The 129,773-nt window shown below is 47.5% G+C and overlaps 2 protein-coding genes across 3 annotated transcripts; one reads left to right on the top strand and one right to left on the bottom strand.

The window, feature by feature from the left end:
- The first annotated feature begins 8,616 nt into the window (after positions 1-8,616).
- Positions 8,617-38,335, top strand: MAP1LC3A (microtubule associated protein 1 light chain 3 alpha). 2 transcript variants are annotated; one of them, XM_030533191.1, is made up of 4 exons: positions 8,617-8,734; positions 22,493-22,548; positions 35,330-35,436; positions 37,202-38,335. In XM_030533191.1, exons 1-4 carry the CDS (start codon positions 8,695-8,697, stop codon positions 37,362-37,364), a joined length of 366 nt encoding a protein of 121 aa, XP_030389051.1. In that variant the 5' UTR covers positions 8,617-8,694; the 3' UTR covers positions 37,365-38,335. The 2 variants fall into 2 exon arrangements, with proteins under 2 accessions (XP_030389051.1, XP_030389050.1); XM_030533190.1 differs by lacking the exon at positions 8,617-8,734 and adding an exon at positions 20,742-20,853.
- Positions 38,336-53,070: 14,735 nt separating this feature from the next.
- Positions 53,071-108,338, bottom strand: PIGU (phosphatidylinositol glycan anchor biosynthesis class U). Its single transcript, XM_030533323.1, has 12 exons — positions 108,130-108,338; positions 103,231-103,295; positions 101,603-101,662; positions 100,183-100,245; positions 98,139-98,248; positions 84,928-85,028; positions 81,998-82,095; positions 79,545-79,699; positions 78,196-78,339; positions 73,512-73,636; positions 70,295-70,437; positions 53,071-55,190 (listed from the first exon to the last, which is right to left on the bottom strand). Exons 1-12 carry the CDS (start codon positions 108,257-108,259, stop codon positions 55,077-55,079), a joined length of 1,308 nt encoding a protein of 435 aa, XP_030389183.1. The 5' UTR covers positions 108,260-108,338; the 3' UTR covers positions 53,071-55,076.
- Between the last annotated feature and the right edge of the window lie 21,435 nt (positions 108,339-129,773).

Here is a 129,773-nt window from a genome sequence, read left to right as displayed (position 1 = left end):
TCCATAAAACAATGTTGAACACACTGGAGTCTCAGCCCTCGTCCAGACTAACCCGCGGCATCGGCGGGTTAAAATCGATTGCTCGGGGATCGATATATCGCGTCTAGTCTGGACGCGGTGTATCGATCCCCGAGCGCGCTTACATCGATTCCGGAACTCCATCAATCCGAACGGGGTTCCGGAATCGACACGGAGAGCCGCGGACATCGATGCGACGCCGTCCAGACTGGTGAGTACCTCGATTTTAGAAATTTGACTTCAGATACGTTATTCTCGTAGCTGAAGTTGCTTATCTAAAATCGATTTTAATTCCTAGTCTGGACGTGGCCTCAGTGTTTCAACTGAATGTGGAGACAAGATAGAAGAAAACAATTTAGTACAAGCCTCATGCATATGCTCTATCGTTCATAACCAGATAAATGGCTGGAGATTATGGCCTGTTCATTTGGTTTTCACTCATTGTTGGCAATGTTACTCCTGTGCATAGTGAAGAATTTCTTTAATGCAGTATTCAGTAACTTGGTTGGTCTTGGGTCTGGCATCTGTTTTGAAAAAACACCCAGTAGCTCTGCTGCAGAACTAAGGGCCCAGTCTGACAAGGTCATACACCCTTCCTGTGAGGTGCTAAGCACCAGCAAACTGCAGTGAAATCAGTAGGGTCCCACCCTGCAAAGTGTTGAATGCTGCTCAACTCCTGTTAAAGGCAGTGAGAGTTGAGGGTGCTCAGTACCTTGTAGGATCTCAAAGAAGTTTGTTACTGTACATGGAGGAACAGTTTTCAAATTGTAATCAGCTGAGATCTGGCTCGTCACATGGTGGAGCCCTGCTTGTAGTGACTAGACCAGATCGTGCAACCTTTGCTCTTTCAAGTCCTATTGACTTCAAGGAGCAGGGCCAGCTCCAGGCACCAGCCGAGCTTGTGCTTGGGGCGGCAGATTCTAAGGGGCGGCATTCCGCCCAATCTTAGGGCAGCACAGCTGCCTTTTTTTTGTTGTTGTTTTGCCTCCAGGTCCGGCTGCCCTGTGCCCTGGGGTTTTGGTTCTTTTTTGCTTTGCCTCCGGGTCCAGCCGCCCTGCACCCAGGGTTTTTGGGTTTTTTTTGCTTTGCCTCCGTGTTCAGCCGCCCTGCACCCTGGGGTTTTTTGTTTTTGTTTTTGTTTTTGCCTCTGGGTCTGGCCGCCCTGTGCCCTGTTTTTTGTTTTTTGGGGGTTTTTTTGCTTGGTGCAGCAAAAAAGTCAGAGCCGGCCCTGTCAAGGAGATTAATCATGTGAGTAGGGGTTGCTGGACTGACCCCATTGCCTGGCTTGATGGATCAAACGCTTCTTTCCAAAAGCTATTTCTTATTGGTTCTGGTGTGTTTGTCTCAGGCTGATTCCGATCGGTAGCATATGCTGATCAGTAGCGCAGGTTGGAAATAGTTTCCTTGGCACAGATCCCCAAAGGGATTTTGGTGCCTAACTCCCACGGATTTCAATGGGAGTTAGGTGCCTAAGTCTCTTTGAAGATCCAGGCCTCTGTGCTAAAAGGCAGGAAAGAATGTTCAGTGCAGGTAAAGAACATCACAGGTTATGGGAGTGACACTTCATTTCCTGGCTTTGATGATGACAGTTGTTTCACAAGGGCTGTTTCCTGTGAAAAGTTAGCAGCGGCTGCAAAAGGAGGAAGATAAAGATGAAAATAGGTATTGTAGCCTCAGTGCTTGACACTGGCTGAAAAGTGGTTGATGCAGCTTGGGTGGGGGCGCAAAGGTGGGATTTACCTTTGTACTCCCCTGCACCTACAGTTGGTCTGTGCTAGGCTAGTCCCTGGGCATAAATTGCTGCTCTAATTTGTACCAGCTACAAGAGCCACAAGTGGCCATAATGGCAGCCTGAGATTGCTGAGGTGTGTGGAAGACCTACACCAGGCCTACACTAGCAAGGCACTCCTAGCATGGACCCAGCTTGTATCAGCAAAACTGCACTTTTGCCAGTATAGCTGTGGGCTTCTGCGGCCCCAGCTATGTTGGTTAGGGATCACACCACCTCACACCCCTGTCTGGCATAGCTTTGCTGATAGACGTTTCTACTGTAAACCTGGCCTTACTCTCTCCTCCTCTCGTCTGCTTTAAGGAGGTGGCGTACGAGGCCCAAAGGCCTAATCTACACTCAAGTTTTAATAGCATAGCTAGATCAGTGAGAGGTATGATTTTTTTTTTAAACTGGAATAGCTCTACCAGTTAAAGTCCCAGTCTAGATGCAGTTAATCTGCTTATAGTGGTGTAGAAAAATACAGCAGTTCCTTGCACCAGCATACATAATACTGGCATAAGCAATTTACAGACAAAACTGCATCCAAACCAGAAGGTTCGCCCATATATAAACAAAGCCTACATTGGTTCTAGGTCACCCAAGGATCCTCCTATACTAGCTAGTAGGAATAGCTGGACCCCTCCCTCCCTTTTCAGGAAGGCTGAAGGCTATTGGAATTTAGAGATGCAGAAATCACTAGAAACGTTATACCGTTGTATTAGCAGGAGAACCTCATTATCTGAACCTCTCTTATGCAAAAGCACTCACTATAGAAAGCTGGATTGTTGTCTCCTGGCATGCCTGAATAAATATCAGGGCTTCTGATTTATTTAGATGGAGTTATATAGAATTACTGTCCCAATGCCATAACCAGATCTGCATGGGTGGACTTTGGGACACTGAAAGGGACTGATTGCAGAGATTTGACTGCAGGATCAGGGACCAAATCAATAAGCAAGAAAGCTAACTCTTTCCTAATTGAAAGAAGAAAACTCCACACAAAAAGGAACTTGCCTGTGTCTGCAGGGCATATAGTTATTTAGTTTGCTTGGTCAAATTCATTATGACTAGTTTGCTTTTCTGTGTTAAGGTTAAATGAACCTCCAAGTTGAAATCCTATATCAGGGGTGGGGGTGGGGGTCTTTACTTGTATTTTTAACATCACCTTAGGTTTAGTCAAACAGAATTCAAAGAGTCAAATTTACTTTTCACTACTTAAGTTTTTTTTTTTAATATATATGTTTTATCTTGGACAATGAAAATCAGTTATGTCAGTTTCTTCCGTTTATAATCAATTTCAGTTAATCCAATATAAACACTAGAAGAGAGAATTTGTTTTAAAACAGCTGTTCCTTTGGAATTTTTTTCTATTAATGGTAACATTTCTACTATTTTAGGTTTTGCCAGCTTTGAGAAGGGTCCATTTTAAAATAGATTGGGATGTTTAATGGAATTGCTTTAGTGAAAATATTGTTATTCTTTAATACTATACACACAAATGCAGAGTTCTTGATTAAGATTGTTTGTAAACAATGATACATTAAAGCAGCATAACATTGCCTTTGCTGCAGCATATGCTTACAAGGAAAATTAAATAGCTTAATTTTTCAGGCAGTAGCATATTTTCCTTTTTAGTCACATTATGCTCTTTAATATGTTCAAACAGAAGTAGCAGTAAACTTACCAGGCAAAATAAAAGCATAACAGATTGATTTGTTCATAAACTGTAGAGACACGAGGCAGGTGAGATAATATCTACTCCTGAGGGAATTCTGCACCAAAAAAAAAAAATTCTGCACACAATATTTTAAAATTTTGCATATTTTATTTGTCAATATTTTATTTGATCAACCTGCAGGCCCTCTCCTCCCCCAGACATGGACTCGCTGGTGAGGCTGCACCGGACCCTGACACAGCATAATGGCCAGGCCTTGTCTGAATGGCAAGATGTGCTGGAAAGCCTAGGGGGACTCTCTGTGGTTCCATGGGGAGTGCAGGGTGATGGTCTGAATGCAGGGGGGAAGGGCTCAGTGGGGGATCTGGATGCAGAGTGTGTGGCTTCGTGGGGAGTCTGGGTATAGGGGGGTCTGGATGTATGGGAGTTGGGCAGATGGGGGAGCAGCTCCCCATACAATGACCCCTCCCCCCGCAGCTGGGGAGTGATGCAGCCAGGGGACGCTTCTCGGGGTGGGTCTGACCTGGCCCTGGCCACTCCTTGCTGGGGAGCTCCTTGCCAGTGCTGCTGGGGAAGAGCACGTGACCTCTCTTATGGCTTCCCTTTGCTTCCCTGTCAGAAGTCGTTTTTCTGCCAGGAAGCAAAATAATCTGCGGGGGACATGAATTCTGTGCACGTGAAGCGATGCAGAATTCCCCCAGGAGTGAATATCTGTTATATACTGAACCAATAAAAGATATTACCTCATCTTGCTAATATCCTGCAACCAACATGGCTATAACACTGCAAACATAAATTATAGAGACAACTATGAAGAGTACGAATATCTGACCAGATCCACAACCCTAGTTCATGTCTGGTTTTATCAAGCTCAGGAGTTCTCAAACGTGCTCAGTCAGGACTGCATTGTAATAGATTGTCTCATGGACACTTCATCTCCCCTCCCCTTCAGAATCACATATATTCCTGTGCTGACTACAGCAATTACTTAAGTGAAAAAGCAATCTTCTTCTTCTTCTTCTCATGAATTTCTTTGGCAAAGTTGGACAGCTGGCTGCCAGCCTGATGCTAACCCCCCTCCTTTTTCAACCGGTGTTGGTACTAGCTACGATGAAGTTGTGTGTGTGTAGGGGGGGAGTAATACCATTATGAATGTATTTTCAAAGGCGAGGCAGGGAGTCAGGTACCCAATTCTCACTGGCACCTGGCTTCTTAGTGATCTCCAGCACAAATGTACTTTAGCTATCCCTACAGAAGAAGCAACGTCAGCTTTCCATAGAATGCAGCTTGGGAACCATTGATCTTCCTGGTCTGTCTTAATAAATAATACAGTGTGGATGACTGGTAAACTGTTCATGTAGCCGCTTTACTATCATATTATTGACCGGAAATGACCTTACTGCCAACTTCAAAGTAGCCATCTACAGTATTTATAGAAGTGCCAGTCACTGTTGTATCTAGGCACTAATTAATAACAATACTTCTCTTGTGCTTCACATCTGGTGAGCTGAAAGTACCCAGTAGCTATTAGTGAATTAAAGCCACACCATCAGAAAAAGTACCTAATATTGTTACAAGAAGCCTCAAGGTAACTAGAACAGAAAGAGATTAGAGACAGAATTATTTCACACATCCCCGCCTCCATAGTTTATATATTCTTGCATTTGACACACTTGATATATAGTCAGTATTACTATCTTGTTGAGGGTCAGTTGCACTTTCTGTAAGCGAGGAGGCCAGTCCTCACTTATAGACAGCCCCCCAACCTGAAGCAAATACTCACCAGCAACTACACACCACACAACAAAAAGACTAACCCAGGAACCACTCACTGCAACAACCGCACTGCCATCTCTGTCCACATATCTATCCAAGGGACACCATCATAGGACCTAACCACATCAGTCACACCATCAGGGGCTCATTCACCTACACATCTACCAATGTGAAATATGCCATCATGTGCCAGCAATGCCCTTCTGCCATGTACATTGGCCAAACCGGACAGTCTCTACACAAAAGAATAAATGGACACAAATCAGACGTTAAGAATTGTAACATTCAAAAACCAGCAGGATTCATAGATTCATAGACTCTAGGACTGGAAGAGACCTCGAGAGGTCATCGAGTCCAGTCCCCTGCCCTCATGGCAGGACCAAATACTGTCTAGACCATCCCTGATAGACATTTATCTAACCTACTCTTAAATATCTCCAGAGATGGAGATTCCACAACTTCCCTAGGCAATTTATTCCAGTGTTTAACTACCCTGACAGTTAGGAACTTTTTCCTAATGTCCAACCTAAATCTCCCTTGCTGCAGTTTAAGCCCATTGCTTCTTGTTCTATCATTAGAGGCTAAGATGAACAAGTTTTCTCCCTCCTCCTGATGACACCCATTTAGATACCTGAAAACTGCAATCATGTCCCCTCTCAGTCTTCTCTTTGCCAAACTAAATAAACCCAATTCTTTCAGCCTTCCTTCATAGGTCATGTTCTCAAGACCTTTAATCATTCTTGTTGCTCTTCCCTGGACCATCTCCAATTTCTCCACATCTTTCTCAAAATGCGGTGCCCAGAACTGGACACAATACTCCAGCTGAGGCCTAACCAGCGCAGAGTAGAGTGGAAGAATGACTTCTCGTGTCTTGTTTACAACACACCTGTTAATGCATCCCAGAATCATGTTTGCTTTTTTTGCAACTGTATCACACTGTTGACTCATATTTAGCTTGTGGTCCACTATGACCCCTAGATCTCTTTCTGCCATACTCCTTCCTAGACAGTTTCTTCCCATTCTGTATGTGTGAAACTGATTATTCCTTCCTAAGTGGAGCACTTTGCATTTGTCTTTATTGAACATCATCCGGTTTACCTCAGACCATTTCTCCAATTGGTCCAGATCATTTTGAATTTTGACCCTGTCCTCCAAAGCAGTTGCAATCCCTCCCAGTTTGGTATCGTCTGCAAACTTAATAAGCGTACTTTCTATACCAACATCTAAGTTGTTGATGAAGATATTGAACAGAGCCAGTCCCAAAACAGACCCCTGTGGAACCCCACTTGTTATACCTTTCCAGCAGGATTGGGAGCCATTAATAACTACTCTCTGAGTATGGTTATCCAGCCAGTTATGCACCCACCTTATTGTAGCCCCATCTAAATTGTATTTGCCTAGTTTATCGATAAGGATATCATGCGAGACCATATCAAATGCCTTACTAAAGTCTAGGTATACCACATCTACCGCTTCTCCCTTATCCACAAGACTCGTCATCCTATCAAAGTTAGGGAGCACTTCAATCTCCCTGGATACACAATAACAGACTTAAAAGTGGCAATTCTTCAACAAAAACTTTTCAAAAACAGACTCCAAAGAGAAACTGCAGAACTGGAATTAATTTGCAAAGTGGACATCATCGAATTAGGCCTGAATAATGACTGGGAATGGCTGGGTCACTACAAAAAGTAATTTTCCCTCTGCTGATACCCTCTGCTGATGATACCTTCTTGTCAACTGTTTGAAATGGGCTACCTTGATTGCATTGACCTCCTTAGCACTACAGAAATAATTTTCCCTCTCTTGGTGTTCATCCCCTCTTGTCAGTTGTTGAGAATAGGCCACATTCACCTTAATTTTTGCTCCTTAGCACTGATTCCCCCCACTTGGTAAGACAACTCCCATCTTTTCATGTGCTATAATATATATTCTGCTTACTGTATTTTTCACTCCATGCATCTGATGAAGGGGGTTTTAGCCCATGAAAGCTTATGCCCAAATAAATGTGTTAGTCTCTAAGGTGCCTTGAGGACTTCTCATTGTTTTTGCTGATACAGAGTAACATGGCTACCACTCTGAAATGGGAAGGTAGAACTTTTTAAAATTGGAAAAGAAACTTTCCCTTTATCTGTGGCTTTTGGGGCTGAAGAGACAGGGTTGCAGGAATGCTGTGTAAAGTTTGAGCCAGATATGAAAATTATCAGATCATATCTAAAATTACTTTTAACAACCTAAAGGTATAAGTAGATCAAAATGTTTAGCTAGATGCAATCAGGTTTATTTCTGTTTATTTTTTTAAGGCTTGTGGCTCTCTTCTGTGCTAGCCCCAGATGCTTTTGTTTGCTTGTAACCTTTAAGCTAAACCCCCAAGAAAGCTATTTTGGGTGCTTGATTTTTGGAATTGCTCTTTTAAAATCGAGCAAAAGCCTAAATCCCAGGTATATTTTCTGTTTGTTCTTAATAACATTTTCCTTTCTTAAGAACACGGTTGGATTTTTGGTGTCCTAAAAATTGTGTGAATGCTATTTGATTAGCTGGTAGCCACAGCTAATTTCCTTTGTTTTTTTCCCTCAGCTCTTCCCTGGAGGGGTGTGAAAGGGCTTGAGGGCAACCTACAGGGAGGAATTCTCCTGTGCTCCTTCCTGGGTTCAAAAGGTTTTTTTGCATTGGGATGGTGGCAGCATTTACCAAACCAAGGTCAGAGAGAAGCTGCAAGCTTTGGAGTGTAATACAAGCCTAGAGGGGCAAGTATTAATTTTTAAAATCCTTACAGGCCCCCACTTCCTGCATTTGGAGTAACAGAGTGGGGATCCAGCCTTGACGAGGGAAATGTAGATGGGGGCTGTAGAGGCCTGGGGAGGTGTGGAGGGAAGTAGAGGCTGGGGGGGTGAGGGATTTGGAAGGGGGAAGTAGGGCCTGTGGTCCAGCAGGGGGGAAGCCTTGTGGGGGGAGTAAGGGGCAGTGGTGCAGCATGGGAGGCTCTGGGACCCATCTAGAGTGACCAGACAGCAAGTGTGAAAAATAAGGACCGGGGGGGGGGGGTAATAGGAGCCAATATAAGAAAAAGACCCAAAAACCAGGACTGTCCCTATAAAACTGGGACATCTGCTCACCCTAGACCGGACCAGGGAGGCACTGCCGAGAAGGACGCGCCCCTGGCCCGGGACGGAGGGGCAGCAGGGCAGAGCAGGGAGCCTGCGGCCCAGCAGGGGGATGGGAGAGACCTGGGCGGGGTGGTGCGGATGAGTAGGGGCGGGGTTACTGCAGGGGAGGCGTGTCGGCCAAAGGCGCTGGGCACCTCCCCTTTAAGGGCTGGGTGGTGACGTCGCCGCCGCTCGCTGCGGGCAGGCAGTTGCTGCCGGAGCCTGGGTGCCAGGCGGCTGCAGCGGAGCCCCCTTCTCCGAGCGCCTCGCGCCCCGCCCGGGGCTGTCGGGCCCCCGCCCCGCCCGCCATGCCGTCGGACCGGCCCTTCAAGCAGCGGCGGAGCTTCGGTGAGTCCGGCCGGGCGGGGCTGCGCACCCGGGTAGGGCCCGAGCCCCGGGCTGAGCCGCAGCGGAGCAGGGGGCTGATGAGGGGACACGGCCCAGCTCGCCCGGGGGTGACCCGCGCCAGGGCCGCTGGAACAGCGGGGGGGGGGCTGAGAGCCACTGACCCGAACTGGTCCCCCTGTATAGGCTGGGAACAGCTTCAGCCCCCCCGCTTCCAGCGCCCGTGCCCCGCGCTGCAGAAGGCGCCCCCGCCCCTGCTAGTCTGGCCTGGGGCGAGATTCCTCCCCCCCCCCCCCCCCATGGGGCGATCAGCGGGCTCCGAGCAGGGGCGCAGGAACCAGCCCGCCGGGCTTCCCGGGGTGGGTCTCCCCGTGCGCGGGGATGGAGGCGAGACCCAGCTGATCTGCCTGGGGTAGAATCGCTCTGCGGTGCTGCCATGCTGCCACTTCGAAACCTGTACAGAGCTGGGTCTCCATGGGCAGCCAGTCACCTGTCCTAAGGGACCGCTCTGTTGTCGCCCCAGCATCGCAGGCAGCTCTGCTCCACCTTTATGGTTAATAGGAGGCCACCTCGGATAAGCAGCCATTTATTTATATTTTTGTGTTGGCTAGTTCCTCCTGTGGAGGCTTAAGATGGGTTTTATTGTGTGTATCCTTTAAGAGCGCTGTGCAGGTGACCGCCAATGCGTGCAGGGGTTCAGCTCTTGGGGTGCTAGTGGCTTGGCTGCGGCATGGCTGCAGCAAGGTGTGCCTCTTTGCTTTGTTTTTCAAATTGAAGTTCAGTTGTGCAGAGGAGAGGATGAGAGGGGAGGAAGGAAGCCAGAGGTAATTAGCAGCTGCAGCCGTGCCCTAGTGGTGATGTAATCCCTGCAACAACCAAAAAAAATTGTTGATTTGCTCAAGTCACTGCAATGGTGGGGCATAGAGTGCAGGCTCCTAGCGCCAAGCTCATTGAACAAGGAACCTAGAAGGAGCCAATATGTAATGGGTGGCCTCCAGAACATCTTTTCAGGGGAGAGAGTAATGATGCTATAAGCATTTGCTTTTCCTTCAGTGATAATCTTCCTGTGCCTGTGGGATCAGGGAGAGAAAACATGGTCCCCATTACAGTTTGTCATTATTTAAAGACTCGATGCTTTCCTTGATGTGCACTTATAAATCTGTATGCAGTGTAGTAAATAATGGCGTTTTTAAACCATAGCTATTCCAGTTGTTGCACCTTTTCAGAGCTCTCAAAAATACCCACAAATCTGCAGCAGTCACTCTTGATGGATAATACTGTTCCCACGTCCTTAATACAGCACACGAGTATTGTTACATGTGCAATAACTTGTTTTTTTTTCCTCTGCCACCTCCATTCAGAAAGAGCTTTTATTAAGCAAAGATGACAAGACCCCAGCCCGTCTGTATATGATGTCTTCCGAAAGCTTCCTTTCTAATCCCAGAAGGCAATGAGTTCAAATCTAAGACAAGCTTTCCAAATCATGGAGTCTGTCCTATTCAAAGAGGAAGGGGGATTGCTGCCTTGGGGTCTGTTGTTTCACTGATATGGTTGGCGAAATGTGTGAGAAGCAGTAATACATTCTTATGTTCCCTTGTGTGCCATGCAATAAATGTAGGAAACAATCTGTGATTTAAATGAGCATGCTGTAAATGTATTGACAGTAATGGAAGGCATGCTTGGTTTTACATTTGAGTTGAATTTAACTTCATGTAACTTAGTTTCGTACTGTTAGAAATAAGTGATAGTCCTGATCTTTTATTTCCATTCTTTTGAGGGAAATACTGATAAGTCAGGCTTACATTTCATCCTGTTTTCTCTACTAGGGGATAATGAAGTGGCTGATGTCAGATCAGTAAATTTTCTTTTACCTTAAATGTTCTGCTTCAAGGAGGAGAGAGTTAATAATTGCTGTATGTAGAGTTTTCATAAACCTCCAGTATGACCTTGTATTTCCAAATCTGAGGGATAAATGGAACCCAGGAATTTTGTTGATGAGCACTTAAAAATGCAAGTAATAAATACAATGAGAGTATATGAAATGCAGGCTATGGTGAATGTACCAGGCCCCAACCAGCATAGTAAGGCTTGAGAACACTCCGGCCTCAAACTTTAGTTTCAAGATGGGCCTGAGTTGTAATTTTCAGCTCCAGCTCTTTGCTTACTGCTCATGGGAGTTGTTCTGGCTTGGGTCCCATCACCAATATATAAACAAGCCTTGGAGGACCAGACTTACAAAAATGTTGTGCAGAAATGGATTTTGGCACAATTATGACAGTTGTGTGCAGAACAGGTATCTGCAAAAACAAATGACAGCGATGTGGTTGCAGTTACATGCACCTACCTTTATGTGTGAATATAGTGGGGGTAATTATATGTGCACATTTATCTCACCCACATTCTTGTATACATTTTTTAAATGTGTGCCACTCTAAATATCAGTTCCAAAAGCGTAAAGGTGATTCTCCCTTTATGCAGTATCTACATATATATTTTATTTTAACTTAGTTCTTTGTATTTGTCCTTTTGAAAAACCTTACTGTGCAAGTCCCAAATTGGGGACTAGGGCGTGGTTTACCATGAGCAAAAGAGTCGTGTCTTGAAGTGTCCTAGTGGATAAGGCACCAGATTGTAACCTGAGACTTGTTTTCTGTATTCAGCTGTACCACCAACTTCTTGTGTGACATTTTCTTTGGTGCCTCAGTTTCCCAGTTGGCAAAATAGGACTAATGTTGCTTACTCCTCTTTATAAGGTGTGTTGAAATTTATCAGCCACTTTTCATCAATACATTTAGCCTTTATTACCGGGGTGCCTTTTCCAACCTTTCACCCTAGTGAGATGAACAAAGCCTTCCCCTTCCTTTTAAAGTACTGTTCTTCCTGAAAATATTTTCGAAGTTTAGAATGTATATTGCTCAAACCATACAGCTGTTTTTTGTAACAATGCACAGAAAGCGCTATGATGATGTAGATATTTAATAAGAAGAAAATTAAAATATAGTACTAGGTAGACTGAAGGAAGGCTGGATCAGTGCAGAAAGCAAGAGAACAATAAAACTACTATAAACATGTAATCTTTGACGGGAATGTTATTTATAGGGATCAGTGGAAGCTGATGAAATGATCTGAAATTTCTTTTTCTTAAGCCTTTTTCCATAGGCAGTAATTTGTCATGCGGCAGGTTCACGGAAGTTTCCCATGCCGGAGTGCAATATGGACTGTTTGTTTTTATATTTTTATTATGATAATAGAGGCCTCCGTCAGGAATCTTGTGCAAGGCACTGCACGGGCATGCATGAGGAGACAGCCCCTACCTCATAGTTTACGCAATAAATTCTTTCCTCCTTCCCACTCAAACTGCTGATGTGACTCTCAAATCACCAGGTTCTTGGGAACTATAATTTTTTTTTAAATAGCTTGTTATCACAAAAGCCTGTGTTCTTGGACACATGCCTGCTCTTTGTATAATGCAGCTAATCAAAGGTGACTCTAAACAAACAAGAATAGCATGCATGGTGTGTGCTTGGTTGGGCTGTTGCTGTGTGTTATACTCTTTAATTGCATATCAAAAGCTGATAAAGTCCTTCAGAAAAAACATGTTTCTTTTAGCAAATGCCTGCTTGTAATGTGTTGGGTGCAGCTGCGTATGCTTCAGAAACCATGGATAGGCCTGCTAACTATAGTTTGCTCAGCCTTTATTAAGGCCCCCCCAAAAGGCTCTTTGTGTTTGAAAGAAAACAGGATTAAAATAGCCTAAGAGCTGTAGGGGTGGGGTAGGGAGGTTGGATCAAGCAGCTGCAAGTACTGCTTGTTTCTGTGTACTTTCCATTTGCCCTTTTGCTCCCTCAGCTGACTGGCTGGCTGAGTACTTTGGGGGAGGAGGATTGGGTAGCCCACGCATCTGCATTGGTTCAGGGCTGGAAGTGTCTGTTGGAGAAAGTAAATACAGCATGTTTTCTTCTTGGAATCCTTGCACAACTGGAGCAGGAAGCGATTGTTTACAGTGCAGGGGGAGAGGATGCTATGGAACACCCAAGCTATATTGCCAGCATGTGACTCTTCAGAGGACCCAAAGTTGCAGAAGTGTACCAGTCTCAAAAAATGAGGAGCACAGTTATAAAAATAGCTGATTACCCCCGCCACACACACACTCTCTCTCTCTCTCTCTCTCTCTCTCTCTCTCTCTCTCTCTCTCTCTCTCTCTCTCTCTCTCCTTCTAATCTAGTGCTTTGCATGTGATTTGCTTTTTGTGACATATCGCCCTTGCTTGTTGACATTGGTTGTATGATCCTGGATGTGATCTTGTGGAGTATTCCACCACCCCTTGGGTCATAAATGATGGGTATATTTTTCCCCTTTTTTAGTGTTCTTAAAACTAAGGTTTAATTTTTCCCTAGATTTCCTTTGTGTTCCTAACAGCATGCCAGACTGTTTTCAACTATAACCCTGGGAGTGATTCTGCATTTTTTGACTGACGGGGAATCCTGATTGATTGGACAGAGTTCCCAAAGCCATTTTGGGGTAACCCTGAGAGACTTTTGGAAATGAACAGATATTACATCTCTGCTAACAACTGGACTTACAAATGCTGACTCAGCTGTTATATACTTTACCTGCTTTAACCGCTTCTATTTTCTTTTTCTTATCTAATCTTTAGTTTAGTTTACTAGAGAAATTGGCTGTCAGCATTGTCTTTGGTATGTGATCTGGAGCATCCGTTGACCTGGGGTGAGTGACCGAACCTTTGGGGTTGGAAGGTGAGGTGATTTTTAGTTTTAGTAACCGTTTATAATGAAGTCCAGTTTGTCTGAATGGCAAGATACGCTTGAAAGCCTAGGGAGACCCTCTGTGGTTCCATGGTAAGGCTAATGTAGTAATCCAGGAGTGCATGCTTGCTACTAGTTTGGTAAAATCTAATTACAGAATATACCACCAGTTCGGGTGTGTCCTCTGTTTTTTGCCAGCCTGACCTGAGTCTGGCGCTCACAGTTCTGAGCCACATAGCAGACAGCATGACAGGTAATGGACCAACTTCTGTTGGTGAGAGAGACCAGCTTTCGAGTTTACACAGAACACTTCTTCGGGTCTGGAAAATGTACTCAGATTGTCACAGCTATATATAAGGTAGAACAGATTCTTTAGCATAAGTAGTTAAAACATAAACTGTGAAGTGGCCAGTTAACACCTTTCTAGTCATAGCAGGAGTGGTAGTTCATGGTAGATCAGCTCTTTCCTTTAGACTTTTCTTTCTAGACAGCAAATTCTTTAAGACACTCAACTATCTTAATAAAATACATTTAGTATTTTCTTTGCTTTCTGCCATTCTGCCTCCCTCTTGAAAGCTTGAAAACATCATTTCTTCTTATTTAGTTCGTCTGTTTCCCTTTGGACGGCTGTGGCTTGAACAGAATGGCTCCCACTTACAAAAGTGTTGAACTTGTCACTATATGTAGTCCTGGTCCTGTATGCCCATTCACTGACTCCAGCCGGGTGTCTGCACATACGGGACTTGCAGAGTGAGGCCCTGAGAATTGTTTGTTTTGCTGGTGAAAGGTATTGGCATCTGAAGGCCTCCAAGCCAAAGTACAGCATCAGTGCAAGCTTCTCCCATTCACACTGGCAGGGCAGTCTCAATCCTGGTCTGGAGGGACCATCCTTTAATGACAAAATATTCAATCTCCTTAGCCCATTGACTCCTTGGTGCCTCTGCTGAAGCAGCCAGTGTGGTTACCATATATAGTTGAGGTGGACGTTTGGAAGAAGGACCTGAAACTAGTCCATCCTTTTTTGGGGTCAGGACAATTACAACACCGAAATTTCAGATTTAAATACCTGAAATAATGAAATTCGTGTGTTTATTTTTTTTTAAATCCTATGACCGTGAAATTGACCAAAATGGACTGTGAATTTGGTAGGGCCCTAGTCATAGGACAAAAAGGGAGTGTTTGGGTTACAGATTGTTGTAATGGATTTATGGTTTATTACATTACATCCATTATTGCAACAGTCTGTTGGTCCAATAAAAGATATTACCTCATCCGCCTTGGTTCTCACATACATCCTGTAGGGGGCAACCAGAGCATGGTGATAGCCATATCAACAAATCACATCAGACTTCCTTAGCCACATTCTGTGCTGTGGGTCACATGTTCCCATCCCAGATCCATTTCTCTGGCTGATCATCAGCCTTGAGCATTGGGAATCCAAACCCTTCTTTTATTTTTGTTTAGTGAAAAGGCAGCTGTTGATACAGGAAGCACGTAGGGTCAAATTCTGCCCTGTGTGAAGTGGTAAGGATCCTGCTAACCAGGACAGGTTTTGCCATGGTGAGGTTCAAGGAGATGGCTTGGAGGAATGGTGACTACTAAATGTAGTTCTTCTGTCTTTGAATTAGCTTTCCCTTGCTTTATATATATTGCACATGCGCACACTGAAAACTGCTGTAGAGAAATAGCTTGATTATTTGGAGCAAGGCTCACTGTTACTTTCAGTTTGTGCTCAACTAAGGTCCTGCCCAGAGTTTTAAAGCCACGCTTGTTTTATATAGATCTAGTCATAGCAGTGACGATGGAGGTTGTCTCTGCCATGGTTTAATGTTGTATGATGCAAGGTTGATTAATGAGGCTAGCAAAATACTGAGTACAAGAAAAACTAAACAAATCTCTCTCATTCCAGTTAAATCAATATCCATGTTCCAGAAGACTGTCTGATAACAAGAGCACAGGGCACAAACTACAAATATAACTGCCAGGAAAAATAAGTCTTGCATGTCTGTCACTTCTTCTTGGGAGGCGTATGTTGCGGTCAAACAGATCTACTGCTCCAGTGACTCAGCAGCAGAGAAAGGGTGATCCAGTGAATGGCTCCAGGCTAGGAAGCCGGAGACTTGGGAACTGTTTCTGCCTCTGCTACTGGCTTAGTGTGTGCCATAGGAGAAGTGGCATCACTTACTGTCTATTTCTCCATCTTGGAGACAGATGTCACCTCTGTAGAGCATGGTCCATGGATGAAAAGTGCTGTATAAGTATATTGGTGATCATCAGTTGTACAGAAATTATTTGATGCCTTTTGTGCTCAGTAAGATGGCTTAGAGATGTGTTGCAAAGGCCAAAAGGGGTGGGGGGGGAGAGTAAACTTGAGACTTAAAGGCTGGATTTTTCAGTGGTTTCCCAAGAACCAAACTGCAAACGTGTACATGCAGTCTGGCATATTTGTGTGCAAAGCAAATAGTTCAGATCCTTTCTAGCAATTACCAAATGTGAGTTTTTGCATATGTGGATTTTAGCTCGTGTGCTTACAATGTTGCCCTAGAAATGAAATGGTTTCTTTGTCCATTAGTTATAAGCTGTCCTAGGCACTGGGCCTCTGTGCTACTGTTTGTTTTGCTCTTGATATTTGGTAAGTTTTAAAGCTGTCTGTTTGGAAGTGGTTTTCCGCTTTGAAGAAATAACTTAATTTTATAAATATCTTGAAAATAAAGAGATTGAGGAGCAGGCCAGCAAAAGCTACAGGGAGGCACTTGCAGATGACAACCTTTGTCTGTTTTTCAGGGAGGGAATTGGCTCTTCCCCTTTTCTTGAAATAGGAGCAATGACGACGACTAAGTGAAAGCCCAGCTAATCTGTACCCAGAGCACTTTTGTAAATTATCCAAACCCAATTCAAACACTGTGTGGAGACCATTAGCTCTTGTCATCCCTGCTTAGCAAGATGGGCTGGAGATGGTGTGTTCCAACTTTGGTTTTCCAAACATTTTGTCATCTTGTTCCACAGCCCATCCATGTCTTAAGTTTTCTTTGCTCCCCACTTTCCCATGGGAAGCAGAGCTATTTGCCGCACAGATTAGTTCCATGCCACCTCTTGTGCTGAGGTGTGTGGGGATTTGGTGAGAGGAATGAATGTATATATCAGGAAAAATCTGTTTCTGGTTGAAAATCTAGTGTGTTTTTTTAACCTATCTGAGCATCACACACACATCCTTTTTCCTAGGATGAGCCTAGATGCTTCTAGCTTTTCGCTGGCTTGAAACTAAGCAAGGGGAAGGTTTATATTTTCAAATCTTGATCCATGTCCCTTTCAAGTCAATGGGAGACTATTTATTTAATTGCTGAGCATCAGGACTTGTGATGCTCCCGCTACCACCGCGTGCCCTCCTGTTGTTTTCTGCTCTTTTACTCTTTCTTCTCCCTTCTGCTTGCAGTCTAATCACTTTCCACTGAGAAAGGTAATAGCCACAACTGGATGATGGTTTTAATTCCAGTCTGTATCTATTTCCCTTCATTCATCCCTCCTGATTTCAGGCTGCCTGACTCATGTGGCAGCATTTTGTAAATGGCTTTCTGCAAAGAGGCAGGTGAGTGTTTTCCTCTGGTCTCCAGTAACTTATCTAGGTTAAGCTTTTATGTGGTTGTGTGAGAAAAATGAAGCAGTAAAGCTTCAACTACGCTGAGCAGATGTCACTTAGCCACAAGTTAGTGCAGAAGCCCCGAGGGATAGATTGACTCCTTTTCAGAGGTATATTAATAATAATGACTGCCTGTTTCTGTGATTCCTCACATCTAAATGGATCCAGAAGTGCTTTTCAGAATGTGCTGTCTCTGTTCATGTTTTAAAATGCATACTGGAGCATGCAATATTTATGTGGCTATAAATTAGTTATAGGGATTTTGTGTTGGTGTAAACACAAATATATGTGTAGTGCCTGTGTGTATTCTGTATATGCTGTTAGGGAGAATACGTGATGGAATGGGGTGGGACAATGGTTATAGTGACATGAGTTTGGGTTGCACGACTTGTTTGTGGCCTGGCTCATTATTTATGAGCAAAGCCACAAACGTAGGTTTGCCACCCCTAACCATTAAAAAATCACGTCTGGCCCCCAAAATAACAAGACTGGCTTAAAGTCCATGAGATTCTAAGAAAATAATAAATTGGGGGTTAATTATTTACATTCTGGTTTTTGAGCTCTTAGGGCGCATGCAGGTCATCTCACCTCCACCCCCCCTCCCCCCGGCTTTTCTCCACAGCCTTGAGGGCTAGGAAGTTCCTTATGTGTCTAAAAATGAAATTGCATGAGAATCTTTGTTTGACTCCAGGAGCTGATTTGACCAGTCACGTGACCCCTGCTCCCCAAGTGCTTTTGCACTGATTGCAGGTCCCTGTGACCCTGGCAAGCCCAGAGACAGGGTCTGTGCATCCCATAGTAGCAATAGGTTTAAAATACTCAGTTTAAAAATAACTGACTTCCTCCCAGTGTTTCTGACAGCCGTCAGCAATTTAAAATGGAAAGAATTTAAACATCCAGACTTGATGCTCCCTATTTCTGGATGGGCTTTTGACTTTTTTTTTTTATTTTACACTTCAGTCAGTTTAGACAATGGGAGTACAAGTCACTTTAAATGTTTGTTTTAGAACCCGTCTCCCTTCCCTTAGCACAACCCTGCTGCTTTAGGATTCTCTGCAGAGGGAGCAACCTACCCTTTTTTTTTCTTCTTCATTGAAATTCAATCATTCCTTGAAAACTAACACTTTTTTTGTATCACCCCTGCATTCCAGCCCTGCCCTGAGTTGGCATTGTCCTCTTGCATGTTCTCTGAATTACTTCATTTTATGCATTCTGCAAACGCTGCTGAAGCAGCAGTTGGAAGAGAAATAAGCCATTTTCCTCGTTTATGTAATATTACAAGAATATTCCTGGCTTCCAAGGGGCTCTAGCAATACAGTCTCACCTGGCAGAACCAATCAGAAGCTTGTGTGTTCATCTTGTTGCCATGTTGTTCTCTTATGCCATGGAGCTATCCGAAGGTCTAGCCTCCTGATTATTAATGTATGTGTGAGCGAGGAAACAGGCTGCTCTTTCACTCATAGCTCATGTGCTCAGGATCTTAATGTTTCGCTCAGGAGTCTCTGTGACATCTGAGTTTGGTGCTTCTCTTGTTGGTGCCAGGAGCATTGCAGTGGTGCTGGCATGTCCAGGACTAGCTGGGTTTCTCGCGCCCTAGGCGCACGGCCATTTCGCTGCCCCCCCGCGGTGATCCCGCAGCTCTGGTGGACCTGCCGCAGGCATTCCTGTGGAGGGTCCGTGGGTCCGGTGGAGCTGCCGCAGGCATGACTGCAGCAGCTCCACCAGAGCCGCGGACCAACGGACCCTCTGCAGGCATGCCTGCAGCAGGTCAACCGGAGCCATCTGCCACCCCCTTGGCAAAATGCCGCCCCCTCAATAATCCTGGCGCCCTAGGCGATTGCCTAGGCTGCCTAAATGGTAGCGCCGGCCCTGGGCATGTCCCTTCAGTGAGAGGCCCAGGGAAGAGGGTGTAGTTGCAGCTCTGATAATGTAAAGGTTTCCGGTTTGGTGACATGTAGGTCAAGGATAAATTGTCTGGGATCCTTGCATTACTTAACTGCAGTTAACAAACACTTCCACCTGTCTACAGAAGTCTGATGTCATTTCTGCTTTCACTCAGTGGCTGCTGTCCTTAGCTGACACATCTTTCCACTCTGCCATGTGAAAACTCATCCAAACGCCTGTTAAACAGGTGTGCTTTATACTGTACCCTGAAGCCTGGTGAATTGGCAGAGAAAAGGGTGCTGCACTAAGCAGACCCTGAAGCGATCTGTTCCAGGAACTGACAGCAGTCGAGACGTGATGGGACATAAAGATAGAGGTGACTTCTTAACTAATCTGCCACTAGAACCTTGCAGGCTCTGTAGATTGTGACCACCAGCTCTTGGAATTTCATCCCAAAGTGAAGGGACATCCAGCAAAGCCCAGCATGAGTATGACGCAGAAGCCTGCCTGCTTACTTGGAATGGGCAGCAGCTCCCAGCAGCCTCTCTGTGGTGCCCGCTGGGTAGCCCTTGGCATAACCTGCATTATCGAGTGACAAAGGCAGGGCTGTGGCAGGATCTGGATCGGAGAGGAAAGGCTACAGCCTCTTAGCCAGCTCTGTAATGCAGGTATTTACGTGGCCCCTGTCACCACAGTGTCTGAGCTTCTCACGGTCTTGCATGTTCTTATCCTCACAACACTCCTGTGAGGGAGGGCAGAGCTGTTGTTCCAGTTCTACAGTTCGGAGACTTAAGGCAAAGAAAGACCAAGTGACTTGGCCAAGGTTCCATACACAGGCTGTTGCAGAGTGGAGAATTGAACTTGGGTCTCCAGTGGCCCAGGTTAGCACCCTAACCACTAGCCCATCCTTCTCTCTGGGCCACCTGCAGAGAGAGCACCACTGTGGTATGCTGTTGCTACCTGGTAACTCAGGAGCAGCAACTGAGATGCATCTTGGCAAAGGAAGGGCACTGCCCCCCTTCCCCGCTGCCAGGTAGAAGGGGCAGCCATAACTTCTGCTTGCTTCTTGGGATACGGTCCCCTGTCAATTAACATTGCTTCAGGATTGAGTCGAAAGAGACTTTATCATCTTCAGCTGATAAAGAGGGTCCTGAAGTGCACACAAGACTTGTATGTGCTGAAGTTTCTGATTGACTTGGGGTGGGGGCACCTAAGTGCACTAGTCTGTCACTGTAATGAAATTATTTACAATGCTTGTCCTAAGGAATAATAAAATGCCGCTGTTCAGAATCTGCCGTAACAGAACATTTCTCCTTCTGACTCTGATAATCTCTTAGCAACCGATTTCAAAGGAGGACTTGAGTCTTGCTAAATCGGCGTATGCAGCTGCCTGGGGTTGTTTGTAGTTGTCTGAGTCTCACACTGAAACAATGTTGTTTGTGGCACAAATACACTTTGGACTTGATCCTGTATTTGCATGTGCACAACGCCCATTGACTTCAGTAGGAGCTTTAGGTCTGCAGAGAATGAGAACCAGACCCTCTATGTATTTCACTGTGCAGAGCAGAATGTAAGCAGCAATACTGGATGTAGCTCTGTCCTTCGTCGCTTGTGGTCTGCTTTCCAGAGGTGCTGAAGCCTGCTGGAATTGGAACACTGGTACTGTATGGCTCCTCCTAACATACTGTATAACCTACTGCAGATCAAAGGGTTTCCTGGTGTGGCAGTAACTTGGGAAATGGAAATTTTATATTGCATGTTTTTGTTTTGTTTTGCAGAAAAGCAAACTCTGAAGAGTGCAAAACTGAAAGGAGAAACAGCCAGTCCATTTCTGGGTTCAGTAGTGTCTTTGTCCTGTAGGGTCTGTGGAATGAGTGTGTTGCTAGGGTTTTCTTAGTGTTTGGATAAACATGAATAAACCCAAACATCTTGGTATTTGCATTTAGTTTTTATGGGTATAAAAGGGATATTTTTCCCCAAGGGGAGGCACTTCTGGAGTGAAATATCATGAAATCTGGTTGTCTTTTGTGATATTTTCACTATCCAGGAACTGAAATACCACCAGAAGATGACACCCTGCTTTATTTGGCCCCATAAATGGCTCTCAGAAGCATTAATAAAAGCTCCAAAAGATGAAAAATATTAGAAACATAACTGCTTCATCCTGTGCATTCCTGCTGATTGGTGTAGGATGAGCTGTTTAGTCTTTCCTAAGAATGGAGCTGGTGGTCACTCTATTCTCTAAACTGATCCAGAGTCTGTTCTCCATTGATTGCTCCCTCTATTACCCAGCCTCCCCAGCAGTGTTTGGTGGCTGTGTCTGGGGCATCTATTTTGGTAGTCCCATTGATTCTAAAGGTACTGAAGTGAATGGGGAACGTCCTGAGCCAAAGGCAGCTCTGAAATTCTCAAATAAAAATGAAAAATCTGACTTTTTGCCTGTTGCTTTTACTGGAATAAGAGCCACGCCTTGTGGGAAATCGGATTTTGAAGGGCACAGAACTGAAATGGAGAAGATTTTTGTGCAAAAATTTCCTGTCCTTTACCTCTTCCTCTCTGTTTTGTCCTGCTTCACTAGTGAGATTGGAAGTGAATTCTCTCATGGCCAACAGAAAATGCTTGTAGCTATAATTCTGTGATGGTGACACAAGTGGTTCTTGCCAAGAAACATCAGTTAGGATGCCAGATTGGGTGTAAGTAGGCTGTGACTAGGGTGACCAGACAGCAAATGTGAAGAATCGGGACAGGGGTAGAAGGTAATAGGAGCCTATATAAGAAAAAGATCCAAAAATCGGGACTGTCCCTATAAAATCAGGACATTTGGTCACCCTAGCTGTGACATCTAAAACCCTGCCAACAGGTATCAAAATTGAGGCCAGTTCTTCCTTTGGAGAAGCAACATGGGTGTGTAGATGGAATGTGGGCCTGCGAGGCAAGAAGTTGAGGGTCGAAACCTTTATAAATTAGGACTCAAAATTTGGGCTGTTGCCTGACTCGGAAAAGCGCTGAACTCTGTTGAGATCAAGGGGGAGGTATTGGGTGCTCAGTACTCTTGGAAATCAGGCTGGTGGCTAGGTGTGGATTTAGGAGCCTGACTTATACTTCTCCTGAAAATCCGAGTGCCCTGTGGTGTGTCTTAAATCACTTCAACTAGAGGTGTGTCCTCATTTTATGCAGTGGGATAATGGATCCTCGCCTCTCAGCGGTGGTCAGTGTTGTAGAAAGTTTTGGAGCTATAAAGGGCTGTGGAAGTGCTAAGAGGTCTTCTGTACATTTGGAGCGTGTCTGCCTGTCTTATGGTTCTGCATGTTCGACCCCTGTATTGATAAATATTGCTTCCATTTCTGCTTCTGTCTGCAACACGTCCCTCTCTTTTGAGTTCAGCTCTTATGGATATTGCTTTGTTTTGGTCTGAAACGCCCAAGTGCGCTGGTTCAGACCCCTTCTCAAAGCTTTGTTCTCTTTCCTTCCCAGTGGATCGTTCGAAAGAGGTGCAGCAGATCCGAGAGCAGCATCCAAGCAAAATCCCGGTAAGTGCCAGACCTCCCTCTTGTGTGTGTGCTGGTCAATTATTTTGACTGGATATCTGAGCAGAGCTGTCTCTTATATAGTGCTGTATAGGGCAGAGCCCCTATAGTCAGTAGCTAAGGTTATAATGCTACGGCCCCCAAAGCCAATGCTAAACTGTTTAAAGGACTTTTCTTCCCGGTCTCTCTTGTGTACGTGAGCTGCTCAATGCTAGAGAACCTCATTGTGAACAGAATAAACCGATGGCCATTACTGTTTTCTACTTTCTGCACTAGCCTTACTAAGGGTCAAACAGCTGATCTGATCTACAAACTACCTAAGTGGCATCCCTGCCTGAGAACAAGACTTTAAAATAACATGGCCTAATAGAACATACAGATGACACCCAGGATTGAATGGTATCGAAGTGAAGTGCTGGCCAAAGGCCTTGCTATTGACACACCAAAAGGTGTTCAAGAGCCTCTGCTGCTTTTTGACTGTCTAGATTTGTCCCTGTTGGATTATGTCCTGACTTCCTGCATGTTTCTTAGGATATTGTCAGCAATTGAAGGGTTTATATGCGTTCTCACTCCCTAACTTCCTTTTCTCTCTGGCCTGTCTGAGCGTGTTCTAGCACCGCAGTGGACGTGTTCATCAGTAGGGAGGAATATTCTCTGCTCAGGAGCTACTTTTTTTTTGAACTCCTCTAAAACAAGCCCAGGACTGGCTTGAATTGGCATTCATGATGCTGGGGCATGTGCCACATGAAAGTACAGGATCTGCATCTTGTCTGGTTGGCACCTGTCTTTGGATGGCTTCAGGCTTGTGGTTCCGTCTCATCTGGGTTCAGTTCCCAGCTCAGACTCCCTGTGTGACCTTGGGCAAAGTCACTGAATCGGTCTCTGTTGGGGATGCTACTGCTTCCCTCCTCCCACACATTGTCTGTCTTGTCTACTTGCATGGTAAGCCCTTTAAGGCAGGAGCTGCTTCTTGCTCTGTGTACACCATGTCTGCCGCCATGGGCAATTTCACCCCATTTTAATAAAGGGATCGTACTTAGCTCGTCTGTGTGGCACGTTACGCTCAAGGATCTCCAAGTCAAAGCACTCCACAAATGCTAATTTTCCATCCTGCAAATAGGTAAATATCTGTTTTTAAGTGTAGTGAGGCCAGTGTGTAGAGAGGTTATGTGATTTGCCCAAGGCCACAAACTGGCAGTGGCAGAGCTAGGAATAGAGTCTGGGAAACTTTAATTGCCAATCTTGTGCTCTTGCATTGAGTGAAAAATCCATCTCTACAGTTAATCATAGTGTGCTTTGGGAGCTGAGCAAAATCCTGTCTCCTGCCATGTTTGTTGTAACTTACTGGTATTTACACTAGCACCTGGAGTCTTCAGCTGAAATGAGGGTTTCAGTTTCAAGTGGGCAGGAGTTGCTTCACACAGCAGGAAATCAAAGTATATTTGCCTCAGCAAAACTTTTTGATGATGGAAAGAGTTAACAACGTGATCCTCTGGGAAGAGGAAAGTTAGATTTGTATTAGCATTGCCCCTGAGGGTCTAACCAAAACTAAAGCTAGGTAACACATGTCAGATGGTTCCAATTTACCCTATCTAATGAAGTGCTTGTAGGTTACTGTGTTGTGTTTAGCCCTTGTAGAAGAAACGTTGGGACAGTGAGTGAACAGGGTGAATGGGTCCTCCCTTCCCTCCCCCTCCCATCCACATTCAGTCCAAGGTCTGGCTAGGACCCTTGTCACAAGCGGAGAGCACTATTTGCCAAATGGTCTGCTTCCCCGGAGAGGCATTTGAGATGAGCAAGGAGGATCAGATCCACTACCCTGGGAAATTCTCCTATGTTTTCTCATGACTGCTTTGAACCACATCCCTCTTGCTTGAGTAGTTAAGCTGGTGTGATTTTTTTTTTTTTTTTTTTTCACTATCTGATGGTTGCTATCCTTCTCTAATTCCCACTCTGAGATCTCTCTGGTGACATCACCTCAGTATTTCCTCTTGCTTTTTAACGGCACCGGAAGGAGATGATTTGTGGTTATACTCCTGGGGGGATTCTGCACCAAAAAATAAAAAATGCAAAATTCTGCAAAATTTATTTGTCAAAATAATTCAATATAATCACACCAGTTTCAATTGTTTTGGTAAGTTATTTAAAGTACAATACAGAAAAAAGTCACAATAACTATTCAACATTTCCTAAACGCATGAAAGTAAAGTTACAAATACTTAGTAACTAATACCCTGCATTCCAGTTATAATCTAGATTTTTATTTAAATTACATTACAGAACACGAAACAGCACCCCCTCCCCCTCAAACAAACAAACCAACAAAAAAACCAAAAAATAGAACGGCACTTTCAATTGCTCAGACTTTCAAACATGAACAGTTTTGCCAATCATTGTCCTGGACCTGGCTGGGTAGTTTGGGAAGTGCTTAGTTCTGATTGTACTGACATTTTATTAACTGCTTGGTAAATGTTTTATTTGCCCTCCGGCGGTGAGTAGATGGGTTTTGTTTTTTTTGTTTTAAATGGATAAGTAAAATAAATCCTGAGCTGTAATCTAACCCCATTGTGCCACTTTGGCACAGGAAAAAAGTGAGAGAGTACATAGGGAATCAGCTAGGAAGATCTTACTGTCACTTATAAGGCTTTACATCATTCTGGCAATGTAGGGGCCTTATAACTTTTACAGGTTTTATGCTTCTGGGGGAATTGACTGAGAATGGGAACAGCTAACTAACAATAGGAACATTAACGCTATTGCCAGTGTAGACAAGCCCAATGTTATTGTGCAACAAGCTGCTAAATTTCTGCCTCTGGGGATGAGATCAATTAACCATCTACAGCAACGTTAACAAAATGTGAGGTTTATTTTACAAAACAATTTTCAGTACCATGACACTAATATTTCAGTGTGTTTTTGATTCTCAAGAAGTAACAGATGTTACCAGGCAGGCAGGCTGCTACATTTCTGCCTCAGGGGTGGAGCATTCTTTGTGCATAATAGAGACCTACCCCCCTCCACAGCTGGACCGGGAGCTGCATTAGCAAGTGAGAGTCCCTCTCGCTTGTTGGCCAGCCCCGCCTCTCACAGTGATCAGTGTCTCCCTGACAGGCACGCATGCTCAGGGTCTTTAGGCAATATTTTCCTTTCCCCTCTTAAGCTGTGTGCCAGTTGGCTGTCTTGGTCCTCCCCAAAGCAGTCTGCAGGTCCATGATAAAAGATGCTAACTATGTGAATGTAAAGGATTTATGAATAAAGCAATAGAATTATTCACAGAAATGCAGTTGGCATACTTAATAAACTGAAAATAAATCCTAAATTGGCAATCCCACTTGACTGCCTGACCACTCCTCATTAGACCTGCATAGAAAATGCAGAGTACAAAAGTGTTTTGTATCCTTCAGACCGGGGAATGTCATCTAGCTGCTGAAATATCCTCCTTCAGTATGGAATACAATGACTTTTAAACAGTGTGCATCAGTGCTACACAGCCATTCCTAGGCGGGCAGTTAACCCCTGGAACAGTGCTGTGGTGGATTCTCTGGTAATTTTAAAATCAGATTGGCTGTTTTGCTCTAGTCCAGACTGGAATCAATTCAGGGAGGCCTTTGATATACAACAGTTCAAACACAGCCATCTCTTCTGGCTTTATAATCTGTGGATGAAGTGTCCTATTGAAACTGCTGGCTGGAATTTAATTCACTAAACAAAACTTGGCAGGATGCTGAGGTTAGCACTCTTACACTTAAAAGGTTCTAGGGGATCTTTCTGGGCAATAAGTTGTCAGGACGTCAACTTTTCTCATCCAGGAGCTGATACCAGCAGTACAGGGCTCTCTCAATCCATGCCGGAGCGCTGGTTCCTCAGACCTCTGGAGAAAAGTGCCCCCCTCCTGAGTCACCAAACCCATTTCCTGCAGCTGCTTTTCTTTGGGCTCCCATCCAAATTCTGATAAGGCTGAATCATGCTTATCTTGTGAGACTGAGAAGAAAACTGTGCAGCCATGCACCACTTCATGGCTGAGCCACAGTTCCATCTCTGACTGTGCTGCCAGGCTGCTTATCTGTCCAAACTCTACCACCAACCCAAAACATCCTTCAGCACTTCCACTGCTTGGATAGAATCTCCTTCCTCTGGTCCCCTCCAGTGTTTTCCACATCAGGCTGCTCACTTTTATCCCCGTCTTTCCTTTCCTTCTGGTTTTCCATACACCCAGCGCCATCACTCCTTGCTGAACTGGCCATGGTTGCTGGCTTCCAAACATATGACCACATGGAATTCTCTTGTGTAAATTCCCTGCAGTCTCATGGAGTCATGGCATGAAGGTCATCCATGGCTGTTGAAGTGAGTCCATCTCCCCTCCCTCCAGCTGCTCTGTGCACAGCTGGGTTCTAGTAGCTGATTTATGGCATAGTGTGGGGTGCTAATGGGATAGAATATCTTTCCTGCCATTTCCAGAAAAACGTGAGCTGGTCACATGCTGCTTTCTCAGAAACTGCACAGAGATCCCTTGTGGTTCGTGAACTCCAAAGAAGCGTTAATGCGTTTTAACGAAGTACTGTCCTTTCACCATTAAACTTTTATCTGCATGGCTGTTAGTGCAGTATGCAGGGAGATGACTAGCAAAGCTAAAAGTTGCTCTTGTCACTTTTATTTTTGAGGGGTGCTTAACACCAATTGTTCAAGCCTTTTTAATGCCCGTAGTCACGTCGCTCTGGGCTGTGATCTTGTCACATCTCAAAAGCAAAGCATAGTAAGATTGTTGTTTAGGTGGGAAACCCAAGGAAAGCCTGGATTTCTGAGTGGCTACCATCCTACCGGGCTCCTGCCCCAGTTTGGTGTTAGGCAGTGCTTTTGTTGGGAAGTGCCAGTTCAGATGTAAGACAGAGATCCTGGTCACATTGAGCTTGATATTTAATAGGCCTCAGCCCTTCTGCTATTGCACATGCTTTTTGTGTGCTTGCGAGTAGATGCAGATGCAGTTACATAGTCAGCTTTCTAAATGGGAGTGATTGTGGGCCCAGTTAATTGCAATTTTTCACCTGCATTTAATTGTGGATACAAAATTCATCCAGCAACATTGGAAGAGGTCTCTGAAAATGTAGGCTTGTATCGCTAATACTGCATTAACTCTATTGTAAGGTAGTGTTCGGGACCATTAACTGGTGATTCCTTGTGCTGAGTCCTGTTGCACTGCAGTGAACCTGGTACTTGAGCTTTGAGGTTGTGACTTCCTTGGGGGAGTATAACAGGCTTGTTTTTCTGTTCCGCTTGAGCAGTAGATGGCTTCTAATGCGTTGGCCAAGCTACTTTCCCTCTGCCCCAATTCATTGTCTTTCTCCATAGGCTCTTCCCTTGGGTGTGAGTCCATGCTCTTAGGCAGCCACTCCAGATTCCAAGCCTGTTCACGGGAGGCTTGTGGGGCTTAAAATACCTTCTGAGTGAGCTGCTGTATTCCTGCCGCCCAGCATGCAGGTCTGTGACTACAGCAGGAAACCTGCCTCCCTAAGGAATGTGATGTATATGCTCTGCATAATGCACTGACTTCATACAATGTATTCATGTGCTTCTGAGGGGAGCTCAGAGACTACTAGGGGGATGAGGGGAGTATCTGAACTAGAGTAGAGTGAAATAGGATATCGACCCCTCTTCAGTGCAGAGTGGGCTGGGACAAGCCACCTTTAGAACAGAGAGGCCATGGATTAGATGGGCCATGGAAAAAATGAGGTTTGTTTAGTCTGGGAAAGAAAAGACTAAGAGGGGACGTAACAGTTTTCAAATACATAAAAGGTTGTCACAAGGAAGAGGGAGAAAAATTGTTGTTCTTAACGTCTGAGGATAGGACAAGAAGCAATGGGCTTAAATTGCAGCATGGGCAGTTTAGGTTGGACATTAGGAAAAACTTCCTAACTGTCAGGGTGGTTAGGCACTGGAATAAATTGCCTGGGGAGGTTGTCTAACCTGCTTTTAAAAATCTCCAGTGATGGGGATTCCACAGACATCTGTCACGGATGGTCCTGACATGAGTGCAGGGGACTAGACTAGATGACCTCTCGAGGTCCCTTCCAGTTCTGTGATTCTCTGAAGATGGCAATATCCCCTCTAGCCCCCGTAGCCTATCCCTCCAAAACCAGGGCGAGGAGGTGTGAGGCTGCATGTGCTGTTTGTAGTGTTGGCTCAGGGCTCTTTTCAGGGCTCCTCACCTGCACTATGTTTCCATTATTCCTAAGGTAACACCCAGATTCCTTGATCAGGAACTGGGCTGCTTCATGCTAGGCACTCTACAGAGTAGACACAGACACTGGAAATCTAAGATGATGAGCAACATGCAAAAAGAGGAGGGAGGCACATCTCTCTCTTTTGTGGTCCTTTTAGGGTGTAATCTTTGGTTTTATAATTTCATCCATAGCTGAATAAGGCATGTTCAAGTCGCCTCCAAACCACCTGGCCCTGTGACCCCTTAGTCTGCTTATTCAAATGTTAGCTGAGTCCTTGAAACAAAATCCCTAGAAGTTGTTGCTTCTCATGTAAAACGACAGACAGACCGTATACTGGAGGCACTAACCAGCTGCTGCCCCAACAGCCAGGCATCTTCCTCAGGCTAGTGCCATTGTAATTGAGATGCCAGTCTCTATTGGATGCAGTGGCTGATAATTAGAGACATCTGCCTCCATTCCCATTAGACATGGTTGAGAAACAAGCCTCAGCCAGATGAATGGACCATGTCCCTAAAGGAAGGTAGTGCAGGCCCTAGAGGCTGCGGAGTTGTGCTATTGTTCTCTGGTCTATAGTCCTAGCATATGAATTACCTGTGCCTGGAGGATCTGCTGCTCTTTGCATCTATTTGAATCCCAGACACTAACCAGAGCAGCATCTATACATGCAGGTCCTCTTATTTTGGCTGCCACCTTCTAATCGCTTTTTCCCTGCAGCTAAAGAACTTGGCTGTCAAAGGGAAGGGAAGGAAGGGAGTAGGAGCAGCCATGAGAAAAGGACTCTTCTTTAGAGATCCCCCTTCCTTTGCAATTCCAAGATCCTCCCTAAACCCTCTATTAGTTTGTCACAGAAAATCAGCCCATCACACAATCTTGCAGCCTCAAGGGGACCCCAGGCCTCTCATGTAAGAGGCAGTGCTGTCATCAGACCTTGGAATGGAGCAGTCCTCTGCTAGATGCAGCATTCTGTCCAGCACCATAGTTCTGCCCCTCTATCCAACACGGACAGGGTCTGTGATGAGAGTGGAAATGGATTGACTGGTCCCAGGACCTATGTGGGAGGTTAGAGCCTGTGACATGCCTGGTGAGTGGTTAGTGGTTGTCTCGTGACCTGTAACTTCACTCCCCTGGACAGACTGATCTGGGGATCAAAGGCACAGAGGGCAGTTGGGCATGCAACTTCCTCTGAAAATCTCCCCTGTTGTCTCTGTTGTCCAGATGCAAGCTCATCCCACCCAGTGTGTGTCTTAGTGGAGGGTGGTGATGAAGCTCCAGTTGACTTGCTGTGGAAGTGGGAGGAGGCCTGGCTGGCCGGGATGCTAGGTAGACGTTATCAGCATGTTTGTAGTATGTAGTTTCATAATGAATTTGAGATGAGCCAGTTTTATTGAGAACAGGGAGCAGTGTCCTGCACGAGTCCTGTTCAGCTGAGTGTTGGTGGAGCAGGGGCTCTCGACATCTTGCATAATGGGACCTTTCTAGCTCCCTCCTCTACCTCCAGGCCCCATCTAGCTGGGCCTGGCCAAGACCACCTCATCCATTTAGCAAGCTGAGAAGATCAGAGTGATCCTGACACCTGTCTGCACTGTTACAAGAAAGATTTTAACACTAACATTTTTGTGCCTAGACAGAAAGATGCCTCTTGGTTTGTAATTTTTGTTTTGTTTTCCCTAATGTGCCCCATCTTCACATTCTCTCTGTGCCTCTCCTTTGGGGCTAGGGGATCCAGCTGTGCTTCTGCATTTTTATTCCTCTAGCACAAATGTAGAACTTGTGAGAATCCATACTGAGAATTGGGGTATTGAGATGTGTGAAATGCATGTTTAGTTTCATAATCTAATATGCAAATATTCCCCTCTCCTTCCCAAATCACGTACCATAGAAGATCACTGTTGTGAGGCTTCCTGTTTGTAAGTGGGGAGAGGAGCAGAGGCCTGAGGCTGCAAGGTGCAGGGGAGGAGACTGAAATTCATCTCTTACTTTTGTTCTGTCAGTAAAATGAAGCTGGTTCTTTAGATTAGTTGAATTATTTTAAAGAGGAAGAATAAATGATGAATTTTTGAAGGAACAAATCTTGGCCTTTTTTCTTTACTTTTTTTTTAATTCAAAAATCTCTATCTAGAATCTGTGATGCTGTAGAGCAGGGGTCTCAAATACGTGGCCCGTGGGGCTCTTCTGTGCAGCCCTCCAAGCTCCCTGCGCCCCCCCCGCCCCTCTGTCTGCCTCCAGGCCAGGGATGGGCAAACTATTCGGTCATGGGATTGCGCCCCTGTGGCGCTCCCTTAAGCAGCTAGTAGCACCTCCTTTCAGGACGGGGGAGGCGGGCGGAAGAGGCAGAGGGCTCCTGTGTTGCCTCGTTTCAAGGGAACCGCAGCCAATGGGAGCTTCATGGGAGGTACCTGGAGGAGCAGCAGCGGAGCCCTTTGCCCAGCCCCGTTCCCCGAGGGGCTGTGGTTCCAGCCGCTTCCTGGAGCGGCACGGAGCCTGGAGCCTGCTCTGGCCCTGACGCATGCCGCTGCCACCCCAGAGCCGCTCTAGGTAAGTGACGCCGGGCTGGAGCTTGCACCCCAACTCCCTGCCCTGAGCCCCCTGCCGCACCCCACACTCCTCCTGTACTCCCTGCCCTGAGCCACCTTCTGCACCCCAACCCCCTGCTGCGTCCCTCATCTCTCTTGTACCCCACACACCAACTCCCTGCCCTGAGCCCCCTGCCGTACCCTGCACACCACCTGCACCCCACACACCAACTCCCTGCCCTGAGCCCCCTGCCGTACCCTGCACCACCTGGTGACAGGGAAGGGGCAGTCTTGGGGTGGGGACTTCAGGGAAGGGGATGGGAAGAGGTAGGGCAGGGCCTCCTTGAAGGGGTGGAGTGGGGGCCGGGGCAGTGAGGGCGAGTGTCAGTGATGCGGTCTTCGGGCCAGTGCACTAGACCTCATGGCCCTTGTGGTCATTTGAGTTTGAGACCCCTGCTTTAGAGGAGGCAGCTTTCTTATAAATCTCTGAGCTGAAATTAACACTTGTAGCATGGCAGGGTGGAGGGAAATCGGTGGATGCTAACAGTGAAATACCCTTACGCTAGTTGCTGGCTGCTGAGAAGAGGATCCATGAAAATATCAGCATGACCTTCCAAATACTTTCCTTCTCTTTAATAAACATCCTGCATGGTCTTAGCACTGAAAAGTGGGAGGGAACCTCAAGAAGGCAACCAGTGAGCCCCCTGTGCTGAAGCAGAATTTGGGAATTGCTGCAGCATCAGCAAGTATCAAAGACTCATGGTGGCCTCTGCATCTTCTGGCCTTGGGAGGTGGTGCTAGGCTGGGGCAGCAGAAGAGAAAGGTCACTTATATACACCGTCTACTCTCAGACCACTGAGAGAAATTCCTGCCTCTCCTGGCTGCCTGAGCTGTTTCCAGTTTTCTGTCCTGCCCTTCTCCACCTCAGACACTCTCATTTGTGCTGCCATTTGCTGACTAGTTGGAATCCAGTGGCCCACTTCCAGTTTGTGGATGGAAATACTGGAACCTGGCCAGAAAGGAAAGAGTTCAGATGGCTGTACAGGGAGTGAGGAGAGTATTCCAGAGATTCTGTGCCTGGGACGCTCTTGTTGTGCCCCTTGCAGGGTCAGAAACTGTGACTCGCCCTTCAGGGTTTCAGCAGCATTGGGCCCTGGTCCTAAATAAAGTGCTGGACAGAGCAACTCGCTGCTGCCCATTTTCTAGTGCTCTCTGAACATCGCTGATCACCTGCATCTCAAGCCAGGCACAACCCCACTCCTCTTCTTGGCACTGCATCCCTACTTTGTTCTCTTCCCACTGCCCGGCAGTTGAGGCTGGTGTCATCTGAAAGCGGGCAGGTACCCTATAGGTGCCTAGTCCTAGATCCTACTGTCTGCCTTGATAGAGGGTAAGCTAAAATCCCCACTCTGGGGTAGCCCATGTCTGGTGTGCAGTTGTTTTTCCAGGCTGTTTGCAGAGTCCAGAAAACGGCAGTGCGTTGCTTCACATTAGGGAGGGTTCCTGCACAGCTCTGTGAGCTAAAATCTTGCCAAACAGAAGCTCTGATTCTTCAGAAACTCTGGAGCCTCCTTGAGCCGAGTGCTGGTTGCCCTGAGAGCCAGTTCAGTCCAGCCCAGCCTGGGCTGCAGCGTGTTCTTTAGCGGAGAGATTTTTGTCTGAACACGATGGTAGATGGTCATCAGCCCATTGCATATTCTGTATGCAGTGGGCAGGTCTTGCCCCATGCCACAGATTCCCTGCATCTGGATTGTGTGATCCAGCTCAGCTGGTGTATGTATTTGTGTACACCTCACAGTGGACATGTTTTAATTGTGGTTAGTCGTTCTTGAGGAGGTAACAAAGTATCCACGCAAACGCCATCCTGCTGATTGAGACAAGGTAAAACCAGTTTACTACACAGTGAGCAGTGAATGACCCCATGATTCTGCCTCAGCCAATTGAATTGTAGTTTATCCCTTCAAAAGAAATGACCAATTCTCTCCTGTCTCACTTTCAGTTCAGGGGCAGGATGGCCTGGCTCCTTCCATTCTCCCATGGTAACGCGAGGGCACAGGTGCACTCCGAGATCCTCCTCACGATGCTACAGTTGGAATCCTGGATAGTATCCAGGCCCAAGTGTGCAAGAACCACTTGGATGCGAGGAAGGCACTTCAGAGGAGATAGGAGCCTCCCACATACCCCACATGGGCAGGGGGGAGGGGGAAAGAGAATGGGGGCAGGAGGAGCTAGATTAAAGGAAATTCCCTGCAGCTGATGAGTTGGAGGAGCTGCTTTCTCACTTGACTTTGAACTTGACCCTCAGCTGTGGTAGATCAGCATAGCTTCACTGGCTTCAGTGGAGCTGGGCTCATCTTACAGCAGATCACCACTGATCTCTCATCTTCTCCTGGCCCGAGTATCAGCAAAATAGAGTGCAGCAAATAAAACGAAACCAACAAAACAAATGGAACATCGCAGCGGATTGTTCAGCTTCTCCTGGCTTCGGGTCTTGCTTTGTGTCACTTCTCGCTTCCATGTCAGATCTGCTTACAGACACTGTCGGGCTGCAGGCTCCATTCACAAACTGACTCCATTCCCCAGCTACTCTCTTTCCTGTATGGAGCAGCCTTAACCAGGCTGAGTCAGTTCTTGCAGTTTCTGCTGATGCCCTGCCTGAGGATGCCCTGCCTTTTGCTGGCCCCCTTGCCCTTCAGTGGGGCCATTACAGCGATCTCTCTTGGCCCTGGTGTGGCTGAAGAGGTTTGTGACTCAGTCATAGAAACAAATTCATTCTGAGCTGCACTCGGGCATCTCACCCAGCTCCTGAGCCCTCCAGTCTGGTTACTTTAAATCCCTTTGCTTCTCCCTATTGAATATTCCCCTCATTCTTCTATCAGGGATTGGGGGTAAAGGGTTGGATCATTTGATTTTTCCACTTGTGCAGCTTTGACTTCTGTGTAACCCCCTGCCCAAGTGCCGAGCCCCCGCATGTTGTAACCCTTCTGCTATTGGGACATTAACCCTTGTGGCGAGCAGCCTAGATAAACTTTGAAGTTGTGGACAGGTTTCCCTGTCTGTCTGCTTATCACAGTAGCACGTGGTGAAATAGCAGTCATACCCCTGTTATCCCAAAGGATCCCAGAGCACTCTGCATGCTGCTAGCCTTACCCACAGCTGAAATGTAGCTGCCTCTGGGGTAGACACAACACCCTCTTTGCTTCCTGTAATCAGAACATTTGTACCATCCATGTCACTTTCACTAGGTGCTTTTGTTTCACTTGTCCTCATTCCTCCTCCCTTCTCCAAACAGTCCCCTGGAGATGGAGTGAGTACAGAATGGCCCGTGTCAGTCTGCTTTTCCTGACTGCGCCTGGGAGCTGTGTGCTGTCAGCAGCAAGACTGTTGTCATGGTGTGGGAGAAGGTGCCGCACCAGCACTCTTGGGGCTTTTGTCTACACATGAAAGTTGCACCGGTTTAACTAAAGGTGTTGTATTAAACCAGTGCACCTTGGAGGGCGGACAGGCCTTGTGCACATTTAATGATTAGAGCAGGAAGAGGTTGAGCCCGTGGTTGGGGGGCAGGGTTGTATTTCCTGCTGTTTCCTTTCTGCTTAGAGCAAAAGAAACAAAATAACTGTCTCTAAACTGTGTGTGGGGTTCAGCTCTGGGCCTGGTGCCCCTTTTCTGCATATCGTTGATATCCAAGCTCTCTACCACCTACAGAGCAGACAGGTGGTTGTGTTCATTCCAGTACACGCTTAACTGGGAGCCCCGCCATGTGCTCTCGTGACAACTTTACATTTGTTCTTTCTTGGTATTGATCTAAAATAAGTCATTCAGCCAGAGGGGCGCCGGGGGAAGAGTCTCAGTACCGTGGGGCTCAATGATAAAATGTTCAGGAGGGAAACTTGCTGAAAGACTCCTTTGTTGTTGCTGGAGGAGCTGCCACTCTTCTCCGGCTTTCAAAGGGTTAATGCAGGCACTTGCCTTCACAGAGGTGGTGGCACCCATTATACTGGCTTGTTGGCAGCTGCAGGTGGGGCCTGACTCTGCCCATTTCTCTCTCACTAGGTCATCATTGAAAGATACAAGGGGGAGAAGCAGCTGCCTGTGCTGGATAAGACCAAATTTCTAGTCCCCGACCATGTCAATATGAGCGAATTGGTGAAAATTATCCGGTAAGTGAAACAACCCAAAGCGAATGTGCCATGACCCCTCCTGCCCCGCCCTGGCCGTGTGACCTGCGCAGGGTGGGGCGGCCATGCTGGGTTGGGACAACAGGAGCTGGCCACTGATGTGGGGGAAGGGAGCAACGGACAAGCTGCCTGGCTGTCACCAAGTGGTGGATGGATTCCAGGGCCTGGGAGGGGTTTGCAACCCAGGCCCTGCAGCCATCGCCTTACAGAAGGAAGCAACGTGTCTGCTGCGATGGGCTCAGGCTACACTAAAGCGCCAGCGTCCTCCCTCCATCCCCACCCTCCTGCTGTGGGTGCCTGTGCTGACCTTCCAGTAGCTGAGCTAGAAGCAAAGCCACCTCGTCCTCTCCGATTCTGTGCCCTTTGCCGTCACCTATTTCTCTGTGGGGCTGTGCTCTGCCGCAGCCCAGAGTGCGATAGTCATCCTTCTCCTGGCTGGCAGGAGAGGGGTTCTTGAGAGGGCAGGGTGAGCGGGGGAGAGCCCTATTCTGCTGCATGCCCTGCATTGATGGGGCATGGGTTGGCTCCTTGGTAACAGAGGTGGGAGCAGAGAGGTAGGCCCAGGCCACAGAGGGGTTTGATTTCTGAGCCAGGACTGGAGCTCGGGAGCCAATGGCTCCCCTTCCAGTGCTCAGATCCCTTGATGCTGCCTTGCTCAGAAAGGGCCGTTCAGTGAACGTAGCTCTGAGGCTCTAGGCATCGTGTGAGGATGCTGCCAGCCTCAGGGGCTGCCCAGGGGCAGAGGTGCAATGGGTGGGAGCGAAGCAGGTGCAGCAGCCTGGCATGGAGTGTCTTTCAGGAGGCAGTAAGGCTAGAGCCACAAAAGGACATGGGCGCCCAAGTGCCATGTTAGTGGGCGGGGAGTGTTCTGACCACCAGCTCGGCCTTGCTCTCTGGCCCAGGGATTGTATCCGCGGCGGAACAGCTTCAACACTGGGCCACGGAGAGAGTGAGGATGAGAGCGACTGTGTAGTCTGGTGGTTAGGGCCCTCCCCTGGGAAGCGTGAGATCCAGGATCCACTTCCTCTGCTCCAATGATTCTTTTCATTATCCACCATGGAGAGATTGAGGGAGCCCACATCACAGTAGCCCAGGGGGCAGATCCCACTTCAAATCCCTTCCGCACTCACATGAACCAGGCCTCTCCCACGGGCCAGGTCTGGGCCTGAACCACTGGGCTGAAAGGGAGGGGTTCCTTTCAGAGCAGGTCGGGGCTTAGCACCAGCGATTTGGCTTCTCCCATTGGCTGGCTGACGTGAGGCATCCTGTTTGTCCCAATTGGTTGTACCAGGAGGCTGGGCGCCGGCTCAGGCTTCAGGATCATGGTGACTTTCTGGGTGCTGGGCTGCTCAGCGTCCTCACAGCGAATTCGGCCCTAAATGCTGCATTACCAAGAGCCCTGGGAACCCGAGGGGTTGAGTGCGATGGCTCAAACCTGGAGAGAGCTTGGCCTGCACCAGTGCCAGACTGGCTCAGCCCTTCCCCCCAGAAGCACAGGGAGGGTCACGTATCAGAGCAGGAGCCTTGGTAGAAGGTGGGCCTGGCTGGGCAGGCTGGAATGGGCCCAACTTAGTGGGCAAAGGCTCCCTTCCCACAAGGGCAGTTCTGGGTCACACCAAGGGAGAGTGAGCGCCCAGGCCTGGCCTTGTTGAACAGTTGGGGGCCTCCAGCTCCCCAGGGGAGTCGCTGCCTTCCCTGCCATTCCTCGTTTTGGTCTTACCACCCCTCCCTCCTCTGTCACCCTCAGGCGCCGCCTGCAGCTGAACCCTACCCAGGCCTTCTTCCTGCTGGTGAACCAGCACAGCATGGTGAGTGTCTCCACCCCCATCTCGGAGATCTACGAGCAGGAGAAGGACGAGGACGGCTTCCTCTACATGGTCTATGCCTCGCAGGAGACTTTCGGCTACTGAGACGGATGCGCAGCACATGGAGACAAACTGAAACTATTGCACACAGCCCCCACCCCCTCACCGCGGAAAGATGACGTGGCCAGAGGCTCACAGCGCAGGAGCTGTGCAGACACCCCCCCGCCCCCATATTGATGTCACCCCTGTAAAGGCACAGACAAAGCTAGTGCCCTGTGTTTGACTCATGCCTCCCCTCCCCCATCCCCCTGCCCCAGGCACAGCACTAGTCCCTCACCTCCCCACCCGAACTCCTCAGCAGGACTTCAGCTGTGTGTGTATTTGTTCTTAGCCTAATGCCAAATCAGCTGGGGCTGATGATGGGGAGTCAAAGGGGGCGGCTATCTCCTTGACTTGTAGGGCGGTGGGGGGGCAGGGGGCTTGTCCTCTGAAAATCTAATAAAGGGCAGGAAGTCTGCAAAAAAACAAGCCAACAAACAAAATCATTGCTCTTGAGTTTTAATTGATTTTAATTACACGCATATCAAATTCTTGGTGCTACCGAGTAGGTGTAGGCGTCTGTAGGACTGTGGATAATGTATATCTGTTAGATTTATTTTGTTATTGGTTTTTATTTTTTAACTGGGGGCAGAAGGGGAATAATTTGCCTGTATTCTGTAGATAAATAAACTGAGCTTCTTTGCACTTTAAAATGCAGCAGAGTTGAGTTAGCCTAATTTATACAGCTCTGACACGTAGAGCACTGCTTCTCTGGCAACTTTTCGACCTTGATTTCCTTTGTTTTTCTTCGGAATTTGTTTAAAAACAAAATCAAAAATAAAATCTCCTCTCCCCCCTCTCTTGCATGGGGTGTTTTGGTCCTGTTATGGCAGAGACCCTTTACTTGAGGAATGTACTGATTTACATTTTTTCATGTACTATACCAAAAGAAATGTTTATGAAAAAACCCCACCCAGTTAAAGCGATACAAAAGTCTATATACATATACATACAAATAAATATGAATTCAAGTTGCATCTTGCAGGAATGTTTTTTCCCATCTCACTCATTTTCCCTGTGAGCATCCCCCAGCAGTTGGGGAAGGGAAGGGCCAAAGCCCATGGTGACAACCAAGCCATGCCAGCTGCACCTGGGTTTAACCAAGGATCTGGCACAGTTTCCCCAGCCCATATGGTCAAGGGTGGCAGTGTTGCTAGGAGATAGAATGCAGCGCTGGCACTTGGGAGACCTGGATTCTATTCCTGGCTCTGGCACTGGCCTGCTCAATGACCTTGGATCAGTCACTTCACTGGCTTGTGCCTCTGTTTCCCCATATGTAAAACGAAATAATTATCCTGCTTTGTAAAGCACCCTGACATCTGCTGCTGAAAAGTGCTCTGTAAACACTAGGGATTACATATTTCTCCTGTGCTCAGTTCTCTGGAGTCCCCTCCTGACCCAAGCTATTAAGCTGCATTGGCATCTGCAGAGACCAGAGAAGGCCTGTGTGCAGAGGGAAAGGGAAGTGATGCTGCTTGCCTGCTACCTCATACCTTATTTAACCCTGCTTGCTGCTGGCAGATTCATGTAGGATGCCTGCTAGTGGCCTGACTTCCTCTACAACAACAGGGCCTGATTCTTCTATCCCACTGGTCTCAGGCAGAAGTAACCCCCCTGAAGTCACTGGAGTTACTGTAGTGCCAGAGGAAGGTTGGACCCAGAAAAGGTAGAAGAGGAAGCCATTGGAATCCCCCACTTTTCTCCCAGGCAGGATTGGTCCGTGTTCATATTCTAGTGCTCAGTCACATGCTAGTTTTAGAGAGGGGTTTGCATTGCTTCCGGTGGGAGGCAGTTTCAGGTCATGCTGCAGCTCACTGCTCAGAAGCCTTGCTTAATACTGAGACTGACTTAGCCCCCTTTTAAAAAAAAACCAAAACTCATCCTACCCCTGCTCCTCATCCCACTCCCAGGGCTGTCCTTGGAAAAGTTACCAGGTGCTTCCTTGCTCCAGGCCAATAGGACAGCTAAGGGCCAGGGAGAAGCTGGGGTAAGAATCTCCCATGCCCAGGGAGGCTGCAGTTCCTCTGAGGATGCCTCCCCTTGGTGCCATTCAGTCGCTTTGATGTAAGCTGCTGGCTAGTGGGGGTCTGGAACATTTGAAGCCTTACTCAGTGCTGGCTTCTGGAACAGAGAAGGAGCTTCCTTCAGACCTGTTCTAAGGAGGAGCAGGGGTGGAGAGGATCACCCTGTTTACTAGAGCTGTTCCCCTAACCTTTAATTTCTGGTCCTCTTTCCCTGTGACTAATGCCTGTCCGATTGCAATGGCAGAGTAAAACCAACCTGAGTCTTGTTCCTTTCACTGCTAGCTACAGCATTGCCTCTGTGCGTTAAGTGGCATTTTGTCCTAAAGCTCCAGAAGTCATGTGATTATGTGATAATATCAATAGAAAATCAGTATTTCTAGCCCTTGTGACAGTGGAGAAAAGCTTGGGAGGAAAAGGTGTGTGTTAGAAGGGCACAAAGCAGAAAGCCAAGAACAGATGTGAGGCTCGGCCTGGCTTAAAAATTGAGATTTGAAAGAACAATCACACCAGTTCACTGCTCAGGCCTGGCAACATTCACGTGGGGCTCTGGATGGTGGCACAGAGTGCCTGGGTGACTCTTACAATTGCATTGTGCTGTCAAGGGAAGCCCTGAGCAGGAGAAGCTGCCCTGTATCGAGGTTGTAGTTTGGAGGTTTCCTCACAAGTATGTGTGCTAGCCACTTAAAACTGGAAGCTTAAATGCTACCTATGCCACTGCTCTGGGAGTGGTTCCTCACCCGTTTGACCACCCCCTACCCTGTCATTTTCAAGCCCTGACTTATATCAACCTAAATAATTCCTCTCCTGCCATCCTACTGTTAATGTTTGTAGATGCTGTCCCTACTGTCTTTGCTTCACCCTGCTATAGTCTTTTAAAAGGCACAGCCTCAGCCGCTTGAAAATATTGCTGCTGCATTGAGCCTGCATCTTGCTGAGACCCAGCAGCGCGTGACAGAGCAGAGCATTGCGGCGTGGGTCACTCTGCTTGTGCAACCCCATCCCCAAACTGGCAGTACAGTGTCATGTGGGAGTTACTGGCAGACCCCTTGGCTAGGTCTCTCAGCACTGGTTATTCTCCCCTCACACGTGGGTCTGCAGCTTCCCAAACTGAATCATAGTTGGCTCTTGTGTTCTGTTTCTCCTCACTGCCGTGTTGAGGCCTCTGCAGTCCAGCTGGGCTAGGTGGTTCATTACCTTACTGCTTACGCTGCTGCCATATCATTAATGACAATGTTAACAAACCTTGGTTCTAATACCATTCCCTGCCATTCATACCCGCCTACTTTGCCCCACCCCACTAATAGGTGCGCTGGCCTGCTTGTGCCCTGCTGTCAGGGCCGGCTCTAGGCACCAGAGGCCCAAACGTGGTTGGCGTGGCACTTTTCAAGGGATGGAATTCTGGCCCTTTGGGGGCGGCACTTTTCAATGCACATTGGGGACAGCATGCTGGCTTTTTTCTATTTTTTTTGCTTGTGCGGAGGAAAAATCCTAGAGCTGGCCTTGCCTGCTGTTCAGTGTCCTTCAGCCGCTTTTCAGTTTATACTGGCCTATGAGCCAATCAAACTCATCTGAAGTGGCGTAAGGCTGCAAGCTGAGGTAGCATATGCCTGCGATAGTACACTTGCAGTGTTGGTGTAGCCATGGTGTGAGGGAGCCGGGGCTGAGCGCCCTTTTTATTGGCCCAGCTGCTGTTGGTGCGTGAGCCAAGTGTTTGCCCTCACAGTGATGGGAAGAAGACGTGCACTGTGTAAGCTTGAAAGTTGGGCCAATATCAGCTATTACTTCACCCAGCCACGCTGTGCCCTAGCATGGACATTTACAGGCAGCCCAGCACCAGGCTCAGGCCTTGGTAGCCTCCAGCCAGTCCATTATTGCTAAAAATTTCCCTTTAATGCAGCTCCCTCGTTCTTAATCAGTTCATGCACCCATCCCTAAAAGCATGGTATTTGTTGGGCAAGCTGGTTACCCACCATCACACCCAGTGTAATCAGCCATGCATGATAAAGTGCGCTGGGTAAAATTTTGTTTATAAGGCTGAGTAAATTTGCCTCCCTCCCCAAAGTGTGCCATTTTGGGGTGGGGAGGCACAACTAGTTGCATGATTGGTGACAAGATTTGAAAGAAAACTCAGAACTGGCCAAAAAAAACAGTTCTTTGAGTGACTGTTACTTTGCTGTTGTAGCAGCAAGGAGAAAAAAAATTGGCTCATAGTCACGCAACTTGAGTGTCACACTTGCTCTCACACACTCTACCCTGCCATTTGTTATCAAAGGGGCTGGCAGTGCCAGGCACACGGTGCGTGCCACTTTGAGCCAGCCCTACACATGTACTGGCCTCGCTTCCTGTGCGTGGCCGCCATGCTTTGTGCCTTTGCACTCATTCAAGTACCCCTCAAGGGTGCGCCAGGGATGCGCTGGTTGCTTCAGTCCCAGTCCCATAGGCTCTGTATGGCTGACTTAGCGGGAGGGGGAGCCCTTGGAGCCTGGCTCCTGCTGGAGAAGGGCTGAGCGCATGTTTTGTGGGGTCCTTAGCATTCACAGGCCAGTAACGCTGCGTCTCACCACCTCTGCGTGGAAAGCCTACCGTTTGCCTCCATTGCCAAAGAGAAAGCAACTGGGAGTGGCGGCACTTCTTGTGGCAATGGGGACATTTTGTGGCAGGTGCATGAGGGTAGCATGGGCCCGGGAAGCACAAAAACTGCTTGTGCCCAGCCACTGGGTCACACAGTGCAGCCTGAGCTCATGCTCAGCTCTGGCAGCCACCAGCCACAAAGCCCCCACAACTCACCCTCTGAGGGCACTGGGGGGGGGGGGGGTACAGCTCCCACCCCCTCAGCCAGGGACCTGGCCAGCCAGGTGTGGTGGGGCTCTGCATGTGTTCTGGCTGTTGCTCTGGCCACTTCTGCCGGCTGCCAATCTGAGGCTGCGTAAGGGAGCACAGCCCCAGCCACCACCCCCTCCGTCACCGTACACTAGCCCCTGCCCAGCTCGCCCCCTCCAGACCCTGCCCAAGGAGCCTCCTGAGGGATTTTCCTCCATGCTTACTTTTTGTTGTGTAGCTTTTTTCACTGGTTTACTGTGACATTTAGTATTTTCTGCCCGATTGGCACCATTGAGTTTAGTGGCTGGCCAGGGCCTCGTCCTGCCTCATGCTTGGACATCAGCCTTGGTGCTCTGCGTTGTGGCTGGCACATGCGAAAGCCTGAGTGGCACCTGCTAGAGGCCACATCTGCCCCCACGCCCACCACAACCCTTTGAGTTGCCAGCACTTCTCCCATCCAACTCACTGTGCCAGGGGCAGTTGCCTCATGCTTCTTTCTTTTTCGGGGGGGGGGGGGGCGGAAGGCCCAGTAAAGCTCTATATTGTGATAGCCCCCAGCCCCCAGTGTGTCAAGCGCTGTATAAATACAGCACGGGACCCAACCCCTGCTGTGACGGGCACCACAGGCTAAAGCAACAAACGCCCCTCGGGTGCAGCCGATGGAAGCGCCCTTCACCCAGGCCTGCGCCTCGCTAAGGCTAAATGAGCTGCCAGGCAGCCCACATGGCTGGGGCAGGGTCCCACAAGGCTGCGCCTGCTCTGCAGTGCTGGACATGGCTGTGCTAGTGCCCTGCTGCTGGCCCGGCTAGGTTTTAGTGGAGGAACAGCCGCTAGTGGGTGAGTAAAAGTCACTGCCCCTAGCAGCCTAGGCAGCTGTGCAGTGCAATGAGCTTTAAGTCTAGCCAGCCCCATGTGGCCCTAGGAGAAGCTCGGCTACCCCCCAATACTGCACCTCTTTATTCCCAGACAGCTAATGCCGCCCACGTGACCCTCTCACAGGGTCTGGGCCCCCTCTCAGCTACAAGCTGTGTCTGGATGTGCCCCCATCATTGCTGTCACCTCATTAAGCCAACACAGTCCCACTGGTTAAGGGGTGTTGAGGGGAGCAGCACAGAGAGTTTTACAGCAGTTTTTACAAGAGCCAAGCTAGCATGCCCGCCCTTGTGCAGCCTGCCTTGATCTTGGCCTTACCAGTGCAGGCTGCCCCACTCACACAGTCTCTGTACCCTTTTGAGTTCTAATCTCTTTTTTTGAGATGGGGTGACCAGAACAGCAGTATTCAAGGTGTGGGCGTACCATGGATTTATAGAGTGGTATTAGCATATTTTCTCTCTTCTCTGTCCCTTTCCAAAGGGGTCCTAACTATCTGGTAGTTGTTCTGACTGCTGCTGCACATTGAGCAGGTGTTTTTAGAGAACTACCCACAATGACTCTCAGATCTTTCTTGCAGGGTCACAGTTAATTTAGACCTCACATTTTGTATGTATAGTTGGGATTATGTTTCCCAATGTGCATCACTTGGTGATTATCTACACTGAATTTCATTTGCCTTTTTGTTGCCCAGTCACCCAGTATTGTGAGATCCCCTTGTAACTCTTCATAGCCTGCCTCGGCCTTAACTATCTTGAATAGTTTACTATTAGCTGCAAATTTTGCCACATTACTGTTTACCCCTTTTCCCAGAGAGTATATAAATCTGTTGAGCAGCATTGAACCCAGTACAGACCCCTGGGGCACACTGCTGGTTCTTCTGTGCGTGACTGCGCATATCGATTCCAATTCGGTCTGCACGCACCACGTGCACAGTCGTCAGGAAATTTTTCTCCTAGCAGCACCCGTCGGGTCGGCTGTGGAGCCCCCTGGAGTGGTACCTTCATAGTGCTCTATACATGACCCTGCCAACCCGGTGCCGCCTCAGTTCCTTCTTAGCACCAGTAACAGGCACTGGAACTGTGGTGTCTTGCTTTGCAAGCTCTCTGCGTTTCCCTAGCTTCTATCTACTTTTGCGTTTGTTTCCCTTAGTTAGTTATTAGCATAGTGTAGTGTTAATAGTTCGCTGTTGGGATGGGGGGGTTCCCCTCCAATCTGACTGCGCCTTCCCTGGGGACTCAGGCCCTGCTGGCAGCCCAGGGGTTCAAACTCTGCTAGTCCTACAACAAGCCTATGCCAACGGGCAACCCCTACGACGCTTGCTTAAAGCATCTAGGGAAAACACATGAGGTGGATAAGTGCAGGATTTGCAAAGGGTTTCGCCCAAGAATGAAGAAGGAGCAGGACCTTAGACTGAAACAGCTCCTCGTGGAGGCAGCAGTTAGACCGTAACCAGCACTGGGACGGCAGGACCCGGCCCTGAGTGCATCAGTGCGTAGTGCCCCAGCAATGGCAGAGATAGCACCGTGGAAGGACTCTGGACAAGACCCATGGCACCGCTGCACTCCAGGGCGGAAACAGAGAGGACTCGGCCCTGCTCACATTCCCTGGGTCAGAAGTGGCACCGGAAACAAGGGAGGAGGAGTAGATCTCCAACTTTGGGACCCACCCCTTGGAACCAGCCAATGGGGCGCATTCCAAGGAGGAGCTCCCAGTGCCAAAAACCTCAGAGCCGGCACCATTGACTTTGGTCCTGCAAGTGGAACCATTGATTCCAGTGCAATTGGACCCATCATGTCAGGTAGTGGAGAAGGTACAACTGCCTTCCACTCAGACACATTTGAGGCCACGAGAGACCTCAGACATGATGGCACCATGGTCTCCGGCCCTTTGCACCAAACCCACGATGCCACAGCGTGTGGCACCGTCCTATGGAAAGCCTGCAATGCTCCACCCCTTGGCGCCGCAAGAGACAGGATACTGCTCGGAGTCCCTGGGCTGATCACGGCATCGATCGCCATTGTGCAGCAGGTCCTGGTCCCAGCGCAGTCCATCTCGGCACCGTTCCAGGTCATCACGTACACCCCGCTCATGGCACCACTCCCTAGCATCGTGGCAGCGCTTCCCAACCCAACAGCATTTGGCACTGTCCTGGTCCTCATGGTCTAGGTCCACATCTTCGGGCTCGGAGATGGGGTCTAAAGTCTTGGCATGTGCTCGATGCAAGCCGGCACGGGGCAGGCCAGACAGGGGTATGACACCATGGCGCACACAGTGGCAGGGGCCAGCGCAGTGGCCATTTTGGACTCCTTGGCATATCACCAAGCCCAGGACACTCAGTCCAGGGGCTCCCGTTCGGTGGCATCCGAAGGGTGCAGAGGAATTACCAGCGCTATTACCTCCCCCGGAACCCAGCCCTGTTCCTGACCCTTCAGTGGCTGACCCTGGATTAGAGGCAGGATAGGGGGTACTGGAGAACCAGGAAGGTCAGGAGGACCTATTTCTCCCTCTGGCCTCCTTGTCTTCCTCCCTGGACGAGGCTGTGGCGGGCACCTGCACCTCCGGGCCTCTCCCTACAGGTAGCTGTGCCCACCAGGAACTCCTACGCAGGGTGACACGGAATATGAACCTGCAGGCCGAGGAGGTGGTAGAGTCGGAGGACCCTATGGTAGATATCCTGGCACTGGAGGGACCATCCAAGGTAACTCTACCACTCAGCAAAACTATCCAGGCCAATGCAAAGACCATTTATCAGACCCCAGCTTCCATCCCTCCCACCGCCAAAGGGGTGGAGAGGAACTATTTCGTCCTCTCTAAAGGGTATGAATACCTATTCACACACCCGCAGTTCCCTGGTGGTGGCTGCAGTGAACGAGAAGGAGAGGCAGGAACAGCAAGCCCCAGTGCCTAAGTCCAAGCACATCAAGCACTTGGATTTATTTGGATGCAAAGTATACTCCACAGGGGGATTACAACTCAGGATTGCTAATCAGCATCAACTCCTGGAACTCGATGCTGGTAAGAATTCCTTAAACTTCAGCAGAGTCCGAAGAGGAGTTTGGGGCTATTGTCGAGGAAGGCAAGCAGTGGCACAGACCTTTACAGGCTTCACTGGATGCTGCGGACTCGGCAGTGAGCACCTTGTACTCAGGAATCGCCATGAGACATAGCCCATGGCTGCAGGTCTCAGGGCGCCCGCCCTAGGTTCAACAAACTATGAAGGACCTGCCTTTTGAAGAGGTTAGTCTGTTTGCTGAACAGATGGACTCCAGGCTGCATAGCCTAAAGGATTCCAGAGCTACAATGAAATCCTTGGGTATGCACACCCCAGCAACCCAAAGAAAACCCTTTAATCCCCAACCACAGCAACAGTGATCAGATCCTCCTTGGCCAAGGCAGGATCCCTACAGACACAGGGGCAGAAATGGCAGGCGCAAGCCATCCTATCTTCAGTCGGGGCAGGGCCAGGGCCTGACTAAATCTTTGGGGGGCTCAAAGCAGTCATTTTAAAGGTGCGCCTGAAGACAAAGCACCTGTCTCAGCACCAGATCCTTCCCTGTTTTCTGAATCGTCTATCTCACTTCTACCACATTTGGTCCCAAATGGCATCAAACTGCTGGGTTCTTAGCACAGTAGAAGTAGGAAATTCCCTTCAATTCTCCTCCTCCCCTCCCCCCCGCCCGGCCCATCCCTCTTCAGGGATCCTTTTCACAAGTAACTCTTCATCCAGGAGGTGCAGTCGCTTCTTGCCGTAGGAGCGGTGGAGGAGGTTCCTCAGGAGCTAAGGGGAAAGGGATTCTACTCCTGCTATTTCCTAATCCCCAAGGCAAAGGGGGGGGGTCTCAGAGCCAGAGTTGCGAGGACGCAACAAATTAATGATGAAGTTGAAGTTCTGTATGGTTTCCCTGAGCATGATTACCCCTTCCCTGGATCCGGGAGACTGGTACGCCACCTTGACATGAAAGAAGCATGCTTTCACATAGCCATTTGCTCCATGCACAGGAGATTTCTAAGGTTTGTGGGCGACCACAAATATTATCAGTTCACGGGCCTCCCATTCAGTCTATCAACAGCCCCCGAGTGTTCACCAAGTGCATGGCGGTCGTAGCAGCCTTCCTCCGGAGGGGGCAGGTGCAGGTATACCCTACCTGGACGACTGGCTGCTCAGGGGTACACCAAGGGAGCATGTGAAATCTCAGGTCCGGTTTGTCAGATCCATTTTCAAGAAACTGGGCCTCCTCTTCAAGTGAACAAGTCAACCTTGTCTCCGACCCAGAGAACAGAGTTCATCGGAGCAGTGCTGGACTCTGTGCAGGCATGAGCATTTCTGCCAGAGCCTCGATGCCAAGCCACGTCAAACATCATTCAAGGCCTCAGGCAATTCCTGACCATTACTGCAAGGAGTTGCCTACGTCTCCTCAGCCACATGGCAGCCTGCACTGGTGGTCTGGTGTGCCAGGCTGAGTCTCAGACCCCTGCAAGTGTGGCTTGCATTGGCCTATTGCCTGGGACGCAACAACCTGGACTTAATACTGACAGTACCAAAGCACATACTCGAATTCCTCCAATGATAACGAACTTCGGATGGTGTGCAAAGGAGTCCCTGTCCACAGCCCCCAGCCCTCCTTATCCCTGGCAACGGATGTCAGCTCTGGGTTGGAGTGTGCATTTGGGAGATCCACAAACGCAAGGCCTATGGTCTCAGGACTAGCTCTCCCTTCATATCAACATCAAGGGGCTCAGGGCGGTATGCCACGCATGCCAAACTTTTCGGGCCCAGATGCAAGGCCAGTGCATGGCAGTGAGGATGGACAACACCACTGTCATGTTTTACATCAACGAGCAGGGTGGAGCCCATTCCTCCCCAATGTGTTGAGAAGCCCTCAGGCTCTGGGAGTGCTGCATAGCCCACTCCATTCACCTGGAAGTGTTCTATCTCCCAGGGGCTCAGAACGACCTGGCAGACCACCTCAGCAGATCATTCCACAATCATGAGTGGTCCGTCTGTCTGGACGTCATACACTCCATCTTCCAAAGGTCGGGGTTTCCCCAGGTCAACCTGTTTGCCACCCACAGCAACAGGGAGTGCCTGATGTTTGGTTCCTTCCAGAATCACAGCCCAGGCTCAATTATGGACACTTTTCTGCTGCCCTGGGGAGGCTGCCTATTGTAGGCCTTTCCCCTCTTCCCTCTGGTGCACGAGTTCTTCTCAAGGCCTGCAGGGACAGAGTGGAGGTAATTCCGGTGGCCCCAGTGTGGCCTCGACAATACTGATGCACCATATTCCTGGAGCTGTCAGTGGAAGCCCTGATTGCATTGCCACTCCATCCTGACCTGATCACTCAGGACCACGGTCACCTGCTCCACCCAGACTTCAAGTCCCCATGGAACTTCTGTGCTCGTAACCTGTACAGGAGGTCCTACTTGGCAGCAGGAAACCATCCACCAGGGCCACTCATCTAGCTACGTGTGCCCAGCATCACACCCCTCGAATCCAGGTGCCTATCCCATTCATCCTAGAGTCCCTCCTACACCTAAAACAACAAGGCCTGGCAGCGTCATCTATCAAAGTACACCTTGCTGCTATCTCAGCCTTCCATCCAGGAGTGTCTGGATGCTCCCTATTTGCCAACTCCATGGTGGGATGTTTTTTCAAGGGCCTGGCATTCCTCTATCCCCAGATTAGACTGCCAGTCCCTGTGTGGGATCTTAACTTGGTCCTCTCCAAACTAATGGGGCCCCCGTTTGAACCACTAGCGACTTGCTCCCTCTTCTATCTGTTGTGCAAGGTAGCTTTTCTGGTCACCATTACCTCAACATGCTGGGTGTCTGAGTTAAAGGCCTGCACTTCTGACCCACCTTACACGGTCTTCCATGAGGATAAGGTGCAACTTAGGTCTCACCTGGCTTTTCTTCCTAAGGTCGTGTCACATTTTCATACAAGTCAAGACATATTCCTGCCCGTTTCTTATCCTAAGCCTCATGCCAGTAACCGTGAGCAGAGGCTGCACTGTCTGGATGTTCAGCAGGTGCTAGCCTTCTACTTCCAACACACGTAGCCATTCATAAAGTCGAACCAGCTATTCGTAGTGGTGGTTGACTGGATGAAATGATTTCCGGTATCATCTCAAAGAATATCTTGCTGGATCACGTCCTGCATCCACACATGCTACGAGCTGGCCAAAATCCCAGTCCTGGCACTTACAGCACACTCCACACGGGCACAGGCCTCAGCAGCAGCATTCCTGGTCCAAGTCCCGATCCAAGAAATCTGCAGGGCAGCGACTTGGTCCTCGGAACATACAGTCACCTCTCATTATGCCATTGTCCAGCACGCCAGAGATGATGCAGCTTTCAGCAGAGCAGTGCTCCAATCAGCGATTCCATAACCCCGATCCCATTGCCTAGGTAAGGCTTGGAAGTCAGCTACTTGGAATCAGTACGAGCAATCACTCGAAGAAGAAAGAACGGCTACTCACCTTTCTCATGACTGTTGTTCTTTGAGATGTGTTGCTCATGGCCTTTCCAAACCCACCCACCTTCCCCTCTGTCGGAGTAGTGGGCAAGAAGGAACTGAGGAGGCGCCAGGTAGTATATAGAGCGTTATGGAGGTGCCACTCCAGGGGGCTCCACAACCAACCCGACGGGCGCTGCTAGGGGAAAAACTTTCTGACTGGGCACATGTGTGCACACACCTAATTGGAATGGACATGAACAACACATCTTGAAGAACAACAGTTATGAGAAGTTGAATAACTGTTCTTTACCCCTCCCTACAGGGAGGCAGCGCAGCAAGCCTAGGAAGTGAAACTGCTCAGAACCAAAAGAGAACCAAGCAGCCTAGCACCATTTGGTACCTTGTGCTGTACCATTTGGTACCTGGGCCAAGTGGCTACAAGAAGCCATCAGTGGTGGGAAGGTGTGAATAGGGTTGCCAACCCTCCAGGTTTGTCCTGGAGTCGCCAGGAATTAAAGATTATGTCATGTGACGAAACCTCCAGGAATATGTCCAAATCAAAATTGGCAACCGTTGGACTGGAAGATTCTGACTGGAGAGCGAATCTCTTTGCACTGGCGTGAAGGATAATCCAAGATGTGAGGCAAGAGGAGAAGCAGGCCCATTGTACCAAATGGAGAGAAATGGTGAAATACAAATGGGATGTGCTCTTCAAACATGTGGGGGTATTGTTAATGCAGCGCAGGGATTTCATTTTCACGTTGGCGGTGTCCCTTTAGCCACACTGCCTGCTGAATGAACACAGGCATTAGCTGGCCCTTCCTCCCCTAGCGGAATCAGGCTGTAAGCTCATCAGCACAGCAGCTCAGCTTCGTGCTTCGTGCTTCTGACGCTCAGGCCACTCACAGTATACGGCCCTTACGTGGTCCTTCTACCTCCTGCTTTACCTACCGTCCGGGGAGGCCAGCTGGAGCTGCCCTTTGGTTCCTAGTGCTGCTGAGCCTGGGCTTTTTCTAGGAAAGGCTCATTTCAGCCACAGAAGGGTCATTCCAGCATTTTGTCCTCGGTAGCCCCAAAGCTCCCTTAGCTCCTTTGTTCAGTACAACTCACAATCTGCTCTGGAGTGAAGCCAAACTACTGGGGGAAATCTTACATCACATTCCAAAGGCAGCCAACCCATGGAGCTAGCAGCATGCTCTGCACAGAACAAGCTCTCTTCCCCCCCGCAGAGCCTTTTTAATAGATTGTGAGTGGGGAGGGGCTATGGGCACCAGACAAACACATCGCATCCAGGGTGCAACCACAGCAACTAACTTTCCTAACGTTACTTTGAATAATTTTTCAGAGCAATTCATGGAGCAAGCCCCAGCTATATCAAAGAGCAAATTTTGATCAATCAGCCACTGGGCGAGTGGCTCTCTGAGACCGTGCAGATCACAAAGGCCAAGATGAAGCATGGAGAGCTAGGGACAGAGGGTGCTTTGTTGCGGGGATCCAGCGGTGGAATGACATGCCAGAAGAGCTCAGGTGAACCTGAGTTTGACCATCTTCAGGAAACGCTGTTGCAAAACCTTCCTCTTTGAGAAAGTCTTTCCGCCTAAGTGACATTCACAACGCAAGCACCCCTTTCATTCCCAAACCGCCGGCCTCCTAAAAATAACGCAGAGTTTTATTTTTCCCCAGGTGCTTCACCTAGGGTGACCAGATGTCCCGATTTATAGGGACAGCCCTGATATTCGGGTCTTTTTCTTATACAGGTTCCTATTACCCCCCACCCCATCCCGATTTTTCACATTTGCTATCTGGTCACCCTAGCTCCACCCCCGCTCCGCCCTGAGGCCGTGTCCTCACCCCACTCTCTCTCCACCCCCTCTCCTGAGGCCCTGCCCACGCACCGTTTGCTGCTCTCTGCCCTCCCCCCAGTATCTCTCCCAGCCACCAAACATCTGGTTGGCTGCTGCTGAACAGCTGTGGCTGGTGGGTGCTGAGCACCCACTATTATTTTTCTGTGGGTGCTCCAGCCCTGGAGCACCCACAGAGTCATCACGTATGACTCCAAGGTGAGTTCTGACCCCATAAAGGGAGATGGGCCAGAGACTCCTTGAAGTCCATTAGGGATTGGTTTAATATGTTATCGATTTAACATGGAAGATGCCCACAGACTATGGTGATGGGCATCAGTATAAAGCTCCAAGCTAGAATGCAACTAATGCCATGGTCCCAGCCAGCTCTATGGAGCCACCGGTGATCCCTACAGCAGTTTGGGACCTTCAGGCACCAATGTTAAATCACTCACTTTGTGAAATTACACAAGATGTAGATGTGAGGACCACACTGCAAATGAGATTCCAAATCCACCCTCCAGTGCTGGAACTAATGTAGCTGCCCAGAACAAGACCTGCCAGTATAAGGCCATGGAGCTGAAAGCAGCAAAAATGTCATTACAAGAGAAAATTCATTACGGGTTCCATGACGGGGGAGTCCTAGCCAGACGGCAGCTTGCACCCCACAGATTGGCAGCTGCCACTCATTCAGCCCAGATGGGCCACAGGTCTTGGGGGAAACATGCCCATTCTGGGTAATCCGACAGAAAGAGATCGAGGGTGCTGGGCTTCCGTGTGTGTCTAATTCTGAGAACCTCAAGGATGTCCAAGACGGGCAGAAATGTTTTCTAAAATAGCATCAGCAAAGGGTCAGCCAATGGCCCTAGGGTTTATATAATCTGCGAGAGCAGCTAGGTCTGAACTCAGGATCCTGCCTTCCACAAGTCAGGGGGAGGTGCCTCATGAGAAGCCCCTGTGCCAGGCAATCTGCTTTGGAACAAAACAAACCTCATTTATCCCACACCGAGACCCTGCAACACATGGGAGAGAAAGTGGCTGCTGCCATGACAACTGCCCATGGCAGGACACTGCAGCTCCAGGGCTCCCGCGTGCCAGCCGAGATTAGGATTAAGAGGATGAAAAGGGGGGGAGGGGGAGACTCATGGTAAAACTGGGACACATTTCAACTAGGCAGGGAAGCCAGACTGTCAGTTACATTAACTAATGGCTTTAGCAGAGCTCTGTGTGGCTTGAAAGCTTGTCTCTCCCCCCAGCAGAAGTTGCTCCAACAAACGCTATCCCCTCACCATGTCATTCTAAAAGTGCCCACGTGTCACCCCCAAAGAGCACTCTTGGGCACCCCGTTACCACGGCAGTATCACCAGTCATCAATTGCTCTGACTTGGCCTTTGGAGGCGGCCATTTGCGCAGGACTAACTAGTTCACCCCCGGAGATCAGGAAAAGCTGATGACTTTGAAGGCCAAGTTTCAGACAACTTTCACGGGTGCAAATTCTGTTGGCCTAAGCAGCTGTGCTGGCACCATTGGCTTGCACTTGGTTATATGGGCTGAGAATCTAGCCCAAAGCCACCCGCTTGCCCTACTCCTGGAAGCGCACAGTACCAAACCGATGGTCCTGCTCCCTTCCTGACAGATAGAGCAGACTCTGGGCTCCTTACCCAGATTTACATTAACCACAATTTAAGGCAGTTCAGGCCTTGGAACAAAAAGAATCCTGGATTTATTTAAACAGGAAATGACCCCGGACCCTGGAGTTTTCCTCCAAGCACAAGCCCAAAACAATGGGCTGGGGCAGAGGGTAAGGAGCCCCTTGGCCCCCCAGTATCACTGCTGCACAGAACACTCGGGAAGCATTTAAAACTTGCATGATTATTATTCACTTTGTGATGTGCCCCAAACACCTGACCATCGAGGAGAGAGCTGGTCCTGAGTGCCCTGCTGCAGCCAGGACCAGGAGCATCTCTCTTCCAGGGAATTCCCACATGGGAGCAGCTGGGTGTTGTGTACAGCAGGTTGGACTCAGCCCAAACCCATCCTCCCAAGCGCCAATAGTAGTGCAATAAGGCAAGAGTTTATCATTTTCTTACAAAAAGCCATTTGAACAACTGCTCAACCAGACAGAAAATGTAGGAGAAAGGGCACCATATCCAGCGGAGTGACTCTGTAAAAGTGGCTTGTGCAGGGGTGGGCATGACCGTGTCTCAATCATTCTCTGCTGAATGTGCTTGGTTTAAAAGTAAAATGACGAAAGGGGGTTTTGAATTAGCAGCCCTTCACCCCCTTGGGATCTGAGAGTTGACCTGGGTTCTCTCTGGTTTGTGTTGCCGGCATCAGTGCCAAGGACACTGGCTAGGATCCTGCTTGGTTTCTCGGAGCTGTGTCAGGTCTGAAGAGTTAAAAGCAGCAGCAACACTTATCTTGGTCCCTAAAGTGTGTGGCTCTGGCACACAGGGACCAGAGCTGGGGAGTAAGATGCCATTTTTGCATAGTCACTTTTCTGAGCGTAGCCCCATTTTAATGCTGTTCTAGGTGCAAGGGTAAATGTCTCTCCTTGCTAAGTGGCTGCAGCCCAAAGTACTAAGAGGCTCCTTCCAGTTTGGATCTGTATTTCTAGAGAAGAATTCTCCCTCCTGGCCTGTCTCCCAAAATCCCAGAGTGGGGCAGCTCCAGGAGCTAAAAACAAGCCCCAAATAATAAAAGAGGGGGTAGGCTGAATGGGAGGGACCTTCCTAGGAAACTGAAGCACTGGGCTGACACTCTGTATTCCACATGCAGCCATGCGCCGCATGGATTCAATAAGTGATGCTATGTTATTTCTATTATTTTGTCCCTTCCCCATAAACCTCACAATGCTGCTGTCTAGCTTCCAAAGGGACAGTCTCTCTTCTCCCTTAAAGGGAAACCCCCAGACTATCCCCAACCCTCTCTGTCCCTGCACTCCTTTCCCCTCCCACTCTTCCTGGTGGTTTGTATTTCAGTTTGGTGATTTTCCTGTACATCCTTCCCAGACCGTTCATGCTATCGCTTTCCCTCTGCTATGGAAAGCCAATGGGTTGTCCCCTGGATCATCTATTCATTACAGGAGCTGTCCACTGTGCAAGAAACTCTCTGATTTCCAGATGCAACAACAGAATGAAGAAACAAGTGTCTGAGTCAGTCACAGCTAAATCCCCAGAGCTTGCTGCATGCCAAGCAGGAGCATCACTGAGGAAAGCAATGGAGGAGGAGGAACCAAAGCAGTCTATGAAGAGATTTCCAGTCAGTTCCAGAAAGAGAGAAACACATCTCCAGTGGTTTTCCCCACACGTGATGATAATAAATTAAAGGGTTTATGACCTTAACTCTCTGGGCCTGAGATGCAGCCCCAACGTCAGCCCAGCTACCTGCTCTGATCCCTGCTGGACTAGCCGGAACTGATGGTTGGTGTCATAGCAGAAAGCACAGCTGAAGGAAGAAGGGAGGTGCTTCGACAGAGGCCACGTGGCCCTAGCAGCAGCAGTTTTTGGCCAGTTCTTATGATCTTGGCTTTGACTTCAACGCCACTGCCAATGAGGGTACTCCTATCCAAACCTCAGCCCTTTCTTCCTCCACAGTAGGTAACATCCCACGAGTCAGACCATTCTCAGGGAACCCTCCCCACCCACCCCAAGCTTTGCGTGTTTCAGATAGAAGTCCATTCCCCAAGTCATGCAAGGCAGGGTGATTATTTCAGAACCAGCATGGCCTCCGTTCCGTCTTTCCTTCTCAAGTAGAGTCCGTGAGTGAGGTAGTACTCTCGCCGGAGGAAGGCATAGAAATAATCAGAGATGAGCAGGATCTGCAGAAGTGAAACGTACAGGGTGTAAGTGACACTTCAGACCAAAGACTAGCTAGCTGTACAGACCACAGCTGCAAAGCTCTTTTTCCCATATCACTCCCAGCCTCGTCTCTCATTCAGGAGAGCAGTAACACAACCCAATCCAACCTCTCCCATCTCAGAACTCCATGCTGATCACTTCTAAGGGTCTTTAGTTTAAAGTCTGAGCACTTCTGAGTGACCGTTTTATTCAGAAAGGACAAGAGCCTAGGAAGGACTAGAAGAAAAGCCACAAACACTCAGGGTCTAACACAAAAGGAAACGAGATAGAGGCTTTTGGGACTTCAGTGCTACCAATACACATTGTACTGATGGGTAAATTGCAGGAAGACTAAGGCTCAGCTTTTGAAAGGTATTTAGGTGTTGCATGCTGAGTGGAGCAATGTCCATACACCTTTCAAAATCTGGGCCTAAGTGACTTGCCCAGGTTATTACAGCAAGTCAGTGGCAGAGTGGGAAAGAGACCACAGGAGTCCTGAGCACTAACCACTAGGCTACCCTTCCTCCCAAATGAATCTCTATTTTGCAGTGAGATTCCATTGTGCTGGGTCCTGTACAAGTGTTTGTGAAAACTCAAGAGCTAACTCAATGAACAGTTCTGGAAGGAAGGCCTAAACTCCAATATTTAGGAAGGGCTTGTTTTCTGTAACTGCCAATCTGGGCAGCTCCCACAATAGGGACTGGCTTTCAGTGAGTGCCAAAGTTTGATCATTCTTAAAACACTATTTGTTATTTACCTACTTGCCATTCATCTACTGATACCATTGTCCCCATATCTGCCCATCAGCACTTGGATCCCATCCGCCTGGGAACAAAGCAGTCACGTTCACCAGTGACCCTGACCCATTCTGGAGCCGGAGGCCTTTATAGCAATCACTATAACAACCAAACAACAGCGAGACATAGCTGCAAAGCACTTCCTGAGCATTCATGATGTTACTCAGTGAATTCATTCAAGATGGAATCTTACCTGACAGCCCTTCTGGGTGCTGACTGGACCAAGGGAATGGGGTGATGGGCCGGGTGGGAGAGGCAGGAAGGGAGCTGCACTGTCAGCAGGAGGCAGCTTGGTGTGGAGCAGGTAATGTGGCTGCAGATGGGAGGGCGGGGCAGGTCTGATGGAGTGGGAAGGGCAGGGGATTGTGGAAGTTTGGGTGGTCAGTGGGGCTGGCAGAGACAGAAGGGGAAAGCACAAGGCAGCAGAGAGCTGAGGCAAGGCTGGGAGAGAAGGAGCTGGGAGGCAGTGCCTGAAGTGGGGTGTGAAAGAAGGCTCAGATCTCTCGCTCTCTCCCACAGTGTCACTTCACAAAGATGAGTCAGCACTTCCATGGAAGGCTGTAAAAACTTTTGATCTGGAAAACAATTATGCTTCCAGATCCTACATTTTCTGCATCCCCTTCCCCACCCTGACTCTTTATTACTGAAGAAATCTGCAGCTTACGGAGCTCATCTCTAAAACCCTGTGACAACACAACTGCTTGCTGTGAAAAGGATGATGCTGTTCCCAGTCAAGGCTGATTCCTTCAAGCAGAGGCTATGGCACGTCTTGTTTGGACATGCTGCTCTCACGAGCGGCACAGCAACACAGGAGGTATCAATAACCTCAAGCGGAAGAGGTTCTAAGTCCCATGCAAGGCAGTGGCAAAGACACCTGTAGTTAGTGTTCTCTGGTTCCAGGGGAAATCAGTGTTACCTTGCATGAAGGATGCTGACAACAGGTGATCCCCCATAGTTGCAACACAGTCCAGGAAGGCAATCTACTCATTAGCTGCACCAGCACAAAGCTTCCACTAATCTTCCACTATGTGTGGACATGCCAAGATGCAAGCCTGGACCTTCTGTGTAGTAAATACACACACTCCTTCCAGGGGGTTTCTTTCTGGAATATTTATTTTCTCTAGCACAGATGGGGAAATAATTCCCACCCATTGTCACTGCAAACATCTCCAGCTATATGGAACTTTTAGGAGCCCAATGTAGCTGAAGCCTGGCCTGACATGAGTAATTAACTCCTGGAAGGAGGCCTCATTTCTTGGAGCACACAATTAGGGAGGTAAACAGATCATTAAGTTGAAACACACACTATGTCTGAGCCAGCTCAGATAAGAACACCACCCAGGGAACCATTTATCAACAATGGACAAGATCAGTTAGGAATGTAAAGATGAGGTAAGGAGTAGGTTGAATGTGGACATGCATAGACAGAGCATGCTGCACAGGGACTGGTTCCTGCAAAGTAACCACACCAGTCCAAAACTGTGTGATGTAATATATTGTAAATTCAATGAGATGTGTAAATGTATATGAAGGGAAAGGATTTCTGTGTAACTTTGGATGTGGGGTACACCCTATACCCATTGATGGATACGTCCATCAATGGCTATTAGCCGGGATGGGCAGGGATGGTGTCCCTAGCCCGTTGCCAGAAGCTGGGAATGGGAGACAGAGGATGGATTGCTTGATGATTACCTGTTTTGTTCACTCTCTCTGGGGCACCTGGCATTGGCCACTGTCAGAAGACAGGAATCTGGGCTAGATGGACAATTAGTCTGATACAGTATGGCCGTTCTTATGTACTCACTACACTTGAGTTTGATCAACTCAGAATAGCTTTGCTATACGCCAAATAAAGACACCTGAGTGATGAAATCTGGAATCAAACTGAGTTTTTTGGACCCCAGAGAACTGGATGAAGTTTTCTCCCAGAACTGTACAAAGTATCTGAATAAGCTACAAAAGGTCTTGGAGGGAATCCCAACAGCCCAGACTTGCTGCATTGGAAGAAGCTAATGCTCGGTCTGACGTGGTATCCCACCTCTAATAATAGCCAACGCTAGATACTTCAGAAGAAAAAGTGTAAAATCCAAAATAATACCCTTCGCTCTGCAACATCTGCTGGGGTGGGGGTGTGGGGGGTGGAGTTTCTCTCAAACTCCACTTGTTTAAGCCTTGAGAGCAGACGATTTTCAATTGGTTAAATCCCCTGATCAGGGAAGCCATGAGTTTCTATTAACGCCATTTCCCTCTCCTAGCATCTCGCTAAGAAATACCTCGGCAGCGGAAGGAAGAAAAGTGACTTAGGAAGGGTTTGCAGTTGTACTGGCCACAAGGATGACCTGTCAGACACTGCAATATACTAGAGATGCACATGACAACTGGTCCCACTCTCTCCAGAGCTGCCAATAAGTCACCTCAGGTTTTCCCCACAGGGTAATTTTAGTGATGACAGGAACGCCTACCACTTATATGATACTGTTCTTTTGCAGGGTGCTGTGCAGACATTAATGAAGCCTCAGAACAGTCCCAATTCACAGCTGGGGAACCTGGGAAGTTAAGTGACTTTCTCCAGACCCCACATCAAGCCAGTGGCAGTGCCAGGACTAGAACTCAGAACCTAGGCCAGTCACAGCCCCTGGGTTCCCCAGATTCTCCACATGAGGTTAATTACCTCAGCCATGAGATTGTGAGGCTCATCTCATTAACATCTGGAAAACACTTCAACAGTCTCATATAGAGGCCCCACAGAAATGTAAAATATTGTCTATAAATCTGCCTTGACCTGAACAACCAGGTTAATCCATAAATCACTCACAACTGCACCCATTTGCTGCAAGACTTGTTTTGGCCCGTGACTGAAATCTTCACATCTTCCAACAGTTAAAAGCATGCGTACTCCTGTGAACACACAGCTCTGCTGCAGCCAAACTCTGAGAACAGCATCATGTGTGCATTGAGAAAGCATCTCTGTGCTAGAGAGCTGAGAGCCCCTGGATGGCATTTCTACCTCTCAGTTATCTTTGGAAGTGTAACATGAGACTCCACGTGGGAGTGCATCTCTCTGCCTGAAGAATCCACTTGCTATTAATGACAGGGCAGACTGACTGTAATGGCCAGTCTACACTGAGAAACAGAATGGGGACAATTGTGTTGTGATTTACACCACAGGTTGTATGTGTAGTTTTGCTGGCAGAATTGTTGGTGAAAGAGGCAGTGTTGCCTAGTGGCCAGGACTTTGGATTGGCACTCAGGAGGCCTAGGATCTATTCCTGCCTCTGGCAAAGGGCAGTTGGGTGACCTTGGGCAAGTCATTTCACTGCTCTGTGACTCGGTTTCCCCATCTGTAAAACAGGGATAACGAAGCTGACCTCATTTGTAAATTGCTTTGAGATCTACTGACGAAAAGCGCTATATCAGAGCTAGGTACTATTATTAGTGATAGTGCATCTTAATGTGCACCAACCAGGCTGTCTTCTGAAATAAATACACAAATGAGTGGGTGCTCTGATCACACATTAATTTCAAGGTCAGATTGTTCTGGGGCTGAGTCTCCCATGTGTGACAGCACAGCAAAAAGGCTGCCAGAGCCAAGGAGGGACTGGCACTGCAAAGCTCAGATGTGTGTGGGGGGGAACACATGGCCACAGGGTGGGTAATCTTTTACTCTAATCGCACAGTCCCCTTTCTCAGAGGCACTTCTCATCTGCCTCCTTTCAGATTTCACCCCCTCATGGAACATGCAGTGATGCTTCCCATAGGAACAGTAACAGCACAACTGTATTAAAATCCCTGGAGTCAGTACTATGTAGAATACAAATTTTATACAGTGACCATCATTAGAAAGTCAATAATCAGTTACCACACAGCAGTATACTTAGAACAGGAGGTAAGCATGGTACCTTAGACAGCATGGTATGGTATCTCTTGGGAAGTGCTGATTTTAATGGAAACTTTTTAATGCACAGAAGGGGTCTGAGTTACGACTGCTGCAGGGAACAGATTATAAAGGCACAGAAATCAAAGTTAAATCCCAGTGTTGCATTAATACAGTTTTTTGCATGCAACAATAGCTCCAATCTGGTATTGACTGGCATGTGAGTAATGGTTAAAACAACAACATTGCTACCTTGACAGAAGGACAGGTAGAGTCCCAGGGTGGGCCAGCTCCCTGCAGCCCTCAACCCCAAGTAGTGGTGAGGGAGTCTCCCTGGAAAAGGCAGGCCAAGAGGAGACTGAAGTTCACAAAATAATAATAAAAATAATCCAAGACCAGTCGCTCAGTAATAGACCCATGGCCCTATCCATGGGCAAGGCACTGTCGGAATATCAGCCCTCACCATTCTCAAGGGAGGTGGGTGAGCGCTGTTATCCACAGTATACAGATGAAGACTCTAAGGCACAAAGAGATGAAACGATTTAGCTACAATAACTCCTCAGTACACTGTGACTGTACAGTGCCCTGACTGGGGCTGTTATGTGCTGATCTCACATAAATTCTTAAAACCGCCCATGACAGAGCCAAGGCTAGATCTTAGGGCTTCCTGAATCCCAACCTTGTGCTCCTTTGCCATTCCTCGCAGCCCTTCACCCTTCTGAGATGCGAGGCCAGTCACTTCACATAACCAGCTCTGGCCAAGTCAAGCTGCTGATGCCCTGGCTTCCCTGCCACTGTGAATGACGACATCACACATGCCAAAAAACAAGGGCACAAGAAACAACCCTTTGCGAATCCCTATTTTCATTCCTTTCCTTTATGGCCCTCGGTGACATGTTGCTCTCATGGACAGTAACCAAAGCGCTAGCAGCAGCACCTTTTGGTGAAGGCTCCCAAAGAAGTCAGCCTGTGACATTACAGGAGCTGGATATATACCCCTGCCGATCCAACGGCCCTACAGTTCCTTCTTGCCGGCTACTCCGACAGAGGGGAAGGGGGGTGGGTTTGGAATGGATATGAGCAACACATCTTGAAGAACAACAGTTACAAAGGTGAGTAACCGTCTTATCTTCTTCGAGTGCTTGCTCATATTGATTCCAATTAGGTGATTCCCAAGCCTTACCTAGGCGGTGGCACTGGAGTGAGATGTTGCAGAATGCAAAACTGCTGAGCCAAAGGCTGCATTGTCTCTGGACTGTTGAACCAGAGCGTAATGAGAGGCAAAGGTGTGGACTGAGGACCAGGTAGCTGCGCGACATATCTGCTGGATGGGTACTGCTGAGCCAGGAAGGCGGCAGATGAAGCCTGAGCTCTGGCAGAATGAGCGGTGAGGTGGCTCGAGGGAACATGAGCCAAGTCATAACAAGTGCAGATGCACGCCGTCACCCAAGATGAGATCCTCTGGGAGGAGACAGGTAGCCCTTCATTCGGTCTGCCACCACGACGAAGAATTGGGGCGTTTTACGAAAGGGTTTTGTCCACTGGATATAAAATGCAAGCGCTCTACGGACGTCTAGGGAGTGCAATTGTTGCTCCCGTCGTGATGAGTGTGGTTTTGGGAAGAAGACCGGAAGGAAGATATCCTGGTTGACATGAAAGGCCGAAAGCACTTTAGGAAGGAACACCGGGTGTGGTCGCAACTGCACCTTGTCCTTGTGTAACACAGTATACGGTGGGTCCACCGTGAGAGCCCGAAGCTTGGAGACTCGTCTGGCCGAGGTAATGGCTACAAGGAAAGCCGTCTTCCAGGACAGGTATAGTAGCGAGCAGGTTGCTAACGGCTCAAATGGGGCAGACATGAATCTGGTTAGAACCAGGTTGAGGTCCCAGGTTGGGGCGGGGCGTCGTACTTGGGGGTATAGGCGCTCCAGGCCCTTGAGGAACCTAGAAACCATAGGGTGCGAGAACACGGAGCGGCCACTCTCCCCTTCGTGGAAGGTAGAGGTGGCCGCCAAGTGCACCCTCAATAATGATATTGCTAGGCCTTGCTGTTTGAGATACCAGAGATAGTCCAAGATGGTGGTGATCGAGACCTCGATGGGAGTGACAATCAGCGTTTCGCACCAGCAGGAGAAATGCTTCCACTCGGCCAGATACGTTGACCGAGTGGAAGGTTTCCTGCTACCCAGGAGTACTTGTTGTACTGAGGCAGAGCAATGTAACTCTGACTGGCTTAACCACACAGCAGCCACGCCGTGAGGTGAAGGAACTGCAGATCTGAGTGGTGAAATCTGCCGTGGCCCTGAGTTATGAGGTCTGGGTGAAGAGGCAGGGTAATTGGGTTGTCTATCAAGAGGTCGAGCAACATGGTGTACCAGTGCTGCCTGGGCCACACTGGAGCGATCATGATAAAGCGAGCTCCGTCCCTGCAGAGCTTTAGCAGGACTCTGTGAACCAGCAGGAAAGGTGGGAAGGCGTAAAGTAGTTGGCTCGTCCACGGCATCAGGAAAGCGTCCAAGATCGAGTCCTGGGAGAGACCTTGGAAGGAGCAGAACATCTGGCATTTCCTGTTCTCGCGGGGAGCGAAGAGGTCTATGTGGGGAAATCCCCACTTCCGGAAAACAGGATAAATAACGTCTGGACGAATCGACCACTCATGAGACAGGAAGGATCTGCTGAGTCGATCCGCCAGAGTGTTCCAAACCCATGGGAAAAAGGACGCTACCAGGTCTATCGAGTGGGCTATACAAAAGACCCAGAGTTGGATGGCCTCCTAACAAAGGGGGAAGGACCGTGTCCCTCCCTGCTTGTTTATGTAATACATGGCCGTTGTGTTGTCTGTGAACACTGAGACACAATGGCCTTGTAAGTGCTGTTGAAACGCCTGGCATGCAAGGCGGGCTGCTCTCAGCTCTCGGACACTGATGTGCAAGGCCAGCTCCTGAGATGACCAAAGGCCTTGAGTGCGAAGATGTCCGAGGTGAACACCCCAGCTGAGAGAGGATGCGTCCATCGTCAGGGACATAGAAGGCTGGGGTGGATGGAACGGCATCCTTGCACACACCAGGGAAGGCGTCAGCCACCAGTCGAGGGAGCCTAGGATGCTCGGGGGAATGGTGACTATCATGTCTATGGCGTCTCTGCCCGGGTGGTATACCGAGTTGAGCCAAGATTGGAGGGGACGGAGGCGTAGCCTGGCGTGTTTGGTCACGAACGTGCAGGCAGCCATGTGACCCAAGAGACCGAGACAAGTGCGAGCTGAAGTCGTCGGGAAGTTCTGTAGGCTTTGGATAATTGTTACCATCGCCTGAAACCGAGTCGGTGGTAAGCAGGCTCTGGCGAGACTGGAGTCCAGGATGGCCCCAACGAAGTCTATCCTCTGTGTGGGAACCAGAGTGGATTTCTCTGTATTGATCATCAGGCCTAGACGTGTGAATAGGTCCTTGACGATGCCTACATGATGGGTGACTTGTGTCTCGGAGGTCCCTCAGATGAGCCAATCGTCCAGATACGGAAAGACATGTATCCGGCAGTGGTGGAGGGAGGCGGCGACTACAGCCATGCACTTTGTGAATACTCTCGGTGCTGCAGAGAGGCCAAACAGTAGGACTGTAAACTGGAAATGCTGACAGTTGGCTACAAACCGGAGGTACTGCCTGTGTGGAGGATAAATGGCTATGTGAAATACGTGTCCTTCATGTCGAGGGCGGCATACCAGTCTCCGGGATCCAAGGATGGGATGATGGTCCCCAGGGATACCATGTGGAACTTCAACTTTACCATGAATTTGCTGAGTTCTCACAGGTCTAGGATAGGTCTGAGGCCTCCTTTTGCCTTGGAGATTAGGAAATAACGGGAGTAGAACCCCTTCCCCCTTTCATCTTCTGGTACTTCCTCTATGGCTCCCATGGCAAGGCGTGTGCACACCTCTTGTAAGAGGAATTGCTCATGAGAGGGGTCCCTGAAGAGGGACAAGGGTGGGGGGGGGCAAAATAAATTGGAGGTGGTACCCAAGTTCCACCGTGCGTAGGACCCAACGATCTGAAGTTAGCTGGGACCATGCAGGGAGGAAAAAGGAGAGGCGGTTGGAAAAAGGAGGGAAAGGATCCTGGAAAGGAACTGGTACGCCGTCCTCGGGGGCACCTTCAAAAGTTTGGCGGGACCCTGATTCTGGCCTTCTTGGGGTCCAGACCGCCGTCTACAATTGCCTTGGCCGTGCCCTCTGCTGAAGTCCTGTCTTAGTCTAGGCGGGGAATAAGGGTGGTGAGGTTGCGGATGGAAGGACCTGTGCTGAGTCACCAGAGTGTGCATCCCGATGGAGCGCATGATGACTCTGTTGTCCTTAAGGCTCTGCAGCCTGGGGTCAGTCTTTTCGGAGAATTGGCCTTGACCATCAAAGGGCAGGTCCTGTATGGTGGTTTGTAACTCAGGTGGAAGGCCTGAGACCTGAAGCCATGATATCCACATCATGGCGACACCTGAAGCCAGGGTCCTGGCTGCGGAGTCAGCTGCGTCCAGGGAGGCCTGGAGAGAAGTTCTCGCCACCTTCTTCCCTTCCTCCAAAAGGGCAGCAAACTCTGGGCGGGAGTCTTGGGGAATGAACTCCTTGAATTTCTCAACCGCCGTCCAGGTATTATAATTGTACCGGCTGAGCAGGACTTGCTGGTTTGCCACCCTGAGTTGGAGGCTCCCAGTAGAGTATACCTTGCGGCCCAATAAGTTCATGAGCCTAGCCTCCTTTGATTTTGGAGCAGGAGCTTGCTGGCCATTGTGTTCCCTTTCATTGACTGATTGCACGACAAGGGAGCAGAGAGCAGGGTGCACATACAGGTACTCATACCCCTTAGATGGTACCATGTACTTCCGCTCAACTCCCCTGGCCGTGGGCGTAATAGATGCTGGAGATTGCCAGATGGTATCAGCGTTTGCTTGTATCGTACGGATAAACGGCAAGGCCACTCTTGTGGGGGTGTCAGCTGACAGGATATCCACCACCGGGTCCTCTATCTCCGGGACCTCCTTCATCTGAAGATTCATATTCAGGGCCACCCGCCTCAGGAGGTCCTGATGTGCCCACAGGTCAATTGGAGGAGGGCCTGAGGAGGATATCCCTGCCACCGCTTCATCTGGAGAGGAGGAAGAGGAAAGGCCAGGGACAAGAGGGTCCTGTGTGGGCTCCTGTTCTTGAGTAACGTCTGTCTCAGGTGGAACTTGAGACACTGCTGGCTGAATGAGAGCCTCCTCTGTACTGGCGGGAGTGGGTCAGTTGACCATTGCATCCGGCACCCTGTATTCCGATGCTGCGGAGCGGGATGACATTGGAGGCGCACCTTGGGCTTGATGGTGATGTCATGCCCAATAGCCTAGTAGGATTGGCACTCACCTGGGATGGAAGAGGGTCTCCCTCTAGGTAAGTACCTTAACTACCAGCATACGAGGTCATTCTCTCTCCCCTGTCTGGCATTTAAGCCATTCAAGAATTTTATACAAAGTGGAACAGCTTCAACAGGACAGCTGGAGAGAAATCCACCCCAGGATACCCTATAGCCTAGAGGTTAGGGCACTGACCTGGGAAGGGGGAAGCCTAGGTTCAAGTCCCTACAACTCCAGAGCAGGTTTCAAATGTGGGTCTCCCACATCCCCAGTTAGAGCCCTAACCATGGGGCTAGTGGTTGTAAGTAGGGGAGAAGTGGTGGCAGCCCCTGACCCCCTCCATTTTGTGAATGGCACCTTATTCCTCTTGTGGATCTAGCCCCCCCAAAATGAAATGTTTTGTTCTGATACAATTTATTCTGACATTTCTGGAATTTTTCCTTTTTTCATTTCAGCTGAAATAAGCTGCCAACGCTGACCTGAACCCGCATTCTTTGGGGAAAAACAAGTTTTGTCTGAAGTGTTTCACCCAGCTCTACTGAAAAGTGACAAGACTGAGGGTGAGCACTGCAGAGGGTCTTCTGCTGAGTCTCCCACCAGACTCTGCCTACAGGGAAAGAGTCACAGAAAGGGGTGATGCTTGTGGGAAGGGTTGCAACATTCAGGGATCTGTGTGGGAGAGGGACCATGTGCCAATATGCAGCATGTGACATTGGGCAGTGCTCACTAACAGCAGGGAAGCTGGTCTCTGTAGCTCTCATGCTATCTGCAACAAAAAATCCCAGCTCATGATGTCAAGTCATAAAAGCAGCCAAGACTGTGGACAACTCTCTAACAACAGGTTAGGGATGCTACACATCACATCACATTCTGCTGAACAGAATGCCAAGTGAAGATTCAAGGTACCCGACTGGTGAATGTTGTTGACTTGTAGGCAAGGCTCTCCCAGAGGCTTTATGGCACATTTGTAAGCAAGAGTCCTATGATGCTTTGTAGTAATGTTAAGAGTGGAAAAGTACTGGCTTATGACAACCTGTGTCATATTTCCTAAGAGCTAATCAGTATTTTTAAACATATTAGTCACAATAACAGAGTTATGAGTTAGCCAAATGTGAAGGACAAACCACAGGTGTTCAGTCATGCAGCTGGACATTTATAAAATGTAACAAGTTAGGAAATATACTAAAATAAAATGTCTGCAGACTAGGGAAAAAGAAAATGACAGTAATGAAATTTGAACAAGTTGGGTATAATAGACAAAACCAAGACAGTGCATCTGACAAAGTAGGTATTCACCCACGAAAGCTCATGCTCCAGTACGCCTGTTAGTCTATAAGGTGCCACAAGACTCTTTGTCGCTGTCATCAGGTTGCAAGGCATGGTTCTACAAACTTGGTAATATGTATACTTCTCTTTTGCACTAACCATTGCTTAATAAATCAAATCAAGCTAAGTTACTTAAGGTCCCCTTACTTAATTACATTTGAACCTGTAATACTTGATTACATTGATTAACAATGTATAAGGCATTTATTATCTAGTAATACTCTATACATTCCAACTGAACCAACATCATCAGTAAAGAGATCCCTGCTTTCAGCTTGCAACAGCAATACTCATGCAATTGCATGGCACTTCCTGGAGATTAATGACCTGAGGGGAGCAGTCCATGCGACTATTAACCCCCAGAAAAACCCTGCAGTTACTGACAAGTCAGCATATTCCTTTCCCAAAAAGGGAGACATTGCGGCATTTCTTAAAGATTTCTAGGATGAACGGTTCACACTGGCAGAAAGCTCAGGAAGCCTGACTGTGTGTACCTTCCAGCTGCATAAGTAATGCAGTGTAAAGAACTGAATGTTTGGAACCAAAAATAAAAATGGAAATGTCACTGAATGAGACTGAATTGAAAAGGGAAGCAAGAATGCCTTTGTCATTATAAATAAGACAACAGAGCCAGGAAGGTACAACCTCCTACTGGGGAAACTCCTACCCTATCATGAGTGCTTAGGGCAAGGGCAGGTAAACTTTTTGGCCCGAGGGCTGAATCAGGTTTCAGAAATTGTATGGAGGGCTGATTAGGGGAAAGGGTTGTGGCCCAGCCCCCACCCCCAGGACTCCTGCCCCATCCAACCCCTCCCTCATTCCCAACTGCCTCCCCGGGACCTCTGCCCCATTCAACCCCCCTGTTCCCCACCCTCTGACTGCCCCGACTCCTATCCACCCCTCCGAACTCCCGTTTCCTCTATCCAACCCCCTCCTCCCCACTTCCTGCCCCCTTACTGAACTTCCTGGAGCACTGGTGGCAGTACAGCCACGCTGCTCAGCTGGAGTCAGGCATGCCATCGCCACTGTGCAGCACAGAGCACTGGGTCAGGCTGGGCTCTGCAGCTGCGCTGCCCCAGAAGCTTGCAGCCCTGCCATCCAGAGCATTGCGCTGGCAACGGAGCGAGCTGAGTCTGTGGGGGAGGGGGAACTGCAGGGGAGGGGCCAGGGGCTAGCCTCCCTGGCCAGGAGCTATGGGGCTAGGAAGGAGGGTCCTGTGGGTCAGATGTGGTCTGTGGGCCGTAGTTTGCCCACGTCTGGCTTAGGGGCAAGGTGCAATGGAACGGATGTGGCGCTATCTGCATGGAGGTTCAGAGTTCTGGGAGTTCACATACAGGGTTCCACACATTCTACCTTCCACTAATCACAGCACCACAGAGGGTCCCTGCATCCTAGCACATGGGAGATTGGGGGATAAGGTAGGCCAAAACAAATAGGGAGACTACAGGGATTCATTGGACATAGAATCATAGAATATCAGGGTTGGAAGGGATCTCTGGAGGTCATCTAGTCCAACCCCCTACTCAAAGCAGGACCAATCCCCAGACAGATTTTTACCCCAGTTCTATAAACGGTCTCCTCAAGGATTGAACTCACAACCCTGGATTTAGCAGACCAATGCTCAAACCACTGAGCTATCCCTCTCCCCAAGTCTGGGGGGTGGGGGGAGGAAAGGGAGGCACCCAGTAGGAATGCCTACAGCACTCCTACGGCAGCTCTGAGAGCTTAGTGACAGCTACAGAACCACTCTATCATCTGTTTGCGAACTGAAGGGCAAAGGGAACATCTTGCTTTTATTAAAAGTGATGTCTCACTAATGCTCTTACTTGCTATGTCACGTATTGTGAACATTGTTGAGGCAATCCAACTCCCTGATTCCAGCAGATATATGGGTCTTTTCACAAACTAAACCAGTCCCTTCCAGCGACAGGGACAATTTCCCTCACGGTGGTATGTTACAGACAAGCAGAATCTCATAGAATGTGAGAAGATTGCTGCCTGTAGGCTACACTTCAGCAATAGGGATGGTGGGCAAGTTAACGTGTGCAGCTGGAGTCTGGCATTCAGAAGCCAAATGCACTTCCTCCAGTGATCATCAGTCAACTGTTAATTTTCAGTCCCAGTTGGTACCATTATAACATCAGCATGATTAAATCACCATCCTTAGCATCACTAAGTGCTACACAAGTCTAGTAGCAGCAGCAGGCGGACACTGGTGCTGACTCAGGCCACACTCCTGTGTTTGGGCTTATTTTTGGACAGAAGCACTAGCAGCAGCATAAAAAGGAGGCCTGCCAACCCTTTTGTTATGTCTCCTCAGATCACCAGAAAGAAAAATAAATTAGTCAATGTGGGCCACTGATTATTTTGATCAGTATCTTTATAGCCATCTCCCCCACTCTTACCGTTTGCTTTCACATTTCAGAACTTTCGCCCTTTACAAATCTACTGTGTTTTAACTGCACAAATGGCGCATTTCTGGCCTCTCAGTAAGCTTGCTTGTCTAGTACAAGGTGAAGCACACACCTCCAGAGTGCCAAAGGGTTAGAGGCGGTCTAATTTTTAACATGAAAAGAACATTCCGTTTCTTCAAAGGGCAAACAAAGTCTAATTGTTCTGCATGCGAAACTGACGCAAGACTCAGTCAAAGTTAGCAATATGGAGTGGCTTAGTTACTCCTTTAAGTTTTCTGCACACAAACTGTAAATGGGAGAAGTGTGGATGGAGTTTGGGGATCTGTCTATTGCCAGTAAATACTACAAATACAAAGAGGAAAAAGAAATTAGCAGGTTGCAGAAATTGTGGACAAGCGTCTCAATCCCACAAGGTGCTGAGCATGTTCAGTCTCAGTGAAGTCAATGGGAGAGGGAGATGACCAGCACCTTGCAGGACTTGAGCTCAAGAGGAGGAAAGAAGATTATCTGGGTGCTTTTGGATATTAACTTTCCTTTGTAGGACGTTAACTTAAATACAAGCTTTTACTGCTGTTTTACAAATCTGCCAGCTTCCAAACCAGATGCCTGGGATCCTTCCTTTGTTTCCAAGCTACAGGCTGTATTTTTTGCAGCATAAACTGGATAGAACATTAAGATATGGTTCAAGTAATCAGACAGAATAGTTCTGCTTCTTATTAATGTGTTAGAACCTCGTGACTAAGCTCTTGGCAGTGCAGATCTCAGCTTGACAAGACAGCCAGGACGCTTGCTACAATCAGCGCAGGATGCACAACATGGACCATATTCTGTAACACAGGAGTTCTCAATCTTTTTCTTTCTGAGCCCCCTTGCCCCCCGAACACGCTACAAAAGCCTCCACAGCCCACCTGTGCCACAACAACTGTTTTTACGCATATCCAGTAGACTAAAAGCCAGGGCTGGCATTAGGGGGTAGCAAGCAGAGCAACTTCCTGTGGGGCCCCACACCACAGGACACCCTGCAGAGTGGACTTGCTTGGGCTTTGGCTTCACTTCCCCCCCACCCCCGCCTTCAGCTTGGGCTTCGGTTTTCTGCCCCGAGCCCCAGTGAGTCTCATTCTGGCCCGGCTTTCCGGCTGATTGTGGAGGATCCCCTGAAACTTGCTCATGGCCCCTCCAGGGAGCCCCAGACCCCTACTTGAGAACTGCTGCTGTAACAGACCCAGATATTATTTGACAGTCATGTTACCAGGGACCCAGCTGCGCTGCATAAGTGTTGCCAGTTGCCTCATTTTACTAACCTGCCCTACATTGAACGTCAAAGTGATGGCATAATAAAAATTGGAATTGGCACTTCCTGCGTAAATCCAGAGATGCCAGAGCACTGGGAACAGTAGGGAGCAGACAATGAGCACACAGGAGAGGATAAAGATGTTCCGAAGGACTGTAAGAAAAAACAAAGATATTATAACAGTGTAGTTGAGATACTAACAAGCAGCTGACCTCATGTCAGTGAGTGAATCATAGATTATTAGATTATTAGGGTTGGAAGGGACCTCAGGAGATCATCTAGTGGATGGTACTTAGCATGTCTATAGCACCACCCAGCAGTTTGGAGGCACTAACTAAAGGGTGGTTCTCTCCACCAGCACAACCTTTCATAATGATAAATATTTGCTATAATAATCCCGCTATTGCATTCTATAATAAAACAACTGGGATTTTTCTTTAAAAGAAAAGAATTTTGCCTGTTTAATTTTTAGATTGGATCCCTCATTTTGTGGCTCCTGGTTTCCAGCAAGTGCAGCTCTGATGACAGCAAAAGCAGGAGACCTCACAACAGCAGCAGGGGGCAGTGTCTCAGGGTTATTCAAGAGCCATTAAAGCTCATTCTCTGAGAGGGATATTGCACCTCACCTCAGCATCAAATCAGGTTGCTGTGCTTGCCTACAGGAGAGCTGGAGTGATCAATTACTGAAGGTACCCAAATCACTTTGGATTAGCCTGGAACCCAGGGGAGCTTTCCAATTGGCTGTCAATGTTGTCGTAAAGGATGCAGACCATTCTCCCTTTAATATATTAATTCCCTATTTCATAACTATAATAGGACATTGCAGGATAATAGAATCATAGAAGTGTAAGACTGGAAAGGACCTCAACAGGCCATATAATCCATACCCCTGCACTTCAGGCAGGGCTACGTAATAACTAGACCAGAGGTCGGCCACCTATGGCACATGTGGTAAAGATGGCATGCGAGCTGATTTACTGTGGCATGCTGCTGCTGGCCTGGGTCCCGGCCAATGGCTCCATTCAGCCTGCTACTAGCCTGGATGGATGGAACCCCGGGCCAGCAGCCAGGACCCCAGCTGGCAGGGGCCGGAACCCAAGACCGCCAGCAGGCTGAGCCACTCAGCCAACTGCAGGCCTGGGGTCCCAGCTGCTGGCCCCGCTCAGCCCGCTGCCAGTCTAGGGTTCCATCTGCTGGCCCCTGCAAATGTAAAATGTATTACTGTTGCACGAAACCTTAAATTACAGCGAATAAATGAAGACTTGGCACACCACTTCTCAAAGGCTGCCAACCCCTGAACTGGACCATTCCTGACTGGTGTTTGTCTAACCTGTTCTTAAAAAACCTCCAATGAGGTACTGAAAGAGTATTGTCCTTCTCGAGTAGCCATGGTCCCTTGGCTGTGTGTGCCTGGAGTGCCCAGCTCACCCATGCTAAACCAAGGTGTTTTGGAAACATGCTGCCTCGGTCTGTCAGGCCTGGCTGCCTAAGGGATCAAGTCTAACTGATGGAGTTGCTGGGCTGTATTATCAAGGCTGTTTTATCCTCTGCTATAGTAATTCCAAGACTGGAGAAGCAGCTGTCCTCAAAGGAGGTAAAAAGCCCCACCTACTAGTAGCTAGTGCTGCCACAGAGAACCAGCCATGGGTCACTTCAGTGAAGCCCTGACTACGTGACAACCATTCAATCCCCTTCATTCTTCCTCTTGTTCCCTTTTGAGGGCTCAGGATTAGCTCAGATTTTCAAGAAACATATAACTTGTAATGATTTCAAAAACTTCACAGAAATAACTGGAGCAGAGAGGCCAGGGTGTGTCTTCTGAAGCAAACCCCCTAGTTTTGGATTACAAAAGCCAAAGGGAATCAAAGATGGCAGGTTTCACATTTCCAGGCCTAACTAGGCTCCTTTGTCTTAAGGCTGAAGTTGCTTATTAAGGAAATTGAGGTCATGTTTGGGTTAGCAATGGATTGACACAATCCAAAAAACAGCCAGGCAGGGTTGGCTGGTACTGACTGCTGTAGCCACCCCAAACCGATCACTCCAGGAAGCCACACAAATCTTCCTGGAATGTTACACTGCCAAGCTCATTAGCTGCTGCAACATTATCTCAGGAGACATTTAAAGTCACCCCGAGGTGGTACGTCATGGAATCTGAGTCTGTGAAAATGAGCTGCAAGCTACCTGACAATTACACCAAGTCCAATGCTCAGGGGCTGGAAAGGGTCTTTGTGGTCTAAGAGAGGCTAAGCAAAGTCTTGGCTAAATGGGATGATCTAGTCAGCACACATTTCTGAATGTGTGATCTCACACACAACAAACTGACAATTGTGAATTATAATTATATTATTGTAGCACCTAGGAGCCCTCATCCAGGACCAGGACACCAATGTTCCAGGCACTGTACAAAACACAGAACTAACAGTGTTAGAATGGAGGGTTCTAGTGACTGGATTAACTGTAGGGCTGGTGCTCAGATTACCAGAACCATAAACTGAGATTAGAGACACTCCTGACCCAATTCAAAGGGTGCTTGTACTTTATATCAATGATATGATAATAAATACTTTGTACTCATGAAGTATCCTTCATGCAAGGATCTCAAAGAGTTTACACACAAGCAATTAATCCTCAGAACAACTTGGGCAAGAAGGGAGGGAAAGTTGTTCACGAAAGTCATAAAATCTCCCCACACACTTCATGGTTTGTACTTATCAGACTTGTTTCCTTCCAGACAGTGGACAGTCCAAGAGGGGCAGTGCCCCCTGTGGCACGCAGTTGTATTGCACAGCACCAGGCCACATCTGGTTTTCCTACCTTCATCCTCCAGTGAAGAGTTTGGGGGCAGGTCTACTCTTAAAACACTGCATTGGTGCAGTTGCACCGCTATAGTGCTTAAGTGAAGATGCTCCTACTCTGATTGGAGAGCTTCTCACATCGGCATAGTTAATTCACCTCTGCAAGAGGCAGTAGCTATGTCAATGGGAGAAGCTCTCCTGCCGACATAGCGCTGTCGACTCTGGGGGTTAGGTCGATATAACTACATTGCTCAGGAGTGTGGATTTTGCATACTCCCAAGCGACACAGTTTACCGATATAAGTCTGTAGTGTACAGCTGACCTTAGTTAAGCCTCTCACCTCAGCCATGTCAACAAACCAAAGTTTGGATTGAGCGCGCCACAGGGACTGTGGGGGTTGGGGGAGGGAAGAATCAAACACAAAGAACTTACATCTATAAAGGTGGCTCCAGAGCGGAAGGAAGGCCATATATAGCGCTACATCTCCCACGGTTGGGTAGGACTTGAAGATAGAAATGATGGCAAGCTGAACGAACAAGAAGAAGATGGGGTGCTCCCTAGAGAAAGGAAAAAGGCAGTGACTGGACATAACAGGTACTGGAGAAGCAGCATTTCTCTCTGGAACCTGGTGCCAAGGACCAGCAGGGACACACGAACATACTGTGGCCAGACTCCTACAAGCTTTCATGCTCTTGCTCTGTTTGCCCAGCAAGTCTTCCAGTGTGCTGGACTGCAAGCACTGAGCCAATCTGAGAGGAGTATTCCCAGGGCATTTGTGTACCTACACATGGATACTTTGGGCACATACACATTGCACACATTTACATGATCATCCTGTTGTGTCCAGGCTTTTCCAGTGCTGCCTTCTGTTGTTGTGGTAGAACAGCAACCAAGGCTACTTCACTCTGAGATGCTTTTGCCCCATGAGGATTGTTTTGAGAAGCTCACTGCCTGGCAGATTCACCCTATGGCATATCAGAGCAGCAGCTGTATACATTCCAAGTCATCATAACAGTCCCATCTGAAATCAGGACAGTTAATGGGCTCAAACAGAATGGCACAGTTCTTATCCCAACCCTTTAGTAACTTTCCTGAACCTTTTATTTTACTTTTGCAATGAAAGACTTTATAGAACTGGCTTTAAGTGTCCTGCTGTCCAACCCACAGCAGAATCCATCTCAACAGCCAGCTGTGATCAAGCATCCGCTCCAGCTGCCCCTCCACTCCCGAGTCCATGTTTTTGACTATTGTATGACACATAGCCCTACTTATGGGTCAATATTAGGGTAAGAAAGCAGCAGCTCCTCAATCAGAAATATTCAGCCAGCTTCCTGCATAACTACTCCAGAACCAGCTTAACACATACGGGTATTTTACAAATCATGAATGAATGTATGTGTCACAGTCAAAGGCCTGTAGGCCAAAATAATGACCTATATATATATTGAACTTATGACAGTGCAAGCATTTGGTACATATGTGAGAGACATATTTACAAGAATCTCCACAGTGCAGCTTTCTGACTGTTTTACAAGCATGAGTAGTTGTAGCTGTGTCGGACCTGAAGAAGAGCACTGCGTGGTTCAAAAGCTTGTCTCTCTCACTAACAGAAGTTGTTCCAATAAAAGATATTACCTCACTCACCTTGTCTCCCTTACAAGCACGAGACAGAGGGCTACAGAGTGTGTAGAAAGCATCAGGCTCTGGAGCACAGTTTATTTTTAATTAGGGCTGTCAATTAACCACCGTTAACTCACACGAGTAACTCAAAATAATTAATCGAGATTAATCGCAGTTTTAATCGCACTGTTAAACAGTATATCAATTGAAATTTATTAAATATTTTGCATGTTTTTCTACATTTTCATATATATTGTATTGTGTTGTAATTGAAATCAGCATATATTATTTTTGAATACAAATATTTGCACTGTAAAATGATAAACAAATGAAACAGTATTTTTCAATCTCTATGTCGTGAAAGTGCAACTTAAAATGTAGTTTTTTTTGTTATGTAACTGCACTCAAAAACAAAACGATGTAAAACTTCAGAGCCTACAACTCTACTCAGTCCTACTTCTTGTTCAGCCAATTGCTCAGACAAAAGTTTGTTTACATTTACAGGAGATAATGCTGCCCTCGTCTTATTTACGTCACCACAAAGTGAGAACAGACATTTGCATAGCACTTTTGTAGCTGGCATCTCAAGGTATTTACATGCCAGATATGCTAAACGTTCATATGCCCCTTCATGCTTCGGCCACCATTCCACAGGACATGCTTCCATGCTGATGATGCTCGTTAAAAAAATGTGTTAATTAAATTTGTGACTGAACTTCTTGGGGGAGAATTGTATGTCTCTTGTTCTGTTTTACTGGCATTCTGCCATATAGTTCATGTTATAGCAGTCTCAGATGATGACCCAGCACTTTGTTCATTTTAAGAACACTTTCATTGCAGATCTGAGAAAATGCAAAGAAGGTACCAATGTGAGATTTCTAAAGATAGCTATAGCACTTGACTCAAGGTTTAAGAATCGGAAATGTCTTCCAAAATCTGAGAGGGACGAGGTGGGGAGCATGCTTTCAGAAGTCTTAAAAGAGTGGAAAGTACAGAACCCGAATCACCAAAAAAGAAAATCAACCTTCTGCTGGTGGCATCTGACTCAGATAAAGAAAATGAACATGCATCAGTCCGCACTGCTTTGGATTGTTATCCAGCAGAATCCATCATCAGCATGGATGCATGCCCCCTGGAATGGTGGTTGAAGCAGGAAGGGATATATGAATCTTTAATCCATCTGGCACATAAATATTGTACAATGCTGGCTACAACAGTGCCTTGAGAACGCCTGTTCTCACTTTCAGAGGACATTGTAAACAAGAAGTGGGCAGCTTTATCTCCTGCAGATGTAAGCAAACTTGTTTATCTGAGTGACTGGCTGAACAAGAAGTAGGACTGAGTGGACTTGCAGGCTCTAAAATTTTAGATAGTTTTATTTTTGAACTCAGTTTCTTTTGTACATAATTCTACATTTGTAAGTTCAACTTCATGATAAAGAGATTGCACTTCAGTACTTGCATTAGGAGAACTGAAAAAATACTATTTCTTTTGTTTTTTTACAGAGCAAATACTTGTAATTAAAAATAAATATAAAGTGAGCACTGTACACTTTGTATCCTGTGTTGTAACTGAAATCAATATATTTGAAAATGTAGAAAACATCCCAAAATATTTAAATAAATAGTATTCTATTATTGTTTAACAGTGCGATTAATCGCACGATTAATTTTTAATCGTGTGATTCATCACAATTATTTTTTTAATCGCTTGACAGCCCTATTTTTAATACAAAAGAACTGACTTTGCAGTACTGAAGAAAAATGAAAATAAAGAAGAGAGACACTGAATGTACCAAAATGACCTTCATATTTGACTTTCAGACTATGGCACTCAGCAACCTTGCACGCTTCAGGCAGGAGAGCTCTCTCTCTCTTTTTTTTTTTTGGTCTTCAGAGCTGTTTATACTACATTTAAAAGCTAGGCTGAAACTGGACTGACATGTTCTTAAGGAGAGAGGACTCTTGAAGCACTGACAGCAGCCAGTTCATTCCCCGACAACTGTGAGTAAGAACGGGCCCACCACAGCTATTCTGGGTACTGGTGAAGAAGGGGAGAGGATGCTGTGAAATATCCTGGAGAAGTTTGGTTCACTGCAGTAGCCTCTTAGGAAACGTTGGTCCTGGGAAGCCCCGCAGAGAGTGCTGGAAGGACTGCAAAAATGAGGGGAACAACTGGAGTTGTGACCTTATGCGCGAGGTCACAACGTCACTCACTCTAATTTGGCCCAGCTGCCCCTCTGTCATGCCAGCAGGGAAGGGACTTTGCCATTATGCCACCCAGCTCTGAACCTGGGTCAAGTGGGGGGCCTGGGCCCTCAGGGTCCCCCCTTGCTTAAGTTCTCAAAAGTGAAGGAGTATTGGCACTCCCTCCCACCCCCTGGCTCCAGCACCTGTCGCCTCATAGTGATGCTAATGCCTTACAGCCAAGAGATATGAAGATGTTTCCTTACACTGAATTCTCAGGGCACAGTTGTGTTTGCCTGTCACCACCCATGACCACACACTATTCTTAGCCTTCCAGACTGACAGACAGGGAGAGAATGGCCTGGCTCCAACAGAGCAGGAAACACATATCAGCTACTACCTCAGAAAACTGCCCGCACTTCTAAGGCAATCTGCAATGAAACAATCTTCACAGCTCCATAGCAGAAGAGGATAATGCATGCTAGGAGGGGAGAAGTGTGGGAGCTCCCACGATTCCCCATATAGGAGCAGCAAGAGCCCCAAGCCTTGATGCAGGCAATGAGCGCAGCTCCTTCCTTGGAAAACCAGATATTAAGATGATCTTGTCCTTGCATAGAGCATTTCATGAAAGCACTTTACCCACATTAATGGACTGAGCCTCACACAACTTCTGCCTTGAAGGTGGTATATTTTTATCCTCATTTTATTGATAGTGAAACTGAGGCATGGGATGAGATAGCAAAATTGTTCCAGGCCACAGAGCTGATTCAGAGCCAGGAACAGAATCCATGAAGTCCTGGCAACCAGTCCCTTGCTCTAACCATTCTGCAGTATTAGCTGCCCAGAATATTTGAGGTATCCTGGTATCTTGTACATCCCAGTGTTACATGAGGCAACAGGCTTCTCTACAGAAAAAGCTGCATCCCACCATTCTAGGAACAAGTAAAAAATGCACTAACATGCAGGGTTCTTAAAGGATATGAGGTACATTTTCAGTGCACCAAAGGCTTAACTCCTTAAGAGAAGAACACTATCACTTTAGGAAGTGAGAAGGAAAGAGCTAATAAAAACCTAATTCTGCTCTTTTTCATTTCACAGCTCCAGATGTCTGACACTGACCTACATGGGTTTCTACTGGACGGTAGACATGACAGTGGGCTTTGTGGGCTGAAACCATTTTTGGTGTAGGAAGTATACCAAGAAGAGAAAGTCTCTCTCGTTCCCACTTCTGCCAACAGAGACAGAATAGTAGCAACTCCTCAGGCTGGCAGATCACAGAGACAAAAGGGATAGCAAATAGACCCACTTACTTTAGCTTTACTGCTAAGGGAATGGTGTAGAAGAAGACATTGATCTGAAATACACATACGAAGAACAGATTGAAGTGTTCAAACATCTCAGCAAAGAAGTACCAGAAGAGGCCAATGTTGGGAGTCAGATCTGGAACGCAAAGGCTGAAATTTGAAGAGAAACATCAAGGTAACATTTTAAAGCAGTTGGTATTTGACTTACTTGCTTCTATGAAATTATTGAATCATTGTGTGCTACTGGAAGGAGAGGTGTGGGTGGTGGGGAGGCTATGCCTTAGAATGCATTGTGAGGAAATCAAAGGGGAGAAAACTCAGGGAGGGAAATCACCCTCCATAGTTGGTGTTAGTGCTTCTAGCTGTCAGCACTACTTACATCTTTAACTAGTCAGAGAGTTCATCGCAGCAGAACAAAACTGAAGGTGACACATGAAATTGGGGCGGAGTGGACAAAAAAAGGCTGCATCCACTTACTGAACACCTAAGAGCCCCAAGATATTTAAACATCCTAATCACTATTTTCTCAAGCAGCATCTAACTTTTTCCTTAACGTCACTTTAAGGCCATTTTATACAGCTAAACACACATGCAGCTTTACTCCTGTGGAGTCCATCATCAGTGACACCCACTGGTCAGTTTGGCTAATCCAAAGCACATGCCAAGAAACAGATCCACTTCTGGTTAATTATAAGGAGACTGAAGAAACTCCAGTATCTTCTCCCCACCTAGTTCGTCTTCTCTAGTTCAGTGGCTCTCAGCCTTTCCAGACAACTGTACCCCTTGCAGGAGTCTGATTTGTCTTGCATACCCCAAGTTTTACCTCACTTAAAAACTACTTGCTTACAAAATCGGACATCAAAATACAAAAGTGTCACAGCACACTGTTACTGAACAATTGCTCACATTCTCATTTTTACCATATAATTATAAAATAAATCAACTGGAATATAAATATTGCACTTATATTTCAGTGTACAGTACATATAGCAGTATAAACAAGTCATTGTCTGTATGAAATCTTAGTTTGTACTGACTTCACTAATGCTTTTTATGTAGCCTGTTGTAAAACTAAGCAAATAGCTAGATGAGTTGATGTCCCCCCCGGAAGACCTCCGTACACGCAGGGATATGGGTACCCCTGGTTGAGTACCACTGCTCTAGTTCTTGCAGTGATGGTTTAAAGGAACTTGGGTTATATATTTTTGTTATTAGTGTGTGTGTTTGTTTCCACTGCATTGCTGGTAAATTTTTCCTGAGACTGAAAGCTCTTTGGGACAGGAAATGGGTCTCCCTGCGTGGATAATGCCTATCACAGTATGGACATTCCCAGAAAACAAATTACAACTACTTACATGAAACCATACACAGATAGGATAAAGTCCCAGGAGTTGAGGAGGAAGAATGAGAGGCAGACAATTACCACCAAGCTACAGAGATACAGTGCTGCATATTGCGTGGTGTACAACCAGAAGCCTTTGCTTTTCAGTTTCACTGGTATGAACTGAAGCTGGAAACAAAACACAAAGATGGAAAATAAGAGGACATCCTGTGGCTTTCTATTAACAAGACCTGCCCTGCTGCACTGCTGACAGAAAGCAGCAAACAGTGGCCCAGCTACAATGGGAGTAGCAGCATTCAGCACACTCTGCTCCAGTGTGCTCTGCCTTGGCCAATCAAATCACACACTCTGCCCAATACTTTCAGAACTGTGCCTGAAAAGTCACATAATTTCACATTCAAGTAACCATAACGAGGTGTGTGGGTGAGTGAGTGATTCCCTGATGTACGTGCAGAATGTTGGTAATTGTGCAGCCAAGCAGGCACTCCAGGTTTGGAAATCTGGGCCACCTCCAACAGAAGCTCCACCAGAATTCAGCAGCTACAAATCAGTGAAGCTGCTCTGCCATTTAGCATCCACATTTGTACTGTACATGCCTTGCCAGGTCCCGAGAGGCAATATGGACTCATGGTTGTAAAGGGCTCTGTCCCTCTGAACCATGGCAGATTTAACATCAGAAAACTTTCTGGAACATCTCAAGCCAATTTAGAGACTTTTTGGCAGGATAGACAGAAAGTGCAGGAGAGCAGCCATTTAATTCCATACAAACCTTACAAGGGAGTCAGTGAAGTTCAACAACAAATCCTGATAACAGATATCTTTTGGCAGCTCTGAATGCTTTTGAAAATCCCCTTATAAATCCAAAGGCATTAGGTGTTCATGTATCACCGCAGATCACCAACTCTGGAAACACTACACTTATGCTCTGTCACTGCCATGCAGATGTTTTGCTTAAAATACAGAGAAGTGCACAATTGGGACCATATGCAGGGAACTCATTGCTCCCTAAATAACAGCATGGTCTCTTCTCAGATTTAACAAATAGTTTTGACTTTGTAGATGCTCCATTATGGCAAAGATTTAAAACAATAAGGAAATTTCCTGGACGTTTTGGAGAAAAATTAAAGATATGTACACAGGGGGAAGGAGGAAGAGTCTGTAAATGATTCTTCTCCATTTTCTTTCAGAGTTAAAGAAATTGAGAATGAGCTTCAGGGAAGAGAGAGAGAGGGAAATCTGTAATGAACATCCACTGTAAAATCACAGAGGGAGGCATGTCAGTGGAAATATATGACTGACAGTCATCTGGGACCTGGTAAGATTTTTTCAGACACTACTTATAAATCTCTGTACAGATGCTGGGTAAGAGTCCTTTCACTAGAGTCCATAGCCTTTCCCTGGAGCATCCCCTTGCTTTCCCAACTAGATGAAATGAGAAACTGAGCAGTTTCCATAAGGCCCTTTATGATTTAGGCTCTTGTTCCAGTCACCTCTCACAATATCAGCAGAAGACTTAAGACAGGTATCAAGCCACCTGAAACCCCAGACAAAGGGAAAGGAAAGGGAAGGGAAATACTGAATACCGCAGTGATGGGTACAGTAGAAGGACCTAGAGAAACAAGATTAGATTAGTAGGGAGACACCCATTTCCAGTTAATTATCTCTTCTTCTAGTGAACACGAATAGTCTCTTTACATCATCCTTTCTATTCCACAACACTGTGCTCTCAGCAGTAGCTATCAGCATGCATTTGTCTTTCACAGCACTAGCAAAGAGTTGCCTCCGCTTTAATACCCCTTTCCAGTTTTGGGACGGTAGCTCTTGGCCTACTGATAAATTAAACTGCTTTGCGGCTCAGTGTTCATCTTGCAGGACTTTGGGCATCAATTAATAAATAAGGATACCATCTTCTTCAGAATCCCTGGTACAATCTGATCAACATTCTGTTAACGGAGGAGGAGTGAGGCTGGGGAGATCAGATGTTTCCAAGTACCACCAGTGCATGCCTGGCACTGTGGAGCAAGTTAGACATGATCACTGTCTTTTGCAGTCCACTGTTGGGCCCGGATGATTCAGACAAAAGGACTGTCACTATACCTCATGGCACTGATGCGGAGTCACTATAGAAGAAACTCTGCTGCTCCAAAATTCCCTTTGGTGGTCATGTGACACCAAACGCAGCTTTGTGTTTCAGTAAGGAGAACTGCCTGCAAATTTGCAGACAGGGAGTAAATGAGTTTCTGCTTTCCTCCTAGCCACATGACTATTGCAAGATGTTAAACCTGCACTGGTCTGGGGAAGGATAAGATTATTTTTTCCAAATCTTGAAAACTGGCCATTGAATCTCACAGTGAATCTCCTCCCTCCACCTAGACACAGGGCAATCAACGCTGGCTGATAGGAATTGGACATGCATAGGATATCAGAGGTTACAGCCAATACAATTACTCTTAAGAGAATATTTACCTGCAGAAGATACAGCAATGCTGGTGCAAACAAGGTGAGAGGATACAGTGACTGGTATGTCGCCAAGGCCAGGAATATAGCACTGAGGAGGGTACTACCTGCAGGGAGGAAACAAACCTCAGTTAACAAACCATGATCATAAAGAGGGTCATATTCAAATAAACAGTCCTTTAAATATTGAATCACTGCTCAAATAGGGGGAAGTACTGCACAGTACCTGCTGTGATCATCAGAACTCCACAAGTAATTAGAGGGGATAAAAATAACTATTTCAGCGTGTTCCGGAGCTCGTCCCTCTCTCTGTATTACAGGGACATTGAGACAAGAAGAAGGGCTCTGACAAACAGTCAACAGCATGAAATAGCAATTGATACAACTGGTTTATATCCCTATAATCTACCTAGAGAGATTTATATAACCCACGTCTCATACATAGATACCAGTTACTATGTATGTGGGAGAATGTGTAGTCTGGAGTCATTTCTGCATCAAGCAGCTGTCTATTAATACTATGCACTTCAGAGCCCGTTTTCACTGGACTGTCTCAGAGCGCTCTGCAAACATTACTTGAGCTTCACAAGTAACAGTAGGGAAGTAGCTTAGCCCTATTTTACAGATGTGGTAATTTAGGCACAGAGCTTAATTAAAAATTTTAGAAGTGACTTCTAATTGTGAATGCCTACATTTTTGGTTGCCCAATTTGAGACATCCTGGGCTGAGCTAACAGCTGAGCACCCACACTGCTCATCAACTTCAACTGAAATCGTGGGTGCTCAGATCTGGCCCAAGGGAACTCCAGTTGGACACCAATAAAAGGAAGCACCCCTGACCAGGAGCTATTTCTGAACATTTTGGCCTAATTAATTTGCTCAAAGTTAGTGACAAAGAAAGGATTGGAAAGCAGGAGTCATGGCTCAGTCCAAAGGGGCTAACCAGTAGATCACACTAGTTCACTCCGCATCACTAACACAAATAAGCTTCTCTCCTTCGCTTCCATCCTCTTTAAGAGAATGAGCAGCACAGACCCTTCATTGGGATCTCTAAAATGAAGAATCCTCTCCCTTTCACAATTACATTCTCCTAGACAGAACCCTATCTGTCCTGTTTCAGTGAGTGCTAGATTAGAAATAGCTATGTACAAAGGTTTGCTATGCAGAAATCTATTGTTATATCAAAAACTCCAAAGAAAATCTTTTACCCATAATCTGATTCTCCCCCTAAACACACTTTCAGCACTAGCAGTTGCCACACACCTATTCAGGAAAGCAGCACACGGGACGATTACAACAGAGCAGTTTTTCTTAACCTTTTTGATACTAGGGACTAGCTTGTCATCTTTCTAAATGGTCAGGGAGATCTGAGGGACCAGCGTCAGTCCATGGGAAACACTGCTACAGAGCAGTTCACTGGGAATTACTCAACTTTCAACAGCAATCTAAGTAGGTGAACAATTATACTACACCAAAGTGGATCTTGTTCACTTATTTTTGCAAATATAATTTCAAATATAAACCCTCCTGCTTCAATGGCATAATCCAACCACTAACCAAATAAAGGTTAGGAAGAACCTTCCCTTACAGGTATATTAGCTTGTAATTGTTTATTCTGAAGTATGTCCCTTCTTTCTCTGAGTCATCTGGTACTGGCCACTATTGGAGACAAGATAACAGATTCGACTGACCACTGATCTGGGCCACTAGAGAAATCCCTATGTTCTTATGTGAATATTACAGAGCTGCCCAGATGCTCTGCTGGGGGAGGGATAAGCATTGGCCTGCTAAACCCAAGGTTGTGAGTTCAGTACTTGAGGGGGCCATTTAGGGATCTGGGGCAAAAATCTGTCTGGGATTGGTCCTGCTTTGAGCACGGGGTTGGACTAGATGACCTCCTGAGGCCCCTTCCAGCCCTGATATTCTACGATTCTATGATGGGAGCTTAGACTGAAGAGAAACTTAGCTTTAATTATGAGATTAAGGTAGCTGCCAGCCTAGTGTAATCTATTCTATATCTTCTACTATTAAAAAAATTAGGGACACTGGCATAATGTTCCTTTAGCATTCATCTGCTCCTGTGGCTTATCTCTCTTCTGAAGCTATAGATGTTTGTAACACCACAATTTGCTGATCTCAAACAAGGTTATGATTGCAGGTGAGAGTTAGACAATAGAAGCAGGTGAACTCTCATGCAAATATCTTAATAAGAAAAAAAAAAAAAGAGGAAGCAACAGTGCCCCTCCCCCTCAGAAATAAAAGATACAGAGGCAGATTGGTTTCTAAATAGAAAAATAATCAAAGTTGTAAGGGCACCATAAGGGCACCAGCCATAAGAATCAATCAATATTTAGGGAATGTTTTCATTGCATTGTAAACTCGTGTCACTCACACGCAGGTTTGTGGACTCATTTCCCAGGCTGTGCTTGAGTGTCCACACTGCGCTGTAAATAACTGCAATTGATGGACCTGAATCTCACAGCTATGCCAATGTGTCCACACTGTACCATGCAGACCTTTTGACCTGGGTCTGTGGCTTGAGCTGTGTCCACACTGCAAAATGACAGGGGTTGGACTCGAGTCACAGCAGGAATCAGGCTCTGACCCTCCACATCTACCAAGGTGCTAGGACCCAGGGTCCCAAGTCCTTGCTGACCCAAGGCAGGCTGTGTGTCTCTGTGTGGATGGAAGGATGGTTTCAGCTCAAACCTGAGTCCAAGCCTGGCCTTAGTGTGTAGTGCAGACTTTTATACATATTGGGATGACAGACCTTGTACTTAACTGTGCATTTGCCTTTTGCTTCAGGGATTCAAAGCAGACTTTTGACACTGCCTTAACCCAGACTGTGATGTGTCTACTATTAACTGCATTTCTAATAGCTTACGGTTCAAATATTTACAGAAAGATATGAGCCAGGGCAAGATTTTCCCAGTGCATTACCTTTTATTGTAGCCAAAATGAAGAATGCAATGACAGTATTGTTGATGGCACAGGTGGACTTTGCAACACAAGACATCACTGTGTACGGATTTAGGAGATAACTGAAAAAGAACAAAAACTCAATTACACTCATGCCATTAAAAAAAATACCAAGAGGAGAAATATCAAAGGAAAATGGAAATTATTTGCTGCTTCTTTTTGATCGTTTAAATGTTTACATTGTACGGTTTCCTCTCAACCTCAAAGGGATCCAGTTGAATTGATGCCTTTCAAATGGTGCAAAATCAGATGCTGCACTTGTGTATAAACAGGACTTCATGTCATGGCAAAGGATGGGGTGATTGTGGGAGAGCCCAGGGGGAAGCAGGAGATGGCAGAGGGGAAGGAGCCCATTTAAAATGCAATTCTGTTCTGAAAAGTGATCCAATAAAAATGGCCCACAATACTCAGCCGGTCTGCTCCCGCTTTGTATTCAAAGTCACATATGCTGACTTTAGTGACTAAAATAAGTTCCTGCAGCATTTTTCATTCCTGTTAACCCTGAGGGGCCAACAGGCTAAACAGACAGCAAGATGGATTCTATTTCTTCTTTTGCATTAACCGAACTGTTTCCTATGTCCCAGTCAGTTACACCAGTGCAACCCCACTGAAGGTAACGTGACTGCATAGGTGCCAGCAGGGCCTAATTTGATCTGACAAACCTTTATTGCAGGTGGGATGTGCGAGAAGCAGAGAACCCAGGCTGATGCTCAGATCCCACAGTAACTGCAAGCCTTGCAGTTTAAAATATAAACTATCTTTTTACTTGTAAACTGAGCACATCTGAGCTGTAATCACCAAGAGACAGCAAACACAGAACCCCGCAATGCTCTTTGAGTATCACTCTTCAGAGTGCAACCATGCTTTAAAGATACCAGCTCCTCTCTGAAAATTTGAAATGAATGATGCAAACAGAGCTGTAAACAGGGGAGTTTCAGAGGGAGTTCTTTTGGAGGAGCAGTTTGTATGTGTGGAGGCTGCTAGGGGCAGTGTGCTGGGAGAGAAGCGGAGCCCTGTTTAGGGGGCGGGGCTTATCTGCTATGGGGTCCTATAAAAGTAGCCAGCCAGTCAAGCAGCAGTATAGACAGCTGCAGCGGCACAGCAGCCAGCAAACAGAGCTGTAAACAGGGGAGTTTCAGAGGGAGTTTACAGGGGGAGGTTGTGAGGGAGACTAAGAGACCTAGGTAGAGGAAAAGACGGTTACTCACCTTGTAACTAGTGTTCTTCGAGATGTGTTGCTCATATCCATTCCAGGTAGGTGTGCACGCCGCGCGTGCACGTTTGCTGGATCTTTTTTACCCTAGCAACTCCAGTGGGCCGGCAGGTCGCCCCCTAGAGTGGCGCCACTATGGCACTTGATATATACCCCTGCCAGCCCGCCCGCTCCTCAGTTCCTTCTTGCCGGCTACTCCGACAGTGGGGAAGGAGGGCGGGTGTGGAATGGATATGAGCAACACATCTCGAAGAACACCAGTTACAAGGTGAGTAACCGTCTTTTCTTTTTCGAGTGATTGCTCATATCCATTCCAGGTAGGTGAATCCCAAGCCTTACCTAGGCGGTGGGGTCAGAGTGAGAAGTCGCGGCCTGGAGCACTGCAGAGCCTAAGGCTGCATCATCTCTGGACTGCTGAACCAGGGCGTAATGGGAAGCGAATGTGTGGACCGATGACTAGGTCGCCGCCCTACAAATGTCTTGGATCGGCACGCGGGCAAGGAAAGCCAGCGATGATGCATGTGCTCTGGTGGAGTGAGCAGTCACACGGCCCGTCGGAATGTGGGCCAGGTCATAACAGGTCCTGATACAGGAGGTAACCCAGGAAGATATCCTCTGCAAGGAAATCAGTAGTCCCTTGACCCAGTCCGCTACCACCACGAATAACTGGGGGGACTTGCGGAATGGTTTGGTCCTGTCCACATAAAATGCTAGCGCCCGAAGGACATCTAGTGAGTGGAGCTGTTGCTCCCTGCGGGACGAATGGGGCTTTGGGAAAAAGACGGGGAGGAAGATCTCCTGGTTAATGTGGAAAGCTGAGACCACCTTGGGAAGAAAGGCAGGGTGTGGTTTCAGCTGCACCTTGTCTTTATGGAAGACCGTATACGGGGGATCTACTGTGAGGGCCCGTAGTTCCGACATCCATCTAGCTGAGGTGATGGCCACTAGGAAGGCGGTCTTCCATGAGAGATAGAGCAGGGAGCAAGTAGTTAACGGCTCAAATGGAGGACCCATGAGCCGAGTTAGGACCAGGTTGAGATCCCATGAAGGGGCAGGAGGGCGGATCTGTGGATAGAGACGTTCCAGTCCCTTCAGGAATCTCGCCACCATAGGGTGGGAGAAAACGGAACGTCCGTCCCCTCCAGGATGAAACGTGGAGATAGCCGCTAGGTGAACCCGAAGGGACGACAACGCCAGACCCTGGGCCTTGAGGGACCAGATGTCGTCCAGAATAGTGGTGAGGGGAATCTCCATAGGGAGAAGACCTTTCTCCGAACACCAACAGGAGAAACGCTTCCACTTAGCCGAGTAAGTAGCCCTGGTGGAAGGCTTTCTACTGCCCAGGAGAACCTCCCGAACCGAGGTAGAGCAGCGTAACTCGGAGCCTGTCAACCACGCAGGAGCCATGCCGTAAGGTGCAGAGACCGAAGGTCCGGGTGACAGAGCCTGCCGTGGTCCTGGGTGATCAGGTCCGGATGAAGGGGCAGGGCAACTGGGTTGGCTACTGAGAGGTCCAGCAACATGGGGTACCAATGTTGTCTGGCCCACGCTGGAGCTATCAGAATCACATGAGCTCTGTCTCTGCGCACCTTGAGGAGGACCCTGTGTATCAGCGGAACGGGAGGGAACACGTAAAACAGGTGGGTCGCCCATGGGATCAGGAAGGCATCCGCTATAGACCCGGACTCCCGACCCTGAAAGGAGCAGAATGTTCGACATTTCCTGTTCTCCCTGGACGCGAAGAGGTCCATCCAGGGACGACCCCACCTCTGGAAGAGTGAGAGGGCGACATCTGGGCGGAGGGACCACTCGTGCGAGTGGAAGGACCTGCTCAGTCGATCCGCTAGAGTGTTTCGTACTCCCGGGAGATAGGAGGCGGAAAGGTGAACGGCATGGGCTATACAAAACTCCCAGAGACGCATCACCTCGAGACATAAGGGAGAGGACCTGGTGCCGCCCTGCTTGTTGATGGTCGTCGTGTTGTCGGTGAACACCGCGACACAACGACCTTGAAGGTGATGGACGAACACTTGACAAGCAAGACGAACCGCTCTCAACTCCCGTATGTTGATGTGGAGGTCCAGCTCCTGAGGGGTCCACAGGCCCTGAGTTCTTCGGGCGCCGCAGTGTGCCCCCCAGCCCAGATCTGAGGCGTCCGTAGTCAGGGATGCCGAGGGCTGGGGCGGATGGAACGGGAGCCCCGCACAGACTACGGACTGGTCCAGCCACCACCGAAGGGAGTCCAGTACCCTTTGGGGAACGGTGACAACTGTGTCCAACGAATGTCTGGCCAGCCGGTACTGCGCGATGAGCCAAGATTGAAGAGGCCTCATGCGGAGTCGGGCATACGCTGTCACGAAGGTACAGGCCGCCATATGTCCCAGGAGGGCCAGACATGTTTTTCGAGAGGTCAGCGGGGCCGCCTGCAAGCGCAGAATGATGGCCAACAGCGACTGGAACCTGGGCAAGGGTAGCAAGGCCCTGGCTAGGGTAGAGTCCAGAACGGCCCCAATGAACTCTATCCTCTGCGTGGGGAGCAGAGTAGACTTGTCCACGTTGATCACGAGGCCTAGGGCAGCAAAGAGGCTGCTGATCCTGCGGACGTGGTCGCGGACCTGCAGCTCCGATGTGCCCAGATCAGCCAGTCGTCGAGGTAGGGGAACACGTGAATGCGGCCGCACCGAAGGTATGTGACAACGACTGCCATGCATTTCGTGAACACCCTTGGGGCTGTAGAGAGGCCAAACGGGAGGACCGCAAATTGATAATGTTGGTGGTTGACCACAAAGCGGAGGAAACGCCTGTGCTGGGGGGATATGGCGATATGGAAGTAAGCGTCCTGCATGTCGAGGGCGGCGTACCAGTCTCCGGGATCCAGGGATGGGATGATGGTTCCAAGGGATACCATACGGAACTTCAACTTTACCATATACTTGTTGAGTTCCCGAAGGTCGAGGATAGGCCTGAGGCCCCCCTTGGACTTGGGGATTAGAAAGTAGCGGGAATAAAACCCCTTGCCCTTCTCGCTCTCTGGAACCTCCTCTATGGCTCCCTTGATGAGGAGCGTCTGCACCTCCTGACGGAGGAATTGCTCGTGAGAGGGGTCCCTGAAGAGGGACGAGGGTGGTTGTGGGGGGGGGGTTAGGGCGATGAAAACTGCAGGCGATAACCGGCCTGCACAGTGCACAAGACCCAACGGTCTGATGTTATTTGGGTCCACGCCGGGAGGAAAAATGAAAGATGGTTGGAAAACTGCGGGGAAGGATCCGGAGGGGAAACTGGTACTGCGCCCTCGGGCGCACCGGTCCAGGAGGGGCCTTGGTGGAGCCTTGGTTTTGCCCCGTTTGGCCACCCGGCTGTCTGCGTCGGTTGTTCCTGCCGCGGACAGAACTGAGGATACGGCCGACGCTGCTGTTGGTGGTTCTGCTGCCGGAATGGCCTGCGCTGTGTCGCAGGCGTAAGCATCCCCAAAGACCGTATTATGACCCTATTGTCTTTAAGGTCCTTTAGTCTGGGGTCTGTCTTAGCAGAAAACAGGCCCTGGCCTTCAAAGGGGAGGTCCTGGATAGTATGCTGGAGCTCTGGCGGAAGGCCAGAGACCTGAAGCCAGGAAATGCGGCGCATCGTAAGCTCCGAGGCAAGGGTCCAAGCGGCCGAGTCCGCAGCATCTAAGGAGGCTTGTAGCGAGGTCCTCGATACCTTTTTGCCCTCATCCAGAACGGTGGTAAACTCCTGACGGGCGTCCTGCGGTAACAGCTCTGCAAATTTTCCTGCCGCCACCCAAGAGTTAAAGGAGTAGCGACTAAGGAGGGCCTGCTGGTTCGAGACCCTGAGCTGTAGCGCCCCCGCTGAATAGACCTTGCGGCCCAGGAGGTCCATCCGCCTCGCCTCCTTAGACTTGGGCGCCGGGGCCTCTTGACCATGGCGCTCCCTGTCGTTCACCGACTGGACCACAAGGGAGCAGGGTGTCGGGTGAACGTGCAGGTATTCACAGCCCTTTGAGGGTGCCATGTACTTCCTTTCCACTCCTCGAGCGGTCGGAGGGATGGAGGCCGGTGACTGCCAGATAGTAGCGGCGTTGACCTGAATAGTCTTGATGAAAGGCAGGGCCACTCTGGTGGGCGCATTGGCGGAGAGGATGCTCACCACAGGGTCCTCGATTTCAGAGACCTCCTCTGCTTGAATGTCCAGGTTTTGTGCCACGCGTCGGAGGAGGTCCTGGTGTGCCCTAAGATCTAGAGGGGGAGGGCTGGAGGACGAGGTACCTGCCACTGCCTCATCAGGGGAAGACGACGAGGAAACCCCTGGCAACAGAGCATCCACGGGGGGTTCTGTCTGGGGCTGCACCTCCGTCACTGGAGGGAGCTCTGGGTTCTGGTGGCTGGACCTGTCTTCTGCTTCCAGGGAGGGAGGGGGTCTAGACACCGTTGCCTCCGGTGGCCTGTGTTCCGCCGCAGGGCGGGAAGTGATATGTTGCGGACCCTGGGCTTGGCGGTACGCCCATGGGGTCCAAAACCCCCACTGTTGAGGCCCTCGTTCCTGAGGTGGAGGGTCCTGAAACAGGGCCGAGTGTCTGTCCTGGCCCAGCATATAGGCACTCTCTGCCTGAGAGGACATGGATGGTTCCCTTGAAGGCCACGGAGGCGCTGAGCCAGTTTGATAGACCTCTCTATATGCCGACGCCGACGACCTCCTCAGTGCCGAGGATCGGTACCGTGAGTCGTACCGGTGCCAGGATCGGGAACGGCCTGGTAGTCGGTGCCGGGATCCGGATCGGGATCTGCCTCGAGGTCGGTGCCAAGAGCAGGACCGCGATCTTCGTTCAGCGCGGTGCAGGGATGGCAGTGGGGACCGGGACCTGCCACTGACCCTGTGCCGGGAGGTCGACCGGGATCGGGACCTACCACCGGCTCGGTGCCGGGAGGTCGACTGAGGAGCTGAACGCCGAGGTGAACGGCTCCTAGAGTCTCGGTGCCGGTGGTAAGAGGAGCCAGACCGGGACCGTGCAGATGCTGATCGGTGCCGCCGAGGAGAACGGTACCGCCGAGGAGAACGGTACCGGGACTGCGAGCGACGCCCCGAGCGCGAGCGTTCACATCTCCAGGGCGATCGGTGCCTGGACTCCGGAGACAGCGCTCTCAGCATCGGTTTGCCTCTGGAGGTTACCCGTCCCAGGGGTGCCGTGGTTTGAGGCTGCGATGGCTCCGTGAGCGCTATCAAGTCCCGTGCCGAGGCAAAGGTCTCCGGCGTAGATGCGACTAACAGCTCGATCCCTGATCTCAAGGGGGAGCTAGGAGGGGCTGGACTCGATGGACCTTCCGGACCCGGAGTTGACAGCAGCCCTGCAGGCTGTGCCACGGCCAAGGTAGGTGCTGGGCGTTCCACTCGAGCCTTCCTAGATGGTGTTGCAGACGTCGAGGGTCTTGGATCTGCTCCCGGTGCCGGGGATGGACGGTGCCGGGGAGTCTTGCCGGTGCCGGCCCGGTCCGGTGCCGGAGTAGAAGTGGCCGGTTGCGCCGCCGGTACCGGAGTCAGTGCCGCTTCCATTAGGAGAGCACGGAGTCTTTGATCCCTCTCCTTCTTTGTGCGAGGCTTAAGGGCCTTGCATATATGACACTTCTCAATGATGTGCGATTCCCCCAGGCACTTGAGGCACGCATCGTGGGGATCGCTAGTCTGCATCGGCTTCTTGCATGCCGAGCACTGCTTGAAGCCCGGTGAACCAGGCATGAGCCTGGTGCCAGGCGCCGGAAAGGGCAACGGCCCACCCACGAACAAGTTATACAACTATATACAATAAACAACTAATTAATATACTACTTTAAACTGTCTATAAAACTATTTACAACTACGACTACGAACAGTGTACAAGAGAGCTAGGACGTGGAGGACAGCAAGCCGCACTCCACAGTTCCAGCAACCGACACGGCGGTAAGAAGGAACTGAGGAGCGGGCGGGCCGGCAGGGGTATATATCACGTGCCATAGTGGCGCCACTCTAGGGGGCGACCTGCCGGCCCACTGGAGTTGCTAGGGTAAAAAAGTTCCGGCAAACGTGCACGCACGGCGTGCACACCTACCTGGAATGGATATGAGCAATCACTCGAAGAACTGACAGGCTAGTTAAGGGAGTGTGTAGTGGTCTGTCAGTGTTCTGGTGCCTGTTGGGGGTTTGTTTTGTTTTGTTTTGTGTTTCTTGGACTACCAGGTTTTAGGTGGGAAGGCTATGACAGATACAGAGGCAGCAGTGAAAGATACAATGAGGATGACTGGATGTGGAAGCTGCGGCATGTACGTGATCCTGGAGGGGGTACCTGAAAAGAGTTTTGTCTGCATGAAATGCCGCCTGATAGAGCTGATGGAAGAAAAGATCCGAGGACTGGAGATGCAGGTGGAAACTCTGGTCGACTTTAGAAGGGGGTTCGAGCCGGTGATGGAGCAAAGACATGAGGAGGCTGAAGGGATAAGTTCAGACTTGCAGATGGAAGCAGGACCAAAGAATTCTGAGGAGAGACTGCTGGGTGAGGAAAGTGGACGCATGTGACTAAGAGAACCAGGCAGAGGAAAAGACGGGCCAGTGAAGGAGAAATAGAACTCAGGAACAGGTTTGCAGAGATGGAAAATGAAGAAGGGGTATAGCAGGTGGTCGCCAAAGGAGAGAGGGCAAGGAAAAAGAGAAGAGCTGTTAGTCCTACAGGAACAGGGAAGGAGTCAATGGAGGCAACACCAAAGATGAGCCCCAGGAGGATTGCAAGGGTGAATAGGAATCGAGAGGACTTGCAGCCAGTGGGTGCAGGGGATAGACCGGAGGATCACACTGTCACCAGGAAAAGGCAGGTCTACGTGATTGGGGACTCCTTACTGAGAAGAATAGACAGGCCTGTAACTAGAGCTGATCCAGAGAACAGAAGGGTGTGCTGTCTGCCAGGTGCTAAGATATGGGATGTGGACTTGAGGCTGAAAAGGATCCTAACGGGAGCGGGAAAGAATCCATTGATTGTCCTTCATGTGGGAACGAATGATACAGCTAGATTCTCGCTGGAACGTATCAAGGGAGACTATGCCAGACTGGGGAAGACGCTTAAGGAAATCGAGGCTCAGGTGATCTTCAGTGGGATTCTGGTGGTTCCTAGAGAAGGGCAACAAACGTGTGACAAGATTATGGCGATCAACAGATGGCTCAGGCAGTGGTGCTATAAGGAGGGCTTTGGGATGTATGGCCACTGGGAAGCATTTATGGACAGAAGACTGCTCTCTCGGGATGGACTTCACCTGAGTAAGAAGGGAAATAGACTTCTAGGATGGAGGCTCGCCCAACTGATTAAGAGAGCTTTGAACTAGGAATTTGGGGGAGATGGTTGGGAGATGTCCAGGTGTTCTCCATGCTGGCATTTAACCTTGAGAGGGAAGAAAACAAAGTAAGAGGGGATACAGCCGTGGACAGAAGAATTGACATAAGGAGGAAGGGTAATGTAGATACCAGTCTAACAGGTGATGCTGGTGGTAGAATGTCTGTGCATAACTGGGTAAAGAATGTCAGTGAAGCCAAACGGCAAAAATTAAGATGTCTGTACACTAATGCGAGGAGCCTAGGTAACAAAATGGAGGAACTAGAGCTACTGGTGCAGGAAGTGAAACCGGATATTATAGGGATAACAGAAACATGGTGGAATAGTAGTCATGACTGGAGTACAGGTATTGAAGGCTATGTGCTGTTTAGGAAAGAGAGAAATAAAGGCAAAGGTGGTACAGTAGCATTGTATATCAATGATGAAGTTAACTGTAAAGAAATAAGAAGTGATGGAATAGATAAGACAGAATCTGTCTGGGCAAAAATCACACTGGGAAAGAAAGCTACTAGAGCCTCCCCTGAGATAGTGCTTGGGGTGTGCTACAGACCGCCAGAATCTGATTTGGATATGGATAGGGACCTCTTTAATGTTTTTAATGAAGCAAACACTAATGGGAATTGTGTGATTATAGGAGACTTTAACTTCCCAGATATAGACTGGAGGACAAGTGCTAGCAAGAATAATAGGGCTCAGATTTTTCTGGATTTGATAGCTGATGGATTTCTTCACCAAGTAGTTGAAGAACCAACGAGGGGATGCCATTTTAGATTTGGTTTTGGTGAGTAGTGAGGACCTCATAGAAGAAATGGTTGTAGGGGACAACCTTGGTTCAAGTGATCATGAGCTAATTCAGTTCAAACTAGATGGAAGGATTAACAAAAATAGATCTGGGACAAGGGTTCTTGACTTCAAAAGGGCTAACTTTAAAGAATTAAGGAAATTAGTTAGGGAAGTGGATTGGATTGAAGAACTTGTGGATCTAAATGCGGAGGAGGCCTGGAATTACTTTAAGTCGAAGCTGCAGAAACTATCAGACGCCTGCATCCCAAGAAAGGGGGAAAAAAACATAGGCAGGAGTTGTAGACCAAGCTGGATGAGCAAGCATCTTAGAGAGGTGATTGAGAAAAAGCAGAAAGCCTACAAGGAGTGGAAGATGGGTGGGATTAGCAAGGAAAGCTACCTTAGTGAGGTCAGAACATCTAGGGATAAAGTGAGAAAGGCTAAAAGCCATGTAGAGTTAGACCTTGCAAAGGGAATTAAAACCAATAGTAAAAGGTTCTATAGCCATATAAATAAGAAGAAGTGGGACTGATAAACACTGAGGATGGAATGGAGGTTAAGGATAACCTAGGCATGGCCCAATATCTAAATAAATACTTTGCCTCAGTCTTTAATAAGGCTAATGAGGAGCTTAGGGATAATGGAAGGATAACAAATGGGAATGAGGATATGGAGGTAGATATTACCACATCTGAGGTAGAAGTCAAACTTGAACAGCTTAATGGGACAAAATCGGAGGGCCCAGATAATCTTCCTCCAAGAATATTAAAGGAACTTGCACATGAAATTGCAAGCCCATTAGCAAGAATTTTTAATGAATCGGTAAACTCAGGGGTTGTACCGTACGACTGGAGAATTGCTAACATAGTTCCTATCTTTAAGAAAGGGACAAAATGTGATCCGAGTAACTATAGGCCTGTTAGTTTGACATCTGTAGTATGTAAGGTCTTGGAAAAAATTTTGAAGGAGAAAGTAGTTAAGGACATTGAGGTCAATGATAACTGGGACAAATTACAACGTGGTTTTACTAAAGGTAGATCATGCCAAACCAACCTGATCTCCTTCTTTGAGAAGGTGACAGATTATTTAGACAAAGGAAATGCAGTAGATCTAATTTACCTCGATTTCAGTAATGCATTTGACACGGTTCCACATGGGGAATTATTAGTTAAATTGGAAAAGATGGGGATCAATATGAAAATTGAAAGGTGGATAAGGAACTGATTAAAGGGGAGACTACAATGGGTCATACTGAAAGGTGAACTATCAGGCTGGAAGGAGGTTACTAATGGAGTTCCCCAAGGATCAGTTTTGGGACCAATCTTATTTAATCTTTTTATTACTGACCTTGGCACAAAAAGCGGGAATGTGCTAATAAAGTTTGCGGATGACACAAAGCTGGGAGGTATTGCTTACACAGAGAAGGACCGGGATATCATACAGGAAGATCTGGATGACCTTGTAAACTGGAGTAATAGCAATAGGATGAAATTTAATAGTGAAAAGTGCAAGGTCATGCATTTAGGGATTAATAATAAGAATTTTAGTTATAAATTGGGGACACATCAGTTGGAAGCAACAGAGGAGGAGAAGGACCTTGGAGTATTGGTTGATCACAGGATGACTATGAGCCACCAATGTGATATGGCCGTTAAAAACGCTAGTGCAGTTTTAGGATGCATCAGGCGAGGTATTTCCAGCAAAGGTAAGGAGGTGTTAGTACCGTTATATAAGGCACTGGTGAGACCTCATCTGGAATACTGTGCACAGTTCTGGTCTCCCATGTTTAAGAAGGATGAATTCAAACTGGAACAGGTTCAGAGACGGGCTACTAGGATGATCCGAGGAATGGAAAACCCGTCTTATGAAAGGAGACTCAAAGAGCTTGGCTTGTTTAGCCTAACCAAAAGAAGGTTATGGGGGGATATGCTTGCTCTTTATAAATATATCAGAGGGATTAATATTAGGGAGGGAGAGGAATTATTTAAGCTTAGTACCAATGTAGACACAAGAACAAATGGGTATAAACTGGACACTAGGAAGTGTAGACTTGAAATTAGACGAAGGTTTCTAACCATTAAAGAAGTGAAGTTCTGGAACAGCCTTCCAAGGGGAGTAGTGGGGGCAAAAGACATATCTAGCTTTAAGACTAACTTGATAAGTTTTTGGAAGGGATGGTATGATGGGATAGCTTAATTTTAGCAATTGATCTTTGATCATCAGCAGGTAAGTATGCCCAGTGGTCTGTGATGGGATGTGAGATGGAATGGGATCTGAGTTACTGCAGAGAATTCTTTTCTGAGTGCTGGCTGGTGTGTCTTGCCCACATGCTCAGGGTTTAGCTGATCGCCATATTTGGGGTCGGGAAGGAATTTTCCTCTGGGGCAGATTGGCAGAGGCCCTGGAGGTTTTTCGCCTTCCTCTGCAGCGTGGGGCATGGGTCACTTGCTGGTGGATTATCTGCAGCTTGAGGTCTTCAAACCACAAATTGAAGACTTCAATAACTCAGACATAGGTTAGGGGTTTGTTATAGAAGTGGATGGGTAGGATTCTGTGGCCTGCTTTGTGCAGGTCAGACTAGATGATCATATTGGTCCCTTCTGACCCTAAAGTCTATGAGTCTATGGGCAGTCTAATTTAACTGGGCTCCAAGGAGCAAAGAAATGCTCTGATACATTATTGATTCAATAAGCAAGACAGTAGATCAACCAACCTCCATTGTAACAAGTCAGTCCTTGGAGACAGGAGAGGGGATTATGATTTGCCAGCTGTTCTCTCCTATGAATATTTTTCATACTAGTGGGTTTTCACAGTCTGAGGCTTGCCTTTTCATACGCCTGAAGTTAATGGCTACTTCAAATACCAGAGAGATATTACATGTAGCAGGCTATGCTAAGGTACAATTCCAGTATTCCTTTGTGATATTGTGCACCAAGTGTAATAAAAATGAGAAATAGTCTAACTTTTTTCCCCAGCTTTCTCACCCTGGGATGGTGGTGCAGGGTGGTGGCTTACTGACCTATACAATTCATATCAGGACAGGAAAGAATCATTAATGTTTCTTTTATGAAAAACCTTCTTCTGATCAAAGGACATCAATGGTAAAGGAGAGCCAAGAGGCAGATCCCTTTTGATTAATTCCAGACTCCAGGTTTATCTGATTTATTCAGATCAGGAAAGATAGATTTGTTTCTTTTGATTTTAAGTACCTGCCTCCTATACTATTTGTTTTAATTAGAGCTTTACTTACTTCAAAAACTTAAGAGCATGTGGTCTGAATAATGGGGTTTCTTATAATGACTCAGAGGGATGTTATTAAAGTTAACTAGATGGAAACTGAGTACTTCTGACCCTTAAAAATAATTTCTGGGTTTTCAAACAGTTATGCCCTGGGAACACCTTGCCCAATTACCCCCAAACTTTCAAAAAAACGTTCTCTTCTAGAAGGGAAACACAACAGACATTTTGGATGCACTGGTTTAGTTTTGAAAAGTTAGAAGATGGGCAAAATTGGGCTTTTAACAGAAACCTAAACAACAGAGAGACTACAGTCTCTCCATATTAGAGACTGTACATTGTCAACCTCAATAGAAAGGGGTTGAAAAATTTATTTTACTATGTGAAACATGAGTTTGGAGAAGCATTAGCTTTCTGTTACTTGACTATAGAGATACAGTGCTTGGCACATTTTTTCTGTGTACCAGGAAAGAGAAAGCAAGCAAAGAGAATATTTAACTAAGACGTTGAAATCCCTAAATAGAAAAATTAAAACATAGGAGGATTTGGAATCTAAGTTTCTTGCATATGCTTGCAAGAAGCAATACTTACAACAGTGCTACCTTGAGGGGGATGTAGTGCATTTCCATTGGGGTCCGGATGAGTTCAGCCACATCTGATGCATACCGATCCAGTTCCATTAGGAGTTTTTGCTTTTTAAACTGAACAAGAGAGAATGATCAAAAGCTGTCAGACATGGAAATACATTGCATCTATCTAGGGTCTGTAACCATGTCCATCACCATGATGTCTATGTAGAGATGCTAGTCATCTTATACTTAAGGAAGAACAAATGTTTGCTTAACAAGCCCAATTTTGACTCCCCTCCCTACTGACTTTGCTCGACCCAAACCATTTTGCTTGAAGTTGCAGAGACATGACTGAATGCCAGACTTGGATTTTTCTGTCAAGTCAGGGAAGTCAGAAGAGGCACTGAGGAGATATAAGAGCTCAAATAAAAACAACGTGTTCGCACTTCCTGGACAATTTCCTAAGGCTTTTCCAGTTCATAGTTCCAAAATAGCTTCCAGTTTAGTTTATTTTGTTGCCCCAAGTAACAGCAATAGTGACGTTTGCTCGATTTGTGTGTGAAATGAAGGAGTTATTGAATTATTAAAAGTAATTTCTATGTACATTTTGAATGCCCAGTGTGTTTTCAAATGCAACATGGCAGCTTTTGTGCACTCTCTAAATCCTGCATTGTCACCAAAGAATGGTGAACTTTACAAAACTCCCAGTGTAACATCTAAGTTCTACACAAAGTCATTCACTAAGCTATACTCAGGATTGTGCACCTCTGTGTATGCCCGTTGCTTCAGAGCATTTATCAGAGATCTCTGGGCACCCAAGATACACTTCATATATCCCCAACTAAAAATACATTTCTCTAAAGAAATGAAAAAGGTGATCTGTAAATCTACTGAAGAGTCCCACAGAGAGTCTGAAGAACTGCTGTACTGGTGTGGAGTTTTAGACGCCAGGAGCCACATCACCTTTTGCTATTATTCCTTCAGTTCTCCCAAGCTGAGCAAGGTTAGGCCAGGTACCTGCTTAGGTGGGAGACCTCCACTGAACACATAAGTGCTGCAGAAAATGGTAGTACCCTTCCTTTTAAATTGGTAATGAATCAATGTCCCAGCATGATACTAGGGAGTACTGTGCTGCCATTACAAACACACAGTCTTCTATTTGCAAAGATTGTCTCAATTAAGTTATTTATGAAAGAAAGCACACCTTCCTCAGGGAGAGTCACTAGCTTCAAATTCCATTTATTAATATTCTGAAGGGAATGGTAGAGATTAAATCACTCCAGTGATCACTCTTGCCCAGTGCAGCAGAATTATTGATCCTCCACCATTCTGGATTATGTGAACTCAAACTAAAACTTTCTTTAAGGCTAATATACCTTATAGTTACTGTTAGGTACTTTTTGGTCTGTAAATTAACCATGCTGCATGTAGACACAAAGCCAGCCATGTGAGTGACTGGTTAAAAGCTGTAGCGCAAACAGGCCTAAGAATGAGAGCCCCACTGTCGTGCCAAATTCCTACAATAGTAATTAGTTTTGCACACTTAAAATTCCCACTGCAACTGAAAAGGAGTCCTCAATTCCTGTCTTAAACTGTTGCATCCCATTACTGTGCATTGTGAACCAGCTGCCATATTTCACCCCAGAAGTGGCTGCATTTCCTTGGTGGTTGACCTGATCCCAAGGTATACTTCAATATCAGTTTCTCAAATGCTTGAAGATCCTTTCAGATGAAAGGAGGTATGCTTGTGAGATCATCACTAAAACTATGATGTGCACAGCCATTATGTTAATTTGAGTAACATCACAATACCTACATCATGCTGAGAAGCCACCCCCTGTGAAACACACGTAACAGCAGAAGTTAACAGGGTCCATGCTGGCTAACCCACGTTCTGCATCCATGTTTGCTGACCTTTTTGCTGATTTCTTAGCTACTGCTAATCAGTAGATATCGATAAGCGCATTGTCTGAGTAGACCTGGACATGCTTCACATTTTCATTTAATGAAATACACTTGCACTTGTTGAGAAAACAAGGACTGGAAGATTCTGCAAGTCTACTTACCACAACTTTGTTGAAGTCCTGGACGGCCAAGTAGAGGGCAACAGCAGTTAGCACATCAGTTATCTAAAGAAAGGCAGACAAAGACTGACTGGTCACTCAAACAAGAAAACTGTAGCAAATGCAACCACCACAGAAAGCTGCCATATTGTGTCAACACTCTGAATTGAACATTCACCATAGCAACTATTTTTAATAGTTCAGGGTGTGAGGTGGAAACATCTTTACAGATTCTAGCCCTGCTTTTAAGCTATGGCCCATGGAGTAGCAGTGTTTCTTTAAGCCCTTCCTGGTGGGCACAGAGAAGTGAATATTTTGAGAAGCAAGAAGTGGGGAACTGGAAGAGGAGAAATTGTTCACAAAATAGGAGGTCTCTCATCAAGTGGCCAACAAGATAAAAGAATTACAGAACCACTGATTTAGCCACAGCAGAGACAGCATGTTAGATGCTGCACATGTGGCTAAGAACATGCTCACCAATGAACCAGACGAGCAGCCTTCTGAACTGACCCACTGCTAACCAGATAACAGTACCAAATGTCTAGGGCTCATAGCAAATAATTTCAAATGGTTGTCATATATGTGTTGTAATCAATTTTTAGCCCTTGTGAGTGGTGCTAGATTGCCTTTGTCATCAGAGCTACAAAGAATAGATGCAATTAGCTGGATGATTTTTGTTTATTTGTATTATGCAATAGACAAAATAATTTACTGTCACACAAAGGTGTTTTTAACCCTAACGTGCTCAGACAGAACTTGCTTCTGCTCCCACTGAACTCCTCAGAACATTGTGGGCTTCTCTTTGAAGTCAATGGCAATTTGAAAGTATAATCTCCACATTCTTACTAAAGGTCACTTGCAATGGAAAACCAGAGTTTGTACCCTGTTTATTCAGGGCAGTGGTTTTCAACCTGGGAGTCTGCAGACTATATCTAAAATTTCCAAAGGGGTCCAAACCTCCAGCTGAAATTTTTTAGGGATCTGCAAATGAAAAAAAGGTTGAAAACCACTGCTATAGGGCACAAAACTCCCCTGCCCCTACCTTTTCAGGTCAGTGTTAAGGGTTTGTGTCAAGTCCCCGTTTTTCCCCTTGATGACATTTAGCCAGGCAGGAAGTTCTAATGAAGATTAGTTTTTGGAGAGAGAGGGAGGTACAAACTGAGCATGCATATTTATAGACATGTCTTCCTTTCTAAATCTACAAAACTGCTGATTGCCCTTAATTCTTACTGACGTGAATGGAAGCCGTGGGAACTGAGCACACTCAACACCTCACTGATCTCAATGGTCCCTCAGCTGGGCTAAGGATTTGGTGGATAAAAATCAATAATTAAAAAAAATTAAATATATTTTTGCTTTTAAAAAGAAAGGCATTCTTGGAATGGGTTGTTTTGTTTTTTTAAAAGATTGAAGCAAAACTTACCATGAACACCAACTCAGAATATTCAATCAGGAAATGAAACAAGTATATTATTAACGGGGTCTAAGAGAGAGTGAAAAAGAAAGACAGTCAAATCTTGTCAATCCACTACAAACTCAGGCCCCAATCCTGCAAACTCTTAGTACCATGAGGGAGAGTAATTATTTCATTGAGAATACTCATAACATTAAGAGCTATACTCAGTAGCATTCACAAAATCAGGCCATTAAAAAGGAAAGAAATGTTTGCCCCAATAAGGCAATGAATTAATCAGTTTATAGAGTGTCACTACATTGACACTGGCACCACAGGTTTATTTCTGAATCCTTTTCCTCCGGCTGACCATAGCCTTGATCTTGCAAGCATTTACACACACAAGCTTTGCTGGTGTATCTACACTGCAGCTGGGATGTGTGATTCCCAACATGGGTAGACGGACTTGCGCTAGCTCACCTTGAGCTACCATGCTAAAAATTGTAGCATGGATGTTGTTACATGGATGGCAGCTCAGACTAGCTGCCCACATCCAAGCCCACCCAATCCACTGGTCCAAGTTCAGGCTGCCAGCCCAAGCTGCTGCTAGTGCCGCAAAATCCACAATGCTATTGTTAGCATGTTAGCTCCAGCTGCGCTAGCATGGGTCTGTCTGCCCATGCTAGGAATCACACCTCCTAGCTGCAGTGTCCACATGCAACTACTCATGTGCATGAATTTTCTCAGATGCATAAGTGCTTGGAGGATGAAGGTCCTCACGTGGAGGAGCAGAAAGAACACCATGGTATCAAAGCTAGCATTGATATTACTGCAAAATGTAGGGACATGCAGGAGCACACCACCCATTAACCGTACCAGTGTTACTAGTGCTAGCCTGGATGACACACAGCACAGGCATGATCATGGATAAGCCAACACCGATATGTTGATGACTCCTGTGAAGAGTGTCATAACCTGATGTTTGTTTCTTGTCTTGATACACTAGTGTATTATGTTTAGAAAATGAAAACATTTCTGTCCGGAACAATTCTGTCCAGACCGCTAGTAACACCAATATCTGCATTTCTATTATCTCTTTTCTGCTATGAAAATTTGCATGTGAACAGAATATTTGTAGCTAATGAATTCCCCTGGTTTTAATTTTGCATATGCAATAATAATCACCAGTTACAATGTCAATTAATTTTGCAGCAGCCAGCTGTGCTGTCATGAACACTACTTTGTAGCAGGGCTACTAACTGCATACAGGCGAGTCTCATCTTACGCTGGGGTTACATTCCACTGTCAGCGTGTAAAGCGAAAATCGTGTATAGTCAAAATTACATTGAGCGTAATGGCGGGTGGAATCACCCACACTACAGGTACAGTATTAAAATTGTTATTTTTCTCTTTTTTTGTTTTGTTTTTGCTGATCGCGCAAAGCTGAATTCGTGCATGTTAAATGCGTGTAAGATGAGACTCGTCTGTATATTTGTTACACAGACAACTACATGATTCTGAAGTTTATAAATCAAGTCATTTTTTTTTTCAATTCACACAGTAGCGCACACACTTATAGCTGGACATTTAAAGGCACTGTGTAAGTATATAAGATAATATGAACTATTACCCTAGAAAAATGAAACACATTCACTTACTTCATGGAAAACATCTCCAGAATAGGGCGAGACACCCAAATCCAGCAAAGCTAGCCCTTCAACAACTGAAACACACAAGATATCCACATTAGGATTCTGTGGACTGGAGACGTAGCAAACCTCACAACGGTAGAATTATAGCTTTTAAAACATCTGTGATCATAAGAATTTCAAAATGAATCTCTGTCTGAACAGATCACACAAAACTGACAGAGCAACTAGAATTAGGTGTTTTCTGGTTTATTTCTACCGCACAGTCTTGTTATATGGAAATATACCTATTTTATAGAACTGGAAGGGACTCTGAAAGGTCACTGAATCCAGCCCCCTGCCTTCACTAGTGGGACCAAGTACTGATTTTTGCCCCAGATCCCTAAGTGACCTCCTCAAGGACTGAACTCACAACCCTGGGTTTAGCAGCCCAATATTCAAACCACTGAGCTACTCCTCCTGACATATTTGCATCAAATATGTCAAAATTGACACCACATGGTATGATTTAACTATTTGTTTCAGGCAATTAAAAATATTACAGTTGGGATGTTTTTCAATTAACTGTACACAGAATGTGTCATGTGTCTGATTGATAAGGCATGCTACTGTCTCTGATTCTCTCACGCTACATTTCTTCTGAAATAACAGCCACATCCACAAAACTAATACCTAGTCCATGCTGATAAAATTTTCAATTCCCTAAGCAGGCATCAAGCCATTAGTAAGTTGCACATCTTGAAGGGAAACTACATTTTGAAGAGAGACATGGGACAGACCTGAATGTCACTTTCACAGTCCTAAATCAGATGTACACAATACAAAAACATGATATTAATAATTATTATAGGCGGGGCTGGTAGCACCCTGTATTTTTAAGGCTGCCCATCACTTCCCATTATAAGACCCTGTTTCCAGTTGCTTACAACTCAGCCAAACTTCAAGCATTTGGGCTGAAATTTTCTTTGATGGGTGCATACCTCACGTTGAATGTTTTGAGGAAGTTTCAGCTAAAATGGTTCAGCTGTTTCCAAGAGTGGGGCTTCTGAAAAAATATGTAGTTTTTTCCACATTAAAAATTTCCTGTGACCTTTTCTTTGAGAAACTCTGTACAGGTGAGTTTCATCTTACGCTGGGGTTACATTCCACTGTCAGCGCATAAAGCGAAAATTGCGTATAGTCAAAATTACGTTGAGTGTAATGGCACACTACGGATACAGTATTAAAATTGTTATTTTTCTCTTTTTTTTTTTGTTTTTGCCGACCGTGCAAAGCTGAATTTGCACATGTTAAATGCGCGTAAGATGAGACTCGCCTGTATTCTTATCAATGGCTATTAGCAAAGATAATCAAGGATGCAATCCCATTTTCTGGGTGTCCCTAAACCTCCAACTTGCAGACATTGGGACTGGATGACTGGGGATGGAATCACTCAAAATGGCCCTATTCTGTTCATTCCCTCTAAAGCGTCTGGCACTGGCCACTGTCAGAAGACAGGATATTGGGCTAGATGGATCACTGGTCTGACTCAGTATGGCTGTTCTTATCCCCATGCTTTAGTGCAGTGGTTCTCAAAGCTGGTTCGCCGCTTGTTCAGGGAAAGCCCCTGGCAGGCCAAGCCAGTATGTTTACCTGCCATGTCCACAGGTTCGGCCGACCGCAGCTCCCATGGGCCGCAGTTCACCACTCCAGGCCAATGGGGTCTGCAGGAAGTGGCGCAGGCTGAGGGATCTGCTCGCCGCCCTTCCTGCAGCCCCCATTGGCCTGGAGCAGTGAACCGCGGGCAGTGGGAGCGGCAGTTGGCTGAACCTGCAGACGCGGCAGGTAAACAAACTGGCCCGGCCTGTCAGAGGCTTTCCCTGAACAAGCGGCGGACTGGCTTTGAGTACCACTGCTTTAGCGCATGGTCTTGAAATTTGGCAGCAGAGCCTTAGTGTCAGAGATGTGTCTTTTGTTGAACCAGTTGGCCAAGTTATAAGCCTTTGAAAAATCATCACACATATCCAGTAAGGACTTGCTAGAGCTTCACAGCTAAATTTCCAAAAGATTCCAGCTTTACTGAGCAAGCTCCAGCCTGGAGCTGAGCATAATCTTCCTTGTAATTGCAGCTCAGAGATGCTGCAGCGTGGGCACAGGAATTGAGACTGTCCTGTCCGCTCAATGACCTTCATGCTGGGCCCAGGACAGGGTGGATAAAAAAAAAAAATTAGTAATTAAAATAAATCTGATTTTTTGTTTAAAAGTAAATATATTATTGCTTTTAAAAACAAAGCAATTTAAAATTAAATATGAACTTAAGAAAACTTGTTAAGGCCAAAACTTACTGTACTCTTAAAATAATTAAAATTAAAGAAAAATTATATTAAGCTGTACATGATTGCTACTGAGGTTTTAAAGAAAGTCAAACCACTGAACTGGTTGAAGTCACTGGGTAAGCACCTGGAACCAATCTGGTGAAGTGCTAAACCAGGTTTGGACAGTATTATCCTCTTTCACTGGTACAGAGAATATTTTCTTCATTTCTGTTTATTCAACTAGTTTAGTTAAAAGATTATTTCATTCAATGTTAAGAAGCCAACCAGGAGCTGAAAAAGCAGGAAAGCTTGTTTTACTCTTCCAATATATGAATAAAAAATAGGTGTGAGAGGATGAAATCTACTAATTGTAAAATCTTGAAGAATATGGGCTCAGATCCTCAAAGAGACTTAATTGTTGCAATGCTGAGAGTTGTGGTACTTAACTTTTAGGCACCTAGAAAATCACTGGAAAAACAGTGGGATCCACAAAGCCTGAGTTAAGCACCTAAGCTCCGAATGGGAATAGACAAGCACCTATAGAATGCAATCCATAAAAGTCAGCAAGCTTTGTGGCGTCCCACCTTGGCCAGCCAATGGAAGATGTCAATAAGAGGAGTGTATCCTAAAACTCCCTTCTCTCCGTCAGAGTTAGCCACCTCTTTCTGCTACGGATCCACAACTAGAAACCCCTCTTCTGGAGTCAGGCAGCTTAGGTGTCCAAGCCGTTTCTTCCGAGAACAAGCCCTGGTCTATAGTGCAGTTAGGTCAACAATTCCATAAGTGTCTACACCACAATGTTCCTCCCACTGATGTAAGTCACCAACCTAATAACTTCACCTCCTTGAGAGGCATAGTGCTTAGGTCGATGTAGTGAGATTGATGCAGTGTCAGTGCAGATACTGCATTGCATGTCCACGGCTCCAGCTTTCAACCCAGGGCGATCATATCCCAACGTAACTTAAGTCAACTTAATCTTGTAACGTAGGCTTTCCTTGAGTTAGGCACCTATCATGCGCCACATAAAATAGCAAGGAGGAGGTGGCGCTGCCCACCTTAACACTTTAACCCTAGTGGTTAGAGCACTCACTTGGGATGTGGGAGACCCAGGTTCAATTTGCCTCCCCTTCTGGTAGCCAGAAAAGGAGAAAAGACTTGAACAGACCTCTCTAAACACTGGCCTATTCTGAGGTGGGGCTCACAAGCTGTTCCAGAGCAGGAAGGAAGAGACTACATCAAGCCTCTTTTGGCCACTGAATTGTGTTTTATAAGAACCACCAGAAACAAGGAAAATACTCTGAGATTTCCTGTCTCTTTCCACCTCCTCCTCCCCCCAAACTGCCAGCTCCAGTCCAAGGGCTTCTGCTTCTGGGAAGAGCCTCAGCCTCCTGCCTACAGGGGGTACTCTGATCCCATCTCTACTCCCATGTCAAGGATTCGCACCAAGCTACAAACGCGCGGGAGAGCCACATCTTGCAGCCTCTAGCCCAGGGGTAGGCAACCTATGGCATGCGAGCTGCTTTTCAGTACCACTCACACTGCCCAGGTCCTGGCCACCAGTCCAGGGGGCTCTGCATTTTAACTTAATTTTAAATGAAGCTTCTTAAAAAAAATTAAAATCATGTTTACTTTACATACAACAATAGTTTAGTTATATATTATAGACCTATCGAAAGAGACCTTCTAAAAGCGTTAAAATGTATTAAATCCAAGTGAATAAATGAAGACTCAGCACACCACTTGGGAAAGGCTGCCGGCCCCTGCTTAGCCCCTCCAACTTAGCACCAAACCCCCTGGCCCAGGAAGTCCTGCTGGCAGAGGCCTGTCACCACGGCCAGCTCCAGGCACCAGCTTACCAAGCAGGTGCTTGGGGCGGCAACTCCGGAGCCGGGCAGCACTTTAAGGTATTCGGCGCAGGGCCCCTCACTCTCGCTCGGACAGAAGGACCTCCCGCTGAATTGCCGCAGATTGCGATCGCCGCTTTTTTGGGGGGGGCTGCTTGGAGCAGCAAAACCCCTGGAGCCGGTGTAACGACAGAAACAGTGACATGCACCAGTGGAGGAAGCAGATCATGAGTGTTTTCGACAACCAAATCCATCCCTCCCGATTTGCAACCTCATGGACCAGGCAGCAGCAATTCCTGAGCAGGAGCACAGATGGTTTTCTTATGTGGCAGAAACTGAAGCTAGTTGCAAAACGGGAGGGTTGCTCAAACTGACGTTACACCGGCCCTGCCTGTCACGCTGCTTGTCTGGGACCCCGTGTTAACCTACAGTCCTGCCAGGGAGGCGCACGGCCCTGCAGGGCTCGCCTCGGCCCGGGGCAGGGTCCAGCAGCCCATTCATTGGGGCCGGGGCAGGCGGTGCCGGGCCCGGGGGGGAGGGGGAGAGGGAAGGCTGCTTCCTCGGGGCCGGGGCCGGGAGGGGTGCGGGGAAGGGGGCTGCTCCGCCAGGGCCGGGGCCAGGGCTGGGCCCGGGAGGAGGAAGAAGGATGCGGGGAAGGGGAGGGGGCTGCTCCCTCAGGGCCGGGCCCGGGGGGGGAGGAGGAGGGGTGCCGGGGGGGGCGGTGCTCCCTCAGGGCCGGGGGGCGGGGGCTGCTACCTCGCAGGTCTCACCTCGCTTCCAGGCGTTTAAAGGGGACGTCACCTCGACCCGCTCGGAGATGAACCCGGCCAGGCTGGACCGGTACAGCACGGCACGGACCGTGACGGCCACCAGAATCCCCAGCACCAAGGGAGCCGCCATTTTAGCGGGGGAACAACGACCTCGGCGCGGGTTGTAGTTCTCAGCTTGGGCTTAGGAGCGGGGCGCCTATGGGTCAGTCTCTCACAAAAGACTACAACTCCCAGGAACCTCTGCGACTCAGACGCCTTCACCTTCCGGAGATCTCCTGCAAGCTACGGGCAGCGTATTCGGACAAGCCTAGGAGGGATGCGAAATAGTGGGTGGTCCCCAGACCAGCTGTGTGCTGAGTGTGATTGCAACACATAGGGCAGGAGAGGAGCCCCACAGCCTCCAGGGGCTTCCAGGGAGAGCGTCCATGGTTAGAGCCCTGCAAACCTATCTGAGGATCGGCTGCAGATACACATTTTGTATCCATGCAGAACTCTACCCATGGTTCTGCTTTCTTCCAGCCCTCGTCCTGGCTTCTCACTGCAGCAGCCTGGTGGGTGGCTCTCCCTTCTGCCATGGCCACCACCACTGCTCCCCCTCTCTGGATGGATTCCCCCTCAGGATAGGGTTGCCAACCTTCTGATTGCAGAAAACCAAACACCCTTGCCCCTCCTCTGAGCCCCTGCCCCTTTTTCAAGGCCCTGCCACCTGCTTGCCCCCTCACTCTCACTCACCCTCATTCACTTGGTCATTTTCACCAGGCTGGGACAGAGGAATGGGAGGAGGTGAGGGCTCCGGCTGGGGGTGCAGGCTCTGGGGTATGGTCAGAAATGAGAGGCTCAGGGTGTAGGAGGGGGCTCTGGGCCGGAGCAGGAGGTTGGCATGTGTGGGAGGGGGTGAGGGCTCTGGCTGGTGGTGTGGGCTCTGTGCTGGGGCTGGGGATGAGGCATTTAGGGTACAGGAGGGGGCACAGGGCTGGGGCAGGGGTGTGGGCTCTGGTGTGGTCCAGAGATGAGGGGGTTCTGGGCTGGGGCAGGTGGTTGAAGTGTAGGAGGGGGTCAGGGTGCAGGCTCCAGGAGGGAGTTGGAGTGCAAGAAGGGGTTTGGGGTGTTTGGCGGGCCCCAAGTGGCACTTACCTGAGGAAGCTCCGAGAAACCGCGACATGTCCTCTGGCTCCTAAGCGCAGAGGCTGTCAGGGAGGCTCTGCGCCCTGCCCTAACCCACACATGCCTCCCCTGCAGCTCCCACTGGCTGTGGTTCCTTATCAACGGGAGCTGGCAAGCTGTGGAGTCGGCTCTCGGGGCGGGGGCAGCGCCTGGAACCCCCTGGCTGCTTCTACACTTAAGGGCCGCAGGGACATGTCACCGCTTCTGGGTACTGCACAGAGTCAGGACCTTGCCTTAGCCCCACTGTGCCGCTGACCAGACTTTGAATGTCCCGGTCAGCAGCCACCAGGGTCTCTTTTTGACCGGGTGTTCTAGTTGAAAACCGGACACTTAGCAACCCTAAGTTAGGATGGCCCTTGCCCTGTTCTTATTGTTCAACAAGGTTCTCAGAGCAATCAGCATCTATCTGCCATCTGTCTGCCCCCTGGCCCCACTGCACCCAACAAGACTCTGGGGCATATACCTCAGGTGGGGTGAGAGCACTGAAGTGCTCTCTGCATAGATTGAGAGACCATCACAGACTAGGTGCTCTTCAGAGGTCCCAGAAAGGAGGAAAAGTATTGAGGTCAGCGAGAGATGAGTTGCTGGTCACAAGGACAAACGAAACCTGTTTGGCTGAGTTTCCCTTTCTGCCCTGGGTATGAAAGCTCATTCCAGTAAGAACATAGCTTCCCTCAGCTCAGGACAAGGCCATCTCGTGGTTGAGCTCTGCCAGGCAGCAAGCTGGATCTCCATCCAGCCCTTCATTCACCAGTATGAGTGTGCATCTGGAACTGTGTCCTTTAGGCTTAGAGTCTTGGGAACCATTGTCCAAGAGGTTCCCATGGTCTGTTCTCCTGGTGCTGGTGTGGGTACTGCTAGGCATAGCCCATTGTGTTTCTCTCTCACATACAGCAGTATTTTGGTCTTACTTGTAAATCCAGTTTCTGCGTAGGATACCCCCAAATCTGTAAACCCACCTGAGTCTCAGTCCTGGTAGTGTTGGGTTAGATTGGTAAAAGTGGTACAAGTTCTTGCCAATCTCAACAAGGAAGTGGGAAAAAACCCAGTTCATTCCAAAATTGGTGGTAGTGGGGGATGGGGTGAGGTTCATGCAGAAAATGAATTTACAAGGTAAAATCCCAAATCCACCGTTTCTAGTTTATCCTTCAGGTGTTGATAAACAATCTGCCTGTAGGATAAACCTGGGCTGGAAGCAGGGCCGGCTCTATCTTTTTGACTAGCCCAAGCAAACAAAAAGAGCGCCACCCTGCTGTAACACCCCCCCACCTCGCGAGCGCTGCGCTGCCGAACCCCCTCATGCCACGCCGCCCAGCCCCCTGCCCCCATGAGCGCCGCCCGATGCCTCGCCCCCCGAGCGCCGCGCAAGCCCCTGCCCTTTCAAGCGCCATGCTGTCTGAAGGAGCACCGCGGTGCCCAGGCCCCTGCCCGCCCCCAGCGCCATGCCACCGAAAAAAAAACAAAAAAACCCTCCAGTGCTGCCCCGCCAAACCAAAAACAAAAAAACCTGAGTGCTGCCCTGCCCCAAGGTGCCGCCCCAAGCACGTGCTTGGTCGGCTGGTGCCTGGAGCTGGTCCGGCCTGGAAGAGCTTTGTGTATTGCTGCTGCTTTGATGACAGGTGGCATCATGTCCTTATTCGGCAGACCTTCCATAGATGAGATCTCTAAGACAGCCACTGTAATCCATTTCATTCCTGTCATCTCTATGTTGCAGGGACAGTATAGGGTTTGGAAATATGTCCTTTATAGCTTTGCTGAATCAAGGTACTCCAGCCTTTTCATGTTTGAAGGAAATGATTCTAAAGAGCACAATCTTTATTCAGATCTCCTCAAAACCCAAGTACTGTTACATCCTTCCTCAGCCCACTGGTGATTGAGGATTGGATCTCAGTGTTTTGTGAAGCAGCACATAAAATTATTTTCTTTCCAGAAGGCAGTGTACTGGACAGTGGTGAGGAGCACACAGGGATTAATTTTCATAATAATGGACAGGATAGAAACCTGGAAACCAGAAGTGATGAAAGACAGAGTGAAGGTAAAGGCGGGCAGTTTGCCCTTTATTAATAAGTAAGAGATATTTTCTTAATTTAGAGGCTTATAACTGGCAAATGGAAAACTCTGATATTATATGTTCCTGGATATTTGTTAAGAAAGCTCTTTGGATTAAATTTTCTGGTACTTTCGCCGCAACTATGAGACCAATCATTTAGTCTGGAAATGAGAATAAGAAGGGACTTAAGTAATCTATTAAAAAACACGATAGACAGGGTAAAAACCTCAGCCCATCCATTTTACTCAGATATTAGAAAACAGAGAAATACTTCACATGGTGGTAAATACTGAATCAGTCAAAGAAAATACTTATTTTCATAGCATCCAGTCAGCTTGTGTCATTCTTGGTCATATAATGTGGCTGCATTTATACATTTATTCCTGACCACAATATTTGTACTGTAGCTATGCAATTTCAGATCTAGATTGTAGATTTTCAGCCACTTGTGCGGATGGAGAAGGAGAAATGCACCATTTCTGCACCCCTGCAGTTGCTAAGAAAGGCAGAATGCTTCTGGGACAAAGTCAGCAGAGGCAAGATCCTTTAAAAGGGTGCTGCATGCGTGCTCCCCACCACCAGCTTACAAGGGCTAATGGATGTAGAAAGTAGATTGTTAGCTTTTTGGGGCAGGGGCCATCTCTTTGTTCTGTGTTTGTTCAGCGCCTAGTACAGAGGGGCCTTCATTCATGATCAGAGCCCCTAGGTGCTACTACAATACAAAGAGTAATAATAATATGGTAGGCAGGGCCCTGCAAACATCCAGCCACTCCCCATTTGGGGCCTGGAGCACTTCTAAGGAAGCTAGCCCATCTGCCCCATAGTCCATCTGCTTCCCGCATGGGTGTACAAATCACTCCCTGCATCCTGGCTACATCCCCCCTTTTGCGCCTGTACAATGGCAGATACAAGCTGACCAGAAAATAATAAGGATTATCATCCTCATGCTTCAGGGGGAACACAGTTCACTTAGGCAGGCAGGAAACGTTCCTCCCAAGGACCAGATGGCTTGGTGCATCATGATGGCAGTGGAAGCAATTTGTAGAGTTTGCCTCCTATTAGCACTGGGGATTGCATGGGCACTGCTGGAAGCAGCATCCTGGACTAGATGGCCCCAAGGATTTATCAGGACTGACATATTCTATGAGTCAGATTTGATTTATTCTAGTTGATTTACTCATGCAGGCATTTGTAAAGAGCAAGTAGAAAATGCTGACTGTTTTGTTTGCAGCACAGCACCTTGCTCACATTTGTCAACAATGTTCCCCTGAGATTTCTCATCACACTCACATGTCCTTTCTAGAAGTGATTGCTAACTGAATAACACCATTCTGAACCAGCTTCATGGATAGCAATTGCCTAAGAACCCTACCTTGCTGAATAGCCAGAATACAGTGTCGTGATTAAACCCACCACATTGATGTTGATTTGGACAGCCTCGGAGATACCATGTGCGCTGCAGCAGAAGCACAGACTGGCTTAGAAATAACCCAGAGACGAGCCCATGAGTCAGATGGAAAATCATGCCCCTAGCAGTTTTTACTTAATAGGAGCACAAAAGCCAACTAGAGATAAAGGTAAAAAGAGTAATTCATGAGAAATGCAGCCATTATTTCTGGAGTATGGGTTTGCTCAAATACTCCTCCAGTAGGAGATCCTAGGGCTAACCAACACCTTGGTCCCTTGCAGTTATTAAAGACCCATGGTTCTTTTCGCAAGACTTTGAGAATTGCCCGTTTCCTGCCACAGCTGTACAGGAAAGATCATCTTCTTCCTCCTTGAAACTTCCTCAGTTGGGGAAGTTATTTTGGGCTTCATCTCCTGAAGAACCTGTTGTGTAGCTTGCTGATGCAGAATGTTTGCTACCTACGAATGTTACAATATTATTAAAAATGGACATTTATTGGATACCTTTCAACCCAAGATCCCAAAGCATTTGAGCAGTTTTACAAACTGGCTAGGTACACACTGAGCTTTTTGTTAAAATCCCTGCACTACCATCAGTGGCTGGAATGCTGAAAGTGCTTGCAGGCCCAGACAAAATGCCAGTGGCTGGTCTACAATTGGGTTTACCACCAATGGAAGATGGTTGAGCAGCTTGGCAGGGCTGTGATTGTGATACGAAGAGAGGTGCATGTTCACATTCAGGGATCAAGTGTGCTTCATTTCAGGGCCGAGTTCTGTAGGTAGTGTCAATGAAGATGTATATGGACATCTTGCCATGGGGCTTGGCAGCTTTCTGCTGGCAGGCATGACAGTGAGGGGGAAGTGAAAGCAGTATCACACAAGGAATCCTCAGGGCAAGGCCAAAGGGGTAGTAACATTTTGCAAGCCTGGGACAGTTTGTGCGAAGTGAACTCAGTGTTTGGGTGTGGGCCAAGTGCAAATAGCTCCTGTTTGCTACTGCTCATTTAAACCCAAGTTCAGCCATCGCAAAGAGGAGAAGTTAGATTTTGTCCTGCACGGCTCATGTGCTCTGTTCCCAAAGTGTTCAGGAGCATCAGTGAGGGGCAAAGTACTTACTTGTGTGTGTGTCAGCATCTTCTGTCTTTTTAATTAACTACAGTAAAACCAGAGCCCACCTGTGGATCTCAGAGCACTGTAACACAGTTCTCTTCAATCTGAAATTTTGGTTTCGGAGGAAAACTTCCAAAAGAAGCCCCTACAGAATGCAGGCAGAAAGCGATGAATGTGCACAGCACACGTTCTCTGAAAGCTGCCCAAGGTGGGGCTTGATCTCTCACTGCATGGGTACAATTCAGGTTCAATAACCATAGCAGGTAATCATGAGTCAGCCAGTTTCTCTGATAAGGGACTGCCTGCAAATCTAGCTTTACAAGAGCCCTAGTCTTGCTGCACATGCACATTTCCCGCTTCTGGGAGGCAACAACATTTACAAGCTTACCCTTAATAACTTTTCCAATATTGTTTCCTCAAAGGGGCAATGGGTGCCCTGCACTAGCCGAGATAAATCCTGAGTAACTGAAATGAATTGGGAATGGAATATGGCCATGGCTGGATTCCCACATATGTGCAAAAAAAAAGTTAGAAGAACGAGGTGATTTTGTAAACAGCTGATTTTTGGGGGTGGGGAGCTCTATGTGAGGAACCCCTTCCTAAAATTACCCCAGATCTGGATAACTAACCCTACCGCATACCTTTACGAGACACAGCAACTTTCAAGACAATCCAAGTTGGTATGTACATTTTAGAACACCTGGACTTTAAGCAGAAAATGATGCTCAACTTGAACTATAGCAGTGCTAAAAGAACAGGAGTACTTGTGGCACCTTAGAGACTAACAAATTTATTTGAGCAAATAATATATGTTCAAATAAATGTGTTAGTCTCTAAGGTGCCACAAGTACTCCTGTTCTTTTTGCGGATACAGACTAACACGGCTGCTACTCTGAAACATGTCATTATAGCAGTGCTGTCACTCCAGTATAATAGTGGAAGAATCCTACCAAGAGACAAATTTCCTATCAGGAAATCATCTCCCCTCCCCACCACTCAGACATATGCATGCTCCAGCCCCTTGAATGATATTTTGAGTGTAAGACTCACATTTCAAACACAGATACAAGGTTTCAGGCCACAAAGAGGCACTAATGTAGCCACATAGAGGACTGGGTAATTGCTGCAGAATGGCTGCTTACAATGAGGCTTAATTATCTTACTGCTGCACATGAAAGAAAAAGTGTCTATTAAATAAAAATGCTCAAGTTTGGATTTCAGGGGGAGACGGTCCAAGGCTATTCAGAGAGCCACATGCTTTGTAGCATGAGATGTTAGTCACAGCACGTGTGTATCTGTCTCAAAACAACAGGTAAAATATATATATAACATCTTATGGACATTCTGTTGACCCTGCCTCCCTGGTATTTGTAAGCTAAGTGGCATTATGATATTGGCCCTGGATCAGGCATTAGAACATGCAGATCTCAAGCACTGGTGGGATTAGTCAAGGAACACATTGAGATATTGCCCAGACACCAAAGGCTGCACTTCGCATAAAGTGGGGCAGGTTTCACAGCTGTCCTCCTTTGTAATGCAAAGGTGGAGACCACAGGTCCCAGTTGTGCAATGAATACTTTGCCTTGATCCTGGCAGGCCACATCTCCATATACAGAAGGATGGAAGGATGCAGATCACGTGATAGAACTTAACTGGCTGCACTTTGGCCACCCCTGTGCTAGGCTAACTGAGATGGGATTGTTTTCCACTCCTGGATGGCCCAGTTTGGTCTCCTGTTGAGCTTTCCATCCTTTTCTTGCTGGCCTTCCATCATCCTTGCTATACTAACATATTTTGGCTCAGATAAACCAAGATCTGCTCAGTGCAGGATCAGAGGTGGTGTGGCCTCATGGAGCCAGTTATGGCTTTCCTGATTCTGATGCTTCCCTAACTACCTCTAATGTAAATTGTTACTGTATTCCAGACCTGGCACAATCTGGATTCTGATCAGGACATGGAACCGAAACTGCTTTAGTGACTTGGATGGGTGATCTCCTGTCATCCTCCTGGGCCTCACTGCTGCATTTGACATGGTTGGCCATGAGATATGGCTGTCTCTCCTGAGAGAGGTGGCAGGGGTTCCTGGTAAGGCTATCACATGGTTTGAGTCACTGCTGGAGGAACCCATGCAATGAGTAGTGATGGGAAACTGTACCTCCCCTGCCCTCCCCCGAGACCCCTTGCCTAATGGTGTCCCACAAGGATCAATTCTCTTTCCAGTCCTTTTTGACATCTACAAGCAGCCAAGTGAATTGGCCAGGTGGCATGGACTAAGCTGCAAGCAATATGCAAATGACACACAGTTCTGCCTATCCTTCACCACGTAGGAGCATACCACAGCCATCAAGATGGCCCAGTGCTCGAATGAAGTCAGCTCCTGGATGAAGAACAGCTAGTTGATACTGAACTTAAGCAAGGCAGTGGTGATGCTGGTGAGCAGCGGGAAGTGTTTTGAAGAGCTGGCAGCCACAGTGCAGCCTCCTTTGGTTGAAGAGACACACCCACAATCGGTCAATTCCATCCATAGTTTAAAAATGCTCTTAGATTCCTTGCTGATGCTGAACTGTCACTTAGTGTCCACGAGTAACACTTTCTACCATCTTCAGTTGGCTTAGAAGACTCCATGCCATCCCGATGGACCAAGATCTGGCCTCACTTAAAATTCAGACCATGGTCACCTCTGCACTGTCCTGTACCTCACCACGAAGCCTTCAGTGCTTAGGCAACTCCAACGAGTACAGAACGTGGCAGCACATTTCCTCAGCAACATGGGTTACCATGAGCACATCATGCCTGTCTTCCGCTGCCTACGCTGGCTTCTCACAGAATGTCAAAACAAGTTCAAGGTCTTGGTCCTTATTTTCAAAGCATGTCATGGCTTGGGCCAAGGGTACCAAAAAAAGAATCTGAAGGTCCGAGATAGAGGCCGTGGTTGACAACTCCACTCCTCTGGCATGATGGAACACTCAGCAATCATGGTAAAGCTTGTCTGTTTGGGAGACAGAACGTCCTCCGTGGGCTGGGCCGAGATTGTGAATGAATTCCTTCCGGAACTATGGCCCGTTACCAACCTCCCGCACTTCTGCTCTTTGACCTTGCCCTCTCTAACATATACACAGAGCAACAGGTATATTTTAAAAACAAAAAGAAACATACAAAAGTCCATACCAAAACAAGACACTCCCTTGCACATGCTTCTCTGCTGGGGAGAGGATGATAAAATGAATAAGTGACCAATGTGTTTACATTGCTTAATTAATAATAATAATATAATACTCAGCTATTATCTAATGTATTGCATCAGTACATTTCAAAGTGTTTTACAAAGGGTGGGGTATCATCACCCCCATTTTACAGATGGGAAAACTGAGGCACGGAGAGGCTAAGTGACTTGCCAAAGGTCACTCTTGCACTAGTGAGGACAGGGCTCAGATACTACAGTGATGAGTGTGGTGTAAGTAAGAACTTATATAGACTATAGTAGAATTTACTACACAATTCTTTTTTTTATAGCAACGTGCCTGAAGACCAATATGGGTTGGCTCTTAAACTTGAATATAAACATTGTGTGAGCACAGCCATATGTGCAAACAATATGCACTTTTGCAAGCACAAGTGGGCACTTGTCCACACACATGCTGGGTAGTTTGACAAGCACAAACCTGGTTTGTGTGTGCAAATATGGATCGTTGCGTGTGAAAGCAGGTTCACATAAAAACGTTGCGGCTGTTCTTCTGGAGACCTTTAGATAAGTGTGTCTCCCCTTATCCACACTATACCTTGCTATATGCTGGACATTGGGCTAGGGGAAGGACAATACAAAAGTTGCTGTAAGCTGCCAAACGGAGCTTTGAAAATTTCAGCCTTAATTCTTTCCAAGACTTTTTTTTACAGACAAGTTACATCACTTTGTATGAATGTGAGGTTTTAAAAATATGCAGAGGGTTTCTGTTTTTCAGGGATTATAAACTTCATTTTGGGGGGGTTATTTTTTAGCAAATTTTGAGTTCTTTGTAGGTGTCTAAAACCTGGGATTTTACAAGGCTCTCTCTTTGTATATACACATAGACTGTTTCAAACAGCACTAAATTGAGGTACACTAAAGCACCTTTAGTGTGCACCAGCAGAATCTACTGGATCAGTTAATGTGTAACAGGTCGATATGCTTCAGAAATCACTGCTGTAGTCTGCATTATTGCTCCATGTCGACAAGTCCTTAGGTACAAGCCAGGGAACGGGGATATTGCCTGTACAAACTGCATTGGGAAAGGGATGAAGCCAATAAAAAATTCCAGGATTTTTTCCAGTGATTATTGGGTATACAACCATTTCTTTTTCTTTTGTATCAGAAGTGGGTTTTTTAATCAGTGTTCATAGGTTAAAATCTAAAACCAGAAACCCTGAATATATTATTTATTAAAAGACTCAGTTAGCGACTGATCCATCCTCTCACTGTCTTCTCTACTTCCATAGAGCAAACTGCCTTTATCAACCTGGGCAACCACATGACAACAGGCAATGAATCCCTAGGTATTTCATATGCTAAGAAATGCAGCTGATCATGACATATAAGAGGCTGTTGCTCCCAGTAGGGTTTTCCTAATTCAGTGTCCTCAGATGCTTGAATATATTGACTGAAAGTCAGAAACAAGCAGAACCACAATGCAGCAAAATCTGAAATGGCTGTCAACTTTCCTGGTTGGTTGGTCTCCCTCAGAACTGCTTCTCCAGGCTTGTCTCCAGCATACACAGGCTGCAAAACCAATATCCCAGCCCCTGCGTTTTCAAGCTGCCCACGCTATTTAGCTGTAACCTGCCATCTGCCTTGGGCAGTCCCTCCATTGTTTGTAGCTGTCTCATCAACAAGGGGCTTGATTGCTCCTTCTGTGTGGTATGTGTACACTTTGGGCTGGAGGGTGATTTCCAGCTCAAGGAGACATACCAGCTGTGGGCACCCCAATGCCAGAAGACAAGGAGCTCCCTGGTATGTGGCAGTGAGTCTCAGCTGGCCTGACCTCAGTGGACCTCACACACTGTGGTCATGATATTTATCCAAAATGTGGCGTGTAATATATCATTGGAAAACCAGTAACTCACTGATCATTCATATTCTTGCATGGTGTGTGTACAGTTAACCTACAAAGAATTATACAGATGTGCTGGAAACATGTGACTAAAATGTATATAAACTAGGCAAAGGAAAAGGGCCGATGCCCCAAGTGAGATGTGGCCAAGGACAGTGGGCCATTCATTTGTATTGGAGATTGCAGGAAGGTCATCTGCATTGATGACCAATCTCCCCAGTCACTAGTGGAGGAGAAGCCAGCCTGGTATCTACACCCAGCAGGGAAAAGGAACCTTTGTCTGAAGTGTATCCCGAATGACACATGTCTAAGGTTTACTGAACTATATAGAGAGGGTGAGAGAACCCCTAAGTTATCCATCGCCTGAGGAGACAAAGAAACCAAGACCTGTGAACTCTGTCTTTGGATCCTGGCTATGGACTAGTCAGCCATGCTGGAAGATTGACTATGGTGAGGAAACATCTGTGAACAAAAGACACTAGTTTGTTAGGTTGAGTTTCAACCTTAGTAGCATATTTTCACTTTTGTTTGTCTGTAACCATTTCTATCCTTATTCCTTCTACTTGGTACCAGTTAAACCTATGTCCTTTTGTTAATAAACGTCTTTGACTTTTCCTGTAAGCCAACACAGTGCTCTGATTGAAGGGGCGGGTGTATTAACCTCCAGATAAGCCAAAAGGCTGCTGTGTACTGTCTCTTGAAAGGAGCCATGAACTAGATCAGGTTTTGTGAGTGCTACAGTGAGAGAAGCCGTGCACCGCAGGAGGACATGTTACGGGAACAACTCAGGGGTGGAAGGGTTGTTGAGGTCCCCCCACAAAGAGCAACTGGGCAGTGGAAACCTCACTGAGACCTCCATGCGTGTCAGATAGAAGTAGGTGTCAAGGCAGTGAGCCACAGCAGAGTAGCACTCTAGGCACCCAGAGTTGCAAGGCCACTGTTTACTGAATAGCCCAGGTGAATCTCAAATGTCACACCAGGGTTAGCGCCAATGCACTAAAAATAGAGCGCAGCGTGGACGGTGGGAGGAGATAGCTGCCCGGAGTACATCCCCATCTGAGACACCAGGTAAGTGTTTGGGAGGCCAGTGCTTCTCGCCGCTTACAATGCACTGTTTTCAGCATGCTAGCTCCAGAGCTAGCGCAGGCCTGTCTCCTCGAGCTGGAAATTACACCCCGCATCTCAAAGTGTGGATGTTCCCTTAGGGTCTGTCAGAGCCCGGAGCACATTCACTGAGTGAGTCTGTCAGTCTTTGTCTCTGGATCAAAGACTCACCTGGGGACAGCCACTGGCACCTTTCCTCGTAACACAGTCACACACACACACGTGCCAGTTGAGGCAGTAATACTGACTGCACTGACCCAGTTCCACAAGCAAAGGGTAAATGAGAGCAAGAGCTGTAAGGCACTTGTCCGAGGTAGATGCAATCAGCTCAGGGTAAGTATGCAAGTTACAGTGCACACTCATGTTCCCAAATCCCACTGGGAGTCAGACAGGAACAGGATGACTTTTCATTTCTATTGCATTCTTGCTCCAGGTTTTTGAAAAACATTTTGCAAGATGGTCATGGTGTTGTGATCCCAGGGCACAACTCAGTGTGTGAAATGTCAGATCTGAATCTTTCCAAAAAGTTCATGGTTAAGTTTCGTTATTCTTCTGTTCCAAATGAAAATACATTGTTACTGTGCAGTCCTTGTGTGCAGTATGGGCAGTTATAGTGTTCTGCTATCAAAGTAGTGCAGGGGTCAGCACCTTTCAGAACTGGTGTGCCAAGTCTTCATTTTTTCACTCTGATTTAAGGTTTCATGTGCCAGTAATGCATTTTAACATTTTTAAAAGGTTTCTTTCAATAAATCTATAATATATAACTAAACTATTGATTTATTTAAAGTAAATAAGGTTTTTAAAATGTTTAAGAAGCTTCATTTAAAATTAAATTAAAATGCAGAGCCCCCCGGACAGGTGGCCAGGACCCGGACAGTGTTAGTGCCACTGAAAATCAGCTTGCATGCCGCATTCAGCACCCGTGCCATAGGTTGCCTACTCCTGAAGTAGTGCATTCCCTTCATTGTGCGTGTGTGCAGCAGTTATATTATTCTGCTGTCAAGGACAAATTAATCAGCCCATTATTTAGGTCCCGATCTTACAACATTAAAATCAATGAGCAGAGCATCAAGGCCTTCTTCAACTATTAGCAAAATGTAGCTAGTTTTTCAGGTGTTACGTTAAGTGGGAGGGATAGATGGAAAAAGAAAGGTATTGAGCTGTGTACAGAAGTATGAGTAATCTAGATAGCCTGCAAACACAAATATACCTTTTCAAGATGGTATTCATCTCTCTCTGTCTTCTTAACCACACCATCCAGTGCATGAATAATTTTCTTTCAGGTCAGTATTGTGCAATGCATTTACATTATAGGCAGTTTATACAGAGTGTAACTTTTTTTTTTTTAACAAAAGCATTAAAAAAACTGGGTTAGTGTTTTTGTTGTGCGTTGTGTAGTTGCTGGTGATTATTTCCTTCAGGTTGGGGGGCTGTCTGTAAGCGAGGACTGGCCTGTCTCCCAAGGTCTGTGAGTGTGAGGGATTGTCTTCAGCATAGGTTGTAGATCCTTGATGATGCACTGGAGAGGTTTTATTTGGGGGCTGTAGGTGACAGCCAGGGCCGGCTCTACCATTTTTGCCACCCCAAGCAAACAAAAAAAGCCACTCGGACTGCCGCCCGAACTGCCGAAGCGAAAAAAAAAAGCCCCCCGGACTGTGCCACTCCAAGAAGGGACGGAATGCCGCCCCTTAACATGTGCCGCCCCAGGCACAGGCTTCCTCCGCTGGTGCCTGGAGCTGGCCCTGGTGACAGCTAGTGGTGTTCTGTTACTTTCTTTGTTGGGCCTGTTCTGTAGTAGGTGACTTCTGGGGCACCTCACCAGCAACTACACACCACACAACAAAAACACTAATCCAGGAACCAATCCCTGCAACAAACCCCGTTGCCATCTCTGTCCGCATATCTATTCAAGGGACACCATCATAGGACCTAACCACAACAGCTACACCATCAAGGGTTTGTTCACCTGCACATCTACCAATGTGATATATGCCATTGTGTGCCAGCAATGCCCCTCTGCCATGTACATTGGCCAAACCAGACAGTCTGTATACAAAAGAACAAATGAACACAAGTCAGACATCAAGAATTGTAACATTCAAAAACCAGTAGGAGAGCACTTCAGTCTCCCTGGACACTCAATAACAGACTTAAAAGTGGCAATTCTTCAACAAAAAAACATCAAAAACAGACTTCAATGCGAAACTGCAGAACTGGAATTAATTTGCAAACTGGACACTCATCGAATTAGGCCTGAATAAAGACTGGGAGTGGATGGGCCACTACAAAAAGTAATTTTCCCTCTGCTGATGCTCACATCTTCTCGTCAACTGTTGGAAATGGCCTACGTCCACCTTGATTGCATTGGCCTCATTAGCACTACAAAAGTAATTTCCCCTCTCTGGATATTCACCCCTTCTTGTCAACTGTTGAGAATAGGCCACTTCCACCTTAACTGAATTGGCCTCATTAGGACTGACCCCCCCCACTTGGTAAGGCAACTCCCGTCTTTTCATGTGCTGTATATATATACTGCTTACTGTATTTTTCACTTGATGCATCTGATGAAGTGAGTTTTAGCCCACCAAAGCTTATGCCCAAATAAATTTCTTAGTTCCTAAGGTGCCACAAGGACTTTTCATTATTTATAGGACTGTCATCCCAGTGTTGTAACAATATTTTATCTTCCCATAGAGTATTTCATCCAGAAGATTCCCAGAACTGTTTGTTACTGGAGTGTAGATTACTATGCATGGTAACTACTATGCTCGCCACTGATATACAGCCTCCGGGTTGTAGAAACCTTTATTCAGGTGGAGGGTCATCTACTGAATGGCACTGGATGTAGAGAGCAGAAACGGAAGGGATGGTTAAGACGTATGTCTGGGATGTGTGTGCCACTCCACCATAAATGAAGAGGGTAAATAGGATCTTTTTCTTCTACAGAAGGAATTCAGCGCTGGCCACACTGGGGCTCTTATTTTATGCCAAGAGAAGATGATTGATGGAAGAGAAGCAGGCATTGCATCTGTTAAAACTAAAAGTTCCTTTTCCTTAGTGTTCACGAGCCAGGATGGGAACACATGCCTGAGACAGAGTTGTATCTCCCATGGGAAGGAAAAGAGATGCGGAGGGAAATCAGAATGCCCCAGGAACCATGGACTCAGTTTGGAGGCTAATAAAACTTCAAGCTGCCTCAATGCAACACAGGCTCATCCTCAGACCACATCTTGTCTCTGTTCTCGGTGTTCTGCTCTGACAAACGCTCACATCACAATACCAGCCTGTCTGCCATCTGCTGCTGTTTCTTTCAAATTCTCACCTAGTCACTTAATTAGCACCCTGCTAATCCTCCATCTGCAGTGCATCCTCAGTGCTCCCACCATAGCACTGTCAGGGCCGGCTTTAAGCTGATTTGCCTGATTCCCTGGAATTGGGCCCCGCGCCTTAGGCACCTTTTTAATTTTTTTTTAACTCACCCAGCAGCAGTCCACTCTGGGGTCTTGGGTGGCATTTTGGTGGCAGGAGAGGTCTGCTCCGATGGTCTTCGGTGGCATTTCAGCGGTGGGGGGTCCTTTGGTGCCGCAGAAGACCCGGAGCAGACCCCCTGCCACTAAAGTGCCACCGAAGCCCTGGACCGCCGCCAGGTATTCGAATTGGGCCCCTCAGTTAATAAAGCCGGCCCTGGGCACTGTAGTCTTTAATGAACCCTTGGCTGCAGTAAATTCTTATTCATAGCCTAGTGGTAAGCATGCCTGAGCCCTTCCTGGGCGACAGTTTCCCCTACTGCTCCCACAGGTGGGCTGCAATGCTGAATTTTGGGTCCAGTGATCATTAGCATAGGCAAGGCGTCCACCTGTTGAAAGCTGAAACTCGATCCTACATGCAGCACGCTTGGGCGTTATTGTGGTCTCCATCCAGCCTCAGTACATGCTGCTCCTCATCTAGCCTGGAGGAAGCTGTTACCTGCTATGAAAGGGAATCAAATTTTTGAAAAGTGGCCTCCTGGCAGCAGTAATAGCCAAGGACAGCTCCTTTGAATGCCTTGTCATGGCGTTGGAGTGCTGCCTTCCCATCACAAGGGGCTTTTATCTGAACTGGACCTTTCAGTGATGACCCACCACCTCGGCAGGACCACAGCACTGATGAATGCTTAAAGCCCTGTTGGGTCGGAGTGGACAAAACAGCTCCCAGGAAAGTTGTTAGAGCTACTGGCACATCATCTCTTTGTGCAGAGCCATATCAAGTCCCTGATCAATAAGGCCATTGACTGGCCCGAATCTCTCTCTAGATTATTGCCATTGTGAGAGCTGTGGAGGCCAGGTGGACCACAGGTAGATGCACAATTGGCAATTACATTAATAGAGAGAGAAACTCCGGGAGCCAATGGTTTTCTTTGAAATGATGCAGTACAATAGGTCTTCAGGGCTGATCCTGCAAGCCTTACCTGTGTTGTTTTTAACCACTTGCTTTGCAGGATCAGGCCCTTATTTTGTATAGTGTCTTTCATACAAACTATAGCCCAAAACTGAAGGGGTGCAGGGGGAGCGGAGTGACAGACCAGAGCTATGAGCTTGGGGAGGATGTCCAAAAACAAGGGAAATCTTGAATGGAGCCATGTCTCCTGCCAAGGAGAAAAGGCAAAAAAATGTAATTGGCCCTTTTTAGTGTCCATCCTGGCTGAAGGACAGATGCATGGCAGTGAAAAACACTCTGTCAGAAATGCAATTCCTTCCACTCCCCCTAAGGGAACGGGCTGTTGCGGAGAGCACACCAAGAGACTTCTACAACAAAAAGACTCAGTCCTAGCTCTGCTGAGCTGTGTGCCCCCCACAGCACCTCACCTTAGCAACCAGAGAAAGCACAGCTCCTCTGCTTATCAGAACCACGGTGCCACCTTGAGAGAGAAATCTTCCTCTGATTGTCCTGCCTCAAAGGATACAATGCAGAGAGATGCCAAATCTTACAGGTCTTAGTCTCATCTTAAAACCACCAGAATGCAGCCCAAAGCATAGCCAAGCTTAAGCCAAGAGACCCAATCCTGACAAAACTGGAGGACGGACAATACGGGACACCACCAGCTAATGTCACTGGGGATAGCAGCCACTTGGTCCAAGCCAGGGCTGATGTAGAATGGTCAATGTAGCAGCCATCCATGAGTGAGGCTGATCAATGTGATCAATAGAGAAGGAGCATGAAGCTCCTTCAGCTGGTTCCAAACCTAGCTGCCATGAGCTTTCAGCAGCAATGGTACTCACCTCACAGCCATAGCGAGGAGACCCTTCCAAATTGAACTAAACTTACAGAATGGGAGGCTACACTTTTGAGAGCTGAGATCAACCCTTCTCAAGGTCACAAAATGACCAGACACGGAGAAGCGATGAAGCTGGTGATTTATCTGGATCTATCATTTGGTGGTAAGCATTCATTCATCTTTTAAAAGGAAAATAGGAGAGGGCATAAGATGGGAGGATGAGTGGGTTGTTTATTTAATACTCCAGCAGAAAACTTCCAGGCATGAGGAAAAGGGGGAGCTCTACAGCAAAGCAAAGAGAGACAGAGGGCTTGTCTACATGGCAAGTTGCTGCGCTGCAAGCCAGGGTGTGAAGCTACAACGTGCCAGCTTCCTGCCCAGTGACGTCCTGCATAGATCCTGCTCCAGCACAGAGCAAGTCCCTGAGTGCAGCTCAGCTGTAGCAGGGTCCACACAGGATGTTACGGTGCAGCATGTTGGTCCGTTGTGGAATCACACCCTGGCTTGCAGAACAGTAACTGTAAAAGCAGCAAAGAGTCCTGTGGCACCTTATAGACTAACAGACGTTTTGGAGCATGAGCTTTCGTGGGTGAATACCCACTTTGTCAGATACATGCATCTGACGAAGTGGGTATTCACCCACGAAAGCTCATGCTCCAAAACGTCTGTTAGTCTATAAGGTGCAACAGGACTCTTTGCTGCTTTTACAGATCCAGACTAACATGGCTACCCCTCTGATACAGAACAGTAACTGAGAGCTTGCGGGGGGGTGGGGGGGTGGAGGAGAGGGAATCTACATATCTTCCAGTTAATCCACTTTGAAAATATTTGCATTAACATGACCCAATTCATTGCAGCACACTCACCCCACATTTATGGCAAGCTCTAGAGCAGTGGTTCCCAAACTGGGGTTCATGAACCCCTGGGGGTTCACAAAATGTTACAGGGGATTCTCGGGAAAAAAATTCCTTATGGTGGACAGAGCTGTCTCTAGGAATCCTGGGCAGCACAGGGTCAGCAGCCCAGAGCCCCTGGACTTCCAAGAGCTAAGCAGATCAAAGCAAGCAGATCTAGCACACTGAGGAGATTTAAACTTCAAGACTCCTTATAAGAAAGGAAAGGGAGGTGGATATTTTTTGCTGTTTTTTAAATTAAATAGGCAGCTACTATTGTTTTTTAAATTATTGTGAAGAACAAGTTTAAGCTTTGTTGTAATGTGCGTTGTTTGCCTGGAATACTCAAGACCTGAATGCTTGTGTAGGAGGAACTCTTTGAGTTGGCTTCTTAAATGCCTTCATGATGTTTCAAATCTGATACTTCTTGATGAAACATAGGAGCCTTGTCTTATGACAGGCTTATTCAAAGTGATACAAGCTACAAAAGTGAAATCTTGGAAGAGTGTTGCCATTTTCATAATGTAATAAAAATACTGTAATGATAAATGTCATAAAAACAAATTTTATATTTCCAAGATCGCTGCTTTTATAATTTATACTCAGGTAAAGGAAAAAATCCCCAGAAATATTCATTTTTAGGAGGGGGTTCGTGAGACTTGACATTTTAGTGACAGAGGTTCACAGGTTGCTAAAGTTTGGGAACCACTGCTCTAGTGGGCTCTTTCAAAGTGAACTAATTTGGCTGTGAAGTGAGTTAATTTGGTCTTTTGTCTGTGTGGATGCAATGCTGCCAAGCACTGCTTTGGCAGTCCCCCAATGGCTATCCTACACTGGTTTGCAGGCAACTATTACTGATGTGTCTATTTACCTCTGCGTCCTCTCTTGCTCTGGGGTCAAGTTGACCAGATGTCCCCTCTCCCGTTTATAAGCTGGTGCACAGCCAGATTTTTGTCTGTCTGCTCCTGGATTCCAGAAGCCCAGCAACATGCCTCGAGCAGCCACCTTGAGTCATGCTGTGACCCTGGGGAGAAGCAGGGGTGCAGGACACTCTTGTGGCCAGCCCCCTCAATAAAGACCTTTTTGTGGGCATACCTAGGCAGACATCGATGTGGGGCCACGACCGGGCTGCTGCACAGTGCTGGATGAAGAGCAAACGGCTCAGGAGCACCTACATGAAAACGAGGGCTAACTGGGAGAAGTCCAGCAAGGGACGTGTCACCTGTCCATTTTTGGGGGAGCTGAACCGGATTTTACATAACTGGATCACCCAGGCCACTTGTGGAGCTTGGTGGTTCCTTCTCCTCTCAGAGAATGACCAACAATACTCATTGGGGCATACACACGAGGGGGCTAGTGAAGAGATCTCCCTGGAAAGACAGGCTCTGTTTGGGACTCAGGACCCTGATGCCAGCCAGGTAGACGGCAAGCCCAACTCCTGCCTCATAACAACCAGCCCCGATTCCCAGGCAGAAAACCAGATAGGACTGAGGATGCTAATCCTACAGAGTGACCCTCGGCACGAAAGTTTTAATAATTTACTATTTACATTTGAATTTATTATGATGATGCAGCACTGCTTTGATAGCTTCTATCCCAGGTACCCCCCACCTGCAGACATTGTAGATGAGTGTGAGGTAAAAGGCTTTCTGAGTCCAAGATCCCTGACTCCCTCCTTCAGCCCCTGCTGTCCATTCTCCCATCTGTGCCCCTTTTCTAAATGGTGGCTACTCACAGCCAGGCAATCAACCTCTGTCTCAAGCTAAAGCCCCGTCTACCAACTGTTTTCAGGCCCATGCTGCAAAAGGCACATGCCCACGATGTACCTATTTGCCTTTTGCATTCCCACAGCTGTCCTGCCCAACGTACGCCACTCTCCCCCGAATCCAGTTCGCCACCTCAAAATGGCAGCTGCAAAGCATGGCCCAGCCCTTGGGTATCCCGTGGCAGAGTTGAAGAATAAAGCATTCTTCTGTGTAAAATGCCAAGTTTACTGAAAGAGGGGTTACAGGAAAGGAAGTTTGGTTGGTGTTCTCGCTTTACATGAGGCAGAGAGGGACATTGCAGGCCTGTGAAGCCACATAGAGTACAGCTCTCTGTAAATGCCCTGGAACATGCATTCTTTCAGACTAGTAACAGGGAATGCTTCTGGCAATCGCTGCAGAACCCTAGCTGTTTTCTCTGCACTTTCAACATTGCTGCAGGGGAGGGAACGCAAAATCTCAGACTGAGAAACATTTCCATTTTTGTTTGTTGATTATGAGGAATAGCTGCCTGGCCATCACCATTGGCAGAGCTTGTGACTCCCTTCCACTTCTGCAACACTTGTGGAGGGACCCACCTTGGGGAACGACTTGGCAGCATAACTATTCTCTGCCTTCCAGTCACCCGCCTCAGTGCAGTGTCATCAAGAGTCAGGACAGCCCAAAAGGAACATAGAAGGGATTGACCTCCAACTCGTCCCAGATTCACCCCACTAACCCCTCCGACCCCGTACAGGAACCTCAAAGGCACAGCAAAACTCCAAAGCCAGGCCAGAAACATTATTCCCAACCCCTTCTCCACCCCTGTGTGCCAAAGCACAATGGCAAAGCTGCACAACAGATATCGCACAGACACAAAATCCCAGCTCACACACCACTTTCCATCTCCTAAGTTCCCCCAAACTGGGGAAGAATCTCTGGGAGGTAAAGGCAGAAATTGATGTAAAAAATGTTATTACAACCCCTCTAATGGTTTGGCATTTTTTGTAATAGCTGTTGGGAGTATGGCCCCTCCACTGGCCAGACCCTCAAGGGCAGGGCCCTTATCAATGGTAGAACAGCTGGCAAACAGGAGACCCTGGAAGACTCTTGATGAAGTGTTTGCAGACACCACGACAGAGTCCCCCCCCAGAACACCTGAAAAACACAGAGTGGGGGTGGCAGCACCTGAGGACTGAGGGGGAATCTGACAAGGAGTCTTCCACGGAGATGGCTGCAGCGGCAAAGTACAGTGGGTGGCAGTTGCCAGGGAAAGCACTGCGATGGCCAAAGCCAGTATGGAAAGAGACAGGGAGATGCAGAGCCAGTGCAAAGCCAGACTGCCCTGCTGCGGCACATGATATTATTAGGGAAGCAGGCACTGCCATACTGCAAACCTGCAGCCAGCCACGTTATGCAGCCCCGGGACAACACAGGCTGCTGGGAACAGCTGCAGCTCTTCCCTGCTGTACCCATACTGCACTGCTCCCGGGGGCTGCATCCCTCCCAGACACCAAGAGCAGCGCTGACTGGGACCCCAGCTCTTTTGAACCCTCTATTACCCCTGGTAACGTCAAGTCTTGGCCCTTCAGGCCAGAAGGCCCATGAACAAGAAGAGGCAGAGACGAGACAAAGTGACAGGTGAGTGTAAGCCCCCCGCCCCTGGTGTCATGCCCTGCCCTGTTGGAAGGGTTCTTTGGAGGCAGAGAACTGACTGATTTTAATATATTGTGTCATAATTAAAAGCTGTTTCATTTTCATTTCAATTGAAGGTTGATTTCTGTTCACTACATAATCAATTGTTACATAATAAAAACCTATAAAATTTCATTCATA

The sequence above is a fragment of the Gopherus evgoodei genome, chromosome 14 (assembly GCF_007399415.2).
Source record: "Gopherus evgoodei ecotype Sinaloan lineage chromosome 14, rGopEvg1_v1.p, whole genome shotgun sequence".
NCBI lineage: Eukaryota > Metazoa > Chordata > Testudines > Testudinidae > Gopherus > Gopherus evgoodei.
The sequence above is the reverse complement of the archived record's forward strand: the minus strand, read 5'-3'. Positions and strand labels throughout refer to the sequence as shown.

Bases quoted from the DNA above. Each gene is read 5' to 3' on its own strand.
- MAP1LC3A (XM_030533190.1), top strand. From the start codon at position 20,757: ATGGAAATTTTATATTGCATGTTTTTGTTTTGTTTTGCAGAAAAGCAA. The intron at 20,854-22,492 runs GTTCAGTAGTGT...TTTCCTTCCCAG, and splicing joins AACAGCCAGTCCATTTCTGG to TGGATCGTTCGAAAGAGGTG. The intron at 35,437-37,201 runs GTAAGTGAAACA...TGTCACCCTCAG, and splicing joins GAATTGGTGAAAATTATCCG to GCGCCGCCTGCAGCTGAACC.
- PIGU (XM_030533323.1), bottom strand. From the start codon at position 108,259: ATGGCGGCTCCCTTGGTGCTGGGGATTCTGGTGGCCGTCACGGTCCGT. The intron at 98,249-100,182 runs GTAAGTAGACTT...TCTCTTGTTCAG, and splicing joins AGGACTTCAACAAAGTTGTG to TTTAAAAAGCAAAAACTCCT. The intron at 70,438-73,511 runs GTAAGTTCTTTG...TTTTTCTTACAG, and splicing joins CTGGAGCCACCTTTATAGAT to TCCTTCGGAACATCTTTATC.